The 142,606-nt window shown below is 41.1% G+C and overlaps 8 protein-coding genes, 5 long non-coding RNA genes and 2 pseudogenes across 21 annotated transcripts; 9 read left to right on the top strand and 6 right to left on the bottom strand.

The window, feature by feature from the left end:
* The first annotated feature begins 4,211 nt into the window (after positions 1 to 4,211).
* Positions 4,212 to 4,488, top strand: LOC123470225. Its single transcript, XR_006643869.1, has 2 exons — positions 4,212 to 4,315; positions 4,392 to 4,488. It is a non-coding gene; the product is annotated as an uncharacterized LOC123470225 (long non-coding RNA).
* Positions 4,489 to 27,689: 23,201 nt separating this feature from the next.
* LOC123469762 lies at positions 27,690 to 30,000 on the bottom strand. Its single transcript, XR_006643110.1, has 5 exons — positions 29,855 to 30,000; positions 29,110 to 29,189; positions 28,730 to 29,027; positions 28,389 to 28,575; positions 27,690 to 28,197 (listed from the first exon to the last, which is right to left on the bottom strand). It is a non-coding gene; the product is annotated as an uncharacterized LOC123469762 (long non-coding RNA).
* A 21,196-nt stretch (positions 30,001 to 51,196) lies between these two features.
* On the top strand, positions 51,197 to 52,249 carry LOC116936783. The gene has a single exon (XM_032943940.2). It carries the CDS (start codon positions 51,197 to 51,199, stop codon positions 52,247 to 52,249), a length of 1,053 nt encoding a protein of 350 aa, XP_032799831.2.
* A 12,079-nt stretch (positions 52,250 to 64,328) lies between these two features.
* LOC123470273 (protein shifted-like) lies at positions 64,329 to 75,997 on the bottom strand. Of its 6 annotated transcripts, none has more exons than XM_045170392.1 (10): positions 75,675 to 75,997; positions 73,267 to 73,689; positions 70,880 to 70,977; positions 69,609 to 69,756; positions 69,296 to 69,439; positions 68,258 to 68,485; positions 67,724 to 67,927; positions 66,625 to 66,720; positions 64,650 to 64,874; positions 64,329 to 64,559 (listed from the first exon to the last, which is right to left on the bottom strand). In XM_045170392.1, exons 2-10 carry the CDS (start codon positions 73,607 to 73,609, stop codon positions 64,498 to 64,500), a joined length of 1,548 nt encoding a protein of 515 aa, XP_045026327.1. In that variant the 5' UTR covers positions 73,610 to 73,689; positions 75,675 to 75,997; the 3' UTR covers positions 64,329 to 64,497. The 6 variants fall into 6 exon arrangements, with proteins under 6 accessions (XP_045026327.1, XP_045026329.1, XP_045026328.1 ...); XM_045170394.1 differs by having other exon boundaries at positions 64,650 to 64,865; positions 75,675 to 75,995; XM_045170393.1 differs by having other exon boundaries at positions 67,724 to 67,924; positions 75,675 to 75,995.
* Positions 66,089 to 67,722, top strand: LOC116917707 (5-demethoxyubiquinone hydroxylase, mitochondrial). 2 transcript variants are annotated; one of them, XM_032923301.2, is made up of 4 exons: positions 66,089 to 66,342; positions 66,822 to 67,031; positions 67,104 to 67,253; positions 67,332 to 67,722. In XM_032923301.2, exons 2-4 carry the CDS (start codon positions 66,854 to 66,856, stop codon positions 67,592 to 67,594), a joined length of 591 nt encoding a protein of 196 aa, XP_032779192.2. In that variant the 5' UTR covers positions 66,089 to 66,342; positions 66,822 to 66,853; the 3' UTR covers positions 67,595 to 67,722. The 2 variants fall into 2 exon arrangements, with proteins under 2 accessions (XP_032779192.2, XP_032779190.2); XM_032923299.2 differs by having other exon boundaries at positions 66,223 to 66,342; positions 67,317 to 67,722.
* LOC123470274 lies at positions 73,688 to 74,377 on the top strand. The gene is made up of 2 exons (XR_006643902.1): positions 73,688 to 73,930; positions 74,019 to 74,377. It is a non-coding gene; the product is annotated as an uncharacterized LOC123470274 (long non-coding RNA).
* A 1,141-nt stretch (positions 75,998 to 77,138) lies between the features above and the next one.
* Positions 77,139 to 80,269, bottom strand: LOC123470272 (receptor-type guanylate cyclase Gyc76C-like). The gene is made up of 12 exons (XM_045170391.1): positions 79,833 to 80,269; positions 79,663 to 79,743; positions 79,361 to 79,603; positions 79,064 to 79,292; positions 78,770 to 78,999; positions 78,546 to 78,679; positions 78,374 to 78,469; positions 78,191 to 78,314; positions 78,012 to 78,110; positions 77,793 to 77,934; positions 77,544 to 77,735; positions 77,139 to 77,486 (listed from the first exon to the last, which is right to left on the bottom strand). The coding sequence occupies exons 1-12, from the start codon at positions 79,944 to 79,946 to the stop codon at positions 77,413 to 77,415; spliced, it is 1,758 nt and encodes a 585-aa protein (XP_045026326.1). The 5' UTR covers positions 79,947 to 80,269; the 3' UTR covers positions 77,139 to 77,412.
* Positions 80,270 to 80,770: 501 nt separating this feature from the next.
* On the top strand, positions 80,771 to 82,562 carry LOC123469601. The gene is made up of 2 exons (XR_006642798.1): positions 80,771 to 81,358; positions 81,986 to 82,562. It is a non-coding gene; the product is annotated as an uncharacterized LOC123469601 (long non-coding RNA).
* Positions 82,563 to 86,123: 3,561 nt separating this feature from the next.
* On the bottom strand, positions 86,124 to 87,750 carry LOC116915757. Of its 2 annotated transcripts, none has more exons than XR_006643039.1 (6): positions 87,598 to 87,750; positions 87,430 to 87,515; positions 87,242 to 87,339; positions 86,649 to 87,181; positions 86,437 to 86,587; positions 86,124 to 86,380 (listed from the first exon to the last, which is right to left on the bottom strand). It is a non-coding gene; the product is annotated as an uncharacterized LOC116915757 (long non-coding RNA). The 2 variants fall into 2 exon arrangements; XR_006643040.1 differs by having other exon boundaries at positions 86,652 to 87,181.
* Positions 87,751 to 96,157: 8,407 nt separating this feature from the next.
* Positions 96,158 to 100,106, top strand: LOC123469893 (annotated as a pseudogene).
* A 7,746-nt stretch (positions 100,107 to 107,852) lies between these two features.
* On the top strand, positions 107,853 to 109,727 carry LOC123469892. Its single transcript, XM_045169241.1, is given in 2 exon segments — positions 107,853 to 109,015; positions 109,018 to 109,727. Coding segments are annotated over 2 exon segments (1,833 nt in total). The 5' UTR covers positions 107,853 to 107,892.
* A 3,999-nt stretch (positions 109,728 to 113,726) lies between these two features.
* On the bottom strand, positions 113,727 to 114,890 carry LOC123469759. The gene has a single exon (XM_045169042.1). The coding sequence runs from the start codon at positions 114,888 to 114,890 to the stop codon at positions 113,775 to 113,777; it is 1,116 nt and encodes a 371-aa protein (XP_045024977.1). The 3' UTR covers positions 113,727 to 113,774.
* Positions 114,891 to 114,934: 44 nt separating this feature from the next.
* On the bottom strand, positions 114,935 to 116,747 carry LOC123469760. Of its 2 annotated transcripts, XM_045169045.1 has the most exons (4): positions 116,318 to 116,747; positions 115,751 to 116,256; positions 115,660 to 115,711; positions 114,935 to 115,582 (listed from the first exon to the last, which is right to left on the bottom strand). In XM_045169045.1, the coding sequence occupies exons 2-4, from the start codon at positions 115,840 to 115,842 to the stop codon at positions 114,935 to 114,937; spliced, it is 792 nt and encodes a 263-aa protein (XP_045024980.1). In that variant the 5' UTR covers positions 115,843 to 116,256; positions 116,318 to 116,747. The 2 variants fall into 2 exon arrangements, with proteins under 2 accessions (XP_045024980.1, XP_045024979.1); XM_045169044.1 differs by having other exon boundaries at positions 115,660 to 116,256.
* Positions 116,748 to 116,773: 26 nt separating this feature from the next.
* Positions 116,774 to 119,976, top strand: LOC123469758. The gene is made up of 9 exons (XM_045169041.1): positions 116,774 to 117,054; positions 117,258 to 117,351; positions 117,424 to 117,763; positions 117,826 to 118,386; positions 118,463 to 118,618; positions 118,680 to 118,811; positions 118,877 to 119,196; positions 119,260 to 119,440; positions 119,506 to 119,976. Exons 2-9 carry the CDS (start codon positions 117,283 to 117,285, stop codon positions 119,793 to 119,795), a joined length of 2,049 nt encoding a protein of 682 aa, XP_045024976.1. The 5' UTR covers positions 116,774 to 117,054; positions 117,258 to 117,282; the 3' UTR covers positions 119,796 to 119,976.
* Positions 119,977 to 138,136: 18,160 nt separating this feature from the next.
* LOC123470123 lies at positions 138,137 to 140,288 on the top strand (annotated as a pseudogene).
* The last annotated feature ends 2,318 nt before the right edge of the window (positions 140,289 to 142,606 follow it).

Here is a 142,606-nt window from a genome sequence, read left to right as displayed (position 1 = left end):
AGCTCGTTACTCGTAAGTGACGAATTAGTGTTGCATAATTGTAATTTTTGAGATGCAGCTCATTACCCATAAGTAACGAATTTGTGCTGCAGTGTGGCAATTGTTGAACCCGCAGCTCGTTGCCTGAGAATAAATGAAATCGTGCTTCAGTCATTGTTAGCCGATGCAGATGAGGAAAAATCCACGGATACCTACTTGCTCAAGAGATCCAAGCCGACGATTACATCGGCTTCGAGAAGTATCAAGCGTTCCAGTAGAAACTTCGCCTACCCCAGATTCGTCGTTGGAGAGTAGAACTTCCGTTGTTGGTGAAGCCCGAAATTTCGAAGGTCCACAGTCAGGATAAATCCTTGGAGACTGCAAGAGATTCAGACTAAGATTCAGAAACCGAGGTCGTTTTGAGAGCTGAAAGTACTGTTGTTCCGGTCGGCGAACAAAAAGTTTTAGTGCCATCATGGCATATTAAGCAGTCGAAAAGTTAATCTATGGCAGCTGTCAGAAAATTTATTAGCCCGTCTATCTTTCGAGGTAGTCCGGAGGAAGATGCGAGCCAATGGATGGAGCGTTATGAGACAATTTCTTGTCATAATGGATGGGGTAACGCCGAAAAACGTAATAATTTCACGTTACGTTCAATAACTTCTCTACCAGAGCTATTGACTCTTGGTACAGGTACTGTCATGTCAACAGTTCCTATCGAATTTTTTCCCCAGAAGTGAAGCAAATATTTATGTCGAAAGTGGTTGAAATATCGATTTGCCAATTGTTATGCATTCCGTTATGCGTTCCGCTGTACTTGCTGGAAAATGTAATCAAGATACACTAGAGAGATAAGCCAGCTTCCAATCATTAAATGGCAAGTAAACATTGTAACTTATACTAAACGGAAACATTTCTGACCATTTGGAATAATTTTTTCGGGTTCAAGAGTGCACTTTCTTTGAAAATTTTCCAACACACCCGTCCCGGTTCTTATCGCATCCGTTCCCAGACTTTTGGTTTTTAAAATTGTTTAATTTCCAAGTTCAGTGAGCCCATTGGTGAATTCGAGTATGGTAAATACTCCCATTACTTAGAACCTATTACAGCAAAATTAAATGGATTGCAGTGGGTGACACAGCAATCACAGATTTCGGTTGTCCTTTAAGCACATTAATGAACGCGTTGTAGACAAAAAAATTTCCAGTACCACCAGGATAGCAGTGCCGGATTAACCATAGGGCTTACCGGGGCTGAAGCCCAGGGGCGCAAGGACTGGGAGGGAGCAAATTTTGTTGAAAACTGCCAAAAAAATAGTTTTCGAAAAAAAATTTTAAATAGTATTTTTCATCTTTGAATTCTCTCATTTTGAAAGCAGAAGGTCAAAGCTGGGCCCCTGGGGGCCTTCTGACAATTCTGCGCGTCCCTTGAGGATTCTGGTACTCGTGGGAAAGTAAATTACATGCGCCTCATGCTGTTCAGTTTTTCTTGAGTCGTCGGTTGAGAAAAAGCTAATTTGCTAATAGACTTCTAAGTCGTACACTCGTACTAAGTTTCGAAAACAGTTATGTCAAATTCAGATAATGGCTTGAAAAAGTCAAGTCGCCCAAGTGGGGCAGCAAATCGTAAGGCTAAGGCAACTAAAGATGTAAAAGAGAAACAACTATTAAACTCAATGCCCAAACTTAGCAAATTTGGATTTGGAAAAAAAGCTGATTTAAATTCAAACGGCTCTGCCTCAGCTTCAGTTTTATTGGATGTTGATGATGAAGACAATGATGAAGTCGAAATCGAATCGAATGTATCAAGTCCTTTATCTAATTTTCTTACTTATTCTCCTGTTTCACATGAAAGCATTCACGATGATCGTGTCAAAAATCATTTAGGTAATCATAATGTTGTTGACATTGATTTCCATTCGTGTTTGGGAGCTTCAAATTCAACTGAAGCAATTGTATCAGTGGAGCTTGAGCGCACTAATGACGCTGGACTTTGGGGGAAATTAAGTCAATACGATATAGACTATTGGATTAAAGAAGGGCCAGAAAAATGTCAGCACCGCGACGATAAGTCTAATTTTGAGGCATCCTTGCAAAAATTTGGTGACTAAAATAGAAAATTTTCGAAAGGCCTTCTTTACCGAGTACTTCAAACGGATCAGAAAAACATCGATCAGTTTAAAGTTTTGCGAAAATTGATTCTTTCCTCCCCGGAAACGGGAAAAATATTTTGTTTTCCTTGCATTCTTTTTTCATTGCCATCGTCAACAAAATTTGGAGATCCTTGTGTGGGATTTAAAGACTGGAAGCATGGTGATTCTTCACTTCGACAGCACGAAGATAGCAAAAGTCATAAAACAAACGCACCTACTTTGACCTTAAGGAGGCGTCTTTTTGGAAAAATTGATCAGCATATAGAGGAAGTGAGAAGCACAGAAGGCTCCTACTGGAAATCATTGTTATTGCGTGTTGTTGCTGTCATCAAATTTCTGTGTGAAAGAGGCCTTCCACTTCGTGGAGATAACGAACTAATAGGATCGCCAAAAAACGGCAACTTTCTTGGTATTCTTGAATTGATGAGTCAGTTTGATCCGTTCATTTGTAACCATTTAAAAGAATATTGCAACAAAGGAAAGGGCCGATCTTCTTATTTATCTTCGACCATCTACGAAGAGTTAATTACAATTATGGGTGTGAAAGTGCTTTTTCTAATTATTTCTGAAATCCAAGAAGCAAGATTTTTTTCTGTGTCCATTGATTCTACACCAGACTTGACAAACGTTGACCAGCTCTCCATGATTATCGGATATGTTTCAGTAACGTCTCACGAAGCTACCGAACGCTTTTTGTCCTTTATTCCTATTGAAAGCCATACTGGTGAATATCTGGCCAACATTATTCTTAAATTTTTCGAGGACCAAAACATTGACATTAAAAATGCACGAGGGCAATCGTACGATAATGCTGCGAATATATCAGGAAGGTACAATGGCGGGCAAGCTAAAATAATTGAAAAACATCTCTTGCTTTTTACATTCCCTGTTTTGCCCATTCACTAAACCTTGCTGGGGTTTGTGCAGCTGAAAGCTGTCTTGAGGCTACTCGCTTTTTCGGAATTGTCCAACAACTTTTTTCTTTTTTTTTCTGGATCAACTCGTCGCTGGTCAGTGCTAATAAAAAACATTGACCCAAAAAAGTTTGTTGTCAAGCGCCTTTCGGAAACACTAGATTGTCTGCACGAGCTGATGCTGTCAAAGCTCTTTCGTTTGGCTATACAAAAATTTAAGATGCCCTTAAAAAATTGTTGGAGGATTTACAACAAACGCCTTATACAAGTTATCAAGCCAAATCTTTATTTGACCACATGCTATTTTGCGAGACTGCCATAATGACCAGACTTTGGAATTCAGTCATGGAGAGATTTAATATTGTAAGCAAAACTTTGCAATCCGAAACTTTGGACTTGGGCAGCGTTGATGATGAAATCCTTAACAGATTTCGTAGCTAATCAACGAGAAATATTTGATGAGTTTGAAAAAGAAGCCTTAAAGCTGATTCCAAACGGAAAATATAGAGGTGCAGATAAAATACCAAGAAGGCGTCGACAGCAAGTTGGTGGTCCAAGCGAAGAGGTCGTTCTGTCAGGTCAAACTCGCTTTCGAGTGTATGGATTTTTTCCGATATTGGACTCTTTGTAGCAAGCTCTAATTTCCCGGACAAATGCTTACAGTAAAGATGCTGGCTTATTCGGATTTCTCAATAATGGTTGGAGATTGGATTTTGATATTTTGATCGAAAAGGCCACCATTTTGCAAACTCAGTATAGTTCTGACTTAGAGAAATCGTTTCCCGATGAGTTGACACATTTCAGCCTATACATTCAGCAGTACCTTGAGTAAGAAATCCCAAATTTCGACAAGTCATTTACTGTGAATATGATGTATCAAACTCTATTCACACAGAAAGTTCAGTTACCTTTCCCAAATGTTGAAATTGCCCTTCGCATTTATCTATCTCTAATGCAGAGTTGAAACGAGCTTCACGAGAGCTTGAGCTTTAGCTCAAAAGCTCACTTATTTTGTGAGCTTTGAGCTTGAGCTTCGCTCTTTTTGAAAAAGTGTGAGCTTGAGCTTGAGCTTTTGCCTAATGAGCGGAAGCTCACGCTTGTGGTGCCATCTAGCGGCCAAAATTGAAAGTGGTTGCCAAAATGAGACAAGTCTCCACGTTTGGAGGTGGAAAGCTGTCTGTGCTACTTGCTAATAGCCCAGCCTATACTAGTTGCTTATACTTACAGTTACAGCTTAGTGATTGAACTGAACAAATAAAAACATAAACTTGTGAGTTGTGTCTTAAATATCGGTTTTCTGTAGTTAATTGCTTAATTCACACAAATTTTTTTCAAATTAAAACCAGGAAATCTGAAACTGAAAGTCTTAAACTCTTTAGAGAGTAGAGACTAATGAGAAATGGCGTCAAAAAAGCAAACAGCTTCTCCAAGTTTACAAAGTCATGTGGGTGCTGTAGGTGGTGATGATAAAGTTGATTGTGAAACTGTAAATGTAGAGAATAATGATTCTGGCAGCGATGGGCATAATTCTGGCAGATTTGTCATTCTCATTCAATGTTAGACCATTGAGCATTGACCGCTTTCTCATGAAAACAAATCTGAAAAAAATACACCGTTTTGATTGTCAGTTGTCAAAGGTAATCTATTAATAAAAAGAACTTGGAAATGAGCTTGAGCGAACGTGAGCTTGAGTGAAGCTCAACTTCTTTTGTGCGAGATTGAGCTTGAGCTCCGCTCACTTTTAGGCCGTGAGCGGAGAGCTTGAGCTAAGCTCACTTTTCGGTAAGCTAGTTTCAACTCTGCTCTAATGGTAAGTGTAGCTTCGGGGGAGAGATCTTTTTCGAAGCCATTTTAAAAAATAAATGGGCGAAATTAGTCAAAAGCCCAAGGGCACAAAAAATCCGGCACTGCAGGCTAGTGTTGTTCTCGTTTAAAAAACGATAACGAAATAAACGTATTAACGTGCCTCGTTATCACCTTTTTTTAAATCTCGTTTTTTCCGTTAACGAAAAAGAAATGGCCTGTTTTTCCGTTCTTTTCGTTGTCTTTCCGCAAGATTTTGTGTGTAAAAAACCACCTAGAGTTCCAAATTTTACCCCTTTTCTTTAGAATTTATTTCTCACTAGCAGTCTATTTTTTCTCTAGCGACTAGCGAGTAATTGTCATGTCCCCCAACGGGTAACTATGTCAAGAACCTCTTTCAGCTTTTTGACAACAAATAGAATTCATGCACGAAAACAAAAAATTGAAAAAGACAAAAGTTGGGATTCAGAAGATGCCCAATCTCAAAATAAAAGCAGCAATATTAAAAGAAGCTTGATCCATGCATATTTTTCTCACGATAAAACGATTGATCTAAGCAAATGCAATTCTTGTACCGCAACAATAAAGGGTAGCAATACAACAAATCTTGAAAATCACTTAAAGATTCGGAAACACAAACACAATGAATATTTGCAATATCTGAATGACAAGGAAAATGCAGCACAATCATGCAACCCAAGAAAAATTGCAAGGGCCAAAGCTAAATCCTTGTTACAGCCAACATTTATTCAGTTAAAATGTTATCGTGCAATATTCTTTTTCTCAACTTCTTATAGCGTTTCCTTTTTTACTTATAGATTGAAAAAAAAGGAAAAATATGCTAGAAAGAATGTCAAACAATTACTTCTAAGAAAAAAGCTAGCATTTTGTGTTGCCACCACTTCCATGACAACATCTACGTGTGAAAATAAAGACTGGCAATAATATGCTTTGTTGCTAGACCTAAAACATAATATACCAGGTAGAAAATCATTGGCTGCTGATATCCTGAAATTACACGAACGGGCCAGAAAATTTGTGAAGCGTATAGGGTTGATGAGGCCAAGTCAAAACCAAACAGGACTGCTGACATTTAGACCAAGCCAGAAATAACTTCTTCGTACTTGGGTAATCATCAGTTAGTTTTCATCAAATTAAACTAATTATCGTAATTTTTATCATTAATACTGAACTTAAAATTTAGGTGTCACTATTCACTACGTGAATGCGGAATATCAACTGGAACATGCCGTGCTTGAGTTGCTTCATTTTCCTGCTCCCCACACTGGGAATGCAATTGGTGGCTTGATGAAAAAAGTCCTCAATGAGTGGAATTTTTACTTCTTCATCATTGTTACTGATAACGGAGCTAACATGATAAAAGTCTTCCAGCTCGCAACAAAAACAGAAAACGTAGAAGCAGTCATCAATGATGTTGCTGCTGGGCAGAATGAATCTGCTGGCTTTCTGGCTGAATCTACTGATGAAGAAAGTAAAAAAATATTTTTCTTAATCTAAAGATTCCAGTGCTCCGTCAAACTTTGACATTTATTCATTTACAGACGACTATACTGAAACTGATCAAGTGATTCTAGACACACCACTGGTGCCAGATAAAGAATCAGAATCACCAACTAGGTTGGGGGATTCTGTTGATAAAACTGAACCTTGGGAATGTGTACCTTCACTTGCAGAAACGGTTTAAGAAGAGACCGAAATCGATCAAGCTTTTTTACAGTTTCCGCATCAAGAGAAAGAAATAGAAGATATCATGAGCCAAATTAAGATAAAGAAAACATCAAAACCAGGGTTGTTAATATCGGTATTGTTTTCGATACCGACAGTATCGGCGATAGCGATACCTGGTATCGGGACAGTATTGGTGGTACTTTAAAGAAATAGGAATCGGTACGGTATCGGTCCGGTATTGATCCATACTCGATAGCGATACTTGATCTGCAAACGAAGTCTATATTGTTTCTCTGTGTCACTATAACGGCATTGCAGATTTTAAGTCACAGGAGCTATTTTTTATGAAAGAATGCGGTACGCTTTTGAAGCCAATTGCCAATGCTTTAAAAAGTCTCCAAGGGAAAACAAAAAAATCAAGTTACAGCTGTATGTTACTTCCCATTTTTGGGATTAAGAGACAAATTGATGGCCTTAAAAATTCTGGGAACCCAAAAGTGTGTATATCTTTGGCTGCGGCTTTCCTCGATGGCGTTGAAAATGGGTTTTGTAACTTTTTTCTCCGTTATGATTTGCGTTTGGCTTCCGCAATTCACCCTAGATTTAAATTCAATGAAGTGGCAGATGGTTTTTCGTCACAAGAAGAAATTGATGGCGTGAAAACAGAAATGAAGGCTGAACTAAAAAAATTAAGCAATGGTCCAAGCTGATGTAGAGGACGAAGTTAGCCCTTTAGATCCTCTATTAAATACCGATTGACTCTAAAGATTTTTTTTTCATCCCTAAAACCTGTTTCAAACCCGCAAAACAAATTTTTCCCGGGGTATGATGTGATAGGTAGAATCTTTAAAAAGAAGCCGTGTAATGATTTGCGATCTTCTGATTCGTATCCTTATCTACGAAGGCTGTTTGTTCAGCTTCACACGGGTTGCCATGAAGTGCTGCCGTTGGGTTGCAATGAAATTAAAAAATTTGTTTATTTTTTTTTGTATCGGTAAGTGCCCAAAAATGTATCGGAATCGGCATTGCAGATAAAAAAATTTCTGGGTATCGTTAACAACCCTTATTTGGAGCATGGTCGAAACGAAATCAATACTTTTTCCGCATAGGCCGTTAATCATGTTGCTCCTAACAATTTTGTGAAGTCTCAGTTGCGTATCTGGGTCAAGAATTTCAGCATGAATTGTCTTGTCAATACTGTTTTTATTCGTTGAAACGTCATTGGTATCTAACTACACGAGTAGTTGGACGTGGGAAAGACCGTGCTTTTGGAATTCGTTGACATGAATCATTGCAACAATAATCCCCAAAATTTTACGTTCTTGAATGCCCCATTTAAGTTCTTCAAATTTCAGCCGATGAACGCTTGAAAGAAAAGCTGGCCTATTCTATATAATTTGATAAGCTTTAAAGCTGTAGGTTACCTATTGCCATTTAGGGTTGCAGATAAAGTAAGGGAAAAGGTTGACTTTCCCAATTATCTGCAAATAGCTATCGCATCTTTGTACCGGTTGTCATGTTCCGGCTGCCATGTTCTCTCTTTCAACTAAATTATTAAAATAATACTTAAGCCCATTGTACTGTTTGACGTATAGATCTGCCTGATGAGTCTGAAGAAAGTGAGAGGAACGCCGTATAAAGCTACATTGAAGTGTTCACGAATCAACATTCTACTGCTATAAAACTAGCATTGTGTAATTCTTGACTAACGAAGAACTCAATTAAGGTGCAATAGGGTCTATATCAAGGACTTCTTCCGGTTCTAGTTCGTCTTCCACCTCTACAACGTTTGGTACACGATCTTCTGGAGTATCACATAAAACTTGAGCTTCAAGGTCCATCATTTCGTCTTCTTGTCCACCGTGGTTTTCATTATTTTGGTTATTGTTTGAAAAAAATGGATTACTGTGAACCATGTTTTAATTCCAACCATTGTTAGCATTTGTAAAAAGTAACGGTCATGGGATTGCAAGTTTTTGGGTTATTGGTTCAAATGAATCGATTTCCTCTTCTTGGGATAAAGAAATGGCCACATATATCTCTATTTTCCGATGGAGCCCTATCAATGCTTTTGAAAACCACAGCAATTTCTTCTCCTATCGGTCTGATGTAGCGCCTCTTTTACTGTGTTTGACAATCGTTTTCCATAATCATTCCAATTTCAATGGGTCTCCTAACCTCCACTTCAGCAAGAAGATCCTCCTCGGTTGCCATTTGGTTCATGTTTTATACATGATTACATATGGATTACACTGAATAAGAAGAGAATATAACTGTTTCATCAGAAAACGGGAACATCTTCCGTTGACAGGATTATTTGATCAAAATTCGTTCGCACTTGCCTAGAATCGATGGAGTAGGGAAGAGAAGGGTAAAACGGGACCCTGTTGTTAACGACAGAAGTCGTTAGTGTATAAATGTAATTTAATTTTCGTTTTTTCTGTATGTGTGTGTGTGTGTATGTGTAAGTTTGCGTTATAGCCGGGGGGCAGACAAGTCTGAACTTGTCTGGCCTTGGCTGAACTAACCCTTTGTTTTTTGTAAAAGGTTACCCTCCCTTACACTTCCGCCACCCCATTTTCACCTAAAAGCTAATTGTCGCGTTAGCGCCCTTCTTTGGTTTTTTTCCTCCCCTGCATTTCCGCCATAGTCGATGACGGAGGAAAATGCAGCAACGAGGTTAGTCTGAATCGTTTTCGTGGTGGTAGCAGTCGCAACCTGTCGCCCAAAATTTCCCGTGTGGTAACCTCGTGTCGTGTTTAAATACACCGCAGCATGGCCCTTTTGGCCACTGAGTTAGCCACATCCCATCTTCGTCGTTTTACTTCGGTGGTTAACATTTTGGTGCATCGACCGGGAACTTCATCGTTCGTGTTTATCTTCGCCATCGCCTATCCGTTCGCGTGGCCATTCCTCCCTGGGTATCCCGGCACATCATTTGAACACTTCAATCAGGACGTAAGCATTGTTAGCTGGCATAGTTTTGTCCGATCTATGGTGGTTGGTCAATTCTTGTCAGTATTTGCCTATCTCGTCCTATTTACCATCGTCGATACCTTTTCAGGGCAGATCATTCGCACGGTAACCTCAAGACAGCTTTTCCGAAAAACTGACCAACGTCCTCGAAGAGAATAATTTATTTAAATATTGTATGTTAATTCCCGTGCCGGTTTAACAATATAAAAGTGAAATTGAATTCCATCGCTTCAACTTGTCTTATTATAACGAATAGAGCGAAATCATCAAGTAGAAGAAACTTTAAATTTACATTAAGCTTATTTACCTAGCGAAATGTCTCAACCACGGACACGTGACGGCAGCACAACTAGTATGCCAGATATTGGTATTCCAGTTCATCGTAACAGAAACGATACTGGAGTTGGCAGTCAAAGTGGATCAACAGAATCCAGCAACCGAGTATGCCTTACACCGCAAGAGCGCCTTCGAGCATTTGAGGTGGCACGTGTCGAACGAGACACATTAGTCGTTATCCTTGAGCAACAGTGTCGTGAGATAGAGCAACTGATTAGTAACCATGGGCGCAGTTCCATACTAAACCATCTTAATACACAGATCCATAGTCGTTTGGATCAAGTACGAGATGCCCATTTCTTGTACAATCAAAGATTATGGGAAGCCAAGAAGCCGATGACAGATGCCTATAATTATATTATAGGTATAAGGATTCGAGTCCGAGGAGTATCACAACAGGTAGATCATTACCTTGATGATCGACGTAACTCGCTAGCTTCTACTGCCAGTCGTGATACTCGGAGCCAAGCTGAGGAAGAATCTTTCTTCACCATGGATGGATATCGTTACAGTTCACGGCCGCAAACGCCTGATCCGACGTTAAGGCAAGCAATGGGCAGAACTAACGATCGATATAGATTCGATACCTCTCGACCTATATCAACGATTGGGAGCCCGCCCACATCTGAGTACAATCCTAGACCATTACAGAAATCGGGGAGAGGTGGTCCACCACCTCCTTTAATGCCATCGTTCAACAGCGATGATTGGATCAACAGGCGTACACCTCCACCAAGGGGAGCTTCAGCGGGGTTCAGCCCAAATTGGCTAATGAATGCGTTACCACAGATAAAGATCACGCCATTCAATGGTGATCCAAAGGAATGGCCAACCTTTATCTCTTCGTTTAGGGACATGACCCATAATGTGGTACCATCGGACGCTCAACGCCATGCTTTCTTAAAGCAGTTGCTCACTACAGAAGTTCGTTCCTACATAGCCGAATACTTGGATAATCCGTCCACTTATTATGATGCCTTAGTAGAACTGAAAAAGCGATATGGTCGACCACAAGTGGTTACTCGGAGCCATTTGATGGCTCTTATGAATCTTCCATCGATCCGAGATGATGATTCAGAGGCACTAGCCAAGCTCAATCGAACTCTTCATGGAGCCATGCATGCCCTGAGCACCGGCGGATATGAGCAAGACTTGGAATCGGGAATGACTCTGGAACACGTCGTCTCCCGTTTACCTCCGCGAATGAGAAGTAGCTGGGGCGTGAAAGTGTACCGGATGACTCCAACACGAGCTATTCTCAAGGATCTAGCAAAGTGGATAGACGAGATGGTGATGGGTGAATTGATGACCACGCCGTTTACTCCTAAATCACCAGCTCCACAGAAGGAAAAGAAAGCGGGAAGTGCTAACTGCCAAGCCTTCCACCAAACCAACTTCTCTCTTTGGTAAAGGTCCTGTTGTTTTTCACACCTCCACAACTCCACCAGTCAAGAAACCGCAGCAAAGTCCTCCCTCTGAGAGTAATTCGTCATCGCTGAAGAAAGGCGTTATTAACAAGTGCATTTATTGTGATAACGCCCATTCGATAAAAACCTGTTCCACATTCAAAGATCTAGACGTTGTAACTAGAGTGGAGTGGGTAAAAGAGAAACGATTATGTTTCAGGTGTCTGATCGGAACACATCGGGGAACTGAGTGTCCCACCGAAATCGTCTGCAACATTGGGAACTTTGGTCAACGACACCACCCCCTATTGCACGGAGCCCCTCGAGTTTATCCCGCGAATGCTTCAACCACTAAAAATCAACCATCAGCAAAATCGTCTGATGGTCGTGCAATGACCATTAAAACAGGGATACGGCTATCAACACTTCCCTAGCTATCGTTCCTGTGTTACTTCAAGCTAACGGGGTGGAAATAGTGCTCCAGTCTTCTGGGAAAAGGATCGGCGGAATTGGTCTACCGCAAGTGCTGCCAGCAGCGGGAGTCATAAAAATCCAACGGTTGTGTTCGGCAACCTTTGACGAATGGGTTCTGCAAGCGAGCTTCCGACAGATGATGCCAGTGAATGTGACGAGCGTCATCGACGAGGAAGCTGCAGGGATGCTGAGTGGTCTATTGGCAACGGTGGTCGAGCAATCGCAACCAGTGGCAAAGAGCCAGATCATGGTGGAAGCACCAGCCGCCCTAAGAACGCCTACGCGTATAGACCTAGCGGGGACGAGTTCACACCTGAAAGCGGTCGAACGCCTACAACGGCAATGGGAAGAAGAGGAGAATGCCAAGCGTTATCCGTTTGAATGGTTGATCGGATGCTTGTTCCCGTTGCCAATGGTGGTGTACCTGTGGATCGAGTATTGGAGGCTGAGTAGTCACGTGGACACCCTACTGTTGACTCGTCTTGTGGAGGTGCGGGAGCCCGGAAAAGAGGATAAAGGCCAGCCCGGGATGAATGCAGTCGCGTGAATATTGTCGTTTAACCCAGATTAGTTTTACCAAATGTTCAAGTAGAAAACATAGGGGACTCTATTTGTTATGCCTTGTGGGGTTTGTTATCCTGTTTAGGTAACCCATGTCAGTAGGTAGGAGGGGGGATGTAGCGCCAATGTACTTTGTCGCTTAGCACCCGATGCTAAAAGATGCAAATGTGCGATGTCAATGGACTTTGCCACTCTGGCCGGATGTCAGAGGACTCAAAAGCCCGTCTATGACCGGCCAGAGGGGCAGTCCAATGTAGTGATTCAGACTAGTTTTTAGTGCTGTCAGTGCTGTTACTATGTAATGCTGTGTGTGTGTGTCGTTTAAGCTGTCTATGACTGAATACATCCCTTAAACCCAGTGAATCTGTTACAATATCATGCAGCTATGACATTATGGGAAGAGCCAGAGCAAACTTTTGCTAAAATGTCTCGTTACTTTTCTTTCATTAAACGAATGTCAAAAGCTCGTAAGTCTATTAGTTCTTTTAGAAAATTTCCTTTTAAAATTTTTCTCATATGGTTAAATAGGATATCATTTTTCAAAGGCAATTTTGTACGAGAATGCATGCAAGGAGAAGCAAATGGTTATTACACTAATTAAACGTTTAAGAACTGTAATTATCTAAAATTTATTAACACACATCAAGAAACGAGAGATGCGATTTGCATGTTTTAATTATTTATTACTAGAATTTAACATATATCTATGTTGTTGTTTTTTAAAGGCGGGTGTAAAAAAAGAAACTCACTAGGAAAAACACTTGTCACGTTAAAAGTAAGATCAGTTGAACTAATTGTGTTGCTTACTGAAAATAGAAATTTTCATTTGCCTGAAGGTGTGTTGTAAAAGGAACTTGGATGGAACTTATTAACACCTGGATTATAGACAAGCGCTTTAAAGAATACGTTACTCAAACGTCAAAAGCTGAACTTGAACACGATGTTACGCAACTAAATCACGGTGGATATAAACTATCCATGGGGAAGGTAGTTTTGAAAAATGCCAAGTTTGAACTAAACTTAAACATCTGTGCTAACAGAAGCTTCGTATAGCTTTGACATTCACACATATAGTAGTAAATTAGATTTCGATTCGTTATTAAACCACAATCACGATAAGCAAGTTGTTTTTAACGCGAGGCTTATAGTTTTTGAAATTAACGTAGAAAACGGAGCGGAAGTGCTTGCGCGCCAGAAAAACGTTGGTCCCATTTATTTTCTTTTAAAATACTCGGTAATTTTGGTTAATTCAGCAGACGTGGAAGATGGAATTCTATTTGAAGAGGAATCGGAAAAATTTTATTGTTGTAAGGTTAAGTCATAATTTAATTTTTAATTTTGGAAGGAATTAGGGATTTTGGGGTCACTTTTGACAATTTGTTGGGTAAAGTTGGAAAAAGAAAGAAGCGGAGAAGAAAGTAGAGTGGAGGGGGTAGTTTTTAACTTTTAACAAGCTAAAACAATCTATATGGTCATTAGTTTACGTGTTATTGCAAAAAAATTAAAGAAAAAGAGCTAAGAATATGAATTATTTATTCTCGATTTATTTCGTTCCATCCCCCCCCTACCTAAAAAGGTAATTCCTGTAGGGGGATAGGAGATAAAAGGGAAAAGCTGGTGTCCAATATGGGTCCGATCTCCCCATTTTTTCATCATTTTGAATTTGGCACAGGTCCCAATCTGGGCCTTCAATTTGGCTGTTTTTAATAAGATGACTATTAATAAGATGATAATAAAAATTAGAGGAGTTGGGGAATAGAATAAAAAATTATTCGTAAAAAGAAAGGTAATTCCTGTAGGGGGATAGGAGATAAAAGGGAAAAGCTGGTGTTTAATATGGGTCCGATCTCCCCATATATCATTTCATCATTTTGGATTTGGCACAGGTCCCAATCCGGGCCTTCAATTTGGCTGTTTTAAATAAGATAACGGCACAGTTTTCTCATCCTTCGGCACGCAGCTTTACAATATTGCTGAATTACCGAAGGAGGCAGGCTGGAAATGTATCAGGCCAAAGGATATTTTATAGACGGGCGTTTGCGATGATCTTGGCAGCCGTAGATTTAAGAGAAACTTAAACAGTCCATTTTGGAACTCTTTGGCTTGGAACTCTCCTTCTTTCCAGGATCCACTTTCTTAAGGGCTTCCAATTCATCAAAGGTGGTCATTTCGATTGATACACGATTGTGAGACAGAAGATTTTCTGGATCCTCCAAATTCAGTCGCGTTAGTTCTTGAGATGTCCAGTTCTTCCAAATCAGGTTTCAGTATATCTTTTTTAAATGTTCATGAGCATATTACCGACTTCATCATAGATAAATTGATCTAGTGGTTTCTGCGACTGAAAAAGGCGCAGAAAAGGCTCATCTTCGTTGGCAGCGCTGATGAAAAAGGCTACTTTGACACGCCGAAAGCGATCCTTAAAAGGAACCTCTAGTTTCTTCCAGCTTGGCTGATTGGGTTCTTTTGTGTCCACGGCTGTCTCGATATATAATTTTAGAGCTGGAAAACTTCAAAGAATTTTTTTGCAACGGAGACCTTTTCAATCCAACGAGTGGTGCAAAATTTGGGTGGGAATGTTACCTTGACGTTTGGGAGATTTCCCTCTGCAATTTTTATTTATTTCTGATTTTTAAAATCTTAAAATTAAATAAGCCACATAATGGAGTTGAAAACTGAAATGATTAGCAGGGCGACAGCTGAGACCATGGGCACAAACACTGTGTAAGACCAGCCACAAATTTCTAAAAATATTCAACCGAAATTGCGAACAGGCCACTTTTCTCGTAACAATTTCAGTCCTGCCAATTCCTTCTTCTTATTTCTTGTGCCCAATAAGATAACTAATCATTTCCTAATCAAGCAGTGATAGGAAAAGGAGGTCGCGCACGCACGCGCAATGTATTATACGAGGAGAGAGATGTGCGCAACACAAGTCTTCATTCGGGACCCGAATGAGACTGTGGACGAGTATCGTTGCAACCAGTGTTCATATATGCATCCACGTAGCCTATGTGTGCATATGTATATGCATACTACCCACTGTGGTTGTGTTTCCTTTGCTGTTCGCAGCAAAAACAAGGTATATATATGGTGTAATTTATATTTATATTATGTTATATTTATATTTATTTATATGTGTGGTGTAATTTTTTGCTGGACTCCGACCTGTCAGCTGTTGGCAATGAAGTAAAGCGATGGTCGAAGAACATAGGGGAACAAATAAATGGGTTGATCCTAGCGATGTGAAAGAAACGTGCGGCCGACTCCGTCAAGATGACCCAGGGTATAGAAACGTTAATGGCCCTAGCGTTCGGATACTAAAGGCGGGTACGGTATATACTAACACAAATTAAAAGTTTGAAGGTAAAAGGGAAGGGGTTACAATCACTTTCACTTGGTGAACGGCAATTCACCTAAGGGGATGTCACAGGTCTGGCATTGTCATCTATCAGCACAGGAATTATGAAAATCTTATCCAGATACCAATGATATTCCTAGAAAAAGTAGTGATACTAATAGCAAAAGAAATCAAACACCTGGTTATAATGTTCGACCAAGAGCTTTTTGATGTTCAACACTCAACACAAACCAAAATTGCAATTTTAAAAAGCCTTTTTCTTATGACTATTGTTTTTTTTCTCTTAAAAAAGGGTACTTATTTGCGGAGACAACTAAACGAAAAAATAGGGGACTTAGGGCGGAACATAAGTGTAATTTGCCACCTGGTGGGATCGCCATCTAGCTACAAAGGATTATCTTATTGGAGTGAACACCAACACACCCACAAGAGCCGCTCTCGTCAGATGGAAAACGAATCGTTTTCTCCGCAAAAGGGTAAACCTATTCTGAGAGGGAAAATATCCATAGTGAAGCAATCAGAGGTCTGTGACTCTGGCCTTAGGTCTTAAGAATCCTCCAAACATTGCCCTAGCATCAAATCTTTGCGTACCCTCTACATAGCCCTAATAAGAAGCAAGCTGGGATATGGACTAATAGCCTACGGTGCATCAAACAAAACTAGACAACGCAAGCTGGAAATGTTCCAAAGTAACATCCTAAGGATGATACTAGGGGCGACAGTTTCTACATCTAACAAGGAAATGAAATTTAAGCTAGCTCTAGAATCAATCGAAATGAGAAGGATAACTTAACCACACGCTACCTTAAAAATCGAGCAAATGCCTGACCATCTGTCGGAAACTTCGACGGACGAAGCTCACAGCCCTCGTCCGGGTGACAACCCTTTGGCGCAGGCTAGACTCAGACGAGTCATCCTCGGTAAAGTGCCGCGCCACCGAGGATAAGGAAGTCCATTAGCGGAAGCAAGTGACTTAAGATGGCCTACGGCTCGCAAGAGCCGTAGTTAAGGGGCTGGAGCACGAGACTGTTTTACAGTGCCGGTCGAGTTATAGAACCGGCCTGTGCGCGGTTCTATAACTGAATGGTTCTATAACCAAGCACCCGATCTTAGTGCCACCTATCGTCGGTTCTTTCAAACTTTGACGGTGGGCACATAGCAGAGTGGTAATGCTGTTCGCTATGGATCTAGAGTCCGGTGTTCGAACCGCTCCTATGACTAACTTAAAAACGTTTTTAATATATGTGTAATATAGTCTATGGCTATGAATGGTGAGATAATAGTGTATCTTCATTGGTGGGGGACCATCCACAGAGGAAGTGGTTTGATAAACTAGAAGAACTGTTGTCATAACAGAAGGGGAAAAAAATTAGAGTTGGTAGAAGGACTGGAATGGAACAAGGTGCTAGAAGATAAGAATGAATAAAGGAAGCTATTGTATTCTATAGTATTTGGTATGAATAACTTTACCGCCTATTATTATTGTATTTGGTATTAATAACTTTAACGCCTATTATTATTAGTTGGGTCATTGAACCGATGTACAACATTGCCTAAAAAGATAAAACCCATCACAGTAATATTTTTTTGCATGTTTTAAAAGGCAAAACCCGTTCATTCCCGCCATAGAAAATCGATATAGTTCATAATACGGCCAACGGTGGCGCTGAAACACGGCAAAGAAAAATCGGTTCGATAACCGAGCCGGTTCCATAGCTAGGCGGTTCTATAACTGGACCGGCACTGTATTGGAACTGCCTGAGTGCTTTTCCATATATATGGAGACACCTGTTGAGGGTGAAAGGAACGACGTGAGGGTTTAACTCATTGAGGCGGAGCCTGCAGAGTTCATCCCGCCAGAATATAGGTTTAGTTCCCGCAGGGTTATCGAGAAGGTTACCGATCGATAACCGGCAATCATCAGCAGCTGGTGCCCTCTATTCCCGGATCAGACGCCCCCATAAATCAGACAACGGTGTAGTTTTTCCGTGTATATAAGGGGCTGTCAAGCCATGCAAAGACACTCACCTTTTCTCGCCGAATCATCGTGTTAGTGTCGAGTTATTTCTTGCTCCTCTAACCCTCTTGCTTTCAGGAAGTTTACCGCCCGTCTGCCGTCGTCTCCCGTAGCCAGCCAGCCGCCGTTCCCACTGTGCCAGCCCGCGATCGAGCCGTCAGTTCCGGAGCCCAGTCACCACCGCATTAAGAGTAAGACTCTTGCGGCATCATCCTCTGTTGAAGCCCCATACAGGCCAACAGAATCCGCATTTGCTCTAGCCCGAAAAGGCGACAAGCAAATCACCGGACTTATTAGCCATAGCCCGATAAGGTGACAGCTATTGTCCTTACAACTTGCTACGGCACTTAAGAAACAGTTCATTCGTGTAAAGGTAGAACAGTCTGGCAGGCTCACCCCCGTAAGTCCCGACTGACCCTCTGCGCCAGCAGTAACTGGCCTTACGGGATACAAATCCTGAAATTGGTCCTTCGAACCGGAGATACCGGTATTGAAATTCTTTCCAAGTCCAAAAAAAAAAATTTTGGAAAAAAGTCAAGACTCAGCCGAAAAATAATATTTTCAGCTGGGACTTAGACCGTCGCCAGAAACTTAGAAAAAATTTACCAAAACTAAATTTTTTCTCTCCTTTCGTGTGTTTTTTCGATTACAGTGTCGGACAAAATCCGCTCCCCCGCCGAGGACACCGTATACCGCTCCTTCGAGCGGGCATTGGAGAACAACAACCTCCATTCGCTTTGGGTTGGCCTAGACAGAGTGGTGCCGAAGGAAGTCTTCCGTCGGCTGGGACTCCGAGAACCTTTTCCTCGCCCAGCCTCAGCGCCGAGTAAGCCCAAAATCTCGCCTCCCGCCCGGTTTGCTCCTTACGCTCGACCAGCCGACCAAGATCTCAAGTTTCTTAACGATAAGGAACGAGCGGAATTAGAGGCCGGGCAGAAGGTAAAAAAGAGGAACACGCGCTCGCAATTCTTATCGCTCAGCGGAAGGAAAAGGAGGCTGCTGAAACCGCCGTATACCTCCAGCAAACCTGCCTGCTTCGGCGGGAAAAGGAGGCACTCGTTCAGCGGGAGGAGGAGTTAGCCAAGTCATCTGCCGCCAGACGACTAGCGGCAAAAACACCGGAGCCCTACGTTCCTTCGCCCATTGTTAGACCGGTGTTGCTCCAGATACAGGCCAAGCCAGAAGTCACCCTTTAGCCTAGTCCGTCCACTTCGGCTCCCGAAGCCATACTCGTCACCCCGGCGCACTCGTCGAAATCGTCCAAATCCTCCAAGCCCCATACAGCCCAACAGAATCCGCATTTGCTCTAGCCCGAAAAGGCGACAAGCAAATCACCGGACTTATTAGTCATATCCCGATAAGGCGACAGCTATTGTTGTTGGAAATCCCGACGGACGAAGCTCACAGCCCTCGTCCGGGTGACAACCCTTTTGCCGAAGCAGGCTAGACTCAGACGAGTCATCCTCGGTGTAGTGCCGCGCTACCGAGGGTAAGGAAGTCCATTAGCGGAAGCAAGCGACTTAAGACGGCCTACGGCTCACAAGAGTCGTAGATAGGAGGCTGGAGCGCGAGACTGTGTTATTGGAACTGCCTGAGAGCTTTTCCATATATATGGAGACACCTGTTGAGGGTGAAAGGAACGACGTGAGGGTTGAACTCATTGAGGCGGAGCCTGCAGAGTTCATCCCGCCCGAATATAGGTTTAGTTCCCGCAGGGTTATCGGGAAGTTTACTGATCGATAGCCGGCAATCATCAGCAGCGGTGCCCTCTATTCCAGGATCGGAAGCTCTCTCGCTAATACACTCACTTTTCTTCACCGAACTGTCGCGTCAAATCTATTTATTTGCTAACCCGTTCCTTTTGCAGATAAGTCCGAAGCCCTCCTGCCACCGTCTCCTTTAGCCTGCCCGCCGCCTGCCGTGACGTGCCAGCCTGCGACCGAGCCAGACCCAAGGAGCCTTCACTTCACCGCTACTAAGAGTAATACTCTGTGGCCGTATCCTCTGTTGAGCCCGACAAGGCCCAACAGAATCAGACCTTGCTCTAGCCCGATAAGGCGAACAGCAGTTCCCAGACTAACCAGCGCTAGCCCGACAAAGGCGACCACAGTAGTCTTCGAAATAGTGCTACAGCACTTGAGATAAGTTTAACCGTAGCAAGGACAAACAGTCTGGCAGGCTTACCACCGTAAGACCCGACTGACCTTCTGCGCCAGCAGTAATCTGGCCTTACGGGATTATAATTCCTTAAATTGGTCCTTCGGACCGGAGATCCCAGTGTTCAAATTTTTTCAAAGTTCCAAAAAAAGAAACTTTTTTCGGAAAAATAATATTTTTCAGCTGGGACTTAGAAAATTTCAATTTTTTTGTAAAGAACTTAGAAAAAATTTACAATAACCAAATTTTTTCCGCTTTCCTCTTCTTTTTTGCAGTGTCGGACAATATCCCTTCCCCGGCCGAGGACACTGTCTACCGCCCCTTCGAGCGTGCTCTAGAAAACAACAATCTACACTGGCTGTGGGTCGGTTTAGACCGGGTAGTCCCACGAGAAGTTTTCCGCCGGTTAGGACTACGGGAGCCGTTCCCTCGTCCCACTTCAGCGCTGAGCAAACCAAAGACGACTCCAACGGCCAGGTTCGCTCCCTACGCCCGACCGGCGGACCAAGACCTGAAATTTCTCAACGAGAAAGAACGCGCCGAGCTCGAAGTGGTGCAAAAGGTCAAGGAGGAGCACTCCCTCGCTATCTTAATCGCCAAGTGCAAAGAGAAGGGGGCGGCTGAAACCGCACTCTACCTCCAGCAGACCTGCCTCCTGTGGAGAGAAAAGGAAGCGCTCGTGCAGCGGGAAGAAGATCTTGCCAAGAGTTCCGCAGCCCGAAGACTTGCGGCCAAGGACCCAGAACCGTACGTTCCGTCGCCGATCGTAAGACCTGCCGTGTTGCAGATTCAGGCGCTGCCTGATATACCCTCTCAGACCGGACCATCCACCTCGGCTCCCGACGCTCTGCTTACCACCCCGGGGCAGTCCTCCAAGTCTGCCAAATCCTCTAAGTCCCGCAGCAGCTCTACACGCTCGAGGAAGGAGACGCCCGGGGAGACACCCTGATCCAGCAAAGAGAGCCGAGGCCGGACATCCTCGTCTGAGAAAGTGCTCGCAAAACAGTTCAAAAAGCACGGCATCCACACCTCTGAGGACGAGGAAGCCGCCCTAAAATCCCCGACAAGCCCTTATTCGGCCTAAAGTCCTTGTTTATTTCTGTTATTGTTACACGAAAAATAAAATATTTTCAAACCGAACTTGCGTGTCTTAGTTGACTCAATTCTTCGGGAAAAGAAAGGATAAATAAAATGACGGAATCGAGATCAATCAAAACCCGAGCGGCAGTGACGGCAGAGGTTTCGGATGATCGGTTCGCGTTGCAAGAAGTAGCGTTGGACGAAGCGAAAAGCGACATCGCCAACCTTAACGGGTGGGTGGAAAGAGTCGACGCAAAATTTACAAAGGAATGTCAACGGCTGGGCCAAGAAGCTCAAACTGTAGTCGTCAGTCCACAGACCCCCCGCACGATAGCGGCGTTAGATGCAAAGGAGCGAATGCTTGAAACGGAAGTACGCCGAATCGGTGTGTTACTACCGCAAGTAGAGCTCCAGCTTCAGCAGAGACAGTCGGCGATGGTTGACGGTGGGCTGAAGAGAATAGGAGAAGAGACGGACGCCCGAGAGACGAGCATCGTTGCGACTCTTCAAAATATGATCAGAGACGAAACCGCCAAGGCAATGAAAAAATGCAAGGACGATATCCTTATTGAGCTGAGGTGGATTCGAGTAACAGATCAAGGGGAGACCTCCGAGACGGGGGGAGACTCGTCAGACGAAAGGGTGACGGTGAGAAGCCGTCACTCAAGTAGCGCATCGGCGGCAAACATCTCTTGTGATACAAGAGATGAGTTGACGGCCGAACGAGACACCCTGATGGGAGAACGGATGGGTGCCGGTCACATAGTGAGAACGTCGAAAGACAAAAGGGAACGCCGAGTGAATACACTCAAGGCGCAGACCAGACACGAGAGAATCAGAGAAATAACACGGAAGTTGGCTGGAATCTCGACGGCAGATGAAAGAATAAGTTACCGCGAGCAGCTAGACGTAGCGCTGAGTGAGATAGCGGTGTTGGATCAGTTGGCAGAGTCTCAGAAACGAGACCCTACACCGACGACTACGACACTTGTCAATCGCCCAGCGTTACCAATTCCGTTGTTTAGTGGAGATATAGCAGCGTGGGGGAGTTGGAAGGCCGCCTGGGCAACTTACGACGACGATAACACGCTGAAAAATGAGCAAAAGTATCAGTACCTTCGGGGCTGTTTGAAAGGAAAGGCGGCCGGCGCGGTTTCGTACCTGCAATACGGGTCGAATCAATACCGCAAGGTGATGGAGTTATTAACCGATAGATTCGGAAATGAAGATAGGCTGAAAAAGCACTATCTGGCTGAATTGAAAGTGATGACAAACACGCGATTGAGCGAAACTTCAGCTCTATCGCAGTAGCAGAAACTCCACCACGGGCTGGCGAATAACGTCGCGGCGGTAAGTAGCCTTGGAGTAGACACTAGGACACACCAAGCCTATCTCGCCCCGGATCTACTGGCGTCCTTTCCGAAGGCGTTGGTTAGCCGGTGGAGGGATCGGTTGGACGATGATGAACCGACGTTCTCAAAGATTTTGAAGGCCCTGAAAAGGGAAATAAGGTATCGAGAGGAAGATGAGACGTCGGCGGCGAATTGTAGCGGGAAGCCCGTGCCAGAGTCGGCCGCTACAAAGTCGAATAATGGAAACAGAGTCATGCTATGCCTGTTTTGCCAAAAACCACATTTGCACCACAACTGCAACCATGGGTCGTCGGCTCAGAGAAGAGCGGCGGCGAAGAAAGAGGGTCGGTGTCTGAAGTGTCTGGCCCGATCGTATCGGACGGAACACTGGATTTCGCGGATTCCGTGCCGACACTGTGGAAGCACGGAGCATAGCCCTGCCGTATGCGTGGCTAGACCACGGGGCGAGGGTTATGCGACAGCTCCCACAGGAAACCGAGGATTCTCTCCTCAAAGAACTCCAAAGGTGGTGACGATAGACACCACCACGTTGACGGTCTCCACTAGATCGAAGACGGGAGTATTGCTTACGTTCACGGCTTACCTCAAGGGAAACGCCGGGAAGAGGGTAAAGATAGTCGGATCAACAGACTCTGGAAGCGAGAGAACGTTTGCCCGTCAGGACACGGAGACCAGAGTCGGAGCAGACAAGATACGGGCGGAATACCTGGCTGTCACGGGTTTGGTGACCAGAACAAAGTTGGCAAAAACCATGTGGTGTTCGGACTCAAGCTAACGGGATTGAGCCAGGACGCCCCAGAGATAAAAATTGAAGCGATTGCGAGGAAATTCCTAGCAAACGCGAAGAAGGTCTCCCCGACAGATTTCTCAAGGAGCCTGATAGGCGAGGGGAAAGACTTAGCTGATGACCGGTACATAACCGGACAACAAGGCAGTCAGTTTGATATTATCGTCGGCTGTGATTTTATCTGGTCGATAATGCAGCACAAGACCATCCTAGGTGCAAATCAGCTGGTCGCGTGTGCAAGCAAAGTCGGCTGGCTGATCTTTGGCAAGATAAGTGGAAACAGCAAAGCGGAAGAGCAAGTGCTAACCGCGACTATAGACGCTCAAAAACCAATGATGGACTTTAGGGAATTTTGGGATTGATCTATTCAGTAAAAAAACTCATGTCTATTGATCTCGATCTTTTGGATTTCTTCTACTGTTTTTTTACTAGTGAATTTGCCGTCTTTTTTGTGTACCCTTCCTTTAATGTCTTTAATTGCTTTTTTAGGCTATCTCTTGTCATCTTTGTGTGAACTTGTGCATATTCTTTTGCTTGCCAGTATTTTGGCTTCCATTTTTTGTGCCTTTCTTTTTTGTTTTCACACTGATTTCGCAAGTGTTGCAGCTGGCCTAAGTTCAATGAACCTTGCGTTAAACCTTGGACCCTCAACGGATTGGAGCTTGGACTTCCCACGGTGCGACGTCTGAAAAACGTGCACTTCGGCAGCCATCTTTTCCAATCAGCGCACGAGATTCGCCACACCCACTGGATGCTGTAGCCCAGCCTACTTTTTTGCCGACTATTTAATGTTCGCAATTTTGTATGTTTGTGTTCTTTCTTTTTCGACTTTTATCCCAACTTGAGGCTTTGTAGCCGTCGCGATTGGGTGTTTTAAATAAAAGTTTTTTTTAATTCAAAAAGCATCCAGTGTTTCATTTTTTATTTTCAATTTTACTTTCAGTTTCAATCTTATTTTCAGTTTTGGAACGTTTCGAGTGGACTCTTTTAGCGTGTTTTAAGTGTTGGTGATCTAAAAAGCGTTGCCTTTTCCTAAGGTTTGTACATTTTTTTCACTTTACATTTTTTGTTGGATCTGTTTTGTTCTCTGCCACCTTTTAGTTATGGCGACTAACAAATCCAACCTGGATCTTCTGCTTAGCGAGGCGAGTTTATCGAAAGGCTTTGGCCTTTTTCTGAGACGGTCTGCGGGTAATAAGCATCAGCTGTTTTACCATTGCCAGCCCAGTTCCAGTGGAGCGGTTGATATTTCTATCGATCAGCACACCTTTCTCGTCCTGCCGTTGAAGACCAAGCGCTTCCCGAAGACGTACCATCGCATCATTGCTTCGACACGCTCTTGGCGAGCCCTAGCCAACAATTGGGAAGCCGTTCTTGCTGCTCCCGTTCTAAGTGAATGTGATGATATTGCTCTGAGTCCGTCATGGAAAATTGAACTTGTGCCTTCATCAAGCGATTTCCCCAATGATGACGATTTTTTCACAGCTGGAAAAATTCCAGCTGAAAAGATCGTCCAGTTATTGACGGATCAATCGATTGGTGAGGACCTTTGCTTGATTCCCCATCACCTCTACCTCCCGTTCCACTTTCTACACTGGTCTTCGTCCAAGACGTGATGGCTTGTTCTGCTCAGCCCACGGTGCTGAAAAATTTAATTGATGTCATCCGATCACCTCCGACGTCCGGTGTTACCACCGATACTTCGGTCCATTGTTTATCACGCATGATTGCTGATTACAATGTATTTTTTCACGCGCGTCAGCGCCACGCCCTGCTGTTAGCCGACGGAAGACCACCATTGGTCCCTCTACCGAGGGCTTTCCAGGTCCCGACCATGCACCACATAGCGACTGAAGACCTCAACAATAAATTGAACACCACTATGACCAAATGCACCCAAGAATTGAGCACGCTCCTCATCGAAGCCGAGGAGCTAGCGCTCGAGGGCATTTTGGCCGAAGTGGCCGATACTTTGGTGGACTGGACACCAAATGAAGAAGAATTTAAAGCCATCGTTGATTACAAGAATCTTCGATTAAAAAATTTGGCCGAGTACAAAGATGGCGGCGGGCCTTTGGAATTTTACCATCTCGAAAATTCCAATGGCCGCCCAACTATTCAGCCATCTTCGGCCCCATTCAAGGACCATACGGCCGCTCACCGCACCACAAAGAAGAAAGACTTACCGGATCAACCCGCACCGGGTCAACCCGCTCAACCCGTTCAACCTGTTTCATCGCCGGCGCCCACCAAGGCCCCAGAGGTTCTTCCTGTTACCCTGGTCAACCTAGAGCCTACTCCTGAAGCCCTAGAGTCAGATTCATAATTTACCTGAACCAAAAAAATCGACGGTGACGTCTCTTCACATGTGCCGTAACGAGAGCAGTCCATCTCGAAGTTACGACCGACCAGGAGTTTTCCACGTTTATCTTCGCGCTGAGACGATTCTTTGCGCGCAGAGAGTACCCCAGGGCGCTATACTCCGATAATGCAAGAACGTTCACGTTGGCCGCTAAGTACCTGAGAGCAGCGTACAGAGACAGCAGGGTGTTTAACATGCTGGTTGATCTCAACATAAAGTGGAGATTCTCACCGAGTCCAGCCCCTTGGTGGGGCGGATTCTGGGAAAGAATGGTGCAGACCGTTAAACGGCAGCTGTATAAAACGTACGGGAGCGATTGTATGGAATACGATCTATTCCAGACGGTGTTGACGGAGATAGAGGACACGATCAACACGAGACCGTTGACATACGTGGCAGAAGATGATATGGAGCTGCTAACGCCCAAACAATTGGTGACAGGCTACCGGCAACAGCAGCATCACCCAGTCGATGACGAGGAGAGAGAATACTCGGACCGGGTGACGCTGACAAAGAGAGAGGGGATCAGGAGAACCCTGGTGGCTCAATGGTGGAAGGATTTCTACACGGAATATGTGATGGATTTGGAGCAATTTCACTGCCCAACCCCAGGACACGTCAAGGAGATTGAGTTGGGACAAGTCGTGTTGATTCACAATGATTCGGCCAAAAGAACAAGATGGAAGTTTGGGAGACTAGTAAAACTAATCCCCGGTAATGACGGAAAGACGAGGCGTGTGAACGTGCTCATCGCAGTGTAAATTCAGAGGCAAAGAATCGATCATGATAACGAGAGACCCAAAGAGTTTATATCCGTTGGAGCTCCACGCGGGCCAGATAGATGATGACCATCAGAACACCGGACCTTACGAGGACAGTGAGCTTTCGCGAACTCAGTTAGACCAAGGTTTAACGGGGGGAGTGTCGGAAATTCCGACGGACGAAGCTCACAGCCCTCGTCCGGGTGACAACCCTTTGGCCGAAGCAGGCTAGACTCAGACGAGTCATCCTCGGTTGAGTGCCGCGCTAACGAGGGTAAGGAAGTCCATTAGCGGAAGCAAGCGGGAGCAACGGCCTACGGCTTGCAAGAGCCGTAGATAGGAGGCTGGAGCGCAAGACTGCGTTATTGGAACTGCCTGAGAGCTTTTCCATATATATGGAGACACCTGTTGAGGGTGAAAGGAACGACATGAGGGTTGAACTCATTGAGGCGGAGCCTGCAGAGTTCATCCCGCCAGAATATAGGTTTAGTTCCCGCAGGGTTATCGGGCAGTTTACTGATCGATAGCCGGCAATCATCAGCAGCGGTGCCCTCTATTCCAGGATCGGACGCTCGGACAAATTAGACAACGGTGTAGTTTTCCGTGTATATAAGGGGCCGTCGAGCCATGCTAATACACTCACTTTTCTTCACCGAACTGTCGCGTCAAGTCTATTTATTTGCAAACCCGTTCCTTTTGCAGATAAGTCCGAAGCCCTCCTGCCACCGTCTCCTTTAGCCTGCCAGCCGCCTGCCGTGACGTGCAAGCCTGCGACCGAGCCAGACCCACGGAGCCTTCACTTCACCGCTACTAAGAGTAATACTCTGCGGCCGTATCCTCTGTTGAGCCCGACAAGACCCAACAGAATTAGACCTTGCTCTAGCCCGATAAGGCGAACAGCAGTTCCCGGACTTACCAGCGCTAGCCCGACATAGGCGACGGCAGTAGTCTTCGAAATAGTGCTACGGCACTTGAGCTAAGTTTAACCGTAGCAAGGACAAACAGTCTGGCAGGCTTACCACCGTTAGACCCGACTGACCCTCTGCGCCAGCAGTAATCTAGCCTTTCAGGATTATAATTCCTGAAAATTGTCCTTACAACGTGATACGGCCCTTAAGAAACAGTTTCATCGTGTAAAGGTAGAACAGTCTGGCAGGCTTATTCCCGTAAGTCCCGACTGACACTCTGCGCCAGCAGTAACTGGACTTACGGGATACAAATCCTGAAACCATCCACTCAATTCAACATCCAGTGACTATAGAAAATCCCCCAAAACAGGAAAAAATCGAAACACCCCCGCACTTAAACTAGCAACAGAGCATATAACACTCGCTGGTATCGATCCTTTCAAAGAAATCCTGCAGTAAACTCAACACGCTGGGCAACCAAGGGAAAAACCACAAACAGAACTCAAATTCTCCCCTATGTAAAAAAAAAGAGCAAATCAAACTAAGTTGATGCTGAACTCCTTAACCAAGAACTAGAATGCAATCAAAGGCCAACAAGAAGGGCTTACATCAATAAATCAGCTAAAGAAGATAAAAAAAACCTTATGCGATATACATAATGAGGGAAGGGACATCAGAGGGAGGGGAATCTTTACAGCAGAAATTTATGTCATCCTTAGAGCTATGGAAATCACATATGGCCAAAATGACTTGACTGAGGTATTGACCATATTTACAGACTCAAAGTCAGTGGTACAAGCTCTAAAATCCCTCAATATCGGGAACCATCAGATAATCTATAAAATAATAAATGCCGCAGAAAATTAAGGAAGCTTAGCCACCAAAACAACACTATAATGGATACCTAGTGTAAGAGTAAGAGAACATAGGCCGTTTCTTTATATCACGGTACAAGTATACACAAGATGGGATCACGGGAAAATCTGAGCTCAATAGCGAAAAGGAGGGGTTTTTTTTACACTTAAGTAGCAACAGTTGCAAACGCCATGGGAGAAATCATCAACACGCCTAGGCGGAACGCCGGAGACCGGTGTTCGATTCCTGATATGAAATTGCATAATATAGGATATCTATATAAAAATCTTCGTTCTTTGGGTATGTTAATTGCTTAAGAACAAAGAAAATTTTTATTTTTTTGTAAGATATAATGTTAAATAATTTAAACAAATCAAAATTTTCTTTGTTCTTAAGCAAATTACATTCCCAACGAACGAAGATTTTCATGAATATACCACAAATTTTGGTGTCTGGGCAGGAGCGACTAGCAGTATTTGGGCAGGAGCGACTGGCCGGTTTTGAGCAGGAGCCACTAACAGTTTTGGTGCAGTAGCCACTGGCAGTTTTTTAGCAAGTGCAGAATTAGTTTTTTCCTGTCCGTTATAAGCTCATCAACAAGAGCAGCTCCAAAGCAATTTTCTCCTAAATTGTTGGATACAAAAGGGTTCATGAGCTAAAGTTTGTTGCAGGAACGTTATTGGCATCTCGGACAAAGTCATCAAACAATGGTTAAACATGAAAAATTCTATGCATTAATAATCGTCTTAATAAAAAACCAAACATAAGCAGTTGATACCCATAATAGACAAAACTGGTTGGTACAGCTTCAAACTCCCTTCCTTCTCTATCTTTCAGAGGATCCTCTGAGTTGAGATTATTTTTCTCTATGTCTTGTTGAAGCTCTGCAGCAGGAATGTCCAGAAATTGCAGATCACCCTGCAATGAACCAGATATATTTACATTGTTGGCAAAAGAGTCTCTTCTAGAACCTCTACAGTAAGTGAATTTAGATGTGTGAAATCTTCTGCAGGCTTATCGTCTACATCTTCAAATAGGTCTAAGTAGGTCCTCTAAATTGGCACAGTCAAGTTTTTCTGTTATGGGAGGTAGACAAAATGTATTAAATATTATCAATAAAGTAGTTTAAAAAATTTACGTGTTGGGGTGTTCCATTACCTTGTGCTAATGCACAGAGTTTAGCCCAGTTTCTCTTCAGCCTTGTAATAGCCGGCTGTTTTACAATATACTTAGCTAGCCTACCATAATGCAAAAAACTGTTAAAAAGATACACCACTATTTCAGGGTTATTCGTACGAAAAGCTCGGTTAATGATATCTGGGGTACCTATCCCCAAAACTTTGAATCGTATCGCAAAATGAAATTTCGTGGTATATACCACGGAGTAACGGAATTTTATAAAAGACGGAAGTTTTTAACGGAATTTTAGAAAAGATTTGTAGGCAACGGAACTCGAACATCAGAACTTTAGATGTGTATTCCCATGGCTTACCACTGTGTCATATTCTATAAAGATTAATTAACAAATGCCTGTTCGGATTCGATTCAAGTGTGTTAGGTGATACAAAAATGTTGAGGGAATTTATTAAAGATTTGAAAATTTTTGATTTTACGTGTTTTTGATGCAAGTGGCTAAACAAAAACCATTCCATGAAAAAGCGTGGTTCTTCCAAATTTTCCAATTCCACAAATTATTCAGGTTTTATTCCATCCAGGGGTCCACTAATCAGAAAATTTCGGGGAAATTATGTTGGAGATAGACGAGTATATGAGAGATGGATTCAACATAACTAGGCTTCTGTCTGAGACAGGCTTGCACATTTATTGTAGGATACATGAGAACATAGTTGTAGTCTTCTTTAACACACGAATAAACATTGAAGATAAACATAGAATTAATTACCTGAGTATACAATACTCGATGACAAGAACTGAATATAACTGTAGAAACGACTGGCTTCAGTGGAGTGAATAATTAACACAGTTTTACACAATGTGAGCAAAACGAAAATGAGAGAGACTTCAGCGTGGTGTTAGCGTGGTGCTAGCTTGCAGCAGAACTTTAAAAAATGGCTGCTGGGATGTCTTGGGCCTATGATGTATAAAAGAGGAGGCCGAGGCATCCGTCATTTGTATGTGCTGCCATCTGTCAGGTGCTGCCATCTGTTGTTGACATGTTGTATATATTCCAACAAATTATACCCACACATGATGAATTGTATTAACAACCCAAAAAATTTGAAAAAAATACAACAATTTTGCTTTTTCCCACTTACTTGGGGGTTGTTAAGGCTTACCCCAAAAGACTAAAATCCTTTTTTGCTGTGTAATCCTTTGTGCGAGTTTTTTCATTTAGCGTGTAAATTAAACTTACAATGAGACCATCTCCATCTTGGGCCAGCTGCCTCGTCTATGAATATCAAAGAAAAATAGTTACAATGTATTGCACAGGCTAATTAGTGGTAAACTTACCATAAATTCCTTACATCTTCTTTTTTTATTTGATGAGTATTTTACAACGAAACTGCTGGTCTTCATGACTCCTAATTTCTCACATTTTTAATGCTTTGGCACACCCTTATTATCCGTATTTTTTTCAGAACATGAAGGCTCTTCCTCGTCCTTTTCGCTAAGATTACCTGAAATATATCCATGCTAGCCATTCTTGCGTTGATTTAAATTTCTTTTAACGGAACAGTATGGCCATGAACATCAAGAGATGGCGTTGACAGCCAACAACTCCCATTAGGATAACGACGCTTCAGATTTGAAATACCGATTCAATGCGGAACTACGGCCATGTTGGTCGAGATGATCTGCAATGGATGATTGAAATCCAAAAGGACTGTCGGATTGCTCAGCTTTCACGGCTGGCCCAGCTTTTACGGCCGGCTCAGCTTCCACGGCCGGTTCAGCTTCCACAGCCGACTCAGCCTCAACGGCCGGCTCCACCTAGTCAGACAGCAAAGCCACGCAGTAAAGCACAGCCTTGCCGTCCGGCTACGCCTTTTGGGAAAATTGGGAAAATTGAATTACGGTGACGGGATTTTCTACGATGTATACATTAATTTAAATTGCGAAAAAACAATGAATAAAATATTAATACCTTCTTTCATTAGGAAGATACTCGTAAATAAGAGATCTACAATTGTGAGGATTCACCACCCAAATCAAATTCAAACAGTAAAATTGAACACGCTTCATTTATTGTCCTTATCTCTCAGCCATTGTCCTGTTTTGACCCTAAACTTGTTGCCCCGAATGACCCCCTTTATAATTTAATTATCTTAACGGTAAACCCAGATGTTTTCCGCCTGACTTTTTATTTTTAACACGTCTGAGCTCATTTGACCTTAAATTCAGCTCTCTGTCTTGCCGTATAAAAGATATACAACCTCCACTTGAAAAAACAGTCAAGCGTCATAACGTCAAGTAAGTCACTCAGTCAGTCTGCGGGCACTCTTCTGACAGTCTTCTAAGAGTCTTCTCCCTGCTCTTCTCTCAGTTTTTTCCTTCTTTCTTTGTCCGCTGTATTTTATAATGTGTTATGGATATTTTTTTATGAAGCAAATTGTAAAGAACAAATATCGATAAGGATTACCTGACTCGCATGAGGAAGAATTTCCAGCTGCACTTTGTTTTCATGAGCTAAAATTATCTGCTTGCCTGAAACAGCAGTGAATTTAATGTAACAGGAAGAATGATAACCATAAATGTCATTAGGGGATCCAGGTATTTTTACTCCACTGAACTTTGAGTTTGTTAAAAAACTGTACACCAGTTGTGCATTTCTACATTTCATCAGCTTTTCATCATCAAAGAGTTTAATCTTTCCCGAACCAGCCTTATCAACTATGTGAATCACACATATCTTTTCTTCATTCGATGAAGCCATTTTCAACACAAATTAACTTAGAAACATCATTGAAATATTTACGTCACTTGTATTGTTTAAAAAAGTCAACTAGCAGACGATGTTGAATGATGCAAAACTTGTGTCAGATAGATGAAAGTGAATAAAAAATTTGTTACGAGAAAATCTATTTACATAAATAAAATGCAGTTGTAAAAAAAAAATATTTTCCAAATTTGGCGGGTAGGACGCGAGGTTGCCGTTCCAGGTAAATAAATGTGACAGGAGGAATCTCCCAGATAAATTGATTCTGCTTCGAACCAAACGGCAGATAATTACGTCTGCTTTGATGCTAAATTAACAAGTAGGAGCTGATCTGTTTAAGGATGTTATTGGTTTGTTTTCCCCTTAATTTGACAAAAACCGTAAAATTGACACATTTTCAAAAGCGTCTGTTTGGTGTAAAACTGCCAGACAAGGAGTCTGTTCAAACACCATAAAAAGCAGCGTAATTTTCTTAATCTATTGATGATTTTTTTATCCATGCCACGTGGTTTGACAAAAACGTCCTTCACGCCGACTTTCACGACCCGTCATGGGTGAACGCGTCCGATGCCAGCCGACAGAGATGGGTTTAAGTCTTACTTAGACCTCCATCTATCGGTAGCATACGTCAAAGCTTTTGCCCTTAGGTTTGACATGAGTTGATAGCTGTCTCTTAGTCAATAAAGATACCAAATATTTCGCAATTTCTTATCGGAAATCGAACACTGATCTACGGCGTCGCAATCAGAGGCTCCACACATATGCCATCGGTTTCGACATAATTGTAAACAGGCAGCTATCTAATTTATTTGGGTAAGGAATATTACACAGCCTAAGTCCAATATTTCCAATTGTCGGTTTAAGAAAACACACCACCCTGGGGGTTGCAAAAATGTCCCGACCTGTTACTTGCCTTAAAGCGTAATACTTTAAGGCATCAAAAAAATTTCTAGACTTACCTAACCCTGTCCTATGTGTCCATCACCCCGTCTACCCTCCCTCATAAATAAAAAAAAACAAAAAACCCTTTACCCCACCAATAGATGACTTTAAAAAATTAAATCGGTGTTCGGATTTTTGTGCAGGATACCGTACAATAAAGAGAGAAATTGTTGTTTCGTGGGGATCAAAAGCTGGTCTCATTCTTCAATCTTGTCAATGGATTCTAGCTGGGCGTCTATTATAACATTCTTCATTGGAATATGCTGGGAATATTAATAACTTTAAAACGAAGGGAATTATTATTTTTTAAATTATTTAATTAACAAAAAAAGCACATATAGCTCGATGAAAATTTGTTTTATAAATGAACGAGAATTTCACGTAAGGTAACCAAGATAATTCATCACCTCATCTGGAATCGAACACCGATCTCCAGCATAACATTCACAAAGGCTACACCTACTCCATTGACAACGACGTAAATATTTACAGGCAGCTGGAACATAAGCTAAATTGTTTCGGTAAGCAACATTACCCAGCCTAAGCCCTAAATGCGAGTTAAAATTTGTTGTATCAGTATTGGAATTTCTTTGGTTCGTCATTAATTGCGTGAAATCTGAGCTAAACCCAAGTCAAAATCTGGAATATCTCGGTATGATCATCAACTCGAATCTCCTCTCCCTCGCTCTACCCGAGGGAAAAGTCGATGCCATTTTAAAGTTCTGTTTAGACTCCCTTTGGTCGGGCAAGTCTGGGTGAGTAAGCTTTCAAAAATCGTGGGAAATTATTCTTAGGTCCTTCCCACGGTGCCATTCGTCGAAGGGCATCTTCGTAAATTGCAGTCGTTCTACATTTCCCTCTCCCATGATGACATGGATAAATACAGTAACCGTCATTCACTTTGAACGCTTTTGCGTTTTACCATAAGCGCCCGTGTTAAATGCGCATGACTCCGACCCGCTTATTCTAGTCTAACATATAAGCTATTTCTTATACATTTATATCGCTTAATAGCTAAGACAATTTTCTATTTAGCTGTGAGATTGAAAAAATTTTCTGATTGCTGGTTTTTCCGTCAAAGTAAAACCCAGCTATCTTTGAACATGGTGTTTCTTACATGTTAGCTTATGGAGAAAGGGTGTTTTTTTTTATTTAATTGTACACAAATGGCTTGAACCATTTGCATGCCGTTTGTTGGCATTGATACGGATTTCATTCTTCTGTAGATGCTAGAAATCCCCTGGTACTAACTTATGATATGAATTCCCTGAATTAATTTTTTGTCGACACACGTGTAATTTAAGCGAATCGGCGCGGTGTCCCTCCTCTGGCATACTCCCAGTACCACCCGCTGAACCTTTCTTCAGCGCGCGCTTGTAAGTACAAAGTAGAGGATGTTCTCCTGTATGTCTCCTGTCTGATTAACTAGCGAGCACGATTTTATCGACCATCTGTCGAAGGGGTTTTTTGTCACTGTTCTCATGGGCACGCCTCCCATCTTCTTTTCTCTCTGCCATCCATTGTTGCCAGGTTTTCCCTTTTGTGGTACACAACAACATTCAATTCTCTTTGTTAGTTTTTTACTCTTTAAATGGTTTAAGGAGTAATACTTCATTGTTTTAATCAGCTCTTCAAAGAATTCGATCGTATTTATGCACCAAAAAACTTGTCAAGTGCGGGATTCCGCCAGGCTTGGATGGATCTCGTGTCTAATATTGTAAAATACGCTAGCTTACACCGTACCGCCAAGATCAATAATCTCTTAAAGGCACCTCGCTTCGACAACCTCAAAAGCGATTTTGGTAAGTACCTATTTTTTACCAATTTACCGAATTAATTATTAAAAAACCATAGAATATTTTTATTTTCATTATACTATTTAATTATTTTTAAATGTTAAAGATCTTCGTTCCCGAGCGGCTATGGAATGGATGCCTCTTTTGTTATTAGGGCAAAACAAAACCGTGAAAGAACCCAGGCATTTCATTGATTGCCGAGAGGTATGAAATTTTTTGTGGAAGGGTGCGAAGAAATGATTAACCCATACTTTTGTCTTTTCATCAGGTATCAGCCAATTTGTTGAATGCAATAAAATAAATTCCTCATCGAGGAAATCCTTTCTTGCTGTTCATCGTTAACCAGTGTTATCTTGTCATCGATAACAAACCTTTAATGGATTTGTCAGCGATGACGAGTTCAGACTGCATTTTGGCTCTCTTTTCCTCCTACTATATCTTCGATATCACCTACAGCGAATTAGTGAAAATTTCATTACTCCTTCTATAGGCCTAATGCCTGAAGCAACCAGGCGAAGCTACAAGGGCCTCCATCTCACTTAACCAGTTCTTCAACTTCCTAACCAAGGAAGAGAAGCAAGTAAATTCTTCCGACTGACTTGCTTACATTATTATTCCCGTGTGTTGTTGTTAATGTCAATAACTATTTGGTTCAATGTATGCTCTTATAATTGTATACTATTACCATTTTAATATCGTGATGTGATATTAAATCACATATCAAGAAAGTATTATAATAGAAATATCTGTGTTTCCAAAAAATACAAAAGTGATGTCTAGTTTACCATCACCCGTCTAATGTTTTTCATTGAATTCTATTTATGTAACGATAGGATTAAATAAATTTAAATAGTGGCACATTTAAACCCTGATTTATGGAAAAATAGGGGGAAATTTTTTTACCACTTTACGGGAGTTGTATTCAATTTTGTGATAATTTTCCTCCACTTTTTAATGAAATATTCAATTCAGATAAACGGGGCCTTTACCGGTAATTAAATAGTGGGAATTTAAATACTCCAGTCTGGTGGAACCGATTTTTGTGGGTTATTTCGCCCAAAAAACGGTGGACATTTTAACAGTGATGGGGCGCCCATTGACAGCCACGATATTTACACACGCTGCCATCAGATTTTCTTTACTCATCTCAATTGTAATTTTGTTAAACTGATGAGAGTCTTCATGGTTTTCATTATTTTTACGCTTTCTAGCGTTTTATTTTAATTTTACTATCTCGGAAAAAATATCAGCATGACAGGCCCTGATATGACTTTCTAAATTAGTAGAATGTTTTCCTTTCAAAACGCGCTTACATTCCCCTATTTTGCGCCTACTTGTATTTCCAGTTGCATCGTAATCGAAGTAATTGTGACTTTGGTTTCCGTTATTCCTCCCCATGCTTACACGCTTATGAAATAAGAAAAACCCATAACGGTGAAAACTTTGAACACAAAAATACACAAATACACACACAAGGTGACGCAATATAGACCTATGCTTTAAAAACAGCTGATAGTATTATATTAAACAGGAAAAAAAGGTGAAAAACGGCGATCTTTCGGTGGTGCGATTCGATTTTCTGTTTGGGTTTTTCTTTGGGGCCAAAACCGAGGAGCATGTTAAAATACCGGTATTTTTCTGTTGTTTTTTCACCAATTCGAGACACTGGTTGTTTATTTGATCGTTAATCAAATTTATTAAAAAGAAGCCGTGTAAACTGAAAATGGATAAAAATCTGTGTAGGTTAGTGGTTCAAGATCTTAGACGGGAAAATTTCAGAAAAAAGTATTTTAAAAAACCATCCTCTTCTTAAACCAAAAGAGCGTAAAAAAGCGATCCACTACATCAAAGAGTTGCTAAAAAGTCCAAAAAAGGTAAAATTTTTATAATAAGCATAATTGATAATAAAAAAATGCTCTATTTAAAAAACTGATTATAGGAACTAGTGTCACCAAATTATAACTTCAATTTATTGCAGATGATGTAAAACCGATGACAAATGATGGTTGTACTGGAACAGTTATATTATTATTACGTGTACACATACTAGGAGGAAAGCTTTAAAGTTCATGATTGATTTCTGGATATCTACTCAAATTATTCTTCGTTGACTCTAGAACCCTCTCCGTCACTGGAAACTCATTTGAAGGATGTAGAAGACCAACGACTACTGCGTTGCCACGATGGCAACAAATGTAAAAAAACATGTCGAACAGCCCTATTGGCGGGGTAGTGCGTTTTTTGTTTGTTTTTCTTTGAGGGGGGGTAGACAGGGTGATGGACACGACAGGGCAGGGTTCTTGAGAAAGCAGCTTTCGATTTCGTACCCAAGATGAAACTGGGCTTGGGTCTGCTTCCTGTCGGCATTTAAATGTCCTTATAACTGGAAATTAAAAAACTGGAGAAATCTATCACTTTCTGCATCATTTTCAAAAAAAGTTATGGGCACTGGGGTATTTAAACTTTTGCTATGACGTCATCTACAATTACTCCGTATTTCCAAAAGATGTTGTAAAATTATCTGAGGGACATCCGAATCCCCAGAATTATGATAGCATGACCAAGGAAATGACGGGCTTTCTCTCGGTTCTTCATGGCAGGACTCGTGTTTGGGATTGTCAGGTAAACTCAGTTTAATTGTAATTTATCTCTTTTAGCAATATTAAGTTGTTTTCCATTTTATAGGTTCTTCATAACGGAAGGTGGAAAACTGGAGCTGCTGCTTTTTTAGGGGATGAACAGAAACAGGTATTTTCAAAATTGTCGAGATATGGTTCCGTAACCAAACATATGAGCCCAGCATGTAAATATTTATCACAAAATAAAAAAATAAATAAATGTAAGAAAGTCCTTAAATTAATTTTTATCTTTTGTTCAAAGCTCGCCGAGATCACATAACCGAGGCAATATTTTACAACAACGAGGAAAAAGAGGAGGGTATGGTAAACTCACTTGTAAAACGTCTTGTAAAAGTAATCTATTTTTTTAAAACTGATTAATGTAAACCCTTTTGCCGGTTATTAAGTAATTATTGTCTTTCAGGCAACCAAAAAAGAGACAGAGTATGCTAAGAAATTGCATGACTCATTAGTTCTGAGTGGTTTGGAAGAAAAAGATCTCCCCTCCATCTTGAGACGTTTGCAACAATTGGTCCTCGATAAGAAAAGCACATCTAAAACGTATTTTAGAAAAATCAATGAGATCACAAAGTTTTATTTTCAGATTCGACTACGCCTGTTGATTCTGGCTTGAAAAGTAATCCGGATGTTCCTGATGTTTCCTTGCCAGAGTCATCCTGTGTAAGCGGCAACCTGAAAAAACAGGGGGAAAAAATTACCTTGCTCTTTTAAAGCCGACCTAGAAGGCTACCACATGATGGCAGCTTGGGTTCGGAAACAAATGAACCACTAAGGAGGTAGGAAAAATCAATTCATATTGGCTTATTTAACTAAATAATTCTTTCAAACTGTTCGGTCTGGATATTTTTACAGACTACCTCAGCAAGAGAGAAATTTCGTTCCAAAATGGAACAATCGAATCGCAAAGCTTACGTCCTACTGGACAATGTAAATGAACAGACTCACTATCGATTTACGAGAGAAATGAATGCCACAGGACTGTTCCCCTGGATCGAGACAGACGAGAACTTTTATTTATCGAAAATTTCAAAAATTATATAACTAATAAGTTTTTTAAATCCCGATACCGGTCAGTTAACTTGACGAAAAACTACAGTATTATTGATAAGTGGATGCTGAGTAAACGCTGGGAGGAGGAAATTATCCAAACAAGAAGAGAAATGATTGCATTCGTCACCTACTTCCAAGACCTTCATGCCAAGTTGACGGAGGACTTGGCTGTTCAAGGAATCATTGTCCAGAGCTATAAGAGTGGGAAGAAATCCTGGACCAACAGCGGAAAAACTACCCCAAGTTGGTTGTGAAGAACACAGGATAGTTTTCATGACTAACATCATCATCAATTTCTTGTGCACTAGAATGAAGTGCATTGCCAAAGAAAAAAGACTTCAAATAACAGAAGAGAACAGGGTGAAAGAAAAGTCAGCGCGGAAAGAAAAAAAAATTTAATTAATTAATTAATTACTAATGTTACATTTGATATTAAATATTGCGTATTATCCAAGAAACAATAACATACTACAGTGAATAAATGTTCTGTTTTTTATTGCATTTTGTGTCTTTTTTCACATTATTCGCTTCGTTTCCCTACACCCTACTGAAAAACTTCCTCCCTACCTCATTGTGCTGCCAACTGGTGGCGGCTTCCAATCCCCGGACAGCTGTGGGTTACAGCGCGGGATAGAACTGCTTTCTCCTCTATACTCCTCCCTGAATTTAAAACAAAATAGGCTAAGTACCTATTCGAACTGGGCCCACCAAAAACGCTATTTCAGAGTTAGCTGTGGTCGAACGATAACCGAAAATAGCGGTGGGATTTCGGAATATTTCAAGTTATTGTATCTATTATGATTGAACTAATTTTAAAAGAAAATATATTTTTTAGTGTGTATGGATTATGGAATAAAATACTTATACATTGAAAAAAGCAAATGTTTCTTCATTGTCTTCGGATATGTTGGATGAATCCCGTGTGTAATCACTTGGATTTGTCACTGGCATATCAGGATCTTCCTTTTCAAGTAGTAATGCAGGACCATCAGAAGTTTCATGGTGGTTCGATTCCATATTGGGAAAATCCTCTGCTTCCATTTGGACACCCTGTATTAAATGCAAAACTTTAAAAAAAAACTAACCTACAATAATGTGTAAAAACCCTATTCACATCAGAATCATTGTTGATTTTTTCTGCAGAAGCCATGTTTTGGTGTTGTGTAGGAGCAATCGGGTCATCCATTTGGAGATCAGAGACATTTTTGATTATGTTCCTTTTCTTAGGAACATAGTTTGGATTATTAGACACTGAAAGAAAATAAGAACATCAATAAGAAAATTTTTAAAATTTTCATACGAGGGGAGGGGAGTTGGAAAAACAAGGACTACAAAAATGTGGCTGTTCCTTCAAGGTCGTTTTTAATACTAGTCCGTAAAACTCCCCTACCAAAATCACCGACCGAAGAAGAGCTAAATTGCTTCGAAGGGATGAAATAAATCGGCAAAAACACAAAACTGCTGCTTATATATTGTAGGGGAGAGCGGGGTCATACAGGACACGTACAAAACAGGACAGTAGCAGTTACGGTTCTTGGTGATAATGAAATGGGGAGAAAAAATACTGGGATGTTGTCAATGTCAATTTCTATGTGAAAAAAAATCATCGTGAAAATTCTTAAAAATACACGAGTTATAGAGGAAACAAAAAAAGAGCGCTGTCTTTTCATTTTTATGTACAGCACATTTTTTGGTATTGCCCACGCTATGACTCGTCAAAAATTAATATAATAGTAAAAGAAGCTAGTTAAATCATTTACTTATACAGAGCCGGTATAAAAAAAATTTTACGGATTATGGTCTAAGAGGTGTTAATAAATTTAAAAAAGATCATCTTTGGAGGTGATACTGGACACGGTTTGGGGGGTACAATCGGACAAAATTGATTTTTTATGGGCGGAGGCGCGGAGCCTAAGTTGGTCCAATCATGGTCCAAAAGGGTTGTCTGCTTCGAAAAATTTGTTTCACCAACAATCTATCAAGAATCGATCACTCAATATCTAAGATGCCCCTCCCACTTCTCCATCTGGTATCGTAATTGTCCAGTCTTCCCCCCTCCAACTTCATTCGTTAATTTATTTTTAAAAAATTTAATCTACGCTAAAACAGATGTTCTATTGATGAAGTATTTCGGAAATTTTTTTAAACATTAATAATTAAAAACTTTTAGTGCAATTAACCGTGTCCTGTATGGGACACCCTATGTCCATTTTATCCCCAAATTTTTCCTCAACAACAATTTTAACCCTATTTTTCGAAATTCAATAACTCGTAAACTATATAACGAATGGTAATGAAAAAATTCCCTAATGTTATATAAACAACGCTCTTTACACTAATCTAATTATTTCAGCATAACATTTTTAAACCCTGAATTACAGACAAAACAAAGTTTTTATCCTGTATGACCCCGCTCTCCCCTAATATATCTCACTAATAAAATAAAATACCTCTCCAATTCTTGGATATGTTACGTAAACATATCTCTTCTTTGTAATAAAATTATCCGCATTATCTTAAATTTAGCGACTTTTTCGAAATAACGCCACTGGGTGTCGGCCTTCGAGATTGATTTGGGGCTGCGTGGGCTGAACCGTCGAAAAACCTGACGTTTTCCACTTCTCTCCATGACAGCATAAAAAATAAATGACAAACGACAGCCGCCCTCGTCGTCTCTAAACAAACACAACTTAAAAATTAACAAACCAACCTTTCATCACAAAAAATACCCTATTCCATACAGTTTTATATGGAGAATCCAACTCTAATAAAATTTCACCCAAAAAACGAAAACCCACGGAACAGGAGGGTCCTTAATTCCACCAACCTGCCACCAACCAATCAGAAACCCGACTTTCACGACCGAAATTTGAATTTCGATCAAACAAAAAAAATCTAAAATTAACAAACAAACCTACATATTTCGAAACAACCCATTGGCACGAAGTTGAATACGGCGAATCAGATAAGAAATATATGAAAACGAACAACTCCCCTGTTTACACACGACAATTAACAGCCAATCAAATCCCGGCTGGAACCCCTGGGGAGACAATAAACAGCTTGGGGCCCATAACCCCATAACCCCATAACCCCCAAGGCATAGCCTTCCATCTTTTCCAAGGTAAATCTCACAGGGATTAACAAACAAACCTACATATTTAGAAACAACCCATTGGCACGAAGTTGAATACGGCGAATCAGATAAAAAATAAATGAAAACGAACAACTCCTCTGTTTACACACGATAATTCTACCCAATTCGCAGCCAATCAAAACCCGGCTGGAACCCCTGGGAAACAATAAACAGTTTGGGGGGATCTATGCGCACCTCTTCAGTCATGTCTGGCTAAACAATGCGACATATAAGAGAGACTGTTCCCATATTGGACACTGTCCCAAGTTAAACAGTGTCCTAAAAAATAGATGAAATCGTGATAAAAAAAATTTTCTTATTAAATTATGATTCTATTCACTTTCCGCACTTGGTGCAGAAATTTGAAACACCTATTTCAATTACATTTCTGGTAGTGAATGAAATAAGAATCTGTGTGAAAAATTCGCAATTTTTTTCTCTTATTGCTACATTTATTCATATATTTTACTGCACTATTTACGTTTAGTTATTTTAAGTAACTAGCTGACTTAAAGGATGTAGTCTGAAAAGAAAAAAAAAATTATTCCTTCTAGTTTATTAGGTTTAAAAATTTTCCCAAATCTGTTTTTTTTTGGGGTCATATTGGACAAAAACCAGGGGTAAGATTACACAATTAGTGGGAGTGTTTTGGGATGGGCCAAATCAACTCGCTGAAAGACTAACCAGAGTTATAGATGAAATACATTTGATGGTGGACGTTCCTCATTTACTTAAAGTAGTAAGAAATAACATGGAAACCCATCGTTGTGTCCAGGTATTTCTAATTTATAATAGTTTAATATCTTTTAACTAACAGTATTGCCCATCCAGTTTCAGGGACGTCTAGTTAATTACAAACACTATGAAGAACTGTTTGATTTTGCTAAAACAAAACAAATAACACTAGGATACCATCTTTCAGAATCTCACATTCATCCTAACAATTTTCAAAAAATGAATGTTCGATTGAGCGCCCAATTATTCTCCAATAAAACTGCAATGGCTTTCAATGTGCTTCGAAATTACAAAGAAGACACAGAAGTTGGAAGACTTATCAAATCAACATTTAAAGGTGTGTGTTTAATTTTAAATTTTTAAAATTAAGTGTAATGATCAGCAAAATTATATTGTGTTTTCTATAGATACAGAGAAAATTGAACGCCTCACCAAAGTTATGAACGACGTTTTTTATATACTAAACTTACGCTTCTGTAAAGTAGGGATCGCCAAGGATACATTTCCCCCCAAAAAAGAAAACTTAATCAAATGCTTCAAGTACTGTCTGAAACAGAACATGTATATGAAGAAAATGGAAGAAACATTCCAATGTTCGTATCACAAACAAGTCTTCATGCATGGCGTCTTTCGATTAGAAGCGCAATTAATTTGATTGAAGAGCAATTCGACGCAGGGTTAAAAGGTGTATTAACCGGAAAATTTAATCAGGATTCGCTAGAGAGGTTAATTTGTTTACGTTATTCAATTGAAACGATCATTATGTAATTTATGATTTTCAGACTTTTCGGTATCATTCGTTCGGTAGACAGTAACCCAACGTAACATCTTTTCTTCAAATAATCCGTTACATTTCTCTTCAAGCACGACTCAGTTACCTAGTAAAGCAAGTAAAAGGAAGTAACATCGATGATAAGGAGCCAATTGAGCTGCTAGTTACAATGTCTAAGTGTCTACAGGAACACGCCAAAAAGAGTGATATTATTGCTAAGGAGTATAAAGAAGCTATTAAAGATAAGTTACTCGACGAACTAACCATACGTTATGTTGATGATGTCTCAGAAGAAGGTACACGTGATTTCAATTTAAACGTTATGGTATATGACCTTTGTGGTTACATAGTAAAGACAAGAAAACATTTAACTGCTTGTGGAGCTTGTAAGAATTTGGTGCGTTGCACTGAACTTGATTTACCCAAAGATTTTACAGCTGACCAATATACAGCAATGAGAAATCATGGTTATCCAGTTTACGTTACAGTACCTTTTTGAAACCATTAGGATTGTTGAACTAGTAATTCAGTCACATTTCGAAAATCTCAATCACATTTACATGCAATATTCATTTGAAGTTTGTTGTGACAAAATTTCAGAGTCGCATACTATTCCACTCTTCTGTGAAGAACACAGAGACTACAATCTGAAATATCTAGTCATGGAATACGTCAAAGTTCGTTTTCACTTAGAGAGTAAGCGACTAAGAAAGTTGTTGGTGTTACCGTCGAAAACTAAAGTAAAAACTAACTTTAAAATAGCCAAGAATTCTTAATGAAAGGAAAGGTGTTGGTTTGATATTAAAACCGTCCGTATCATATCTGGAAATGTATTAAAATACAATACAAATTAACAGAAATAAAAAACTTTTCTATTGCCTTACAGTTATTTTGCAATATTTTGATGTTGGCTTACAAATTGTATTGTTTACTTTGTATTCTTTCTGACTTTTCCTAATGAATTACATATCACAGTAAAACAATGTTGACAATTTTCAAATTTTTACAATTTTGCAGCGTTGCTTTTTTTTATTGTAAAAATTTCAAAATGTCTGACGGAGTGGGATTAATCCCTTAGGGAGAACATCTGCACAATACCTTTTTTTCAAAATAGAGATGACCCATTTGGTTTTCCAAATAGGCATAGGTCCTGGGGAAACTAATTGGTCAACAGACCACATTGCACAATCATTTTCTGTTCTGTTTTTTCTTGGAAAGACGTTTGTTGTTTTAGTGCTACGAACAATCCAATTTAAAATTGGCTGAAGATCCGGAATACGAAGTAGAGGAGATCGTCGATCGAGGGTAAGTTTTTTTTTATTTAAATTTTTTTTTTGGCCTATATTTAAATTACTGTTAGGGGGGTTATGATTTAATTGATGATGTTGGGGAGTTAATGTATGCCAACGTCTGCCAACGTCCCTATAAAATTACTGTGCTTTTTTTTTCCCGCGTGGGAAGCTGCATTTTTTCCACTAAAGCAACTGCTACGTCCATATACGTACACACGCTTATTTTGCACAGTATTGTTACAATTTCGAATGTTTCCTTTATTGATTGGAAATGGATTTACGATAGCATTTTTTTGGGGTATTGAATAACCTTCGAGACATTCCCGCTCGGTTAATTTCAATTTGTCCGTTTAGATGGGGGGGGGGGGGGGGCTGTAAGCGATTTCACGATCCTCCCACGTTCTACGCCTCTAGCCGTATTTTTTTCCCGCAAACAAAATGGTGATAACGTTCGAGTAGATTTTTAAATTACACAAGAAACAAGAAAAACACGGGCGGATTGGCGTTTACACACACCCACACATCAGAGGGTCGATGATGAATTGACGTTGAATGAAGAATTTTTTTTATTCCCTTCTTCAAGAGGGAAGAGAAACAAAGAAGAAAAAACACAAGTTGCGTGATTTATTGAACTCCCTCCCTCAGGGAATTTTTTTGAAAATATAAAATCATTATTGTTTTTTATTTTTATTTAAGAAAAAAAAAAACATTTTTCTGCCCAAGAGCAGAGTGTCCTCTCTCGTGCGGTTTATGTCCCAACTGCTTTCTATTTCACGTTTCTTTTTTTTTCTTTATAAAGCGTGTCATGGTGATCACTCGGGAGTGGTTGTCCCGTTCGTGTGTGTACACGAAATAGTATTTTCTTTTCCTTTTTTTAACAGCGAGAGTCCAAAAATGCTAGGAGAGTCTTTTCCAATTTATTTTTTATTTTCTTATTCGCTTTTTTTTGTCTGCTACGCTTTTCATCAAGAAAAAATTTAATTTTTTACTTATACATTAAATTATTATTAGTTTTTTTTATAGGTATTTTATATTCTTTGGTTTTTGTAATATTTCAGCTTGTACCGCAATGAAGAAGGATTACTCCGTGTCTGGTACTTAATAAAATTTAAAGGTTATCCAGACACGGATAATCAATAAAATTTAAAGGTTATCCAGACACGGATAATCAATGGATTCCTGCAAAACTTACAAACTGCAGGACTCTTATTAGAGAATTCAATAAAAAGTAAGGTTTTATCGTGTATTACAAAAATTTCCGAATTATTTTTTTTTCTAAAATTTTATACATTTTTTGGAGGAAGATCATGAATAATGTACTAACACCACCCCAATCAAATTCGGATGGAATTGTAGAATTGTTTGAGGATGTTGGTGGTGGTGTGGCTGATAGAAGGGAAGGCTTGGGTGTGGATGGTGGTGAGAATAGGGGAGTGGATGGATTTCGTGTGGATGGTGGTGTGTTTGTGGGAATGGGTTGCTTGGGAGAGGATGTTGGTGTTGGCGGGGATGGCGGAAAGATGTATGAAGAAGAAGAAGAGCAACATATATCAGTCCATGGTGTAACACCAAAGAAAAAGAAAACAACAACAAAAAAAAAGAATTAGAATGGAGGATAAGAGGAGAAAAAATTCAAAATGTTTTAAAGTGAGTATCAAAATATATTTAAAATAATTTTTTATAATTAATAATTTTTTTTTGTTTAGTTTCACTTGAAGGGGCATTTCTCTAAGGAATGCCCAAAGCAACTTGTATAAATATTTTTCCGTGATTGCCAATAACTTGATAATAAACTCGTGCAGTTACATGATGCAGCTGATTTTGTATACCCACTGATTTGCTCTGCTTTTCCTATTCTACTTATTACATGAAATCAACAACATGTCTAATGGATTTTCAATCCGAATGTGTTCACATGAATTTTCATAGACTTATTCAAAGGAGGAAAGTATTAGTTTCGACAATTTGTATTCAATCGAGAAACAGGGTCAACTAGAAGTGTGTGTCAAATACAAATCAACGATCTAAGTTTAATGACATTCACTTTTGACACAACTTTTGGCACACACATGTAAATGAGGGGGCATTTCTTTCATCCGTTTACGCTCGCTGGAATGGCGTCCTTCAGGAATCAAAGCCGGGTTAGATTACTCATTTTGATGGACGGCTTCTTTGACGCTTCTTGACGTTTACATATCATATTATCAGTTCGTGTGCTAAAAATGTAAATCCACTAGGGCTCCTTTTCATTTCCGATTTTTTGGGACTAAAATCGAAATGACGTTGCAATTTGGGAATCCCGTATTAACTTGAGGTACAGCGTTTCACGATAGAAATAAAACAATCAAGAAAACGAGGAAGAAATGGGGTTTAGTCGGTTTAGTACAGAAATTTATATACATTTATAAGGCTGGAACAATACAACTGAAATGAATAAGTAAAGGAAAAATTTTTCCTTATAATAAATAAAGAGATAAAAATAAAAAAATTAGATGCCTTAGTTTTCTCACATCTCCCGGGTGTGTGAAGCATCTAATCAGTAGGGAAATGGAAAAATCACGAAAGTTTTTTTACTCCGCAGAGGCAGCGCAAGCCTGCGGCATCGACGAACATGGTTTTTGAGCATCCTCTCAGCAGGTTTAGGCCGATCTTAGTCTTTCTATTCTTGGTAGTGTTAGCGAGTATCTAAATTTTTTAACGATATATCGATATTTTTAGATAAATGTTAGATAGTCGATATTTTTAGAAATATCGTTGTATCGATACTTTCCAAGTAGTTTTTCCGATACTCAATAGATGGCGTATTGTCAAATACAAAAAATTAAGAATTGATCCATACCCATCGCTGGTTTTGAACTCTGAACCTTTACCATTCGATTGCTGTCTTCATCCACAGAGCTACTGAGAAGATAAATAAGTGTTTCATGCAAAGAACAATTATTTTGTTACCGAGTATCGATATAAATTGCACAATACAAATCTGAACTGATCATCGTCTGCTTTTCTTAAGGCTAAACAGTATGTTACAAAGCTAGTTTTATCTATATTTTTATCGAATTTTATATCGAATTTTTTTATTTTTCATGCTTAACGAAAAAATTAATACGATTTCTAATTGCAAAATAGTCCAAACGCAAAGAACACGAAAAATAAATGAAATAAAAGATGTGGATGGAGTGAGATTTGATCTTCGATACTTTGAATCCCAAATACTGTATGATACCACAGAGCTTTAGTGGCCTGCAATATTATTCAGTTTATGCTATAGTTAAAGTAAACTATATGAACGACAATCGATATAATTTTCCAAATAGAAAATAAAATAGAAAATAGTAAAAGTCAAACCTTCAAATTATCAACGATTACGACTGTCAAATCACCATTTTCCCAGACTAAGGTGCAATAAAAAAAGTTATGTTGTTTATTGGGATCGAACACGGATTCTTGTTGTCAAGAGCATCGTCTTATACCACTATGCCATTCAAGTTCGTAAATATTACGTAAATTAAAAAGAATTGACTGTTGTTGGTTAGTATCGATACAAAATGCAGACGAAAATCTAAAATTATCGTCGTCTGTAACACTATATTTGGCTGGATAGTAAATTTGTTTACTATTAATATCAGGGTTGCAACAGCAATGACTAATTCTTTTTAAATTAAATTAATTTCTAATTCAAATTACAATAAAAAACATTAGAATTCAAAAAATATAGGTCTGTTATACAACCGATTTATAAAATCCCATTAAAAATCATTTGAGCAAGCTTTTCCCAACAATAAAAACGCTGAAAAAGTTTCTTCGATAAGGTTTGAACCCACTGCCTCAGTATCACTAGCCTTGTATCATACCACTGCACCAGCAGTCTATAAACAACATTCAGCATAAAAAAGATTAATTGCTGTTTGGTAGTATCGATACAAATTGTAAACAAAAATCTAATCTTTCCGTCGTCTGCTAGCTTTTAAATGCGTTAAAAATGTATTTTCAAGAGCCAATCATCAAGAAAAAATTTACAGTCGCTTCTGGATTAGAACTCGCTAGCGCTACTACAAACTAGATTATTACAAAGTCTCGCCGCCATAAAGTTCTTGTTGACGACTATCGATGCAAATTAGAAAAACAGCAATTTTTTGGTTTTACTGTTTGAGGCTTGTTAGTAGTACCGTGGTTACCACAACTCACAATCCCTTTTGCATATAATTTTTAAATATTATGTTAACCGTGTTTTTTATATTGATACAATCATGTACGCAGTATATTTTTTGTCCAGTAGATGGGGATAATTAGATACTTTATCGATAATCATATCGTTATCTAAAAGTGGGCGTAGATCATTTGTATCTAACCAAATTAGATAATCGCCAACACTAATGTAGAAGCTATGCACTGGATGATAAAATTAGTTAAATAGCTACACTATTACAAGGCTGAATTCCAGAGTGACCTATCTCGTCACGTGCTAATATAACTGACCTAATGAAGCTCCTAGCAGACAGCTTTTACATTTTTTTGTATTCTCAATGTTGCCATGTTTATCGGATATTTCACAACAGGTTTTATAATCAATTTCTAATTTACTTCGGATTTTAGTAAAATTGTAATTTTGGTCTTCGAATACCGATGAAAAAAATAAATATAATTCAATATTAGATGAATATGTAAATGCCAAAACGACATGAAAGAATTAGTATTATTTTATATATACATTGGCCGGAAGAAATTACAATAAGTCCGTTTCATAAGAATTAGGGATAGCAGTAAGCACAATCGTATCATACTTTTCAATCAATACTACACATTTTTGCTGACGCTCTCAACACAAATAGCAACAAGCTCCTTACCCCTACCCACTAGCCTAGTGGTTTGCCTAGCTGTTTTGTCTATCAATATGGAACCAATTCGAGGGGGAGAAAGTACGTCCTTTCGGACCGTTCCAAATTTGTAAGCAAACAAAAAAATAGGTGGTCCAACGAGCGAAGCGTGATTTTCAACGACAAATATTTTTTTCTATTATAAAAAAATCGCCATTCTTCAATAAAGAATAAAATTTTATTCGCTTTTGGGGACGAGCATAGCTAGAAGTGGTGAAAAAACCTCCATTCCTCAACCTAACTTTCGGATAGAAAACATAATCTTTGTGAAGCTCTAATTCAATTTGTTTCAGTTCTGCCATAGCGTTTGAACCACGGAAAAGATTTTTTAATGCGACGACTTCTTCCGCCACTAATTTTCTCTTGGTTGATTTCCCCCTCATTGTATATCTGTTGCGGATTGTCAAAGTCAACCTGAAGAGAGATTTTCTAAATTTGGAAGGCCCGTCAGACGGCCTATTATTTTTTACTTGTAATGTATGTTGTAATTGTAAACTTTGTGTAGGCCGCCAGAGGCGCTGCCAAGCAGAGCCTTCTTGGTGGCCGATATCGGCAATAGCCGCTGTTATAATTTTTCCCCGTGTAGAAGCAGACGCCATTATTTGTGTCAAAAGTCGGTTTCAATAATATCAGTGGTAGAACCTGCCTAAGTTAAACTCACAAAGGTATTTAATCGCAGGTATTAGCGTTATTATTAAGATTTAATACTTTTCATGGTCCTTCGAATTTTTTTGAGACTGAAGATATCGTCCAAGTAATTGGCGTAATTTAAAGTGTAGACTTTGAGGGAGAGATTTAACCCGTGTTGTAAGGAATCACGTGTTGGGAAAAATTTTCAGCCCACTATTAATTTATGGTGTAAGGTTTTTTTACCTATCTGTTTCCTAACTAACCATTCCCATTTGGTCCTAATCGCCGTTGTCACACTACTCTATAGGCAATGCTCCCTAGGCAAAGACCATACACCTTCGAAGAGCACCAGAAGATGATAGTATATTAAGTCTACGTTATAGGTTAAGATCTCTTTGCTAACCCTGTTCCACAGTACCTGGGGAAAATTAGGAGGTTAGGAGAATTCCACGCACAAGTAAAGTTTGGGGAACGACCTCATCCACTGCATCCTACACCTACCAGGCCCTATCAACCTCTACCACCTGGAGTGCATATTGTCGAGAAGTTGGCTTTATATGAAACTGGTTTCTACAACGTGGCCATCAGATATCTGCCTCACAGGGATGCTGTAGTAGTCATCAATCTTCAAGTCGATGCAGACAAGGCCAGATATCTGGAATTACTGAAGCCAGAAGAACAACGGCAGCCAATAGTTGTGGTAGAAGAGCAGCAGATCTACCCTCACATCCAACTTCCATCCAACACCGACGCCGGCACCGAGACTGATACCACAACCACTAAGGAGCCTAGGCCCAGCACGATATCGTGAGCAACATCCACCACAGGTACGCCCAGTAAGGACCATCATTGTTTCCAACATTTTCGCAGCGAGGGCAAGAGTACCAGAAAAAGACAAGAAGAACGTCAAGGTGGCAATTGAAGACCGTGCTGAAGGTCAAGTGGTTACGGTGAAGAGAGAGGAAGAGGAAGAATTCGTTCTTCAGGTATTGGAGTCCGAATTCTAAGCAAGTGTGGCAAGAAGAAATCCTCAAGAAGTTGAATTTCGGTCGGATTACCCGACCCGATAATGACAATAACGAGTAATGGAAAGACTCTATTTTGTATTGCAAAAATTTTTCTACTTTGCCGGGGGGTAGGGGAGTCTACCGATGATACAGTCTACACTTTTTCCAGACATTTAATACCTAGGGCAAAAAAAAGTGTCTGGACTGACATTACCCAACCCCCCTTATGATGATTTTGCGCCAAAACCGCCGTACCTCTCCTTAAAAAGGTAAACTATTACAATTTTCTAGCCACAGATGGCTTATTCAAAATAAATCGGTGTTCACCTTTTTGTGCAGGATACTGTACCTTCAACCCCGTAGAACATCGCACATCTGTTACCACGGATAGAAATCACCAAATTTGATGTGGATCTCAGCAAGTGGGAGGATTGGTGGGCAATCTTTCGCACACTGATCCACGAGAATCCGTCAATGAGACCCATCGAGAAATTCAGCAGACTGAAAGTGCATTCAACGGAGGACGCAGCTGGTGCGATATCGTACTTGGATCTGACAGATAACAATTATAACAAAGCAATAGATATTTTAACTGGAAAGTACAACAATCCGAGATCGGTAAAAGCAGACCATTACATTACCATAACAGAACTTCCAAGAGTAGAACATCAAGAGGACTTTAAAGGACTACGGAAACTAAATGACAAGGCAATGGGCCATGCTTTGAACTTCGGCAGTTTAGACCAACAAACAGCTCAGAATGAAGCAATTATGGAGATCTTGACAAGCAAACTGCTAATTGAACTAAAAACCCGATGGCATGGAAAAACCAGGCAGTTCCACAAGACATTAACAGATTTCTTTACCTTCATCGACTCAATAGCTGGAGATTGGGAGTATGCTTACTCAACCGAGAAGCAAGAAAAGAAGAAAACAAGACCAGAAGCAAGCGAAAAGACGCAAAGAGTTACATTTGCCACCACACCTACGGCAGCTGAACTAGCAGTCACAGGCACTGCTACAGAATATCCTAGAGACAGGAAACAGTATGCTGCGGTCAAAAGAAGATGTTTATTCTGCAATGATAAAAATTCCACGGCAAAATGTGATATCACTCTAGAGAAGAAACTGGAGCTAATCAAGAAAGAAAAAAGGTGTTTGAAGTGCCTGGGACAAAATCATCAGGTGAGAGAGTGTTGGAGTACAAGAAAGTGCTACAAGTGCGGACAGGGTCACCACACGTCTATCTGCAACAAAGCAGTAAAGCCGAAATCGGTGATAGCAACTGTGGCAGCGTCTCCAATGTTAAAAGTAGCAGATGACGCTCCTCTCTCAATCGAAGCACGCCTATTTGGTGGCGTATCCGTCCAGACGGCAACGGTGGTAGTGGAGGGTCCAAACGGGTGGCATAAAGCTATCGTCTATATCGATCAAGGATCAAATGCAACCCTTGTTAGGAGTGAATTAGCACAGACTTTAGGGCTACAAGAAGTCGGAAAAATCAATCTGAAACTGCAGGCAGTGTGACACAACCATCCAGAAAAGGAAAGAAGCGTAAGAAAGCTACGACTTCGCGGAACAATCCCACAGGCGGAAGATATTGAACTTGAAGCAATAGAGCAACCCGAAATCGGGAAAATTGCTGGGTCAAGTAAGATAGAATTCGTCAGCGAACTTTGGAGACAAGGATACCAACTAGCCGACGACAGAATACTGAGCGGAAAGCAGGACCCAGCCAAATAGACGTCTTGATCGGAGCGAATCAAGTTTGGAAGGTTCTCGGCTCAAAACAGATCGTGTCGAATACAGGTATTCGAGCGATAGAAAGTAAATTGGGATGGCTACTACTAGGGCAAGATGAGAAGGTGGCGTTATCGTCTACAACGGCTATCAGCTTTCTCTTAAAAGCTAAACTAGGAACATCCAAAGATTTACATGAAGACACTGACCCGAAAAAAGAAGAAATCGATTTTGCCAGATGGTGGAAACTAGAGAGTCTAGATCCACTGGAAAAGGTGTCACTTTCAGTACAGTGAAAGACCTATTTTGAGTCCATCATTCAAGATGATGATGGACATTATGTAGCACCGCTCCCATGGAATGGGAACAAAAAATACCTTAGCAAGAATGAAGCCATGGCAGAAGGTCAGACAAAGGCACTGATAAGAAGATTGGACAGAGACCAGGAGATGAAGACTTCATACGATGCCGAGTTCGGCAAATTAAAGGATCTTAGGTTCATTTCCAAGGCGGATACGTCATTTGATGGTATCTACACGGTTCTGCCCCATCATCCGGTTGTCAGAAAAGACAAAACCATCAGTAGAGTAAGGCCAGTTTTCAATGGTTCAGCAAAACCGAAAACGGGTTTCAGCGTCAATGATTGCCTAGAAGAAGGACCCAATCTGAACCCGGACATTCTTGACATCATGTTACAGTTTAGGCTCAACCCCATTGCCTGGACAGCTGACATTAGGCAAGCGTTTCTAATGGTGAAACTGCTTAAAGAAGACGCGGAAGCGTTAAGGTTTTTTCTAGAGGATGAAAACGTCCCAGGATCACTGCAACTTTATAAATGGAACAGGCTTCCATTTGGACTCACATGCAGCCCGGCAGTGCTCAGGACCGTCCTGAAGAAACATTTAGAGTCCTATGAAGGTGACTTAGCAGAAAACAGCAAACAAATTCTACGCCACCTATATGTAGATGACTACTTGTCAAATGCGTCTACAGTAGAAGAAGCAATGGCTGTAATCGGAATTGTGCTGAAACTTTTTGCTAACGCAAACATGGACTTAAGATAATGGGTAACAAACAGCCAACAGCTGCGTAGATATCTACAAAAACAAGGCCTAACCAAAGACTCAAACAAGTCGTACCCATGTCTTAATTTAGACTCACAAAAAGGGCTTGGAGCCAGATGGAATACTAGCACGGATTGCTTTTATTTCAAGGCAGAGGTTATCGTAGACGCAGCAGCAAAAGTTCAAATGTTGACTTAACGAGCTTTTGCAAAAATTTCCACAAAATTGTTCGATCCACTTGGATTAATTGGATCCGTAACGCTCCAATTTAAGCTTCTTTTTCAAGAATCGGGGCAATTCAAGATTGGATGGGACGAGAAGGTGCCCAAAGAAAATGGAAAACCGATTCAGAACAATTGTTAAAGACTTAAAATACATCGACAAGATACAAGTGCCAAAGACGATTTCTATGGCACCTATCAAACACACGCAAGAACTGCATGTTTTTCGTGATGCTTCAACCAAAACGTATGGAGCTGTTGCTTACGTGAAATCCAGACATCCAGATTTCATTCGGCTAATTTGCTGCAAAACCAGAGCAGCACCACTCCCGTAGAACGAGGTATCTCTACCACGGTTAGAGTTACTTAGTGCCGAACTCGGCAGTGTTCTAGCTGAAAGAATTGTCAACGCAGTTGACAAAGTAAATTGGGAAGTGCATTTATGGACTGACTCCATGGCAACCCTTGGATGGATTCGCGGAGAAGCAAACCGTTGGAAGATGTTCGTCAGAAACAGAGTCGAAGCCATCAAGAAGAGGTTTGGGCCAGATCACTGGAAACATTGTCCGGGCAAGGACAACCCAGCAGACCATGCATCAAGAAGCTTGACAGCAAAGAAGTTAGTTGCGGCTTCTTCCTGGTGGGGAGGTCCCTCCTGGCTGAAACTGGAAAAGACGGAATGGCCGCAACAAGATATGCCGACATCAGAAGTAATGCAATTAATGGAGATCGAAGCAAAATTGAAGCAGGAACTGCAAATCCTTGCAGCTAATAGTACTTCGGAATGGTTTGACGTACAGTATCCTGCACAAAAAGGTGAACACCGATTTATTTTGAAAAAGCCATCTGTGGGTGGAAAATATTAATAGTTTACCTTTTTAAGGAGAGGTAGGGCGGTTTTGGCGCAAATTCATCATAAGGGGGTTGTAGTGTGGGTAATGTCAGTCCAGACACTTTTTTTTGCCCTAGGTATTAAATGTCTGAAAAAAGTGTAGACTGTATCATCGGTAGACTCCCCTACCCCCCGGCTAAGTAGAAAAAATTTTACAATACAAAGAGTCTTTCCATTACTCGTTATTTTTAATATCGGGTCGGGTAATCGGGTAGCATATTAAAGGCTTTACGTGGTATTTTGTCCCATCTACTACTATTCCAGTAGTTCCAAGACGAATGAGTTCATCAACTCATGGCTTGATAAAAATATGCATGGAAGGTTTTTTATATCCATAAAAAAGTGCAAACACGATTACGTTTGAACGTCGGACCACATATGGTGCCTCGTTGACCACTCCCATAAATGACCAAAACCCAAATTTACTACGTTCATAAGGATTCGCTGCGCCTGCACAAATAAGGATCGTGATTGTGTTATCGCAGATGTATTCTCTGTGACGACTTTCTTCATAGAGTTTGCCAGAAACTATAACACCAACCACACCATCTGATGGTTTGCAGCTTCTCGCGGATGATCAATATTGCTTTTCGTAATATCGTATTTGCTCTTCGACGGGCAGCATGATTGTGTAGCAACCGTCGTGAATATCTTTGACGTTATTTATATAAGGATGGCAACTTGGCTGTTCTTTGATAGGATTTCAATCCACTCCAGTTTTCAAAGTTTCGGAACATTTGTTGCAAAGAAATATTTTTCGTATGGTGTTCTTCAGATGAGCAAACTTTTATGGAAAAGATATGGACTTCTGAATGCATCTTCCCCGTCGTTTTCTGGGAGAGCGATTTTCAATAAAGCAAAGTGGTCCTTCAGCGCACAATTAGATGGCCCATGTTTCACGTAAAAAGCAGTGCTTAATAAAGCGAGATATTGTTTCTTTTCCTCTACATTGACTAATTCCTTCTAAAAGTTAGAGTTTGATAAACAAGAAATAAATTGTAATTCACTTGATCATCGAAATCACCAGAATTACCAAAATGTCATTGTCGTCATCATCTTCAGATTCTCCTAAATCATTTGTGCTCCAATCAATCAAATCGTAATCTAAATGATTTTGATACTGGTCTTCTTCGCAAAAGTTACTATCCATCGATAACATCAGTTGAAACTAACACTAGGGACTTGTAAGCCTTCTGTAGGTTGGAAAATAATAACTGTAACAGATTCAGACGGTTCTCCGAACTTAGGGGAATTTCTATTCCCCTTTTAGTTTTCGTAAAACATAAAACATTGTTTAGTTTAAGTCATCACTTGTTGTAGTATTTCTTGTTTGTCAAATTTGTTGTTGTAGTTGTCAAATACAACATTTTTGTGTCAATATGCAAAAATCCCACCAACCGGTAAGCATCGGAAGCTAACTCGATGGAGACTCAACTGACGCAGATTCACAGCAGCGTGTTATACCGTCACGTGAACTACTCCCCTTCCGGACTGAGTATCTCCGTGTCTTCCTTAGAGCGGACTCCTGGTAATTTCTCCACCATTGTCGCAGTGTTGTCCAAGGTGCGGGTGACTCATATCTGCGAAGAGAAAACCACTCTCCGTTTTCAACCGCGACAATATGGTAGTCCTTCGGATAGGATGATATTTCTTCTTCTACGTTATAGTCCGTAAATATTGGCCTTTGGCAGAAAGATAACCAAGCTTGCAAAAGAAGGCTGATTCTTGTTGAAATTGAATTCGGGGGTAATTTTCTGGGTAATTTAACGGAAATAAATGAGGCCTTTTTTATTTACATTCCGTGGAAAAGCCAGTCAATGCTACCAGATAAAATGCTATACGATAAGATAGAGACCTTTAAAGTAAATACTTTGCCTTTGTAGGTCTTGAGATATCATGCAGCTATGACATTAGGTGAAGAGCCAGAGCAAACTTTTGCTAAAATGTCTCGTTACCTTTCTTTCACTAAACGAATGTCAAAAGCTCGTAAGTCTATTAGTTCTTTTAGAAAATTTCTTTTTAAAATTTTTCTCATGTGGTTAGATCGGATATCATTTTTCAAAGGCAATTTTGTACGAGAATGCATGCAAGGAGAAGCAAATGGTTATTACACTAATTAAACGTTTAAGAACTGTAATTATCTAAAATTTATTAACACACATCAAGAAACGAGAGATGCGATTTGCATGTTTCAATTATTTATTACTAGAATTTAACATATATATATGTTGTTGTTTTTTAAAGGCGGGTGTAAAAAAAGAAACTCACTAGGAAAAACACTTGTCACGTTAAAAGTAAGATCAGTTGAACTAATTGTGTTGCTTACTGAAAATAGAAATTTTCATTTACCTGAAGATGTGTTGTAAAAGGAACTTGGATGGAACTTATTAACACCTGGATTATAGACAAGCGCTTTAAAGAATACGTTTCTCAAACGTCAAAAGCTGAACTTGAACACGATCTTACACAACTAAATCACGGCGGATATAAACTATCCATGGGGAAGGTAGTTTTTAAAAATGCCAAGTTTGAACTAAACTTAAACATCTGTGCTAACAGAAGCTTCGTATAGCTTTGACATTCACACATATAGTAGTAAATTAGATTTCGATTCGTTATTAAACCACAATCACGATACGCAAATTGTTTTTAACGCGAGGCTTATAGTTTTTGAAATAAACGTAGAAAACGGAGCGGCAGTGCTTGCGCGCCAAAAAAACGTTGGTCCCATTTATTTTCTTTTAAAATACTCGGTAATTTTGGTTAATTCAGCAGACGTGGAAGATGGAATTCTATTTGAAGAGGAATCGGAAAAATTTTATTGTTGTAAGGTTAAGTCATAATTTAATTTTTAATTTTGGAAGGAATTGGGGATTTTGGGGTCACTTTTGACAATTTGTTGGGTAAAGTTGGACAAAGAAAGAAGTGGAGAAGAAAGGAGAGTGGAGGGGGTAGTTTATAACTTTTAACAAGCTAAAACAATCTATATGGTCATTAGTTTACGTGTCATTGCAAAAAAATTAAAGAAAAAGAGCTAAGAATATGAATTATTTATTCTCGATTTATTTCGTTCCATCCCCCCCCCCCCTATCTTGTCTTTATCTTAAATTGAATTTCTTTTTCGTAAAAGAAAGTCCAAATTAACCCTACCCGGGTCTGACAAGAAAGACAGAAAAATTAAAATCTTTTAACTTTTTTTTGCTTTGTTTAAAAACAGTAAAAAAATTAGAGGAGTTGGGGAATAGAATAAAAAATTATTCGTAAAAAGAAAAAGGTAATTCCTGTAGGGGGATAGGAGATAAAAGGGAAAAGCTGGTGTCCAATATGGTTCCGATCTCCCCATATATATCATTTCATCATTTTGGATTTGGCACAGGTCCCAATCTGGGCCTTCAATTTGGCTGTTTTTAATAAGATGACGACACAGTTTTCCCATCCTTCGGCTCGCAGCTTTACAATCTTGCTGAATTACCGAAGAAGGCAGGCTGGAAATGTATCAGGCCAAAGGATATTTTATAGACGGGCGTTTGCGATGATCTTGGCAGCCGTAGATTTAAGAGAAACTTAAACAGTCCATTTTGGAACTCTTTGGCTTGGAACTCTCCTTCTTTCCAGCATCCACTTTCTTAAGGGCTTCCAATTCATCAAAGGTGGTCATTCCGATTGATACACGATTGTGAGACAGAAGATTTTCTGGATCCTCCAAATTCAGTCGCGTTAGTTCTTGAGATGTCCAGTTCTTCCAAATCAGGTTTCAGTATTTCTTTTTTAAATGTTCATGAGCATATTACCGACTTCATCATAGATAAATTGATCTAGTGGTTTCTGCGACTGAAAAAGGCGCAGAAAAGGCTCATCTTCGTTGGCAGCGCTGATGAAAAAGGCTACTTTGACACGCCGAAAGCGATCCTTAAAAGGAACCTCTAGTTTCTTCCAGCTTGGCTGATTGGGTTCTTTTGTGTCCACGGCTGTCTCGATATATAATTTTAGAGCTGGAAAACTTCCAAGAATTTTTTTGCAACGGAGACCTTTTCAATCCAACGAGTGGTGCAAAATTTGGGTGGGAATGTTACCTTGACGTTTGGGAGATTTCCCTCTGCAATTTTTATTTATTTCTTATTTTTAAAATCTTAAAATTAAATAAGCCCGCAAAAACAGGTATGTTACTTTCACTTTAACTGGTTAGACGTGCAGCATCAATAATATTTGAAACGGGGTTTAAGAACGTATCAACATCGTCTTTTGCATTACAAAGTATAAGGCAGCAGATCAGAAATAAAATCCGTCTAGAGGTTTTTGATCTTACCGTGTGTAGACTAATATAAGTATGATTTCCTTGAGCTCCTCTTTTCAAAATTGGATGTCCAATTCACGTAATGGAGTTGAAAACTGAAATGATTAGCAGGGCGACAGCTGAGACCATGGGCACAAACACTGTGTAAGACCAGCCACAAATTTCTAAAAATATTCAACCGAAATTGCGAACCGGCCACTTTTCTCGTAACAATTTCAGTCCTGCCAATTCCTTTTTCTTATTTCTTGTGCCCAATAAGATAACTAATCATTTCCTAATCAAGCAGTGATAGGAAAAGGAGGCCGCGCACGCACGCGCAATGTATTATACGAGGAGAGAGATGTGCGCAACACAAGTCTTCATGTGGGACCCGAATGAGACTGTGGACGAGTATCGTTGCAACCAGTGTTCATAGTGTTCATCAAGACCTATTACTTACAAAGCTGTAGTTTACAACACTGAGGTCCCCCTATACTATACGGGTCCAAACTAAAACCAGACAAAGGCTTTGCAGTATTAACGCCACCTTTTTATTGGCATTCGCAAAGCTGAAATGTCCGAATCTACTCGAATGTACCTAACCTAGCGCATTTTAACCATAAGCCCAACATAACACAAGTTCTTCACAAACGCGATAATTGCAGATCAAAATAAAATGCAAGAGAAAACTTCTTTGTTTGTTTGCATAAAGCATTTGTTTGCTCAAATACACGGCAAACGAACAACAATTTAAAAGAGCATTGCACAAGGCTCCGTTGGAGTGTTTGCACTCGGTCGTTTGCCTCGTCAGCTTCACACCGTCGAGATCGTTTTGGTAATACGGGCTTACCTCTCAGTTCTATGGACAAGGGAAAACAACAAAACATGCAACTCGCCTCAAACCCCGCTCACGAGTGAGATCGACTCGATGAGCTGGCCACCCTTCTGGGTCAGATTATACTTGTCGTATAAATTCAAGACTTGATTTTTGTTGGTTACCCAGAACACATCAGAGGACGTCACTGCCTCACTGGATACCATCATGTGAACGTCTTGATATCGCATGTCTCGTGGCCTGCTGCTACCTTTTCCTGGTCACACCATTTTGTCAAGAGCCACTTGAAAAAAACTAGTCGTAGGGCAGTTGAAGGGCCCCAGGTGAAAATTTACTTGGCAATTACTCAAGTAATACAATAAAAAAACTCGAGTAATAGTAAAGGATTTTGGAACAAGTATTTTTACAATAATAACATAGAAATACTATAGAATTACTTGAAGCAAAAAAATTTTGTAGAAAATAAAACAAGCAGTACCGAAGCAGTCATTTTCTAGTGAAACCCTCGTAAATGTACAGTATCCTGCACAAAAATCCGAACACCGATTTAATTTTTTAAAGCCACCTATTGGCAAGGTAGTGGGTTTTTTGTTTGTATTTCTTTAAGGGGGAGGTTAGACGGGGTGATGGACACGTCAGGGCAGGGTTGGGTAAGTCTAGACATTTAAAAAAAGTGCCTTAAGGTATTACGCTTTAAGGCAAGTTACAGGTCGGGACATTTTTGCAACCCCCAGGGTGGTGTTTTTTTTTAAACGACAGTTGGAAATTTAGGGCTTGGGCTTAGTAATGTTTCTTACCGTAACAATTTAGCTTATGTTTCAGCTGCCTGTGAACGTATACTTCGTTGTCAATGGCGTAGGTGTAGCGTTTCTGAGTGTGATGCCGAAGATCGGTGTTCGATTCCAGATGAGGTGATAAATTATTGTGGTTACCTTACGAGAAATTATCGATTATATATTAAACAAATTTTTATCGAGCAATATGTGCTTTTTTTATATTTTATAATTTAAAAAATAATAAACTCCTTCGTTTTAAAGTAATTAATATTCCCAGCAAATTCGAATGAAGAATGTTATAAGGAAACCAAATATTTTCGCAATTCCGTATCGGGAATCGAACACTGATCTACGGCGTCGCAATCAGAGCCTCTACACATTTGCCATCGGTATTGACAACATTGTGCACACGCAGCTATCTAATTTATTTGGGTATAGAATATAACACAGCCTAAGTCCAACATTTCCAACTGTCGTTTAAAAAAACACCCCACCCTGGGGGCTGCAAAAATGTCCCAACCTGTTACTTGCCTTAAAGCGTAATACCTTAAGGCATAAAAAAAATGTCTAGACTTACCCAACCCTGCCCTATGTGTCCATACCCCGTCTACCCTCCCTCTTAAAGAAAAACAAACCAAAAACCCTTTACCCCGCCAATAGGTGGCTTTAAAAAATTAAATCGGTGTTCGGATTTTTGTGCAGGATACTGTACAATGAAATTCAGTGAATTTAGAATATAATATAATAGTAGACTAGTCTACCATTGACTAAAACGGAGAACTAGAAAAATCTTCGGTGGGGATTGAACACGGAACTGCACATCACTATCTATCGTAACAGAGCGCCTTAACCACTCAGCTATTTTAATATAATATTATTTCTACATTTTCCTGACTATATTGAGGATTCAGTTAAGAACTTAGAAAAAATTCTGACTGAAAACTAAAGTATGTTTACATTTAAGACATTTGAGTATTTGTTAATAATTAAATCATACTTTTAATAATTATATATTAATTTTAAACTATAATTTCTATCTTTTTCATTTTTAATCGCTAATTTAACCCAAATATTTCAAAATAACAAAGAAAATGTTTATGTTCAATAACAAATTTAAAAAGCCGAAGTGGAAATAGTTGTATAAAAGCAAATAAAATATGACAAATTTAAAGGGGGAAGTAAAATTTACCTTTAAGTTTAAGTTAAAGTTTAAGTAAAAAGGTAGAAACCAAAGATTGAGAGTGAAGCATATCACGAAAAATACATGCATAAAAATATAAAAAGTAGAAGTACAGTGGCAATCAGTAAAAACAGGTAGCCGGAGAAATAGGACCCAGCCAAATAGGACCCGGAGAAATAGGACCCAAAAAGAGGCCATGGAGAAATAGGACCCGGTGAAATAGGACCCCTTTTTCTGACTTTCTTTTTAGGGTCCTATTTCTCCGCTAGATGGGTCCTATTTCTCCCTCCTGTCAAGAAAGTGGATGCTGGAAAGAAGGAGAGTTCCAAGCCAAAGAGTTCCAAAATGGACTGTTTAAGTTTCTCTTAAATCTACGGCTGCCAAGATCATCGCAAACGCCCGTCTATAAAATATCCTTTGGCCTGATACATTTCCAGCCTGCCTTCTTCGGTAATTCAGCAAGATTGTAAAGCTGCGAGCCGAAGGATGGGAAAACTGTGTCGTCATCTTATTAAAAACAGCCAAATTGAAGGCCCAGATTGGGACCTGTGCCAAATCCAAAATGATGAAATGATATATGGGGAGATCGGAACCATATTGGACACCAGCTTTTCCCTTTTATCTCCTATCCCCCTACAGGAATTACCTTTTTCTTTTTACGAATAATTTTTTATTCTATTCCCCAACTCCTCTAATTTTTTTACTGTTTTTAAACAAAGCAAAAAAAAGTTAAAAGATTTTAATTTTTCTGTCTTTCTTGTCAGACCCGGGTAGGGTTAATTTGGACTTTCTTTTACGAAAAAGAAATTCAATTTAAGATAAAGACAAGATAGGGGGGGATGGAACGAAATAAATCGAGAATAAATAATTCATATTCTTAGCTCTTTTTCTTTAATTTTTTTGCAATGACACGTAAACTAATGACCATATAGATTGTTTTAGCTTGTTAAAAGTTATAAACTACCCCCTTCACTCTCCTTTCTTCTCCACTTCCTTCTTTGTCCAACTTTACCCAACAAATTGTCAAAAGTGACCCCAAAATCCCCAATTCCTTCCAAAATTAAAAATTAAATTATGACTTAACCTTACAACAATAAAATTTTTCCGATTCCTCTTCAAATAGAATTCCATCTTCCACGTCTGCTGAATTAACCAAAATTACCGAGTATTTTAAAAGAAAATAAATGGGACCAACGTTTTTTTGGCGCGCAAGCACTGCCGCTCCGTTTTCTACGTTTATTTCAAAAACTATAAGCCTCGCGTTAAAAACAATTTGCGTATCGTGATTGTGGTTTAATAACGAATCGAAATCTAATTTACTACTATATGTGTGAATGTCAAAGCTATACGAAGCTTCTGTTAGCACAGATGTTTAAGTTTAGTTCAAACTTGGCATTTTTAAAAACTACCTTCCCCATGGATAGTTTATATCCACCGTGATTTAGTTGTGTAACATCGTGTTCAAGTTCAGCTTTTGGCGTTTGAGAAACGTATTCTTTAAAGCGCTTGTCTATAATCCAGGTGTTAATAAGTTCCATCCAAGTTCCTTTTACAACACATCTTCAGGTAAATGAAAATTTCTATTTTCAGTAAGCAACACAATTAGTTCAACTGATCTTACTTTTAACGTGACAAGTGTTTTTCCTAGTGAGTTTCTTTTTTTACACCCGCCTTTAAAAAACAACCACATATATATATGTTAAATTCTAGTAATAAATAATTGAAACATGCAAATCGCATCTCTCGTTTCTTGATGTGTGTTAATAAATTTTAGATAATTACAGTTCTTAAACGTAAAAACAATGTGAGCCTCAGTAAGAATATAGTGGCATTAATGCCCAATGTAGTGAAACAGCAATTACTATAGTAAAACAGCAGTTTGTGTCAGTAAATATACAGTGAACACTACTGAAAACAAAGTGTGTCCAAGTAAACTTGTAGTGGTCACTAGTGAAACAGTAGTGTGTGTTAGTAATACTGATTTTGAAACAAAGAAAAAAATACGCCCCCTTAGTGTTACTTTTATTTTACTGCGTTCACTACAGTAAAATGATAGTTTACTTGGCTACATTATAATTTTATTGTAGTGCAATATAGTATTTTTTTACCTGGGATAGTGAAACAGTAGTGTGTGTTAGTAATACTGATATTGAAACAAAGAAAAAAATACGCCCACTTAGTGTTACTTTTATTTTACAGCGTTCACTATAGTAAAATGATAGTTTACTTGGCTACATTATAATTTTATTGTAGTGCAATGTAGTACTTTTTTACCTGGGGCGAAACCTTCCGGCACCACACACCACGCTCTTCATTTCAGACCTCAATCGGTCACTCTAACTTGGGTAGGTAAAGTGAAGGAAGAGGTTTGCCAGAGCAATTAGGGAGCATTGTAAATTACACTGCGTTTTTTTTTAGGCAACCATACAGGTTAGTCAGGTGGCATTGATTGCAATAACAAAATGAGGAATTGAAAAATTGTTAGCAAAGGATCTCACGTATCCAACACATACATGCTGGATGAATTGAGAAGATTGTGTACATATACGTTGTAATTATATTTTTGATTTACAGACAATAGTAAAATGTATTTCGCCCATTCATTTCTGGTATGTTTTCCAAGTATTGATTCTGTACAACTGTAATTTATTGTTATATGCTGTTATTCAGACACGTTATCAAAACAGTGTGGCTCTAAGCTTAGGCGAACTCTTCATCAAACACTTATTTTCACATACGGTGCAGTGAATCTTAAATTCGTCAGTCTTCTTATAAATTTTATGTGCATTTCGTGTTAAACCCACACTTTACGGCGTCGGGCTGCCGGTCGTTCCTCAGTGGAATTGTGTTGGCGATCTGCACAAATTTGAATATAAGTATATGTTCCCTTTGGCTGAAAATGGCAAAACAATATTTAAAATGTATATATAAATATATATTGGTTACTTCGATGGCAAAGCTTTCCGTGCCATCCCTCATGGCAAAGGCAGCGGTTTAGTCCCACGCAGGATCCATGTCGACAGGGCCGCTGACATAAGGGTCGTTGTGCTGGACGTCCAGGCGGAGTCACCTCACAATGGTCGCCTTTAAAACCCGGGGAGCAGCGACATTGGTTGACTCCTTTGCAACGGCCACCGTTGAGGCACGGTATCACGCACTTGGCTGTCAAACATGTATCCGTACACAGGCAACGCTACAATGATCATAACTACACACTCCGCTCATACTACAAGCATCTACGATTTCTGGGACTTTCCAACAGAATTTAGTTCTTTTAGATATAACTGAAATGTTTTCCCCTGTCGCCGCAAACAAAAGCGTACCAAACTAACAATGCCTCGACAAATTATTCAAGCCGTCAAAACTTGTCTCGATATTTTCTTTGTCGAACGGTAGAAAAAAGTTAGAAACACTTTACGAGTTGCCACCTCGTTTAGCTAGCAAATTGAATGATAATAAATTTTTATGAACTTTTTTCATAAACAATTTGTCCAAAAACTATGGTTTTCGGTGGGGGAAACTTAGGGCCCATAACAAGTAAATCGGTACAGTAATCTAAATAGTGGGTAAAAGTAAGAAACTGAACGCGCTTTGAGATTTACTGATCTTCTCACTGAGAAGAGAAGAAGACGATGTTTTTAAAAGTTGGTGCCCTCCGCCCTCATTTCAGTTGGGGATTCAAATCTCCATGAGATGTGTAATGCGACGGGTTGTGGCAGTGATCATTAAATCCCGTGATATTTAAAAACTTTATTGTTACAACGAGGAATTTAAACAAAAAAGGAGGAGCAATAAAAAAATTTCGCTGAAATACACTACATATCTAACAAAGCAAGTAGGCAACAAGCTAACAATGCATATCCAACTTCCAAGATTTTCAATTAGGGCTCGGCTTCAATCACATTCTAATTGGGGACACCGCTAAGCTTCCCCGTTTAAAATATCGGGGAAGTTCGGTGCGGGGATTTCTTTTTTCAGTGCGGAACGGTGCTATAATCGGTGCTGCACCGATAGCACCGCTTCAGCCATAGGGGGTTAGTCTTACCAGTGACCTTGCGTTCTGATAGGCCAACGAGAATCATTTGACTAGGGTCACATTTTGTTCTTGTTGGCCGCAGGGCAACTGTCAATTTAGATCACTATTCATTAATAATCGGGGAAGGCACCGATCTCCTATCACCGCACCGAGCACTGAAATCACCACACCGATAAAGATCATCCCCGCACCCGATCGACTGAAACGTTCCCCGATTGGCGTGGGGCTGAGTGAAGGGCTCGGCCCCGCGCCGATCGGGTAGCTTTTTTGGCGATCGGGTACGTAATTTTTACTTTCGGTGCGGATCTGACAGATCGCAGATCATCCATTTTCTTACCCGTGGGTAAACAGATCCAAACCGGTTCCAAACAAAAAAAGGACCCAGATCCAAGAACCAGTTCCTGGATCCGGTTCCACTACCCGATCTCGGCCAATCGGGGCCGAGCGGCCCGAGCGCTATTTTCAATTTTTCACTCAGAAATTTTGTTAAAATAGCAGATATCCGGCAACACCGCGAGCAGACTGCCTAGTTTCGGTTGTGTTGTGAGAAGACAGAAGAGGATAAACTACAAGTTCAGCTTTATTTTTAAGTTGCTCTACCCGGTAAATAATTGTCTCCTGTTATAGTATGTTTTTAAATATTATTATTGAAATCCACAATCCATTTTACCGATTTACTTGTTATACATAGTTTCCCCCTACCAAAAACTCAAAACTCCAGTTATGGAATTAGCTGTGCTGTTATATAATTGATAGAATAAATATATTTTATAAATATGGTAAATATAAGTTTTTAAGGGCAGTAAATCAAATGGCAACAACTTAAGTTTTAAAAAAATGGGTGCATAGTTTAAAAAAAAGAATAGATTGATGTAAGATACATACTGAATTCACAGCGTAGGCCATAGAATCCTTTTGGACATTCACAAGTATCCTTTTGAATACACTTTCCGCCATTAAGACATTTTTCTTTGCAGATGCCTGTTTAAAAAGTAAAATAAAAATTACCTAAGTTCTGACTAGATAAAAATGAAAGTATTTCTATCTGTTTCTATTCTGTACAAATTTTTTTATTTTCATAGAAAACCGTGAAGTTTACTCTTCATTATTTTGTATGAGAATGGCTTATCGCCCAAGTCTGACACGCCTGTGCTTCCGCCAGTTTTCTACATCCGTTAAAAGATCGCCAAAGGAATTAAGAGAAAAATCTGTGCGAGACCGATTCCTAAGAGTGGATCATGCCGGTGAGGTGGGCGCTGATCGCATTTATGCGGGCCAAATGGCCGTTCTCGGTATAATTATGCATATTCTGCACAGGCATTGTTGATTGTCTATTACATTTTTAAGCTAGAGAATTTTTCTAGGGAAAACGAATGTAGGAAACGTAATCCAGCATATGTGGGATCAAGAGAAGGAGCACAGGAAAAAATTCGATGAACTACTTCCTAGATACCGCACTAGGCCCACTGTGTTGCTACCCATATGGAATGTTGCCGGATTCGTATTAGGAGCGGGTACTTGATTTTACATCTAGTTCTTTTCCCCCTTCCCTACTAGATAAGCTTCATCTCGCTTAGGTTCTGCTTTATTGGGTCAAAAAATGGCCATGGCCTGCACGGCAGCTGTGGAAACAGTAATCACGGATCACTATAACGATCAGATCCGCGAACTCATGAACAACCCGGAGGTAAACAGCGAATTACTGGAAATCATTAGCAAATTTCGAGACGAAGAAATGGAGCATCACGATACAGCCATCTTGCATGAAGCCGAGAAAGCCCCACTGTATCAGGCATTCTCACAAGTAGTTAAAATAGGCTGCAAAGGTGCTATATGGTTATCACACAAAATTTAACATCGCGCTATCATTCGAAGAATTTGGTTGTCTGATTTTAGTTGGGCTTAGCTGCTTTAGAGCTCTTCCCTCCTCGTTTATATTGTATACATTGGTTAAATGACAAATATAGAATATATTCAGACTGACCTCCTTCGCAGTGTAGACCTTGAAATCCAGACGGGCAGCTGCACGTTCCCGGTGATGTGCAGCTTCCGCCATTCATGCACTGAGGGTAACAAAGAGCTGTGCGACAATGTTGACCCATGTATCCCTCCAGGCACTGGCAAATCTTTTCATGGTTGCACCATCCACCGTTTGCACATTTTTTGTCGCACTCCGGATCTGGACCTACTTTAGCGTGTCATAGAACTAATTAATTCTCATTATCATAAAATATACAGTATATAAATTTTTTTTCTTTGTGGTTTTTGATTTTTTTGTTTTCCTTGTTCCAATTTGACCTTTCCTCTTACAACACTACTCAATGATATAGGCTAGAAACGACGCTCACGATGCGTTATTATTGGTATGAAATTTTTTTTTCTAAATTCATTATTTTGGGTGAAGGATGAGAAAAAGAAAAAAAACTATTGGTTTTCGAAAAGCATGTGTTCTAAAAAGAGGCGGATGCAAGTCAGCAAGGGATGGCCAGGTAAGGAAAGCGGGTAAAGCATGTCTCACCGTGACGCAAGCCGGCGAATGCAAGGCGGGAACGGCTGCCGGCCGATATGCTAGAAGAGGAAACAGCCAGTCCAGCCTGGCCGTGAGTCGCCAACAGATCTGGAAGCGAAGACAGCGGAGGCCAAGCAGATGCGGATGAGGTGGAAGCGTGCGGGGACGGGACCAGGTGGTGTTGGTGGGGGGCACCAGCGGGACGGATTGCACCCCCGCCGCCGCTGACTTGAGTCACTGCGTTAGCGTACGTTTCACATTACCCAATCGTTTCTAGTTTTTCCATTCTTTATTTAATTGTTTTTAATTAAATAAAAATGCAAGGTAAGTCATTTTTTTTTGTTCTTTCTTATTCTTATTTTTGGGTTTCCGAAATAGCAAAGAAAGTAAGTGCCAAACCAGCCAACCGCATCAACTGCGCAACCCTCGTACTGCAAATTGTGGTTTTAAATTATAGAGGCATGAACAATCAAACGAAAATCAAAAAGGGAAAATGCTTAAACGGATCATTGAGACTTAATTATCCGTCCCGCGGTTACAGTGGCCTTCCAAACAAATAACGAGGTAGATCACAAAGTTGTCCATCCAATTAAAAACCATGAGGAAATCCCAGGTATAAGGGATGAAGTGATGGTAAAAAGCTCTATTATTTCGATTGTAGAATATAGAAGCGGGCACTTGGAATGAGAACCAAGTGCCGAGACAGAAATCGCCGTTGAGTTCGTCGACGGTCAAACAAAAACAAGCGTGCTATGCGAAGTACTAGCGGGGGAAGCTACACAATTCCCCAAAAGCAGGTCCAAGAAACAAAACTATTTAAAGTCATAATCAAAAACTGTGTTTTCTGGTCAGGCCAAGTTTGTGGTCAAACCCTATAGTAGGCCTAAATGCCGCCTTCTGCCCTGGTGAATTGTTATTGCTCTTTCGCCTACTTGCGTTTATCATCTCAACAGCGAGTTTTTAAGGGAATTGAGAAAAAGAAAAAGATTTGAAAAAAAACAAAAAAAACTAAGAAAAGAAAAAAGGTATAATGAATGTTCCACTTACCGCGTTCGGCGCATTCTTTGCGAAGCCTTAAGCGTAGCGGAGTACCTGGAAGCGGTTTTCCTTTGTGGGACTCAATCAGCAAGCCGATGCTAAAGGAAGCTACACCACTCGAATTACCCGAGCAGGGTAACAGGACGCTGAACACTGTCATTAAACCGTGAAATGAAGGCATTCAACAAACAAGCGTAAAAGAGGGGGGGAGTAAGATAAAATAAAATACCAAAAAGGCGTGAAACTTTCTACTGTTTTAGTGCCTCATTGAAAGCACGCGTCCATCTACAAAAGATGATGCGCATTGGTGGGGGTTTCTTACCTTTGGGTTTGCGGGGAACGCGACCTCGTATTTCAACCGAAATGGTGGGCGATTGCAAAATGTCCTCGTTGAAAGATTGCAGACGATCAAAGTGGTAGTAGTATTTTTTGTTCTCGCCCGATTTCCACGTAAAATTGACATAGTCCACCTTGTTTGACACAAAGAAAGACTTCATTAAGTATTTCGTATCGCAAAGAGGTAATCTGTTATGACAAACAAACAAAAAAGCTGTAAATATAAATCAAAATATAAGCAGTATTTTTTTTTAAGCAAATCTTTGTCGCCATATCTTCGTAGGCTGTGGAAGAAGGCCAGAGAAAGATCTCGACGATTGGTGACGACTATAGTTCACCCGAAAAATAGACAAAATGGCGCTACATTCTGATGACCAAAATTGGCTTTTTGGTATTTATTGTTTGGTGTCAGAAGCTTGCTGCTGACACGATAAAAGAAATCGCCGACCATTAAAGAAAAGAAAAGCGAGGGAATCCGAGAATGGAAGTCCTGCTGTGACAGTTAGTATTTGGGATTCGTCGTTCCAAAAGAGGCGAGAGATGAGACAAATGGATGGCCGTTCGTGCCAGCCATCAAGACAATGGCTGCAATCAAATTGTTGGTAGTGGACGGAAGGATCGATATGCACGACCGTGGCAGTGTTTCGTCTACTCCCGTCGTCTAGCGCATTGTCATCGCCTTTTTGTTTCAAGAAGGTCATCCTTTTTGACTGTCCATTAGCCCGACTAAAGTCAAACGGAATTTTTTTTATTTTTTCCGTCCTCGTCCCCTGTCGTCAGATGGCTTGCTTGATGAATAGCGTGACCGTCAGTCGAAGTTGTCGGACTTCCCTGGTTTCTTTTCTCTGAATATCCTTACATGCACATTTTTTTGAGTCTGGATTCTTATGTGAAATGCCGTTGCTTTTGTTCTTCTCGAAAATGGTCAAAAGCTATCCGTCTTCCCTTGCGCAAGCGAGTTAGTTTGACTCGAGCGTAACATATAAATAAAACAGGTGCCGTCAACTTGCCGTCCGCACGTACCAAAATCAAAGAATTCTACGCACGCTTAAAAAGCCCGTTCTAGTAATAAATCAGCAACGTTCTGGAATTCGAGGGAGATTGTTTATCACTCGTACCAAAAATGCGCACGATAAGCAATAAATGACTGTCTATTTGCTGTGTTTTCCGGTACTAGCGATAGTAGCGAACAAGCAGCTAACAAGCAGCGAACAAGCAGCCGACGAGAAATAACGTAAGTTGTAGCTTGAAACTTACCTCCGATGGGATTATGGGCAAATATTTTTCAAAGTTGGGATCCAGAATGTAAGACAAGACTCGGCCATCTGCAGCTATATATATCTCCATGGGGAAACCTAGGTGGTTAAAAAAAAATAATAATAAATTATCCTTGTTAACAATTGCTTCTTTGCACGACACAAACTTAAGCTTAAGAAAAATAATAGTCACATTAAAATAGTAGCATGTGTCATCAAAATCTATTGTTTCATGATTTCTGAAAGTCACTGCAACTCTTGGCCGAATTCCAAGGCCGCTATAAATTAGGTGACCTCGAAAGAACTTAATCGGTAAGTCGTCATCGTGTTGATGATCATCGACTATCACCGACACAGCCTCGGTTGCCCCTCGTGCAGCCACCGTAATGATCGTGCGTTACAAGGCCGTGATTGGTTCTTTCATGTGAAAGACTGAAAGATGTTGCAAGAGGGAGAGCGTTTTTTTGGTGAGCGTTGAGAAGAAGACGTTTATTTTTAGCTTTAACGCGTTTTTTTCCGTTCGGTCGTCATTGCGTTAGAAAGCAGTTGCGCAAACTGGAGACTTAATCACAAAATTCTTCTTCTGATTAACAGAAAAAAAAAAACGATGAATCAAAAAATTGAAAAATAGATAGCTAGCTACACCTGCAAAAATAGACGATATTTACTGGGTAAGGCAATTTAAATTTTTTTAAACTGGAAATAATCGTCATTTGTGTTTTCAGGCAATAATGCATTCATATCGAAGAATACATTCAAGTGGGATAAATCTTTATTTAAGGTTTATAGAGAACTAATGAAATCATTTTTGATTCTTTAAATATCGAAGTTTTTTCTCGAAACATTTAATGATTTTCATGAACAAAAAAAAATCTAAACCATCGAGTTTAAATTGGACAAATAATAAAAACTCTATTTGAACTGGACGAAGGTATAACCATTAATTCATAGCAACTGAAACGACTCAAACAATTTCGAATGAAACTTCGACTATCTTTGCTCGTTGAGTTCTATTTTTGGAAGGATTTCTGCAAATTCGAGGGTCAGAGTTTTTTTTTTTTCAATATGACTTTTCTGCAAGGGGCATTGAAACCGCATACACCTTTATGCGTTGAAAGCATGATTGCTTGAATTGCAAAACACAGAAAATTTAAAGTCAAGGGTTAACTACAATAGGAAACGACTTTTCGACAAAGCAACCCAGAAAAGCAGCGTTTCAAAGGGCATTCCCATCATATTGGCTAGTCCATGGGAATCCAATCAAATACCTCTAGCGAAAATTCTGATAGCGATAAAAAGGGCAATTTGTTTTTATTGCATTGGATTGGTAATCATGGCCTTCATTGCTAGTTTCCCTGTCCTTCTGTCACCTTCCAATCGTGCGGTAATTCCACTTAGAAAGCGGCAAAATCGTCTTCAAGTTCCGTCAGAAAAAGCTCGCAAAGTTTTTTTTTTTTATTTTTTTTTTACTTCTGAGAAAATGGGGGGCGGGAATCTTCCCATGCGCAAATTTCTTCGAAAAAAAAAAGCAAATAAAGTGCGCAACGGAGTCGATAACCTTCCTCAACATTGGGTTGACAGTACAATAACAAACAGCACACAATGACTATTGTCTAGACATTTTGCCAATGGTTGGAATCGCAAGTCATATGCCGTGCTGTGAGATAACAATCAAACGTAGTTAAATGCATGATTGCGCTAAGGGTTTTATACAGCAGAAACAGTGTAGGCATGTAAAGTTTTGCATCGCAACTGTAATGCTAATCTATAATACGCTGGTCTACACAGTGTATGCACGAAGCCGTGAATATCGTGCAAATAGATGAAGCGGCTAACGAGTTCCTTCCTGTCAAGAAAGGACATGCTCTGTCTGATTTGACTGTTTCTGTTTCTCTCACCCTCCTTGTCTTTTTGTCTTCCTCCCCCTCTTCTCTTGTTTCTTGCTTTATCTCCTTTCCATCAGCCAAGCAATTTGCTCTGGCCCAGCTTCAACACCGCCACCGCACCTATTTTCCCTTTCATCTCCATCTGCTTCTTCTTCTTCTTCTTCTTCTTTTTTTCATCAGCATCTTCTTCTTCTTCTTTTCTTTTTCTACATTTGTCCTTCTCTTAGCCCTCTTCGCTTCTATCTCAATGTTTTCTTCATCCTTTACCTGTTTTGGTTTCTTTTCTTTTTTGTTTTGTTTTGTTTTTTTCATTTCATTGTGTTTTTTTTTATGCTTTTTTTCTTGTTCGTTTTATCTGACGTTACAGTGTTGTTTTGGATGACTGGGCGGGTAGGATAGACGCTGCCGTACTTCCCCACACCCTTAGCGTGTAAATGAATGGTGCCAAGGAGCTGAAAGAGGAGACAACAATGGAAACAAAGTAACAAAGAGAGCTTATTACCTGAAAACATTTTGACTTGTTGCTGATCGATCCAGAGTGACAAATCATCTTTGTGCTGTTGTTGGCGGTTGCGCCGTTCCATTCGTCCTCCCCGTTTCGTTGGCCGGTTTTTGTTGTTACTGTTGTGATTAACAGAATGATTGCTAGCGATGGTGCTGGTTGTTGCGTAGGTCTTGACTGTTGAGTGACGCAACCGCACGGATGGTTTGGTGACTGGCGTTGACGCACTGCAAATCGGTCGTCGCATCCCGTCCAGCAGGTCACCACCGACGGCCAGGAGTAAAAGGCCGGTGGCGACGATTGTAATGATGGATACTTGCGGAGGTGACGTGACGTGAGTCATTGCACGCTCTACCCTTACTAGCAACGGTAGTAGCGCTCGTCTGGCTCTTCTTACGTCAGGCTAACATCTGTCATCGCCGTCTATTTGCGTTAGAGAAAAATGAACAACATCACCACTAGTTTGGGAAAAAGGACTAAAACACACCAGTAGCGCCCCAGTCTGTATCATACAGAGATAAATAATCAACAAACGTCTATCAAGCTTAGGGTTGGTCACGCTTAACTAATAATAACGTGTGTACGTTAATAACAAAAGGAATTATTCAAATCATACACAGGTCTACCGGCATTGGACGGTGACATCCGCCGAAACCTCTAGAAGGTAGAGACACTATATGCAATTATCTGAGTTGATCTATGATTGTTTATGGCATTTGTTGAGCTTTTATGTCAAATATGTCTTTTTAAAGGGGATCTGCACAACCGTTGGATGACCAAGCTTTTACACTTTATTCCGGGTTTTATTCGTGATTCACAATGCTGTGTGTTCTGCCTTTGGAGTCGTGGGCTCGTGGGTGTCAAAAACTGTTGTGATATGTCGGATAGGTAATTTCCAAGGAAAAAGGAAAATAGCATCATCCGGCGCTGTCAACATAAATTCCAAGTCTACTGAAGATGTTTAAAACTGTTCCAATTCTATCGTTCTTTGTTTGTTTTTTTATTATAATACTCATATTGGATTCTAAATTTTTAAAGGAACAATGAAGAAGGACTGAACATGAATGAAGAGAAATGTTAGAATAGACTAGCCGATACTTTGCCTCTGCAATGTTTTTGATCTCTTGATGCTAAAAGCTCGAGAAATCCATAGTGAAATGCACGACGAGACTATAAATTCGGGGGAAAAGAAAACTAAAAGAATTGCACAGTGGGAAGACGACAGAGTTGTCGAACCGAAAAGTGGCAGTGCTAGAAGGTGCGCCGGGCAGAGTGTTGAATGTTGGCCTCTGGTGAGCGGCTTGATTTATTCCACGAAAGCCATCGTCATTGCCGCCAGGCTTTAACACCGGCTCAAGCGGGCGCCCTCTTTTAGTTTCTTATTTTTCCATTTATTTTTTCTTCTTTCTCTATGCTTGTTTTTTCTTTTTTCTTTTTTCTTTTTTCTTTCCACACGATAAAGTGGTTCTTTCAGCTTTTGTTCTTTTTGTTCTTTGGCTTTGTCTCTTCTTTCCTTTTTCTTGACCATATTCGCATTGTCCTTCTTCCGAATAATTAACCCAATACAGCTAGAGGGTATAAATAACGAAAAAAGGAAAAAGACAAACCGACATCTATTAGGTTTTCAATCGAGAGCCTTAAGATGGGCCCTTTAACATCACCAGAGTCTGAAATTCTTCGAACAAGATGTGTGCACCTCGACCGGTTGGCAACCTGAGAGCAATAAGACTGAGAAAAAGTGGACTTTTGACCTTGTACCATACGGACTTTAATGCTGCACAGACTCGCTGCCAACAGTTGACACGCCCTAATCGCTCCCGACGACGGAGAAAAATAAATAATAAAATAAACAAAGGAAGAAGAAGAAGAAGATCCGGAGAGATCGGATAACCGAGGGATTCGACCACTGAATGTTTAACTCTAGAACGTTTCCGGAGAATTGAATTCCACCTTTCGATAAAATCGTACATCACGTGTGCAACATGTAAACTTTGTGGCCGGTAAGTGTGTGCCAGAAAAAGGAAGGATAATGACAGTAGGATGGGCCCAAAAAACCTGAAAAAGACATTAGAAATTCGAGAAAGATGAGGACTAGCAGTGAGAACAAGAGTAAAAGGAGACGAACAAAAGGAAAAGAGAGAGAGAGAGAGAGCGAGATAAAGAGAGAGAGGAAAAGAGAGAGAAAGAGAGAGAGAGAGAGAGAGAGAGAGATAATAGTGACAGGTTGTTTCCACCTCTTCCCCTCCTTCATCTTTCAAGCAACCTACTAGTAATTTTGATTGGGACACACACTAAAGGGCTTTTGACGACATACACTTTGTCTTGCTAAACAGCTTGCATTCAAAAAAACAAACAAAAAAACCAGACTGGCAAATTTGGCATTAAAACAAACAAATTTTGCTTAATACCTGTTGCGTTCATGAAGGACAGGAATGTTGACGGCTTTCAGTGGGAAAAATAAATGTCAGTGCTAGACTCGGAAGGTCGTCGACGGGTTGATGGCTCTAATAAAAAATTCTATTCAATTCGAATGGCGTAGGCTGGTACCGATTTGTTCGACCTGTTCGGGTCTAGCGACACTGGAAAACTGTGCTGGCTCTTTTGCGTCTGCTGAGGTACGAACGGAACCACTAACCTCAACAAGGCAGAAGACACTACTTGTTCAACTGATGCACAAGACTTGTCGTGCGCTTTTTCTTTTGAGAATCCTCCTCACCACTTCAACAGATTCCGTGGTGCGCTACGGTACAAGTCTGGTAAAAAAAAAAAGAGATACAAGGGGGGAGGAAGGAGGAGGAGGTGAGTAAAGGAGAGGAGGAGCTTTCTCCTCACCCGCCTCTGACCGTGCCACGGCAAAGGGCAAAACCGCATTTATAGGTAGCAGTCAAACGGACGGTAGAAAAAGGCCACATCAGGCACGAGATCTATTATCTACTAACAACTGCCGAAAATTGTTTTACCAATTGGGGAATCATACAAGTACAACATTACACAAACAACCGTGGATGTGTCCATTTTGAAGCTTCGGAACAATGATCATTTGATATTGCCGTAGCGCATGTCTATTTTGTTGTACGACATTAAATACCAGCAAATTAACTTGGCGGCACCAGCATAATTATCGCAACCATTTTCCCTTCGTTTGTTGTCGGAAGATGATGAGATTGTCTTACGATTGATGTTATGTTTGATTAGTCAATATTAAACGCTATGGAACTTCAACTATACTTTAACGAGATCTGCGTTAACTCTAATTTTTCTCTCAATTCCTTCGTCACTTTTCTTGTGGGGCCAGAAACTGCTCACGAAAAGATTTTCTATTCCTGATAAATGCAACTAGATAGTACGGGAAAATAAAAAAAAAAAAGGAAAAACAACAAAAACAAAAACCGCCCCCGAAAGAAGCTGGTAAAGATGAAAGACTTCATAGACATGGATCTTCTCTTTTTCATACAAGCGATGATGCTTAACCATACGGACGGTTGCAGATGGACTGATCCCCCACCTTTTGCATCTCTCGTCGGCTTTTCACCATCGCTGCATTTTTGTTATGCCATGGGCGTTTTAGAAGCAATCTTTCACGCAAGCTTTCAAGTTTCAACACTCTCGAATAGCTAAATACGCTGGGTTTCCATATTTTGTTCATTACGACGAAGGAAGACGTGACGCCGACTGAAGCACGATTAACACTAACTTGTCAGTTTCTCGTTTCGTCAAAATACAAAGTTGCTTCTGACCACTTAATTTTAAATGAATATACCTGAAGATCATTAGCAATAATTTTCTTCTTCTTTTGTTTCCATGTTTTGCATATCGCCATTAACTGTTACTGTTAATGGCGATATTGCGAATTCAAAGAAACCGCAATCCACTATCAAAGAACGCGTAAATGTAATGATACTACAAGAATACGAAATTAAAGTAACGATACACAATGCAGCATTCCACTTTTTAAAAAGCTGATAGGTAACTTTTTACACCGCAATCCCATCTCATATGATCAACGAAATATGAATTTTCGATGTCATTGCGAATACAAAATTTCTATCTTTGAAATGGAATGTGGAAAATATATCATCCGAATCGCAAAAGAACAACCGATAATTCATTTTCGGTAGTGCACAGCTTCACAACTGTTTGGAGAAATCACCGAGGCATTTCTGAAACATCCCCTGTTTGCTCCCTACCGAGAAGCCAGTATGTTTTCAGCCAACCTTTTCCTGCAATTCGACGTAATGACAACCGTTCTGCAGAAACCATTATTTGGTTAACCATACCTTTGATGTAAATCATGCCACGCTCCTTCATGATGAAGCCTCCCATCCTCAATAGGGCTACATGGCACTCCGAGCTAATTTGAATTTGCGAAGGCTCCCCGGTTGTACTCAGTCGCGATGTCACGTTCACCGTATCTCCGAAAAGGCAGAAGCGTGGCTTATCTAAGCCAATAACGCCTGCTGCTACAGGACCTACAATTACCAAGGTTAGGAGATTTTCCCAGAATTCTTTCCTGAACGCGCCGTCACCTAGATGCATCCCGATACGAAGCAGGATTGCAAGATGCGGACTGTGAGGAACTTTGTATGCTCGAATGGAATTTAGAAGATTAAGAGCCAACAAGGCAGCTTCTACCGTGTGGTGATTTTTCCGTGGGAAGAGTCCTGACGCCTATAACGAAAAATTGTGTGAAACTATTCTTGTGAAACGGATCTATAGATGAAAGGGGAAAAGATGAAATAATTTACCACAAAATATGTGTCTTTGACGGTTTCCACTTTGTAAACGTGATACCCTTGAACGACGGAATCAAAAATGTTATAGATATCATCTAATAACCGTATATGCTATTCAAACACCAGAGAAAATGAAAGTAATCAGTAAGCAATATTAAATAAATGTACGAAGCTAAAACGTAGAGAATCACCTCATGTGGCGAGCTTATCTCAGAGATTTGAAGAAAGTTACCAATATTCGTAAAAAGAAGAGTCACTGATTCAAAAACTTGTGGTTTAACGCGTAAACCTTTCACTAGCTCATTGGCTGCATGACTTCAAGGGTGACTCGTTAGTAATAAAAATGCAAACAAACAATAAAAACAAGTCATTACCTGGGAATTATGTTAGAAAGCAATTTAGCTTTTTTCTCTTTTTCCTTCTTCAGATTAACCAGTTCATGATCCGTGTTAGAAGCCATTTGAGAACACCTACAAGTGGGTCGATGGATTTAGGGATGAACAGTTTTAGAATGAAGATTATATTAAAAACACAGAATAAGTTTACGTTTCATTTCTCATGACTGAAAGTTGGCAAAACACTGAATCGGCATTGGGACGCAAACCAGGCGCTTCCGCCCAACAGTCTTCCAAGCAACGACGGATAAATAAAGGACAACCGTACTCCAAGTTCGAATCATCCTTCGTATGTGGAATATTAAAAACGAAAACGAAGTTATGGGTTACGAAAGCGTAAGACACAAGTTTTTTCCATCTTTTTCATTTTTTTACCTTGATTTGTGGACGAAAACACTCTACGCGTCCGACGGTATTTAAATTAGGTCCTTGCCGGATTCTATCCACTATTAAACTAACATCAAGTGTGGTTGTTGAGCTTACATTGAAGGGGCCTTGCCGGTGAATGATTTCATGAAGAATTACAGCAAACGCGTACATATCCGCTTGGCAAGACGCACCACAATCTTGATTTCGCAATATTTCCGGAGCCAGCCATAATCTGTCTTACATATTTGGGGTTAAATGAAGACAAGTTCTATACATGTATTTAAGATTTTGCGCATTTACCAATTAAAGTCGAAGACAATTCAGTTCGCGTAAGTTCTCGTAACCGGTTAATACCAAAATCAGATATTCTGAGTCGTAAGTAGGAATTAAGAAGACAGTTCGATGACTTCAATCGTCCGTGGCATGTTATGGAACTGTGGTGAATGTAGGTAACACCACAAATAAGATCTTGGATCAAAGAGGTAATCAAAGGTTTTCGAAATGAAATGTTCACATTTGAGAGTAATTCCTATAATGCAGAACAATCAAAATATTATTATTTCTACATTAAGCTAGGTCAATATATGTAATTTGGACCTGAAGGCTTCCTAATTGGCAATAAGGAGTCACCAGATATATTTTTTGGTCTTTAAAAAGTGCACCAACTAAAGGATTAATGTTAGTATGATGCAACTTTTGCAACAAGCTTAGGTCTTTCTGAAGTCTTTGTGGTAGCTGCAGCTGTTTGTAATTAAACCAAGTAATTGACTTGATCCATATCCTTGAACAGCTGTTGCTATGACTATATATGTTATTATAGTCAAATCGTTGTGCATCAGACTATGAAAAGTATAAGAGTTTATCCCACATTCAAACAGTAAATACCTAGATTTACTTACATCCGGTAATTTACTATGAGTGAGACCAAAGAAGTCTTTTTTATCAAGGATTGAAGTTTCTGGTTTGATGACATTTGCCTCCTAACCATAAATGAACATAATTTCATTAATTTCTCTTCTCACCACAAACATACACAAAGTTCATTTCATTGTGTTTTAAACATGCTTACCACTCTCCGAAAGCACATAACTAGAACAGACAAACTTGCTAAACAAATCACAACTGGACCAATCAACCAAATCCCTAGGAAAGAAGATATCAGATAACCACCGTCGATAGTCATAACAGTTGTTGTTGGTCGTTATTCGAGCTGTTTGTCTCAAATGGGTCCCCACATCCAAACCCAACGTACATCCACATATTACAACAAACTAAAAACGCGGCATGTTAATGATACTTTGTTATATTTTGATATACAGCAATTACTGTAAGGGATAGAGGTCTACACTTAAACAGACCAATAAACTTTTGGGACAGATCAGAATCTTAACGCGCGACATGGGTAATCATGCTATTTCAAGTCCTTTGTTTACTTTTTTTTTTAAGAAAGAAGGTTAAATCTATATCCGCTACAACCACGATAGGCTGTCGTGGCAAGACGGTCATAACTGTCTATTGCAACGACATCTTTCGTGGCACCACAGACTACGAAGTAAAGACCGATATCCCCTATCTCATTGTGTAATGGTGCATGGCATACGTATTGGACAAATTTTTCAGCTTTTTTCACATTTTAGTACTGAATACGTGCTTCACACACACGTATTAGCGGGAATTGTAGTTAACTTTATTTCATCAATTGTACACCTTAATTTTCTAGATCCCCTTCCGATATCCCGTGAATTATTCCAGAATTTAATTCTGATTTTCGGGTGAGTTTCTTAAAATACTTATTTACCCCATCTTTTTCACCATTTTTTGCTAGTATACAGCTCATCGTGAAACGCTGCCTAACGATAAATGGTGAAAAAGAAGGGATAAATAAGTATTTTAAGAAACACACCCGAAAATCAGAATTAAATTCTGAAATAATTCAGGGATATCGGAATGAGATCTAGAAAATTAAGGTGTACAGTTGATGAAATAAAGTTAACTAAAATTCCCGCTAATACGTGTGTGTGAAGCACATATTCAGTACTAAAATGGAAAAAAAGCTGAAAAATTCGTTTAATACGTACGCCATGACCCTAGCGGTTAAGACCGAGCATCGCCCACTGGATTTCTCTCAGCCTTCTGCAGGTGATATCGGCCTTTAATTTGTAGTCTGTAGAATGATCTACGAAAAGTTCGGTGTGTACCTACTGTTACGAAATGTCAAATAAATATTGTATTAGTTGTAAAATTGACCGCTTGAATGCGCGGGCATGCGCTCAGCGCAAATATTATTCCCTACCTTGACCTGTTTGGCCCCTCCCATGACCTCCCCTGCCCTTTCTGCATTGTATAAAAGGCGCCCCCTGCAGTTTTGGCGCCAGTTGCCGTTGGAGAGTTGCCAGTGATAGAGCGACGACTGGAATAGCCTATGTTTTGGTAATTAGTGCTGTGCCAGTGTTGCGGCAATACAAATTTTGTTATTCGTACTTGTTTTTCGTTGTGCTTCATTACATTTGGTGTCAGAAGTGGGATCTGACGAAGAAAAGCTGTTCACCACGTGCCGTCGAGACGATTCAACTTTAATTTCAACATGGAAAAAAGGTATATTCTTAGCATTTACTAGTTTATATGTATTTGTTTATTGACACATTAGTGCCATAAGCTAGTTTATGTCTGGTAAATTGACGCGTTTAGTGTCATTAACCAATTTTTGTGTTTAGTTTATTGACACGTTTGTGTCATAAGCAAATTTGTGTTCGATTAATTGACTCGTTTAGAGCCATTAGTCCAGTTTTGTGTTTTGTTTATTGACACGTTGGTGTCATAAGCGAATTTGTGTTTGATTAATTGACTCGTTTAGAGTCGTTAATCTATTTATGTGTTTAGTATATTGACACGTAGATGTCATCAGCTAATTTGCGTTTGATTAATTGACTCGTTTTGAGTCATTAGTCAATTTTTTGTTTTGTTTACTGACACGTTGGTGTCATAAGTGAATTTGTGTTTGTTAAATTAACTCGTTTCGAGTCGTTAATCTATTTATGTGTTTAGTTTATTGACACGTTGGTATCATGAGCTAATTTGTGTTTGATTAATAGACTCATTTAGAGTCATTAATCAATTTTAAATTATTATTTCTTTATATGATTATTTGACACACTAAAGTCATTGTTGACACATTTGGTGTCATAATCTAACCTGTTTTTATTTTTTAAAATATCTGCGAAGACTGGTGAGCAATCACGGAGTAGGAGGGAAAGAGAAAAAGAAGAGGAAGCTATCAGAAGGACAAAAGAGACGGCGCAATCGCTATAATTACGAAAAAGAAAGAAAAAAACGTGAAGCCGCCGCAACCGCCGCATTGACCTCTTCAATTCCAGACGCTCCTGAGAGGGCTGTAGTTTTCACGTCTGCCGATATCCCGCTTCGTCCCGTCGCAGCTGTTGGCCCGTCCGTCTCCCTCAACCCACCAGTATCAGCTAGACCGCATGCAATTCCAGACAGCCAGAGAAGATGTTGCGAAAACTGCCGATCAAACAATTTTCCGAGTGAAGAAGAAAGAGCCCGTAGATTCGTGCAGCGAAGAAAAGAACAGGAAGAGGAAGAAGAAATAGAGAGAATGCGAATGGAGATTCAGTTTGTTGATTGATGTATCTTCATAATTATACCAGTTTGAAGCAAGTTAAAGAAAAAAGAGTTAATACAAAGAAAGCCTCGTTGTCATAATCGACACGTCTTGTGTCTTAAATAAACCAGTTACAGTGTAACTTATCTCGTGGCCTAATAAACCAGTTATAATGTATAATCGACGCATTTTGTATCCTAACAGCTTAGTTTCGGTCCTTAATCAACACATTGGTGTCTCGAAAGACCAGTTCCAGATCACATTCGACAATAAATAGTCTAAAGATCGATTGTCAATGCAATCAAGCTGGTTGCAAATCGACCTCCTGTAAAAGGTGTGTGTGCACTCAACACCAAAGACAGTGTAACAAACGCTGTAAGTGTCATCCCAATCGGTGTGAAAATAGATCAGTAACAAAGTACACTGACTACAAATACCGCAATGGATCAAGATGCTCTATTCGCGGCATTGGCGAACCTGATGGCTAATCAACAACAGCAACAACAGCAGTTCCAAATACAACAACAACAAATGCTACAACAACAAGACGTTCTGATGGCCCTGGCGAATAGACTACTTGCTGCGCGAGCCGCTGCCATGCTCATAATCCCTGCCCCAGCCTGAGGTACTACAACCTCTTCTAAAACCTGCCTTTTCGCTGCTCAACAGTTCTTTAGACCTTAGGAACCAGTGGATACGGTTAGTAATGAGCAGTTCCATGGCTTTACTGAGACATGAGGTAATTTGCCGGGTTTTAGGAAGAGGACCCCGACAGATTACTTCCACCCACATAACATAGGGAAGTTCGTCGGATGTCCGATAGATGACGAGGTCGGATATTGAGTATATCTTTTTTATATCCGCCGTAAAGCCCGACATCCGATTTGGATGTTCGACGGATGTAATTTTTATTGGTTTTGACCGCCCTAAACAGCGACGTCGGACATTCTAAGGATATCCGAACGGGCTTTAATTTGAATATAAATATGACATGTGTTTGATCTTTAATCTTGAAAAAGATTTTAGATAGTGTCTGGATTCCAACTCGGGTCTCCAGCACGATAGACGAGTGTTATTCCACTGTGCCAATCTACAGATAGATTAATTAACATTTTTGAAAAATCTGATCGAATTGTTGTAAAGCACTTGAATTTTTTCGATAACCAGTCACCAACAGGATTTGCTAAAAGTCAAGATAATGTCGAGCTTAAGGTTATGCCGGAAGTGTAGAAATGGCAATTAAACAAATTATGCCTTTTTTTTATTTTAAACTTCAGCATGATTTATTAAGTTTAAAGTTTAAAATTTTTCATTATTTGAAATTAAAATCCTATCATGAGTATGCTTGATTCGAATTTTATTGAATGCCGAATAATATATATTTTGTTTACTCCATTATTTTATATATTAAGTAAATTTCCAATGGCTTGGATCACGTAAGCTAAACGGAAAGCTTGCGTGAACAAATTCACGGCTTACATATATATTTTGTTCATTATGCTTGCTGTAATAAATTTGAAAATAAACAATCCCGGCAAATAGATAACCAGAAACACCCCTTTATTTTTTAATATTGTTACGTTTCTGGTTTCTATTTAGACTTTACTCGGTTATTTTATGTTCACAAGTTTAATCGACATGACCAGAGATAAGGAGATGGGACACGGAATAGGGAAAGCCGCCATGACACATTTTAGCCCGCCATCTAGCGGCTAATTCCCTCCCTTTATCATTAGCAGACAAATTCCTAAAATGTATAAGGCGGAGGATTTGAATTTCAAAAGAGAAGGCAGGATAGGGATTCGACATGGTTTCGCCCGAGTGGACCAAAAGACGAATTTCCTGTATGGTCTGACTCAGAACACACGGAGTTTATATGAAGAAAATTCCAGGAATCAAAAGATAATTGGGGTTTATTCCCAATGGTACTTGGTGTGCTTGTTAACAGAAGTTACCTTGAGAAATACACAGCTTCAGTTACCAGTTGTTCTCTGTAGTTCAAGAGGTGATGTTTCACATTCGCGTTGTTTTGTAAAAGTTGAAATGCCTCCAAATTGCAGTGCTGTTAACTGTTTATTAAAGAGAAGTGACAAATCAATTTCATTCCATACGTTTCCTAGTGACGCTTTACGACTGGTTATATGGCTTAAATATTGTGTGCCTGGATTCAAACCTTCAAAGCATTCTGTGTTATGCTCACTTCATTTTGATCAGTCTTTGGTGACATGGACACCTCGACGTAAATCAAATAGATTAGCTAACAGTAAACTCAATCCGATTGATCTCGACGCACATCCCGAAGCTGAACCTCAAGAAGAGTTGGATATCGTCAATTTAAACACTTCTGTAAGGTCTCAGTATCTCACAGTGAATCGAACGTCAGCTGCTCTGCTATCAACAACAGTGTTCAACATAATATTTCTCCCGTGGTTTCTTTACCCTCTGTTCGAAGAAGACTCATCGTAGATTCTGCTAGTCCGTTAAAAAGAGCAAGGTTAGATAAAACCTGTGAAACATCAAGTACGCGGTGTTCAAGTCTAACTGACAACAATCTCGAATTCAATTCTACTGTTGATGGTTTGAGTTTCGTCGACTCCGAACAAGCTTCATTAAGTGATGTAGTCAATTTTTCCCCCAACATAAATGGATTTATTGATGACTTGAATAGACTTACAGAAGAAAACCAACGTTTAAAACAGGACTACGAGAATCAACTGGGCGCACTTAAAAGAGAAATTCATGAACTACATATTAAGTACAAGTGTGATATCGATCACCTTGAGGGAGTGAATCTTCGTCTAAAAAGGAAACTGACCGCACTTTTATATCGTGAGCGCCGGAACCAGAATGAACAAAACGTTAAAGAGGGTCAAAATAAATTCTTAATGCAGCAGTTGAAGAAGTCCATGAAGGAATGTCACGATGTAAAGGTAGCTGGGAAAAACTCAATAAGGAAAACAGACATGTCTGAAACAGCTTACCAACTCTTTCTGAACGAAAAGTGGAATTCCGGCAAAAAAGTGGGAAGTCGCAGATACTCTTCATTCATGCGTGACCTGGCAATAAATTTAAGTTTTTATTCTAACGCTGCATATGAAAAATTGAAATCCATCTTTACCTTACCATCAGTTCGGAGTCTTCGACGCTACCTTGCACCGGTTGGTTGCTCTTCCGGTGTTCTAAGGAATGCATTGTCTCAGATACTAAAGGATATTGCAGACGGAAAGCACGGAAAAGACGCCGTAATAAGCCTAGATGAAATGTCAATGAGGAAGGCCTTGTGCTACGATCCACAACTGAAAAAATATTTGGGCTTTACCGATTTTCCCGATGACAAACCTTCAACTCGAGAAACAGATCATCAACTTCTTGCTACTCAAGTATTAGTGTTTTATGTAGTAGGATTGGACGGCAAATGGAGATCGCCCATGGCTTACTACTTTACCAATCATTTAACCGGGCAAGGCCAAGCGAAAGTCCTCACCGATGTTATTATCGCCTGTCGAGAATTCGACGCAAATGTAAAAGTAGTTACTTTCAACGGGTTGGCGGCCAATATGACGATGGTAAATGTTCTTGGGGCAAACATAAAGTTTCCAGAAAAACGACCGAAATCCATTCCCAGACGGGAACGAATAAAGACTCCTCAGCAAACAGAAGCCGACCGCATGAAGTACGCACCGATGAAGACTACATTCGTTCATCCGAAGACAAAAGAAGACATTCACGTGATGCTAGACACCTGCCATATGTTAAAATTGGCACGTAATTTATTAGCACAAACAAAAAAGGGAATCAAAATACCTGGCTTCCATAAAGCTGTGAAATGGTCATACATCGAAGAGCTATTTGAATACCAGAACCGCCAAGGATTTCGTCTGGGTAACAAGTTAACCAAAAGCCACGTCTACATTGGCGCACACAAGATGAAAGTAGTTCTTGCTGCACAAGTCTTAAGCAACTCGACTGCGGATGCTCTTCGCCAATTACGTGATGAACTAAAACACCCAAAGGTGAAAATTGAATTTTGATGCATTACAAGACCAATTTTTACTTAATTTAGCTTTGCAATACATTCGTTCCTCTAGTTTGTCGGAAGTGAGGCCACTGAGGAGTATTGCTGTAAGTTCAACAAGCTTTTCGACATGCTGAACTCTTGGAATCCGAAACAAGTTAACGATAGGGCACCACTTACTATTTCAAACCTGCCAGAAAAAAAAAAGATTTTCAAGGATTGCAAAAATTCCTTAAATCATTGCAATTTACTACGGGTAAATTGGTGAGTACCAGCAGGAGAAAATCAGTTGTAATTGGCTTTACAGCAACAATCCCATCTACTATCGCACTTGCATGGGATTTGTTGACTCAACCTCTTCCATTAGATTATGTATGCACTAGACTTACTCAGCAAGATTTACTCGAGCATTTCTTTAGCATTATTCGATTGAGGGGTGGGTTGAATAATAACCCAACTGCAATTCAAGTGAAATATATAATGAGAAAACTTCTCGTTATAAAAAGTGTTGGCGTGACAGCTTCTTTATCATCAAACTGTTCACTTGTTCCATCACAAATATTTGAGAACCAGAATTTTCACGTAGAAAAAGATTCAATTGATGAGGAAATTGAGATTGATATGGAGATTTTCTGTAATGAGGAAGAGTTAAACGCTTCAAATATTGATGATGCATTTACAAACCAATGTCTTGCCTTCATTGCTGGGTATTGTGTAGTGAAAATTGAACGTCACTTTGATTGCATCATGTGCAGAAAAGCATTGTATGATTCTAGTGAAGACCCTTTAGATAAAGATGCAGCAAATATTTCAAATTTAAGAAAGAATAGAATTATATGTATACCTTCAAACTCTGTGTATAGAATTGTTCTTGCTTGCGAGTCTGTTTTCCAAGTCATGTTGTCACAAGGATTAAAATCTTCTCAGTGTGATTATGCTGCCCTGTTAATCCAGAAAGTACTGAAAATTATTGATGTAAATACCATGTTTCCTAGTCTTTTTCAGCATTCTAAAAAATGTGACGTTAATAACCTTGTGAAATCTGTTGCTTTGAGATTCCTTAAAGTCAGATGTTTATCTTATATCAAAGTTTTCAACCAAAATGTGTCCAAAGAAACCTCGAAACGAAATAAGTTAACTAAGCTTATATTATACAAAAATCTATAAAAGAAATTTCGTTCAGAATATTATTTATTTCACCTTTGTACACTGTGTTGACACTTTAGTTTGACACAAACCAGCTCGATGACATTAGAAAACTGAGGAATTCGTCTGCTAATGATGAAGGGAGGGAATTAGCCGCTAGATGGCGGGCCAAAATGTGTCATGGCGGCTTTCCCTATTCCGTGTCCCATCTCCTTATCTCTGGACATGACGAGCATCGTCGGACCTCTTTACCGACGTCCTGCTCTAACACCATTATATCTATCGAAGATACAGTCAGATAACAAGACCAGACCGTCCATACCAACAACATGAATACCTTGACGGTATGAAAACAAGACCAAGAAACCAGACCGTCCATACCAACAACATAAATAGCTGGACGGTCTGAACACAAGACCAAGAAACCAGACCGTCCGTGCCAACTACATAAATACCTGGACGGTCTGAATACAAGATCACGAAACCAGACCGTCCGTGCCAACTACATAAATACCTGGACCGTCTGAACACAAAGAGGTGCAAACAAAAGGAAAATCATACCAAGTATTCCGGGTTATGTAACGTTTTTGGAGGATCATGGACAATACACTTTCTTTCTTCACTTCTCTAAAACTAACTGACCCTTCTTTCTTCCTTCTCCACTCTTCCTGCTTTCCTCTTCCTCAGGGGCTTACGGATGCCCTACGTCTATGTCGTCAGCTAGTCGACGGATTCCGTAACGCGGCCTTTCCTGACTCGAGTTTTATTACTATAAAACCGAAATGAAAGTGATTAGTAAGGACGAAAAAGAAGAAAATGTATGTTAATGAATTTAGAAAGTTTTATAGGAGAAAACTAACGTTTTTTGATTACGATGCGATCTCTTAATTGAGTTGTTGGTTATCCAGTAACTTTCTTGAGGTGTTTTGAAGTGTTTCAATTGACTGATGTGTGCGGGAATTCGCCGTCAAATATTTTTTTCTTGCTTCTACAAGATGTTTTACTAGATAACCTACTTTTGAACATTGGAAAACTATTTGATAAAGCCCGATGTATTTTGGTAGCAGTTTTTGTGTATGATGTGGGGACTGTAGAGTGCGTGCAACTAATACTAAATCATCTTTTTGGAATTTATGAGTCTTCCGAACATTTGAATCATGGCGTTTCTTGACGACGGCTTGTTGTTTTAACAAATTTTTCGTACTTCATGTCGGAATCGAAGGATTCGATGAAGAAATTTTCTCTGATTCTCGATCCGTTCAGTTGGTGACCATGGGAACTGTCGTTCATGTAGAAATTCAGGCCGTCGTCCATACACAATTTCGAATGGTGTATTTTTTTAACTCTCTTGTTTCGCAGTATTTATGGCAAGGGTCGCTTCTGGAATGCTTAAATCCCAGTTGGTGTGAGATTCATTTACAAAGGCTTTAAAAGCCATCACTAAGGCACGGTTGTTACGCTCCACTCGTCCATTTGATTCGGAAGGTTCCGTAGTTGAAAATGATTGTTCGAAACCCCATTTTTGTAATTGTGTGTTCCGAACGCTCACGTGCATTAGAGAAGTTGGAACAGAGATGAGGAATGGAGAATGATGATAAGATTGTAACGAAGTAAAAACTCACAACTAGAACTGAACACTTGTATTTACTTCTTCACGGCAATTTCTCAACTTAGGAATTAGGCAGCTAAGACCAGAGCTCTAGTCTATTAGGCTTTTCCAGGAACTGCTGAGCTCCCACTCTGTGTGGTCGCCTTTTATACCTAAGAAAAGGGGGGTTAGGCAGGTCAGGGAAGTAACAACATAGGTCAAGGGGGGAAAGGGCGCATCTAGCGGTCGAAATAAGACATAGCATGATGACACGTCATAATATTCGGCCTGACATCCTGACAAATTTTAAGGCTCCTGCCTTAACTTAAATCTTGTTGGCGCCAAATGGGCGGGCGAGTCTGTCTTCCGGCCAGAGTAACAGTCCCGGACAAGGCTTGAGGGTCTACTACATCTTCTTCTTGTTCTTTATCATTAAGGCCTGGAGTTCTGGTTTCTTTAACATCAGAGTCGCTTTCGGACAAATCATCTTTCGGTTTCCATAATATTTCTAGGGGAAAATAAAAAGGTTTAATCTGCGCTACATGCGCATTGAATCGCCGCCACACATGTTTCCTTCTCTGAGTAGGAGGTTCCTCAATCTGGTAAGTATTAGAGCATATTTTTTTGACAATTTTGAACGGGCCGATGAATTTAGACAGAAATTTCATCGTTCTTCCTTTCTTTTTGATATTTTTTCGTACTAGCACTAAGTCACCTTGGACGTAGTGTCGTTTTTTTAATGCAGATCATACAAATTTTTACTTCGACTTTGGGACTGTAAAATTAGTTCTTTTGCTTCAGACCGCCACTTGAAAACTCTTTCTGGACGCTTGGCTGGCCAAGGGAATTTGTTTTCTTGACAAAGAATCGGAGTCCTTCCATATACCAACTCGAACGGAGAGTACAGAGAAGTCGACTGACGGGCTGAGTTTATGGCTAGCGTTGCCATAGTTATAGGGAGGGGTCAATCGTTGTGAGATAAGTTTACGGAACTTCTGATGGCGGACACAAAAGTTCTATTTGCACGTTCAACCAGTCCGTTTGTTTGGGGTCTCTCGCATGTTGCCAAGATATGTTAAATACCACTCTTTTTCATTTCTTGAGCAAAGGTTTCAGAGGTAAAAGCAGTTCCCTGGTCCGTGATAATTTTTTTCATGAATCCATGTTGAGGAATCACCGTTTGATTTAATATCTCAATTACTCCTTTTTTTTTTTAACGTCAGGATATAGGACAGCGATTATCCATTTACTTAAGTAGTCCATTATTACTAGGGCGTGCATGTTAACCCGGGAGGTTCGATGAAACGGTCCAATGTGATCCATACAAAGAGTGTGGAATGGTAACCAGTGATGCGAACGTCATTTAGCGACTTACGTCAAATTTTGACGTAACGTCGTACGTTTCGTCATTTTTTGACGTTTACGTTGACTTGACGTATCTGTATTTTATTTTTACGTTTTACGTATACAACTTTTCCCGCCTTTTCAAACACGTAATTTTTTCCATTTGGCAACAACTTTGTCCGAGGCTTTCCTCTCAAAAAAGTGCCAGTTCCACCGAAGATTTTTTAAGCTTCGCCACAAATAACACAACAATTAAACCAAACGAGGTAGATTATTTTTTAGCTGATAAAGGTGTGAGCATGGAGATGCTTAATAGGTATCCCCAAATCAAAAATATTTTTATTAAACACAATACTGCCATACCAACTAGTGCTCCTGTGGAGTGTCTTTTCAGTCAAGCTGCTTTAATTCTTACTGTTCGGCGGAACAAACTGTTTGATAGTTTTCTTGAAATTTTGATTCTTTTTAAAAATTTCCCTCGGTGTATAGTTATGGGTATTTCACTCGGTGCAATAGCACCATATAGTAAATCTGTTGCCAATAAAAGTTTTGATGTATTGCTGACGTAACGTCATACGTTTGACTTATTGGAATAAGTGACCCACATAACACAAGGCAGTCCGTCGGATGTCCGACAGATGTCGGGGTCGGATGTTGAGTACATCTTTTTGATATCCTCCGGACAGCCCGATATCCGATTTGGATGTCCTATGGATGTATTTTTGTTTTGTTTTGACTGCCCTCAACAGTGCCGTCGGACATTCTAAGGATATCCGATCGGGCTTTCATTTGGCTATAAATATGACATGTATTGGACATCTAATCTTGAAAAAACATTAGGCTATACCAGGATTCGAACTCGGGTCTCCCGTATCACAGTCGAATATTACCCAGTTCACCCTCCTACAATGGTACTGTACAAGCTGCGGAGGAATATGTCAAGAGGACTTACAACCGATTGAGACCATCTCCGCAGCAGTGCCAAAGTGCGAGGGAACTCTACGACACCTGCGACTGGTCCCAACCTTCAGAGGACCAGATGAACTTCCTTAATCGTGCGCCAACCCAACAAGAGCTTGAAGCTAAGCTTCGCCGGGCTACCAACACATCACCAGGGGTTGATGGCCTAGAATACCGTCATCTTAGAGCAATCGACCCCAACTGCATTCTGCTGGAAACAGTTTGTAATATGGTTTGGAAGCTAGGGATTCCTAATTGTTGGAAGACATCGCGAACCTTCCCCATTTTCAAGAAAGGGGACACTAGCGACTATTCCAACTTTAGACCAATATCCCTTCTTCCTACCATTTACAAACTGTTCTCGGGAGTGATCAGCCAGAGAATAACGCAAGTCGCTTCAGACCTTGGCTGGTTATCTCCCGAGCAAAAGGGTTTCCTCCCGGGGGTCCATGGTATTCAGGAACATACACAGTTCTTACAGACGGTTGTCGAGGAGACAAAGACCAAACGAAAGCACATGTCTATAGCATGGCTGGACATGTGCAACGCGTTTGGATCGGTTCCTCACGCCGTTCTGAATGAGCTGTTCACATCACTTCCAATACCAGAGGACCTCCGGCGCATCCTGGTGGACATATATTCGGGAAATCGGATGGATTTTGCCGTTGGGAAAGAATCCATCCGCATTTTCCCGACAGCAGGTGTTCGCCAGGGTGACGCTCTTAGCTCCCCTATTTTTAACCTGGCTTCCGAGCCCCTCGTCAGGGCCGGAAAGTCCAATATTAACCCCGGATTTTTATTATTTGGTTCGCTCGTGAAAACCACGGCATATGCTGACGACATTGCCGTGGTTACAAATTCTCCCTTCGAGCTCCAAAACATTTTAAACGTTTTTACCCTCACCGCAAACTCCTTGGGGCTGCAATTTAATGCCGGGAAGTGTACTTGCCTAGTCTTCGACAAAGGCAAGCCGTCTGACGCCCAGTGCCGAATTGGTGATCAATTAATTCGGTGCTTGGGTCCAGACGACCAAGAAACATATCTTGGTACACCGATCGGAGGAAAATTGCGGTTCCGACCACCAACTGACCTTATCCCTAACCTCGACAAGATTGCCGCCTCCCACCTCGCACCATGGCAAAAACTTTAAATCTTCCGTAGCCACCTTCTTCCCTCCCTTTCCCATCACCGCTTCGGGTCGGGTCCTGAAAGACTGTCTTACCCAACTGGACACTGAGTGCAGGAAGTTTCTAGGCCTTATTTGCAACCTTCCCAATCACGCAACGGCCCCTTTCTACGCGGACCGGCGGGTTGGGGGCCTAGGAACATGCCGCCTCACTGATGATGCCGATATCTGGACCATCGCCAGGGCTGCTCAGCTCCTCACTTGTAGAGACCCTACAGTGAGGAACATATGCCGAGAGCAGCTCCATGACACCATCCGGCGAGGGTTCAGAAACGAGCATCCAGGAGTGTTGCCAGTTGGGGAATATCTTTCGGGATCCGTGGATGGGGGGCTCTACAGACTGAGGTACGCGGAGGCAGGGTCCAATCTTTGGACTCTTGCCCGCAAAGCTGCAAAACGACTGGGAGTGCGGATTGATGTATCCGGTGACGAAAATCTAAGAATTGTCGCCGATGACGTCTCCGTAAGCCCAGTCAAGGCAGTCCGCGGACTTCGGAAAGTAGCTCGGCAGCGCTATACCAGGGACCTAATTTCTGACAAGAGCCACCAGGGAGTAGTTGCCACTGGCCTCTCCCTGGAAGACAAGTCGAAAGACATGGCTCGCCTGGTATCCTGCCGTACGCCCCTCTCCTTCCGAGACTGGAGATATCTTCACAGGGCCCGGCTCGACATCCTTCCTCTTCGGGGGCACTCGTGGTTTTGCTCACAGGAGCAAGATACGAGTTGCCGCCGATGCGGAAAGGAAAACGAGACCGGGTTTCATGTGCTTAACCACTGTGAAGAAGGTCTCCAGCTCACCACCAAGAGGCACAACACCATCCAAGATCTCTTGGAGTCGCTGCTAGTCAAGCAGGGACACGACGTCACGATCAACAATGCCATCCCCGGGCAAAAGTTAAGACCGGATGTTGAATTTCAACTATCCGGTTCCCGGGTGATGGTAGACGTCGTGGTCTGCTATGACCAACCAGGGAGTATGGAGAATGTCTACCAGCGGAAATATGATAAATATTCTTCGCATGGGAGGATTCTCCCCCTGGTTGTCGGGTCTCTTGGATCATGGTACCCCAGGAACGACGAAATCCGTTCGATTCTTGGAATCAACGGAAGATCCTGGGGTGCCTTCCGATTCAGGGCCCGATTTGCAGGGATCAATGGATATGGTGTGTGCCCATTTCCATCATGGTGCACCAAACCCCGAAGCTGAGGATATCCCCCCTCTTCCCGTAGAAACTCCCTACCCAGTAGATTAGTAGACTCTTTCCCATTTATTTTATTTATGTAATTTTATTAATATTTTAAAATGCACCTACCCCATACATGTTTATTCCCCTTCCGGAAACCCCTCAATAAACTAACCACTGTGCCAATCTATAGATATATTATGTATAATTTTCGAACAATACAATTGAATTGTTGTAAAACACTCGAGCTTTTTCGATAACAAATCACATACAGGATTTTTAAGAAGTTAAGATGATGTCGAACTTAGGTTAAACCAGAAGTGTATAAATTGAAATTAAACAATTTATGCTAAATATTTTTTGAATTTTAAACTTCAGCATGATTTATTAAGTTTAAAGTAGTTTTTTATTATTTGAAATTATAATCCTATCATAAGTATACTTGCTTTTAATATTATTAGATGCCGAATAATATTTATTTTCTGTGAGATAATTTTCAATGGCTTGGTTCCCGTAAGCTAAACGGAAAGCTTGTGCAAACAAACTCACGACTTTCATATATTTTATTCATTTTTGTAATAAATTTAAAAATAAACCATCCGGCAAATAGATAATTACTCCTTCATTTTTTAAATTTTTCGTTTTAAATGCTGGACTTCAAATAAAAATACGTTCAAGGGAAAAATTTGAACACGGTTAAGTTTTCCCCCTCTAAAGAAATTTTGACAATTAATAATGAAACTTAGTGATCGGCCCCAATTAGTTCTAATCGAGTTAACCGCCCCGCACCGATAAAGTGCATTTGGGGTTGAAATGAGGTGCCACTTTTTCAACCGGGGCGGTGCGGGGAAAAATTTTAGGTTAACCCGTTACCCCGAAGCAATTAAAAAAATGCCGTTCTTTCGGTTTCAGAGTAAAAATCGGGGCAAGCGGGTAGAACGAGCTATTATCGGGGTTGTTATCGGATAGATCGGGTCAATCGATAATGTTTTTTGCATTCATGAATCGATTGATTGCAATCCAATTGATTGCAAACCCCAATTGAATTCGGGGAGAAGAATTTTCCACCCTGAGCCACGCCTCGATGGCCCGAAATGAGAAACCCGATTTGCAAAAAAGCGCCCCGATTGGCTCGGGGCCGATCCTTAAATGAAACAATTGAAAATCTTTTTGGCTGTTGGAAGGAGGTCCGTAGAATATAATTTTCGCACATCCATTGCACTTCCAAGGTGACTAGCCGACGGACATCCCTGGAACTACCCATTGAGTACATAGATATCTAACGGATGTTCGGCCATGATTCGGACATCCGACGGCAGAAATGTGCTATATGGGGAGTTACGTTGACGTAATTTTTTTGACGTATTACGTATCAGTTTAAAACTACGTATGACTTATACGTATTTCAATACGTCACTAAAATACCGTTGACGTTCCAATCACTAATGGTAACTTGTACCCGGGTATGGACATTAACTTCCCTTCCATGGCGCTCGAAATCGGTTTGTTGAACTGACAAGTTCTAAATGAAGACACATAGGCTTTCACCGATTTCTACGACCCTTTCCACCAATATCGTTCAGCTAACCTAAAGTCGATTTTGCTAATTCCCATATGACCAACCGAGGGTTCATCGTAATGCACTCAAGACTTCTCGTCTCAAAAGTGAAGGAACCACTAAAAGGTATTTCCTCCCTCTCAGCGGATTTTTACGATACAAAACGTCCTTTTTAAGAACAAATGCCTCGTCAGAAAAGACTACATTTTCTTTATTTTCTCTTAACTGAATTCTGATGATCCTTTTAGCTTTATCATTCTGTTGAAGAAGAGCGATTTCTTCAGGAGGATGAAAACTTCCCATGAAGGAACAACACATAGCTTCTGGTAAATCTGTTTCCTCAGGTTCTCCGACTGGAAAACGAGAGAGGGCATCAGCTACCACATTCAAATGCCCTTTGATGTGTTTCATTTGAATTTGGAATTCTTGTAAGGCTAGAAAACAGCGAGCATATTTTCCGTCTATATCTTTTTTTGAAAATAGCCATTTTAACGCGGAATTGTCTGTAGAGACAGTGAAACTTCTTCCATAGACATATGGTTTAAGTTTATTCAAAGCCCAGACCAATGCAAGACACTTCAAGGCGTTGCTGTGATAATTCATTTCTGCTTTCCAAGTACTTCGGCTAATGAAGATTGTATAGTGGAATACATTCCGCTCGACCCTAAGGGTGTAGACTTATTTTATTTCAGCATTTTCAAAGGTTTGTTGGTCATGTAGCCTTCCTCGGCCGCGGCACGCCCCTTTCCTCAGACTTACTTTTGCTCTGTTGTAAAGAACATCGCTCGACAAACATGTCCCGGCCGCCAAGTCAATTTTTTAGGGGCCGTTTCTACGACCCACGTGTAACCTGTTTCGACCAGACTGTACCCGAGGGAGAAAGGATGCGTGAACGGGAGATGAGTATTCGTTCACATCTCCAACATCCCAGCTATCAGTTAAGAGAAAGATCACCGATTGGTTTTCCTCGGCACCTGTCGCAGTGGGCCAGTAGTGGGTACGGTTTCTTTTCCCCTTTGGAGGACCACGAGGGCCGTTTTTACGACCATCGTACAGAATATCGCGACGATTATTCATACGGTCCAGCAGTCGAGTATAACGATCCCCCAACGATAGGCGAAAGGACTTTCAGGGCTACTATTGTAGAGACAAAGACTTTTATTTCTACAGCGAGGACGGCCTTTGTTACGACGCGAAGGTCTTTTGCTATCGTTTCGAAGAAGATGGTTTCTATTACAACGTAGGGACGGGTTGCCGTCATGATTCAGGCGGTTTTGCGTGTGATGAGAAAGGCGTGCGTATTCGTGACAGTTCAGACACGTCAGACGAGGATCCCGAAGCAAACGACCCTCCCCAGTCAATAAAACAGCCCCTCCGCCGAGTGATAAGTCAGGCTCAGCTCATCCGAAGAGTAAGACAGGCCAGCCGACGAGCGGCAAATCCTTATCGAGCGGAAAGAGGACCTCTCCTCCCATCGAGGAAACTAACGCTGTTCCGAGCGTGACTCAACATCAGGTGGAGGAAGAGGTGAATTCGGACCAAGCGAAAAGAAGCCGTCCATGGCGTCCTAGTTCGACCAGCTCACCAGCACAAGGAGGAGGAGAGGTAGAGGTGGCAGCACCGGTCGTAGTCAATCTTACGCCGACGGAAGCTGTAGCCCCAATCCCGGTGATAACCATCGAAGGAGTGAGCCTACCCGGTGGTTCGGGCTCTCAGCCGCTTTCAGTTTCAAAGGATATCTCGGAAGAGATTTCATCTTTGATGACCAAGGGTATATCGACCGATACCTCGAAGTCCGTTTCTAGAGAATTTCCGCTAGAGTTCGTTGACGCCGAATTTTCTTTAAAACCACCCAAGCTAGATGGCTGGATTTCACGCCGAGTGCCTTTGAAAGCCGACAAAAGCATTGTTAGATCAATTAATGCAGCGGAAGAATCGTTCACTAAAGCGCAATTAAAAATCATGGATATCACTCCACCCTTAATCGATCTATACGCTCGCTTGCATTCGTTGCCGGATAGCGAATCGCTAAAACGCCCGGTACAGTCCGCTCTCCAGCAGTGGGGACGTGCCTTCTTCCACATTACTAAAGGGCGCCGGCGTGCTGTGATCTCTCTCGCCGAGCCTGGAGCAGAATATCTGCTGCGCGATCCTGATGCCTTCGAATCTGGAAAAGAAGCACGCTCGTTTTTCTTTACGGACAGATATATACAGGCCATGTTGACGGACGCCAGCCAAGACAATACCTTGGCGCAAGCAGCTAGAGCTGCAGCCGCTGCACGCTTTCCTAAACGATCGAGTACAAGGCACGTCCTTGTCAATCAACCAGGCTCTACATTTCCACCTCCGCGGTACGGGGCTGGCCAGACAACCCGTGGCGGAAAAGGCAGACGGGGCAGAAGCGACCGTGGTCGTGGGCAGCGTGGCAACGCTTGGCTGCAAGGAGGAAGAAGGTATGTCGCTTAAAATGCTAAACAATTGACTCCTTGTAAGACGGCCCCAGAACCCCCCTTTGTGCCTTATCCGCAAATCGAGATTCCGTTGAATCCCGTCCTTATTCCGGGTCCGCATCAGGGCCCTCAGGCGGTAGCATCGAGGCTTAAACATTTCGCAGCGCGTTGGTCTGCTGTAACTTCCGATCAGTGGGTCTTAGAAGTGGTCATTGAGGGCTTTTTTATCGATTTCATTTCCGAACCAATCCAGAAAATTTTTCCACCACAGATCGTAATGTCGGCCGAAATGTCTGCGGTTTGTGACGCGGAAGTGCGCGAGTTATTGTCGAAGCGCGCGATATCCGAGGTTACGGATGGATCATCCGGCTTCGTTTGCTCTTTCTTTTGTATAAAGATAAAGCAACCAGGTCAATTTAGGCCTATAGTTAATTTGAAACCGCTGAAAAAATTCATTCGGTATCAACATTTCAAGATGGAGAATCTCGAGTCCGTACGCTTCCTAGTCAGAAAGGGAGATTGGTTGGCGAAAGTAGATCTTAAGGACGCCTATTTTACTGTAGCAGTTAAGGAATCGCACCACAAGTACTTGTGATTTCGCTGGAAAGAGCGCGTTTTTCAGTTCAACTGCATGGCCTTTGGCCTTGCCCCCGCTCCCAGAATTTTCACTAAAATTCTTAAAACAATCATGGCCTTTTTGCGACGTCAGGGCATCCGGCTGGTCATTTATTTAGATGACGTTTTGATTTTGAACGATTCAAAAAATGGGCTGTTGTCGGACATAAATAGAGTTATTGAACTCCTCCAATCGCTCGGCTTCCTGATCAATTGGAAAAAATCGATTATCGTACCTACTCAAACGATAGAATATTTGGGCTTAATCGTAGACTCGACTGACCCATCTTTTTCGCTTCCTGACAGCAAAGCGGCAGCAGTCAAGGAGATGTGCACGTTGGTTCTATCCGAGGGTAGGATATCCTTACGAACACTAGCCTCGATACAAGGCAACTTCTCTTGGGCAATTTCGGCCATTCCGTTCGCGCAGTCGCATTACCGCAGCCTACAACGCTTTTATATTTCTAATGCGCAATGGGTTAACTTTAACCTGGAAGTTAAAGTTTGTTTGTCACCAAGCGCGTGGCTGGACCTCAGTTGGTGGGTGGCCAACATCGAAAAAGCGAACGGCAAAATGTTTTTTCTGCGCGACCCAGATTTTGAAATTTTTTCGGATGCGTCGCTGACGGGATGGGGAGTGGTGTGCAATGGGATTACTACTCGGGGCCCTGGGACATTGCAAGATAAAGATAAACACATTAACGAATTAGAACTCCTAGGGGCATTTTTTGCGATCCAGGTCTTCTTGACTAATAAATCGGAGATTGTAATTCGAATATTCTTGGATAACGTGACGGCGGTCAGTTATGTGAATAAATGCGGTGGAACGAGATCAGCCGCTCTCACAACCACGGCCAGAGCCATTTCCGCTTGGTGCGAAGCGAGAAAGATTTCGGTGGAAGTGGTCCATCTTGCGGGTGAGCTTAACACTATCGCGGACCGTGAGTCTAGAGCCGAGGCCGACGCTAGTGACTGGCGATTAGATATAAACATGTTCGTTTTAATTTCAAAAATATGAAAGATGGATACTGATCTGTTCGCCGCGTCCTGGAACAATCAGTTACCCCAGTTTATTTCATGGGGTCCCCAGCCTGGGGCAATCGCGGCCAACGCTTTTTCCGTTAATTGGAAAAATATTCACGGCTATGCGTTTCCCCCTTTTCCTAAATTTTTAAATGCCTCGAGAAGTTCCGGCGAGAGAAGGCGTCGATCATACTAATCTGTCCCATCTGGACAGGCCAGCCCTGGTTCCCAATTTTTATTGGAGCACGCATGCGACATCCCCCGGCTCCTGCGTCCGTCACCAGCGCTCCTAACATCAGCACGAGGCGAACCTACCCGCTGCTCGAATCCGGCTCTCTGAATTTAGCCGCTTGGAAACTCTCAGGCGATCATACGACGTGCAGGGTTTTTCGCAGCCGGCTATTGAACTTTTCCTGGTGGGGAGCCGTGCCAATACAAACGCTGCATATGAATCCGCCTGGGTCAATTGGAGAAATTGGTGTTTGGAGTGGAGTTGCGATCCCCTGCGTAGTGATCTAGCCTTAGCATCAGCCTTTCTCGCCCATCTACACGCATCGGGTAAATCGTACAGTACTATAAATTTGCATAGATCTATGCTGTCAGCGACTCTGTCTGCCATCGACGGCATACCGATCGGCCAGCAGCCGCTCATAGTCAAGCTACTGAAAGGATGCTACAATCAGAATCCGCCAAGACCCCGTTACGATTTCACTTGGGACCCAAACCGTGTCTTTCAATTTATGTCCTCATTGGGCAGTAATGAGTTTCTTCCCTTGCCTCCCTTGTCCGGGAAATTAGTTACCCTCCTAGCTCTCGCCACTCTGCTAAGGGTGTCTGAGCTAGCCTTCATCGCTTTCGCGTCAGTAGAATTGGCTGTAAATACGGTCAGATTCTCCCTTTCAAATCCTCGCAAGTCGCAGCGAAGCGGACCATTACAATCGTTCACACTATCAGCATGCCCCGACCAAAACACTTGCCCAGTAGAAGCGTTGCGATTTTACGTAAATCGTACTAGTATCAATAGACCACCGGTGCCAGCCAAACAACGTTCGGCAGATTCTACAATCGCGAAACAACAACAACATTCGCGGCATCAGTTATGGCCGATGCCTAAACTTTAAAGTCAGCCTTAGGCTCGAGTTGAATGTATTCCGCTATACAATTGAAAATTACCAGAGTGATCGCTATGAGATCACGATGGGTAATTGTAATTGTATTAGGAAGGAATGAGAGAGACCCTAAGGGTCTCTATTCCCAACCCTCAACCCACCCTCTCCTTTCTTCTATTCCTACAGCTTTATGTTGCATTTTGTGCCTGCCATATCTCAGGATTCAGCCGGAAAGGCATTCCAAAAGAGGCCGGACAGGAGGCAGCACCGATCGACTAACGTGAACAAACGTCCTGCCAAAATTATCTGTCCCTCTCCCTGTTGCTCAACGTGTTCCCCTCAAGAAGCTATACTCAATTTATGTTGTCACCTATATCGGCTTTTTCTGACAAGCTGTCAGTTTTTTATGCCTCTGAAAGATTCGTCCTCTCTTTCGTTTAATGTGCTCTATATGTGAAGTATTTCTTTCGTCAATGTTATTGTGTTCGGCACGCGGCCGCCTGCGATCAGAATAAGTTTGAGGAAAAGGAGGCGTGCCGCGGCCGAGGAAGGCTACATGACCTTCAAATCTTTGAAAATGCTGAAATAAAATAAGTCTACACCCTTAGGGTCTCTCTCATTCCTTCCTAATACAATTACAAAAACACTAATGTATCTATCAGTAGAATAAGACACTAAATGTTTCAATTCTTTTGTAAAATTCGTTTATTTACGGCAGTTGAACTTGGTTATAATAGCGAGGTAAGGTGAAATTAACGACGAAACCATGGGGAAATCTATTCGACAAAAGTGATCTCCTTTCTCATCCTCTCCAATTTTTCTTCTTCTTCTTCTTTCTTCTTCGTTGCTTCCGCGATCTTCAGGCGGTCACACCTTTCTTTATCCCTTCTTTTTTCTCTTTTTGCAATGGTCTCTCCTCTTATACTACGAATTGGTAATAAATAGTCAACTTTCCTCGGTAACTGAGATTGCCGTCTTGAATTGACTGTTCTTTTTCTTTCTGTCTGCTTTGCTACTTCTGTTTTATCTTCTTTTTCCTTTGCTTAACGCAAACGCCTTTCTTCTATGGCTTTCTCTCTAACTTTATGCTCTTCTACTCTTTCTTTTCTTTTTTGTACAAACCGTATATAGCCCTTTCTTCTTCACTTAAAAAACTATTCTCTTTCTGGCAAGCGCAAGCCTTCTTTTCTACCGTCAATCCTTCCAATTAAGAGAGATCTACTTTAGCCGTATAGATTGTGGTTGAATCCGGAATGTTTGAAGGGCCAGCTTCAGGTAGGGTATAGTCTAGGTCAGCAGATGAGCGCGGCACAGCCGAGACTTCTGAAGGGTCAGGGACTAAACAACAATCCTGGCGGGAACGTCCGAACCAGCAGCAGCTGCTGCAGCGGCCTCTCGTTTCTTCCACTCGTTTCTCCCACTTCTCCTAATTATACCGATTCCGCCGTTTCCTTTGCCCTTCGCTCCTTTTCCTCGCCTTCTTCTTCTCTAAAATGTTAGTGGGTGGACTAATACAAAAAATGTTAGCAGGATGACACTAATGTGTCCCAATCAACTGGTCCACTATAAACTTCAAACACTAGGAAGCGTTTACTTATCAACGTAGACGATTAATAAATACCTCTCTTACTTAAATAAATTGACGATACTTACCGTATCAGTCAATTAACACGAACTCTTAACTGAACAATTGGCAATATAAATATATATCAGCCAATATACAAGAACCCTTAACTAAATAATTGGCGATATGAATATATTAGCCAACTTACACAATCTCTTAACTAAATACATTGATGCGAACGTCAACGGTATTTTAGTGACGTATTGAAATACGTATAAGTCATACGTAATTTTAAACTGATACGTAATACGTCAAAAAAATTACGTCAACGTAACTCACTTATTCCAATAAGTCAAACGCATGACGTTACGTCAGCAATACATCAAAACTTTTATTGACAACAGATTTACTATGTACCGAGCGAAATACCCATAACTATACACCGAGGGAAATTTTTAAAAAGAATCAAAATTTCAAGAAAACTATCAAACAGTTTGTTCCGCCGAACAGTAAGAATTAAAGCAGCTTGACTGAAAAGACAATCCAAAGGAGCACTAGTTGGCATGGCAGTATTGTGTTTAATAAAAATATTTTTGATTTGGGGATATCTATTAAGCATCTTCATGCTCACACCTTTATCAACTAAAAAATAATCTACCTCGTTTGGTTTAATTGTTGTGTTATTTGTGGTGAAGCTTAAAAAATCTTCGGTGGAACTGGCACTTTTTTCAGAGGAAAGCCTCGGACAAAGTTGTTGCCGAATGGAAAAAATTAAGTGTTTGAAAAGGCGGGAAAAAGTTGTATACGTAAAACGTAAAAATTAAATACAGATACGTCAAGTCAACGTAAACGTCAAAAAATGACGAAACGTACGACGTTACGTCAAAGTTTGACGTAATTTACTAAATGACGTTCGCATCACTGACTAAATATTGGTAATATAAATATATCAGCCAATATACACGAACACTTAACTAAATAATTGGCGATATGAATATGTCAGCCAATATACAAGAACACTTAACTAAATAATTGGCGATATAAATATATCAGCCAATTTACACAAATTTTTAACAAAATTATTATTATTAATTAAGATAGTTAATACTTATTCTCCGTGTTGATAGACTTCTTTCCAGGCAGCACAGGCAGGGCAGCAACACTTCAGATCCCACTTCTGACACCAAATGTAACGAAGTAAAAACTCACAACGAGAACTGAACACTTGTATTTACTTCTTCGCGGCAATTTCTCAACTTAGGAATCAGGCAGCTAAGACCAGAGCTCTAGTCAATTAGGCTTTTCCAGGAACTGCTGAGCTCCCGCTCTGGGTGGTCGCCTTTTATACCTAAGAAAAGGGGGGTTAGGCAGGTCATGGAAGAAGCAACATAGGTCAAGGGGGGAAAGGGCGCATCTAGCGGCCGAAATAAGACAGCATAATGACACGTCATAACAAGATGAATGAAAAATGACGGGGGGGATTTGAATAACTTTATTTTTCTGCGTACGGGAGGAAAAGTGAATGAACACCAGCTTTGGAAAAAAAGGGAGAGAGACTGAGTCTAGACTTGATTACAGAATTACGGGGGAGGTAGGCTAGATGTCCTCATCTATGACTTAAAAAAGTACACTGACCGAAAAAAGGGGGGCAATAATCAAGTTCTACCTCAATGAACAAAGAAGGCCTTTCCGCCTTTGCCACCTACAATCCTGCCCGTGGGGGCAGCACTGTAAGTGACAGTGGGCCCACCTGTCCACAGAAATCCACAAAAAAAAACATGAAACGAAAATAAGAGAAAGGGATTTCTGACGTTGCAGCTTGATGTTCCCACGTTGACGTTAGTTTTCCTTAGGCAGGAGTTTTTTGTAGGAACTTCGAGGACCACGGAGCAGTTGATCCCACATAGCACCGGTCGGTCCCACGGACATCCGCAGTTTATCCAACACGGATAAGGGTGATATCCAACGAACATCCGTGGAACTGCCCGATCTCCGAACTGGATGTCCCTCGGGTATCGATTGAATATTACAAGACCTCCTGGAAACATGCCATCGGACATTCTAAGAACATCCGAAAGGACTTCTTTTGGCTATAAATAAGACATAAGGAAAATGCACTTTCCCGAGACGGGATTCAAACCCGGGTGTCCCGCGTCGTAGTCGGATACTCTGACCATTCTGACATTTCCATTCACAATTATTTAACTATATTTTGTTACGAAATCAAAATATTGTGAAATACTTGTGAAATGTTTGCTGCTGGCGATGCCCAACAGCTGTCTTATATAATTATATGCTTAGTACAGTTTTTAAAACTTGCATAGACTTAGAATTATTTTCATTCTAGTAATTAAATTTTGCTGTTCTTGTTACACTACGAATCGCTCATACAAATTATCGAGCACCTCGATATAAAAAAATGTAAATGAAATCGTAAAACCTAACTCCTCACTAAAAAATTTATTTTTTAAATTTTTCAAAAATTTTATAAAAAGCCAAGAGTTTTTCTAATACCCCCCCCCCCCCCAAACCCAAGCTAGTCCTTCCTTGTGCCAATCCAAGCACGTTGTGGTGGAAAATTGAAGTCTACCTTAGTAAAAAAAAATTATTTTGTCATTCAAAAACAAAACATTAAACAATCTTCTTGGCTGTTGGATGGACGTCCATAGAATCAAATTTTTGAACATCCATTTACACTTCAATTGTTAATATCCGACGGACATCCCTAGAACTACTGATAGAGTACATGGGTATCAAACGATTGTTCGGCCATGAATCGGACATCCGATGGCAGAAGTGTGCTATGTGGGATGATGTTCCGATGATTTACACAGGTCGCAGTGTCGAGGGTGGGGGCAATCCCCTAGGGTAGTGTGCCCCACAACCGATACGGGTAGAAGCCCCCAAAACACATGTGTTGAGAGAAAAGCAGCTCCAATCTGTCCTGGTTGTTGAGTATCATAAATTCTGCACACTCAGCAATTTTCAAAATGCACCGGTAAGACCCAGGCTTCTCCAGATGTCTTGGCAGAAAACACCGTATATTTGGAGTGTTACAGGGCACTAAATACTACGGGGCGTCGGAGGGTGGAACCGTCGTGGATACGTTTTCATAAGCCTCCTCTTCACGTAATCAATTTCCATGTAAACTAGAAGCTAAAGTAACTTTTACAAAATATGCAGTGTAAAATTGAATTTCTTAGTTAGGGATGACGTTTGACGTATTTCTCTCTACTATTTTCTAAAACATAAACAAAAGTAAGTTGGAGGTTTTCTTTCTGGTTTATTGTTTTTCCGAATTTTAAATTTTTATGCCTGTTACTTCACCAAAACAATTAAAAATTTTATGTAATTCAATAGCTTTTCCATCTATTTACCGTTTATGTAATCTTTATATGTGACATGTATTAAACGAAAACAATATCACAGTTTTCCCCGATGATCTCAGCTGTGGGTTATTTTGGACATCTCAATGGGGTTGATATCGGACTGTTAGGGGGCGGAAATTAGTTTGCTGTCGTCGTTGTACTTTTTCTTTCCTATAAAATTTCCGAAATTTTTTCCCAGTCTTTAGTACCACGATTTTTGTTTTCGTCTGCTGTCGACCGACAGATAACATTAAATAAAAAAAAGAAAATAAATTATGATTCTTTTACTATTTAATGCCTAACCATTTATGTTTAAATAATAACAATTAAAAAACTAACGTCAGATTTACATCTTCTGTATTGTACAACTTCTTTTTCAAAAAGAATTGTACACAAGCGCTTTTGAGCTATGTTAAGTGCTGACGAGGTATCACAGGATATAAGTAAATTGATTGAGCGTTCAAAGAACCGAAAGATATGTCCAAAAAATACAACGTTCCATCACAAACAGGAATTTTAACATATACAGACAATTACTCTCACTACACAACAAATTTCAAAGGACGTTTACTCAATTGACCAGATCGTGAAAGAGTAGGAGTTTCCTCTTGTTCTTCATTTTCATCGGAATGCAGGATGTTGTCACGCCGTGACTCCTCTTTCGTGTTATTTCCTTTAAGCGTTTTACGCTTCGAGTTAGTTTTGGTGTGTTTCCACTTGTTGATGTCAGTTGACGTTTGACTGTATTTTTTTTTTCATTTTCAATTTTTTTCATTTTTTTCATGAATCTGTCAAAATTCTGGTACTTCCTAATCGACTAGAAGTCCGGCGAGTAACTGGTATTTGACAAACTTTAGGAAATGGCCGGATAGTATCTAAAAACATTTCCGAACGCGTTACGGACGGAGCCAGAATTTCTTTACCTAATATAATTTGTTGATGAAAGAAATTCAAAAAAAAATTAATAAAAGTAGCGCTACCAATAGTACTTGCATCACCACTAGTAGAAGGCTTGTCGCAAAGTGTCTCAACAGATGACCTGGTTGGCAGATTTATATTCGAATTCCAGATAACGTCTTTGGTTGATCCTGCATTCCCAGTGGCAGTGGAAGCCTTTGCGATTTCTAAAATAGCGAGAAGATATTTAAAAATGTTAGATAACTCAAAAATGTAAAGATTAGTAAATAATACTTACCCGGTCTGTCCGTAACTAAACTCGAGCTGAATTCAGATGCAGGGATTATACTTCTGTTAAATGGCAAAATGTCAGCTTTCGCAAATCCAGATAAAATGTTTTCCGGAACGATCTTCGTAAGAAAAGGCACTTTCGAAAGACCAGCAAAATTTTTTATCCCGATTCGTGGTCCAGGATGAGCTTGTAGCCACTCATTGTGGCAGTGTCTCAGGAATCGTTTGAATGGGAAAAACACCGAAACGTCCAGAGGTTGCAGTTTGTGTGAGCAATGTGGAGGAAAAATCAGTAAGATAATTCCATTATCTTTGGCATATTTAACTACTGGGTATTCAATGTGACTAGAATTGTTATCCATGAGCAGCAGCACTGGTTCATCCATCCTCCATTCATCCATCCTGAATGATGCACTAATCAAATGATCCAGCCGGCCAATGGACTACCAATTCTGGATTGGGTTTTTTCCTAGGGAAAATGAAAACGGGTGGAACAGTGCAACCACTTGCACTCACGAAGACAAGCATTGTTACATTCTCCCCTCTTTCCACTGAAACGGTTTTTGAACCTAAAAAAAAAATACTTCAAGTATTTGTCGAATTCACAATAGACTTTAATACAATAGGATTGCCTGTTTTATTCCTTTCGCGCAATTACTTCTACATGTGGCATAACTGCAGGGTTGCCAGTTTCGTCACAGTTCCAAATTCTGTGTGGCGGAAATTTGTGTTTTTCGTAGAGTCCTAGTAGATTCCCATAGAATAGCTGGACTACAGGCTCGTTAATCCCAGCAGCTCGGGCTTGACTTGTAGGTTCTGGTTTCCTAATCGAAAGCGTTCATTCCGTTTAAAAAAACATGTTAGCCAGTTCTTGGAAGCTTCTTCTTTCTCTAGCCAATGCTGTGGAACATTCACGCTGTTTGCTTGTGCAAATGATAAGACGAGCTTCTTCGCAGAGATAAGGAGATGGGACACGGAATAGGGAAAGCCGCCATGACACATTTTGGCCCGCCATCTAGCGGCTAATGCCCTCCCTTAATCATTAGCAGACAAATTCCTAAAATGTATTAGGCGGATGATTTGAATTTCAAAAGAGAAGGCAGGATAGGGATTCGACATGGTTTCGCCCGAGTGGACCAAAAGACGAATTTCCTGTATGGTATGACTCAGAACACACGGAGTTTATATGCAGAAAATTCCAGGAATCAAAAGATGTTTTGGGTTTATTCCCAATGGTACTTGGTGTGCTTGTTAACAGAAGTTACCTTGAGAAATACACAGCTTCAGTTACCAGTTGTTCTCTGTAGTTCAAGAGGTGATGTTTCACATTCGCGTTGTTTTGTAAAAGTTGAAATGCCTCCAAATTGCAGTGTTGTTAACTGTTTATCAAAGAGAAGTGACAAATCAATTTCATTCCATACGTTTCCTAGTGACGCTTTGCGACTGGTTATATGGCTTAAATATTGTGTGCCTGGATTCAAACCTTCAAAGCATTCTGTGTTAGGCTCACTTCATTTTGATCAGTCTTTGATGACATGGACACCTCGACGTAAATCAAATAGATTAGCTAACAGTAAACTCAATCCGATTGATCTCGACGCACATCCCGAAGCTGAACCTCTAGAAGAGTTGGATATCGTCAATTTAAACACACCTGTTAAGGTCTCAGTATCTCACAGTGAATCGGACGTAAGCTGCTCTGCTATCAACAACAGTGTTCAACATAATATTTCTCCCGTGGTTTCTTTACCCTCTGTTCGAAGAAGACTCATCGTAGATTCTGCTAGTCCGTTAAAAAGAGCAAGGTTAGATAAAACCTGTGAAACATCAAGTACGCGGTGTTCAAGTCTAACTGACAACAATCTCGAATTCAATTCTACTGTTGATGGTTTGAGTTTCGTCGACTCCGAACAAGCTTCATTAAGTGATGTAGTCAATTTTTCCCCCAACATAAATGGATTTATTGATGACTTGAATAGACTTACAGAAGAAAACCAAAGTTTAAAACAGGACTACGAGAATCAACTGGGCGCACTTAAAAGAGAAATTCATGAACTACATATTAAGTACAAGTGTGATATCGATCACCTTGAGGGAGTGAATCTTCGTCTAAAAAGGAAACTAACCGCCCTATTATATCGTGAGCGCCGGAACCAGAATGAACAAAATGTTAAAGAGGGTCAAAATAAATTCTTAATGCAGCAGTTGAAGAAGTCCATGAAGGAATGTCACGATCTAAAGGTAGCTGGGAAAAACTCAATAAGGAAAACAGACATGTCTGAAACAGCTTACCAACTCTTTCTGAACGAAAAGTGGAATTCCGGCAACAAGTGGGAAGTCGCAGATACTCTTCATTCATCCGTGACCTGGCAATAAATTTAAGTTTTTATTCTAACGCTGCATATGAAAAATTGAGATCCATCTTTACCTTACCATCAGTTCGGAGTCTTCGACGCTACCTTGCACCGGTTGGTTGCTCTTCCGGTATTTTAAGGAATGTATTGCCTCAGATACAAAAGGATATTGCAGACGGAAAGAACGGAAAAGACGCCGTAATAAGCCTAGATGAAATGTCAATGAGGAAGGCCTTGTGCTACGATCCACAACTGAAAAAATATTTGGGCTTTACCGATTTTCCCGATGACAAACCTTCAACTCGAGAAACAGATCATCAACTTCTTGCTACTCAAGTATTAGTATTTTATGTAGTAGGATTGGACGGCAAATTGAGATCGCCCATGGCTTACTACTTTACCAATCATTTAACCGGGCAAGGCCAAGCGAAAGTCCTCACCGATGTTATTATCGCCTGTCAAGAATTCGACGTAAATGTAAAAGTAGTTACTTTCAACGGGTTGGCGGCCAATATGACGATTGTAAATGTTCTTGGGGTAAACATAAAGTTTCCAAAAAAACGACCGAAATCCATTCCCAGACGGGCACGAATAAAGACTCAGCAAACAGAAGCCGGCCGCATGAAGTACGCCACGATGAAGACTACATTCGTTCATCCGAAGACAAAAGAAGACATTCACGTGATGCTATAGACACCTGCCATATGTTAAAATTGGCACGAAATTTATTAGCACAAACAAAAAAGGGAATCAAAATACCTGGCTTCCATAAAGCTGTGAAATGGTCATACATCGAAGAGCTATTTGAATGCCAGAACCGCCAAGGATTTCGTCTGGGTAACAAGTTAACCAAAAGCCACGTCTACATTGGCGCACACAAGATGAAAGTAGTTCTTGCTGCACAAGTCTTAAGCAACTCGACTGCGGATGCTCTTCGCCAATTACGTGATGAACTAAAACACCCAAAGGTGAAAATTGAATTTTGATGCATTACAAGACCAATTTTTACTTAATTTAGCTTTGCAATACATTCGTTCCTCTAGTTTGTCGGAAGTGAGGCCACTGAGGAGTATTGCTGTAAGTTCAACAAGCTTTTCGACATGCTGAACTCTTGGAATCCGAAACAAGTTAACGATAGGGCACCACTTACTATTTCAAACCTGCCAGAAAAAAAAAAGATTTTCAAGGATTGCAAAAATTCCTTAAATCATTGCAATTTACTACGGGTAAATTGGTGAGTACCAGCAGGAGAAAATCAGTTGTAATTGGCTTTACAGCAACAATCCCATCTACTATCGCACTTGCATGGGATTTGTTGACTCAACCTCTTCCATTAGATTATGTATGCACTAGACTTACTCAGCAAGATTTACTCGAGCATTTCTTTAGCATTATTCGATTGAGGGGTGGGTTGAATAATAACCCAACTGCAATTCAAGTGAAATATATAATGAGAAAACTTCTCGTTATAAAAAGTGTTGGCGTGACAGCTTCTTTATCATCAAACTGTTCACTTGTTCCATCACAAATATTTGAGAACCAGAATTTTCACGTAGAAAAAGATTCAATTGATGAGGAAATTGAGATTGATATGGAGATTTTCTGTAATGAGGAAGAGTTAAACGCTTCAAATATTGATGATGCATTTACAAACCAATGTCTTGCCTTCATTGCTGGGTATTGTGTAGTGAAAATTGAACGTCACTTTGATTGCATCATGTGCAGAAAAGCATTGTATGATTCTAGTGAAGACCCTTTAGATAAAGATGCAGCAAATATTTCAAATTTAAGAAAGAATAGAATTATATGTATACCTTCAAACTCTGTGTATAGAATTGTTCTTGCTTGCGAGTGTGTTTTCCAAGTCATGTTGTCACAAGGATTAAAATCTTCTCAGTGTGATTATGCTGCCCTGTTAATCAAGAAAGTACTGAAAATTATTGATGTAAATACCATGTTTCCTAGTCTTTTTCAGCATTCTAAAAAATGTGACGTTAATAACCTTGTGAAATCTGTTGCTTTGAGATTCCTTAAAGTCAGATGTTTATCTCATATCAAAGTTTTCAACCAAAATGTGTCCAAAGAAACCTCGAAACGAAATAAGTTAACTAAGCTTATATTATACATAAATCTATAAAAGAAATTTCGTTCAGAATATTATCTATTTCACCTTTGTACACTGTGTTGACACTTTAGTTTGACACAAACCAGCTCGATGACATTAGAAAACTGAGGAATTCGTTTGCTAATGATGAAGGGAGGGAATTAGCCGCTAGATGGCGGGCCAAAATGTGTCATGGCGGCTTTCCCTATTCCGTGTCCCATCTCCTTATCTCTGCTTCTTCGTCTCTTGAATTGACAGACCATGGTTGTATAAACAACATTCCTTCAAATACTGCGCAAGATGTTCTTCTTGTTTGAAATTGAAAATTTGACTGTGGGGTTTTTCTTTTCTCTTGATGAATTTGGGCCAACTTTACACTGGACAAGGTATGTTGGGATTTATAAAAACACAGAGTAGATTTTTTCACATTGTGAATTTAAGCAGCCTTTCTGATTGTGTAACGACCATTGAGAACATCAAAAATGGCAGATCTAATATTTTCTTCAGCCGGTTTCTTCTCATTGTTTTTTCTCACATAAGTCCTCGGCATTCTTCTAAAATAATAAAGGGTAATTAAACTATAAATTAGTTACCACATTGATTATGACAAATAGTGTTAGCAAGAATGAGTGACACTGACCAATGATTTAAGTTAAACATTAGACCATTTGATACAAAACCCAACAAATAGATATAACTCAGTGTATAGTTGAGATCTTGAAAGTACTCAATCGGTCTGCTTTAGTCAACACGAGATTCACCATAAATAATGCCCTTGTCGGAAAAACTTTCGGTTTCACACACGAAAGTATTTGCCAGTGAAGTCGTCAAATAACCAATACACAAGCTGGCCTAAATGAATTAGAATACATTAGATATTGAATAATAAGCAATAAAAACTTGAGTAAACTTACCTGAATTTGGATCTAGTGTGCAAAAAGGAATCTCTCCTTAATACAATTGGGAATCAATCAACTTCTGACGCCATTTGATTAAACTGCGGAATTCTTTGCGTGACTGCAAAAATCGATTATGTATCGATTTGCGATAATGAAAAAGTCCCTCCTATTTTTATGGTTCCTCCTAAATTCGGCCAATTTATACCCTCCCAATTTTAAACATATAATTCTGACATTATTTAACGGAATTTTAAAATAATTTTCACAGACATGAATGGTATTCATTGAACACTTTCTTACTTTAGTTTTTACAAAATTGAAACTTGGAGAAAAGTGTTAGAAATTGGGTTTGTCCAACCCTCAACCCATTTCGTCCAATTTCACCCCAGTTTTTTTTTCATTTTTTCAATGCATTCCGAGATTTTCTAAATTCCATAACTCCCAAAGTTCTCAATGGAAAACTTAAAAAAAAATATTGCTATAAAGATGCAACAACAACCAACAAGTAAGTAAAATTTTTTTATTGTATCTTCATTACTTTCGAAGTTATTGATAGAAAAATGTTTTTTTCCAGTATCTGACGAAGCAAGGAGCCAACAAATCCACTCAACGATGCTTCCCTTTCCGCCCGATAATGGGCCTGTACGTTGACGATATTATTCGACACTTTGGAGATGTCTTCTTTAAGTCGCAGAACTACAAGCTGATGTGGATAAATCACGTCCACGGCCTCTATTCTTGCCTCCACCAGCTGGATTTGGTTGTCTCTTAGATTCTTTTAACACTCCTCTTCCTTTTCGCGAGATTCCGTTTGCTTGCTCTTCACGGATAAAGCGGATGCAGGGTCAATCCGCGCGGATTTGACAAATCCGATGCGCGACCAAAACTCGGATTTCGTTGAAATTTGGTAAGTGAATCAATAAATATGTTTAAAATTTATTGGACAAAGGATTTTTTTTTGCGCAATTAGGGAAAAAGTTACAGCAAAATGAAAATCAGATTTTTTCATTTTGCCGTAACTTAGGATTTTTTCCGCGTTTTCATTTTTATTTATTTAAGATTAGTTTTATTTTCTCTATTGAATTTTGAATAAGTACATCTTATTCAGTTTTTCACGCTCTTTTTTATGGAATTTTTTTGTTTCAAAATTTTTAAATTTAATTACGTTATTTAACTTTTAAATGTTCAGAGTGTGTCTTACAAAAGTAGACCTGAACAGATTCGCTTCTGAGATTTATTTGTAATTTTTGCACTAAAAAAAGAGGACATATCATAGTATATGCTCTATTTTTTTCGCTAGGGTTAAATTCTCCATAGTGCCGATTTAATTGTTTGAAATCTCCCTATTTTGATGTAAAATATTGGCTTCGGCCCTAGTACTTAAACGTGGTAAATTTTCAGTTTCAGTGATTTCCACTGTTTAAGAACCTTCACTTTTCCGTTAAAAAAGGGTATTTTTCCCCTTCACTATCATTTTGAGAAACGGGTTTTATTCACCGTGTTTTACTCAGTTTTTAACTGGTTCTTTCCACCGTCCTTTTTTTGTTATGAGACCCATCCCTGTAAAAATGAGATACAACTCATGAGAATGCTCCTCAACGTGCTCAGCAGATTCATATGATCAGAATCTTGCTTTAAAATTTAAAAATGCTGCTTGATTTTTAAAAGAATGTAAACATAAATCGCCTGGAGTTGTAAGAAACAGTAGAACTTATGTATTATTTGACAGGAGAAAATTTACATAGGCAGTGTGTGACGAATAGGAGTTACAAACCACTTACAAGTGCTTGTTCTAATGTCTGGCAAATCATTATAATCACTTAATTTATGCGGCAATGCGTACATTTTCCCCTGTAAGCAATTTAAATTCCATTCACCTATTCTATTTTCAAGTTTAGAAACAATATGAGTTCCATAGGTAGATGAGGGATAAGGATAATGGAACGCATCTTCTTTTAAGGAAAATTTGGAACCAATGATGAGCAACACTTTACTTTCGGGGGGATTTTCGATGATATCAGAACAGACGACTACATTTCCGTTTTTCATTAGAGCAACATTGTTAGGGAATTTGTTTGATAAAACGAAATCGCGGAACGTGATTTTTTTCTCCTTATCGGGCCCTTTTCCATTTTTGAAACTTAAAACGACCTTGTTACTAGAATTCATTTCTTGCTCTTTTCCCAACAAAAGCTGTTGTGATGAATTAATGATCATCCCATCCGAAGAAGTGGGCAAAAGATACTTCGATCTTTCTACTAATCTGTTTCTTATCTGCTCTAAAGGTTTATTTCCCGAAGAAAGAATGTTTCTAAAGAATCTGTAGAAATTTTCGTAAGGGAAAGCACTCAAAGATTCAATTCCACAATCAAAATGAATAACGTCTTCCGGAAGATGAATAACTGCGTGTGTAGTCGGCCTGATTGGATAGCCAAAATCGATAAGTTGCTGAACAAAAAATTTCAAAACACACGATGCTCGCAAGGCATCCTCTTTTGGTACCGGGTTTGGGCTAAAACCTCCCATTAAGAGCATCGCATATTGAAGCAACATTAAGTTGTTAAATTGTTTTTCACTCAAAATGCCACTAAATACTGGAAAAAGAAAGTACATCAACAAATCTCTTAATTCATGATGCTTATACTTGTTTACGCAATTTTTAAGTGATCGAAGGTATCTGTCAAACTCAAATGGCTTGCACTTTTTGAAAAGTCGCAGTCTCGAATCTATTAAAGACAAAAGATTTTTGCTTATTTTACCCTCCTTTTGAACTGATACTATTCCCTTTAGTAATCTGCCAAAACAACATGCATACATTGTATGCATCGGTTCAATGGGGAATGCAGTAACCATTGGAACATTCAATTCAACAAATGGACTTATATCGTTAACATTAGTTATGTGGTTATCTCTACTTTCATCGCTTTCACAATATGACAAAAAATCCTCATCAGTTCTTGGGGGGCGTTCAGTTCCAAAAATTGAATACTAGTTTTCGGCTCTTCTCCTGATTTCAGTGGCACTGTGGGATGATGAATGCATCGTACACCTTCCTGAATACAGCGTTCGCAGGACCAATATCCTGAATGTCCCTTTATTCGTTTAAGATACGATCGCATAGGCCAATCGGCTATGATGCACCGAATTGACACTGTAAATTGTCGACCAGCAGTAACTTGGTCATCCAGATTCGTCGGATCAAGTCGCACTAATTCTTGAATCAAAGGGGCAAGGAATTTCTTCACGTCTGGTTTTGTTTTGCAATGAGCAACGCCAATAATAACAGGTTTTCGCACTTTAAGTAAAATACGCTTGCACTTGGATAGATCAGTAGACTCACTCACTGAATGGACTATCATACAGATAGGGATGCATTCAGACTGTTCTGAATTGTCGAAAAACTGAACTCCATCCGCACTTAAATCCACCTCAAAGTGTGTCACATGACGAGAGATCAAAACTGCGTTGTCCGTGTCATCCAAGCGACGACCTTGAAGAAATGCTTTGGCCTGCTCCACTTCAACTTTCTTATCCATCTTGTAAATCTAGGAAAACGAAATAAAGGAGATCAGAAATAAACGACTTTTTGCCAACTGTTTCATCAAATAAAAACAAAAATTACCTTGTTTCTTAAACAAAAGGGCAAAGCTTCAGGATTTGTCCTATAGATGCCAGCATACTGGAGGATATCCGCGTGTTTAAAATAGATGCCAACAGAATCACCACATAATGCGTTTTCTAGCCCAAAGTGCACGTATAGGCAGTTGCCCTCGTCGTCCAAATTTATAACAGGGGGTAAAGGCATCGGTTTTCTCTTTTTTTCTCGTCGGTTGTTCAGTAGAGCTAGGTGTTTGTGACGATGTCAAGGTTTGTGCGCTTCTTTGATTCACTACATCTCTCCCATCTATATAAAGTAACTGCTGGCCTGTAGCTGGCAATGAGTCGTAGGCTGGAAGAGGCTGATATTCAATCAACAGTTTCAACAAGTATGTCATATGACTTTTCTTTTGATTCGTTGACACTGCAAAATGCTGTAAAATTTTCTTGAGAGTCAGTGTTTTTTCCAAATACTCTCCACCACATAAAAAATTAGCTGGCATTCCTTCAAATTCATGTGACGTATCATCTCCATCATCATCATCATCTTCACTAAACAACAGTTCAGCAATGTGTGACGTTCCACCTTCTTGTCCATAAGTATCCTGCGATGTATGGTAGCCTAATGAAGTATATGTTGTTAATAATAAATAATGTAAGGAAACGGTACTAGATTGGGTTACCATTAAGTGTAGTTGTGTTTCCTGGAACAGGTGTTGGCTTTGATGTCGATTGACATGGCTGGGTGGATATGTTTTCTTGAACTACAGACTTCGTCAACTCAAACTTTTCAAAAATCCATGGTGCTGATCTTGCTAATTTATCAAACGTAACTGGTGGGACACCTTTCATAAGCCACTCGTCGATGTACTTTCGTGCTTTTCTTTGTAAGATTCTTGAATATTCCGCTGTTACGTTACCAGCCTTCTTCTTGGGCTCACGTTTAAAGTATCCAGCAATCAACAGTATTTGATTAGTTTGAACATCACTGAACGGTAACAACTCGGACATTTGACACAACTATTCTAGTTCAAAACTGCAAAAAACCTAACTTAGCACAGAATAGGAAGAAAGAAAAACGTGACTGTCATGCGCTCCACAAAATGAAAAGCGTCTGCTACATTCCTAGGGATCATTGTTGCCACTTACGTTTGACCAACTGATTGGATTTATCTGTTTCAATTCATATTTCCTATTCTTATATCGAACTAAAATGCAGTAATTTATTAAAAATTTATTCATCAAGACTTAATGGATTTCATATCCGATTTAAATAATAAAGAAGATGCCAGATCTCTCAGTAACGGTGGCGTGCAGAAACTCCATTTTGTGACGTAGTGGCAAACTTGTGTGTTCCTAAGCCTGCTTTCGATTTCAAATTTCGTGATTTTTCTAAGTACCTAATTCGACGATTTTTCAGGTAAAATTTCACCGAAATATGTGATTTGTGCTTTAAACTTCACGTTTCAAAATATAAATTGATTGTGAGATGACATATTTCATGTTTGATTTTTACTTTTTTCCGTCATTCGATTTTTGTGAATTTCTCACGTGGTAATCACATGTTTCACACGTGATTGCAGAACTAATCAGTTAATTAACTTCTTAATGGTTCTTTTTCAGGATAATATAGCGTTTTATATTGAAGATGGCATCCTCTGGTGACAGTGATGAACCACAAGATGATTCGTTTTCATCTGCCGAAGAAACATTTCAGGTCTTTTTCTTTGAAATTTTAGAAAGATAATACTTTTGTTCACTTTACTGTAACTAATGATTTCTATCTCAGGTTGGAAGAATTCAGCAATTCTGGAAGGGAACGTACAATGAAATTTTGCCTGAAGTTGGTAGTCATCCACTTGGAGGTAACTCATCGAGTGAAGTGAAGTTTTTCATTGTTACCACACTGGAATGTGGAGAAGACCGCATACAGCGACAAGTGCAGAGTATTATCCCAACTGGATGGATTTCGAGCAACATGGAATATCTACTTTATCCTCAACCCAGATTCACAGTTGGGGGTAAAAGTCCGATTGACTGGGGAGAGAAGACATTCAGAAGATTCCAAATACCATTCGAGTCGTGGATGGAATATGATATTCATGCCATTTTAAACCAAACCAAGGTTGGTAAGTTAATTAATGTATTTGTTTCTACACACCTGTTTGTACCGTAATGTTTATTTATGCAGTTAAATTTACGAAAGCAATAAAGGCCGCCAAAGCTGCAGCTAATGGTCAACCCATACTGTCAGACGCTTTTATTTCCGACAGTGATCGTATTTTGGGCAGAGGATTAAGGAAGGCAGCTCAAAAGCGTCCATTGGAAGAGAAGGTTTCCGGAAAAGGCAAGGAAAGAAGAACGAATAATAATTCTCTAATAGAGACACCATCGTCCAACTCCAACCTCAATCCAGCTGTTGCCATCAGGACTCAAAGCTTAAGATCTTGTCAGTCGAACACCCCGTTTGATTTCGAAAATTTCCCAACGAACTTAAATGTTGGAGCTTGTGTGGGCAACATCACCACCAACTCTGAGTTGGTTTCATTGAACAACTCATCCATGCCAGTTTCGAATGCAGCTGTACCGGCGCCCCATGGTAGCAGTGGTGACGGCAGCAATATTCTTCGTCCGTCCGTTATTCCTAGTCCACAACCGCATGATGTTGGCACAAGAACTGAAGCAGCATTATGTGGAGCTATTAACAAAGCAAGTGGAATGGTCAACAATGGAGCACCTTTACCGTCTACAAGTGATTATTTTTTTTTTCATTTAATTGAATGTATATATGATGTTCATGTTTATATGTCGTCTCAATTTGCAAACAGGCCACGTACAAGATGAAGAAGAGCAGAATCGGAATAATATTGATATTCAGGGTTCCAACGCTTTGCCGTCCATTTCACAAACACAAACTCGTGGACATGGGGCATATTTGAATGGCACTCAAAACAACGACGTTATAACACGTTCAACGAATATTGGTAAATTTTATTTTCGTCACTTTACTACTTCGTATTCCATTGACTATTTTGTTGTTGCTAGGTGTTGGCCATCATGACAAAGAGTTGGAAAGTCCTCCATCTTTTCCTACTTGTGATGAGTTCACGAGGTTGGATGCTGTTTACACACGTAGCTTGAACAGAAATAATGACACTCCATTGTCATGGGCAAACGGTAATTGAACCTCATTTTCGTGCTTCTCTCAAGTGTTTTTATATTATTGAAACCTTTTCGCACAGGTGGCGATCTCCTGCAATTGAATGGCTATCAGTCATCTCAGGCATTTTCATCATTCGACGTTCAGACATTGATGAGAGCCATTGAGCAAGTAGAAAAGAAGCTCGATGGGCTTGGAAGTACAGTAATCGAAAAGTTAGATTCCGTTTCTAAAAGAATGGAGGAGTCTTTCAAAAATGATTTGCCCTTAAAAGCTACCAAGCACGCCAACTACCATAGATGGATCGTGGAGTCCAACTTCGGAATTGTTTCTTGCGATACAGTAGAAAAACTCATTGCTACCAACACAGCTCTCTCGGACAAAACAATTGCAATAAGCATGGTTAGAAGCTGTTCATTTTCTTTTAAATTTCAAAATTAATTTTTTATCTTATGTTCTCCACAGGTTTTCTTCATATCTGAGCGATATAAGGCGTCCAAATCAATAGGCGCTTTTGTAAACCAGGCGTATCGTTTGTTTTTATGTGACGAAACTAGTCAGAAAATGCAGTGGCGTAGTGTTGGTCGGGTCAATGACTTAAGGCCCGGACTCTCTGGTCTGATGAATATGCTTTCAGTTATAGGAGGTAAGCATCTTTTGTTTGCGCTTACATACAGCCCTTATTTCCTTCTATTTTTTTTTCTATTTTAGTTGCTCTCGACATTTTTAATCTTTCGCGGAACACTGCAAATGTTGATCATCGGAGGCTAATTGAAATGATTAAAAACTGCCGGAAATACAATGCCAAAAACTACAGGAAGAAGAATAATGTGCCAGGTGCCTTGGAGACGGATGCGTCAGCAGATGCTCCTCAGCTTCCAAATGCAAATGATGACAGTGACGCGGTTATTCTCTACTACTACATGACTATTCTAGAAAAAGAAGTTGTTAATTTTAGACCTCCGCCTGCTTTTGCTCGAGCACCAGATCTTTGTAATTGAAGATTCAACACCGTTTCAAACCTATTGAATTGACGTTTATTCTTTGCCAATGTCGTTCTAAAGTCAGAAAATTGTCATTTTATAATTTATTGCCTTTCGCAGTTACTCGTACTTTGGTTTTATTTAAGGTTGTTTCATATGCAAAGACAAAACGCAATAAACGCTGATGGTTTCTCAATTCCATTTTCGTCTTTTTAACTTAATAGTAAACTATCTGAAAAAAGAAGGGGAAGCTCAGTAGTTTTAAAAAGTAGGGTACCTGGAACCATTTTTAAATTCTAGTTCATAAGTCGTAGTTACTACCAGAAAATTACCGGTTTTTCTCACCTTATTGCTCGCTGTGTTACCTCTTTTTTCTTACGGAAGGTTGGTTTATAAATCGTAGTTACCACCAGTAAAATACCGATTTTCTTCACCTTTTGCTCACTGTACTACCTCTCAGTATTATATGGAAGGTGGGTTCTAAAACGGTTATAAATACTAGTTTTAAACCGTTTTCCGCACGCAAACAAGCGGTTATTCACCAGGGGTAAACCACGGGGTTTTATCTTAAAACTGGTGAAAAATACCCGGGAAAAACTGGTTTTGCCCCGCAAGATATTTGCTAGGGGGCGGCTATTTTCACTCATCCCTTTTCCCTGTCTCCCCTTTTTGACCAATCCGCCAAGACCGCCTGGGGTAGTCAAGGTCAAAAAGGGGAGACAGGGTAAAGGGATGAGTGAAAATGACCGCCGAAGCCAATATTTTACATCAAAATAGGGCAAATAGGGGGCAAAATAGGGACATATTAAAGCCCGTTCGGATATCCTTAGAATGTCCGACGGCGCTGTTGAGGGCGGTCAAAACCCCAAAAAAATACATCCATAGGACATCCAAATCGGATATCGGGCTGTCCGGAGGATATAAAAAAGATGTACTCAACATCCGACCACGACATCTGTCGGACATCCGACGGACTGCCTTGTGTTATGTGGGTTTCTTGCATTACTTGCTTCCTTTTGTCCCTTACATTGTAAATGTCAGTTAATTTAATCAAAACAAAGAAAGTGATATAGGTTTTGTTGTGATATGATGTGTGATTGTTGCACAAATAAAGAGCCTAAAGTGAAAACCTTTTAATTATACGCTTGCTTAATTGAATCGTAGAAAAGATACGAAAATTTCTAGCAAAACAATGTATTAGTCCTACAGTGCCTTCCTTAAATTGATATATAGCTAAATTCAAATTTTCGCGCCATGACTTGGCCCCTCCCATAACACTCCCACTAATTGGCTAATCTTATCCCCGGTTTATGTCCAATATGACCCCAAAAAATAAGATTTGGGAAAATTTTTAGATCTCATAAACTAGAAGGAATAATTTTTTTTTCTTTTCAGACAACATCCTTAAATAAGTCAGCTAGTTACTTAAAATAAACAAACGTAAATATTATAATAAAAAATATGAATAAATGTAGCTTAAAAATAAATTTAATGAATAAAAGATTTTAAAAAATTGCAAATTTTTCGCACGGATTCTTATTTTATTAACAACCCATAAACGTAATTGAAATAAGTGTTTCAAATTTCTGCACCATGTGCGGAAAGTTATTATAATCACACCGTAATAGAAAAAAAATTGTATCACGATTTTATCTTTTTTTTTTACACTGGGTAACATGGGACAGTGTCCAATATGGGAACGGTCTCCCCAACGTAAATCCGGCAGCAAACTTTCCGATTTGATGTGAAGATTCCACATATGGTACTCCCATACAATCCGTTGCGTCAAGAGTTGATCGGCTGGAAGTAGGATGGAATATTTTGTGGAATAATTGACTAGAGCCTGCAGTATACGTCCACCTTCACGTAACTGTCCTATTTCGTCCAGAAAGGGGCTGAAGGTGCACAGATTTGACTTACAGCTCCAGGTTCTTCTTTAAGGCATAGATTTCTTCCGCGAATGCCAGTTTTTGATTGGGGCTTAATGCAGAGGGTTAATGACGCCAACATTTCTTCGGCCGTCAACTCTCCAACGGTTGGCTTGTAAACGCCCATCTTCGATCTGACATTTGTCGCGAATCTCCTACACCAAGCGAGAACTCTCTGAATCTTTAATAGACTGGAATATTTTCTCACACACTCATCTATCGTGTGATTTACGTCTTCGGCTTTGACGACGACGACTTGAATCCCGATAATGTCAGTCTCTTCCGGCTCCGCAATTTATTCCCAAGTATCCCATTCTGACGGATCGAGTCTCAGGAATGATGGACCTTCGTTGAATTTCACCAACTCTTGGACATTTTCCGGGTCGATGCCACGACTAAACAGATCCACGAGATTGTTAACTTTAAAAACGTGACGCCATCGTCTTCGATTTGTGTTTCGGAGAATCTTGCCAATACGATTGTTCACAATGGTCTCGAATCGGCATGTGCGTGAATGTATTCAACGCAATACTGTTTGAGAGTCGGTGTGGAAGATGACTTCACGTAGGTCGATCCCGAGCTCCCGACGGATTACTAGAGCTATAAAGCCTTCTACAGCAGCCTGCAACTCCAATCTTGGATCGTGAGGCCTTTTACTGGTGTTACGTGGGTTTTTGTCATGACGAAGGATATGTTGATCGACTGGTCCTCGAAGACGGAGCGGAAAAACTCCCCAGCTCCAAATCCTTTTGTGCTTGCATCAGTGAATACATGCAGGTGTTGTTGCGTCCAACGTCACCGTTGATGTCGAAAACATCTTGGCACCTTCAGTAACTCCAGGTTGTCCAGATGCTCGTACCAGTAGTGGAAACGTTGGTCTAATTCTTTTGGTATTGGGTTATCCCAGCCGATTCTTTTCTCGTACGTCCATATGTCTTGCAGAAGAGACTTCACCAAGAAAACGACAGGAGCGATGAGTCCCAACGATCTTGGACACTGGATACAATACTGAGGAATGTCAGTTTCGTGAAACGTCATGGTTGAACTGTTTTCGTATCTTAAACGTTAGCATATCCTTCTCACCGTCCAAAATCACTCCAAGTGTTCGCTCGATGGGCAGTTTTTCCAGATCAGTGTTGGCGAAGCCAGGGCGAACTCATGTAGGACCAATATCACCTTCTTTGATGAGGATGTCCACTTTGTATGATTGAAACCGCCAAGTTGTAAGAGCTTCTTCATTTGGCGGGCCCATTTAATTGCCCCGTATCCGGAATCGAAGGATTCAAGGTAGTTGTCAACGTAGAATTTTCTTAGAACGGTATCTGCTGCCCCCGGATACTGGTCACGATGATCGTCTGCAGTCCGGTTGATAGCAAAGATACAGGTCGTTGGGGAAGATACTGATGAAAGACGTGGACTGTCATTGGGTACGTTAACGGTGCTTGATTACTGCCAGGCGTCCGGTAGACAAACGGTAGGACGCCTGATCTTCTACTAGGACTTTCACCTGTAAAACATCTTCTCGATGTCCGCACCGACTGGTACCAGGTTCGGTCGGAAGCGTAAAAAGACACCGAGCAGGCCCACGAGAAGATTGGGTCCTCGTAACAGGTTCTGGTTGATTGACGTTCCTCCATACTCAGCGGCTCCGTCCAATACAACTCGAACTTTGGTCGTAGAGCTGGATGGGCTTACAACCCCGTGCTGCGGTAAATAGGGGAGACCGTTCCCACCTTGAACAGGTCCGGGTTTTCCTATTATTTCCCATCCCTTTAACGCGATTTATTTTTCTTTTTTTTGCAAATGAAGTTTTTTCCTTTCTCTATACTATTGCGTGTTACTCTAACTATTGCGTTTGACTTTTTGAATTGCCTTTTCGAGAGTAAATTCCAGAGTATTGAGTTAAGATCGTAACAATTGGTGTCAGAAGAGTCGCCTTAATCGTTCCCGCTCTGGGGTATTGTTTTCTTAGTAGTGTGAGCGGAAGAAGCCATCTTTTTTTGTGATTTGTCTCGATTGGGACAATTTATTCTGTGTACGGGGTGAAACCACCCACTAGTAGGTTGAACATGCTTTTGTAAGAAATTTTTAAAAATCAATTGTGTAATCTGTGTGTTAATTGATTCATCTGTATAATACTCCTAGTTTTTTTTTGCTGGTAATTTCGTAAGATTTGGATGTTTTGTATTTGATTTCTCGTTGTACCCACTAAGTTTTTGTTGTTGTTTTGCTGAAGGGAGAGGAAATTTAAAGTCTTCATTTGTCCACTACTGCTGCATGTCGGATAGCGATCCTGAGTTAGAACCTTTCAGGGGCTTTGAACGTGAATCTAGCGACGGCAACCAATATTATCTTAGATCTAGTCGTCTTTTACCTGCACCACCACAGGGGATCCCTCGTTTTCAACGCGTTAGACGCATACGACCTGATAGCCCTAACCCAGGAATCTAAGTAGATCTCCCTCCTCACCCAGAACAAGGAGATGCGGCTAGGATGGATGAGGCAGCTCCGTTAGATTATGTGGCTCTCCTAACGGCGTTGACCAGGTTGACGGAAGCTATGAAGACTGGGGGTCAACAACGAGATAATCAGATGAATCAGTTTGTGGGCATCATCAACGCACAACAACAGGGTAACGCACAACCCCAGGTGCCTTTAGCAGCATTCCCGATCGCAGCACCGGCACCCGTCGCAGTTTTAGCCCGGCCGCGGCCATTAATACCATTCAACATTTTTCAGGACGGGCTGACGAGGATGCGCAGGATTTCGTTGACCAGATCAACAGAATTGTGGACTTGGAGGGATGGAATGCAGAAAACCGCCTTCTGGTTGCAGCCACGCGTCTTCTAGATACCGCCGCTCAGTGGCACTCGCAGACGGGCAATAACTATGCTACATGGCAGCTGTGGTCCCAAGCATTAGTGGGTAATTTTGTAAAAACGTTGTCTTTCATGTAATGGAGCATTTTGGTGGAGTCTAGGATTCAGAAGCCAGGAGAGTCCGACCTAGAGTATGCGCTGGACAAGCGTAGACTCTGTCAACGGTAGCCAGTTCCGCTTCCGGATGCCGATATCATTAAGATGTTGCTGAGAGGACTGCGCAATCCGATTCACGTTGCAGTGCTGACTTTACCACTGCCGGCGGTTTTTCCAACGTTTCTGACGAGGCTACGGGAATTGAAGCAGCTTGGTTTGCCATCGATGGGACTGCAGGTTCCAACATCTACCTTACCCTCTGCACAGTCACTGCACCTAGTCAACCCAACGTTTCATACTGCACCACCTTCAACAGTTGTTCTGGATATAGAAAAGGTTTTTGTGAACTTCGGTGATAAGTTAATTAATCAATTATCGGCCTCAATTTCACGTTTGCAAATAGGTCCAGCAACGAACGTTGCCCCACGAGGAGGTGGTACAAAGGCCACATCCACGTTTCCGTCCATCAAAAAACGCCTGGACCGGCCCACGGGGGCAATGGCCAGCTTAAATGAGTATTTTTGTTTGAAACATCGGCCAGCACTTCCCTTAATTAAAGTTTGGCTAGAATATATTGGAGAAGTAATTGCACTGGTCGATTCGGGAGCGATTGTAAGTGCAGTAAGATTAAGTGTAGTGCGTAAATTTTTGAAACCAGATATTAGAATTTTGATGGGTAAGTTAAAAGGGGTAGATAATAAATTTGTTAAAATTCAGGGAACGGTGCAAGTAAACGTAAAATGGAAGGGTATATTAGTGGAACTTAACACGGTAACAGTCTTGAGGATGGCACCTTTGCGTTCATTTTGGGAACAGATTGGATAGTGAAAAGTAAAGCTAGTTTGATAGTTAAAGATAATAGAATTGAAATTATTGGGGATGAAGAGGCTAGTGAGGGCAAGCAAGAAGTGGGTAGAGTGAAGAAAGGATTAAAACGACAGAGGAAGAAGATTAGTAAAGGAAAGGAGCAGTCAAATGACGAGTTGGTCATTAGTGACGAATGGATAGAATCGTTGGCCGAACACTCTCCGGCAAAGAATCACGACACGCTGTCTTTGAAAGCGGTGGGAAACCATACTATTCCGCACAATTTTCTAGCATTTATTATGGGAGCACTACAAACGGAAGTATCGGGAACGGGAATCGTTAAATTTAATCTTTCGTCGAAACCGGGAAAGGAGTGGGTCATACCAACAAGTGTGGTAGACATTGTGTTCAGTAATGTAGGAGGGAAAAGTTAAGATCGCGGTGGTGAACTGCTCGTCTACTGACATTCAAATTCATCGTCACCAAGTTTTTTGTTCCGTTGAGTTAGACGGGGAGACAGTGTTATGACTCGGCCACGAGTGGCGCTGTGAGCAACAGCCGACGGAAGGGAGTGATGGGACTCAGAGTGAGCTGAATAGAGGTGTGTAAGGTGTGCCGGTAATTCGCTCGTGTATGGATTCTGCCTCTTTCTAATACAGACTTTATACTTTGTGCAGCAAGTCTTAACATGGCGCAGTTGGTAGGATTAGCGCAGTTGTAACTTACCTACGTTTTCATCCTGCTACTCCCCCCCCCCAAAAAAAAAATTCCGTCATTTCGTCAGGGTCGTGTGGTTTTCCCATCGTATTCGTTCTCGAGTATTCGGCCGCGTGGTGCCCTCCGGCATTCCCTTCTAAAGGTACTGGGTTTTTTCCACCCCATAGATACCCATATTTGTTCGTTCGCATAAAACCATCATTTTCCCCCCATGTCTTAAACAAAGACCTCGCATTGAATTCGGGCCCCCACTTTTCCGAACCTCTTAATCAATCGTATGCCTTATGTATCGATTCACTAGTATATTCTCGCTTAGTTTTTCGTTTATGTTTGAACTGGTAGTTCGTTTTAGCACGACCCCCATGTTTTCTCCCCTTTTCCACGGCACTCGTTTGTTCCCCCGCAGACGTATTCAAGTTTCATTATCAAAAGGAAAAAAAGGGAATGTTATGACTCAGCCACGAGTGGCGCTGTGAGAAACAGCCGACGGAAGGGAGCGATGGGACTCAGAGTGAGCTGAATAGAGGTGTGTGTAAGGTGTGCCGGTAATTCGCTCGTGTATGGATTCTGCCTCTTTCTAATACAGACTTAACAGAAAGTTATTTCGAACGTCTCAGACGATGTAGAGCTGGAAGACGTGGTGTGTTTTAATATTCCGGTTGACAAACATTCTTCTCAACTGGAATCACGTGTCAAACTTGGAGAAAAGCTTAGTGAATCACAACAAGAGAGAATGTTCAGTGTGCTCAAGCGTTGGAATCGATGTTTTCCTACGTCGAAAAGGGCAATTGGACATACCCAAGAGGCAATGCATTTGATCAACACGGGAGGTGCCAGTCCAATCAGGTGCAACCCTTATCGAGTCTCTGCGTTTGAAAGATGCATCATCGCTGACAAAGTGGAAGAAATGCTGGAGGATGGAATCATAAAGGAGTCGCACAGCCCTTGGAGCTCACCAGTGGTTCTGATTAAGAAGGCTAAAACGGGTGACTATCGGTTTTGCGTTGATTTCCTTCGGTTAAATGCGGTAACCAAACGTGATGTGTACCCTTTGCCAAGGATAGACGATGTTCTAGATCGTCTAGCAGAAGCTAATTTTTTTTCTTGTTTAGATTTAGCCAGCGGGTTTTAGCAGGTGCCAGTTGCCCCAAAGGACCAAGAAAATTCAGTGTTCATCACTCCAGATGGACTGTATTCCTTCGTTCGTCTCCCTTTCGGTCTCAATTGTGCCCCAGCAACTTTTCAACGCCTTATGGATAAAGTGTTAGCAGGTTTAAAATGGAGCATGTGCTTGGTTTACCTCGATGATATTTTAGTATTTGGTAAGACGTTTGATGAACATTTAGCTCGTCTCGACATGGTGTTTAAAGCCCTAGAGCGCGCGAACCTTACCCTTAATGTAGATAAATGTTTTTTGGAGCTTCAGTAGTGTCTCACGTAGGTCATGCGATTAACGTGGAAGGGATCCATCCGGAGTCTGAAAAGGTTCGGGCACTAACAGTGATGCCAGTCAAAAATTTGAAATATTTCCGACCATTCCTGGGCCTTGCATCATTCTATCGACGCTTTATTCCCAACTTCACCACAATTGTACAACCCCTACACTCGTTATTGAAGAAAAATTCTGTGTGGAATTGGACGGATAAACAAGAAGCGGCAAAGAAAGAAATCATCAGCAGAATGACGTCAGCACCAGTACTGTCACACTTTGATGAGGCGTTAAAGGTGACTGTGCAAATGGACGCAAGTCAAATAGTTCTTAGCGCAGTTCTTTTGTAAGATTCAGGCAATGGACAGCGGCTCGTCACCTTTATTAGTAGGAAATAAACGGATCCGGAAAATAGTATCACGCCAACGATTTGGAGTGCCTCGCAGTAGTATGGGGTCTGAAAAAGCTGAGATATTACATATACGGTAGACACTTTACAATTAAGACAGGTAGTTCAGCGGTAAAGTGGATGTTGAATAAAAGGAGGTAAAAGGTAAATTTTTAAGATGGATCATGGAGTTAAAAAAGTTTACCTTTGACATAGAGCATGTCAAAAGTGTAGATAATCAATTGGCAGACGCTTTGTCAAGGAGTCCTGATGAATCCTGTTCGGGAACGAGTGATTCTGGGACAAAGGACGCACTTGTTGCAGTAATGGTTACTCAAAAACCTGTTGCCAGGCACGAACTTGCCCTCTTGCAGCAGCAAGACGACAAGTTGCGACCAATTTTCACTTTCTTGCAATCCGTAGCACCCAGTAAGATTTCTCATGGTTTTGTCATCAGGGTAAAACTTCTGTATAAAATTAATTCAAATAGTGGTAAAAAGTTTCTACTTGTAGTTCCCTCCATTCTTCGAAGACAAGTTCTCGAGGCATGTCACGATACTCCGTCATCCGGGCATCAAGGGGTAGAAAAAACTCTGTTTAGAATTAGAAGTAGGTTTTGGTGGCACGAGTGTACAAATTTTGTAAATTCATGTATCTTTTGTTTAGAACACAAACACTCTGTTGGTCTTCCAGTCGGCAAACTTCTACCTATCGAACCTCCATCATCTCCTTTCCAGCTAATTGGCGTCGACCATCTTGGACCCTTCAAAGAAACACTGAGTGCTGGTCATCGACACGTCATAGTTTGCATCGACTACTCAACCAAATGCGTTGAAATGGTGCCTTTTCCGGGCACATCAACCAATTTTGTGACAATCTTCTTAGAATCGAACATACTATACCAGCACGAAACACCCCAAAGGATAGTTACCGATCAGGGATCATGTTTTATATCTGAATTATTTTATGAATTGATAACACAGTGGGGAATTCATCATATTCAAGCAACAGCCGAACATCCAGAAACAAACAGCCTGGTGGAACGCGTTAACCGGACTTCAACACTTGCGCTTTGTGCCTTCATCAACGTACAGCACAATGACTGGGACAAGCATCTGGTGACAGCCGCTTACGCAATCAACACTGCGCGTCAAGCAACTACCGAGATCACACCTTTCGAGCTGGTGAACGGTCGCCAACCAGTCTTGCCCGTTGAACGTCTTTTTCCATAGCCAGCTGAAGAGCAAGAGAGCCACATTGATTTTCTATCGCAGGTTCATAAATTAAGAGAAGCAGCTCGACGGAAAATTTTAAAGAACCAACGAACCGTGAAGGAACGAGTCGACAATAAACGCAGGCGTGAGTTCGAACTTCTCCCCGGTGACCTAGTCCTCGTCCATCGCCGGCCAAGTAAGAAAGGTCTGACAAAGAAGTTTCTTCCCAAATTCACCGGCCCGTTTCAAGTCGTCAAGAAAGTATCGGCTACGACCTTTTTAGTAGAAGACCTTTAGAATGAAGTCTGAAAGAGGCTGAATTCGAGAGCGATACAGACGTGTATTCTCTCTACCAACGAGACGAGACCAACTGACGCTGTGATCAGAGGGAGGGGAGGGGGGTGACGTTGCCGAGTCATAGCATGTCTTTTTCCCCGTACATGAATGGAAAAGAATTTCTGAATTGTAACGTGGAACACCCACGGCAAGAAAACACTCCCAGGGCCAAAACACGGGGAGCAAAAAGATAAGGGGTAATTGCTGAATTAGGAAACAAGAGCGGGTGTCCAAGCTGACGTAAGAGGGGATGGACTCAAAGGAGAACGGACGAGAGAGCATACAACCAAATAGACACAATAATAAACTAAGAAGCGATCTTGGCGGCCAGGCGACGCGAACGACGGGGAGTGGATGAAGGCGCTGTCGGAGGGGCCAGACCCGGCAGCTGGACGGGGGAAGTCGTAGTTGAAGTGCTCGCTGGCGGTTGTGGCTGCGGAATTTGGGGGAGATGACCCGAAGAAAACGCCGATTGCGGCGGAACAGCCGCCCAGCTGGCGTTTTGACGAGGTAATCCCGGAATGGCCCCATCTCAACGATGACTCCAGGAGTGGACCAACGTTTTGACTTATGGTCTTGGATGAGCACGCTGTCGCCAATCACCAGGGGTGGGAGGGGTGCGCGGAACGGTTGAAATGCTGAATTTGTAGTTCCTTTGCACGTTGAGCCCGCTTCTCCAATACCTCAGCGGCTTGCTGCCATTCCGGAGCGAATGAACGCCTGTGTGCGGGAAGGAGATCGCGCGTTGGGCGGCTGAAAACAATCTGCGATGGTGAAGCTCCGCCCGACATAGGCGCGTTGCGGAAGAGAAGCAAAGCCTTGCCAAACTTGTCCGGGTCGAACGAACCTGACGACCAAGAGCCTGCGATGAGCTTCTTCATCGATTTGACGGCTGATTCCGCGTAGCCATTGGACTGGGGATGGTGGGGCGATGAACGGCCGTTACTAATATCCCAGTCGTGAAGGAAGGCGAGAAATTCGTCGGACTTGAACTGCGGTCCTCCATCCGACCACAGTTTCACCGGGGCTCCGGCTCCACACGTGAAAAATGAACGGAGGGCGTCGATGACCCGTCGCGTTGACGTGTTGGTGTCCGGGAACGGAAAGACTTGAGGCCAACCGCTGAACTGATCGGCCACAATTAAAAAATCACGACCGCGGTATGCGCCTAGATCGACGAACACAAACTCGAACGGTCTGGAAGCCGGAGCATGGGGAAGGAGTGGCTCCGCCGGATGTCATGGAAGACGCTCTGTGCAGGATGGGCAGGACTTTGCGGCCACGACGATATCGTTGTCCATGGAGGGCCAGTAGATTGAGAGACGGGCGCGCTGACGGAGTTTAGTGGCTCCTTGGTGCATTTGAAGTAAGCGCCTGATAATCTCCTGACGTAAGGAAGTCGGAATGACTACTCGGGGGCCGACAAGGATGAGACCCTCCGCGTCGTCGACGGACAGCTGGCTCCTAACCTGCCAGTATGGCCGAAGCTCAAGGGGAAGATTGCACTTCTCGTTCGGGAATCCCTCAAGGACTGTTTGGCGGAGGGACAGCATAACCGGATCGGCCGAGGTAGCCGCTGCAACTGAGGACAGCAACACGTCGGGATCGGCCGAGGTAGCCGCTGCAACTGAGGACAGCAACACGTCGGGATTGGCGTCGTTTGATCCCTCCATTGTATCTACCAAACTGATGCGGGCTGAAAATGACTGCGGGCCCTCCGCGATTTCGTCGGATTCGGAAGGACGATCGACCGGGGAGCGCGACAGGGCATCCGCCATCACGTTGTTCTTCCCAGGCACCCAAACAGCGACGAAAGAGTAGCGCTGCATGGAAAGGCGAAGGCGCAAAATTCTGGGATTATCCAGCTTGTCCAGGTGGTAATCGTTGAGGATCGGAATCAAAGGGCGATGATCTGTAACGAGCTGGAAGGAGGGCAGGCCCTCGAGAAACTGGCGGCATTTTCGCATAGCCCAAGCCGCGGCCAGGCATTCCAGCTCGATCATCGCGTATCGGGACTCTGCATCAGATAGGAAACGTGATCCTGCCTGCACGACATTCCAGCTGCCGTCATTTTTTTGTTGTCGGAGGATGAAACCGAGGCCCCGGAGGCGGGATGCATCGACGTGAAGTGAGGTTGGGGAAGCCGGGTCGTAAAACGATAACTCGGAAGATGAAGATAGTGACTCACGGGCTGCTTTGAAGTCCTTCTCGTGTTGCATCGTCCACTCCCATACAAAATCCTTTCGAAGTAGAGGCGCCAGAGGGCGAAGAACGGGAGCCAAGTCGTCCGAAAAGTTCCCAACCTGCTGGCAGAGCCCGTGGAAGGCTCGCATCTCTGAGACACAAGTGGGAGCCGGGAATTCACGGATGGCCCTCAGTAAATCCGGGCTAGGTCGGAAGCCACTCTCGCCTACTACGTAGCCACCGAACAACACTGACGGTTGAGCAAAGACAACCTTGCGAACGTTAATGGCGATCTGGTGATCAGCGGCGAGGCGGAAAAGGCGACGGACGAGGTCCACATGTTCTTCCCAAGTGGCAGAGAAAACCAGGATATCCTCAACTACACGGCGACAGTTCGGGAAATCGTCGAAAATGTTTGCGAGACGTCTGCCGTAGTCATCGCCAGCTAACGAGACGCCAAACGGGAGACGGTTGTATCTGTAGCGGCCAAACGGAGTGGAGAACGTCGTCATGGCACTTGACTCTTCATCCAGCTCCACCTGGTGATAGCCCTTGAGGGCGTCAATAACTGTGAAGAACTTCATCCCCGTCGGGATGGTCCGGACCGCCTGGAACGGAGTCGGGGAATCAAAGGTGGGCCGGATGATGCAGCGGTTGAGCGACGTAAAGTCGCCGCATATGCGGATTCCGCCATCGTCCTTTGGGACAATAACGATTGGGTGGACCCACAACGTCGGCTCAGGCACCTGGCTGATGATGCCTTGGTCTTCCAGCGAGTCCAGCTCCTGTTTGACCCTTGGTATGAGAGGCACTGCAATGGGACGGGATCCACGGATGGCAGAAGGGATTGCGCCCTCCTTTAGTTGAAAGTGGCATGGAGGGCCACGCATGGGCCGGCACACTCCATCGAAAATCAAAGGGCACTCCGCCATAAGAATGCGCAATGTAGCCATGACGTCATCAACTGGGGTTGAGGCTGGCAAAGGCGGAGGCATAACCGCAGCTAACATGCACGAATGCGGATACTGAGCCGGTAGCATGCCGAATTGTTTTTGAGACGCCTTGGAGAGCACCGGCTGTTGAAGGTCACGTAGGACATGGATGATTGTGGTCACGGGACGAAGTGACCCGCTGGACCATGTCAACGTGGCTGGGAAGTGGCCAAGTGAAGAAATAGCCGCCCCGGTGGCCGTGACTGCGTTTGGTCCGCCATCCATTAGTTGAACGTGTTTGAAGTGGCTCCAGAACATAGTGGCCGGGATCGCATCAATCGACGCCCCAGAGTCAGGGAGTACACGGATGACAATAGAAGAGTTGCTGGAAGCTGGGACGACACCAAGCTCGACCATGTCCTCAGGGATGATGGACTGGATCGTGATGCTGCCAGCCATCTCAGGTTTCGGGGTTGAACTGCCGCCTTGGGTACATACGGCCTGGAAGTGGCCCGTTTTGTGGCAACCAAGACATTCCTTGCCGAAGGCGGGGCAATCTTCTTTAGCGTGGCGGGAGGCTGACCCGCAATTCCAACACCCATACGGCTTAGTTCCAGGCGGATGCCAACGAGCTGCTGGACGTCCGCGCTGCTGATCCCGGTGTTGAGTAGCCGGCTTGCCCGTAGGTGGTTTGGCCGCCGGAGTCTTTAACTGGTGGACGGGGGCTGCACCACCCTGTTTGATGGTGGACGCCTGGAGCCGGGTGGCCTCCGCTGTACGGAGCATTGTAAGTGCCATATCCAGGGTTAAAGTGGCGCCCTGTTCCAGTAGCTTGCGGCGGACCTCGTCGTCGAAAACGCCAAAGACAACTTGGCCCAAAATGCGCGTGTTCTGGCAGGCCGCACAGCAATCTTTTTCGAATTCGCATTTGCGCGCGAGATCGCGCAAGTCGCTGAGCCAAGAATCGGCCGATTCGGTGTCACGCTGGACGCGGGATCAAAACTTCTGGCGCCACACATGACAATTGCGGCCAGCATTACACCTCTCCTGCAGCTTCCCGATAATGATGTCTGCATCTTTAAGCTCAGGCGGCGCCAAACCCATGGTGAGCACAGCCTTCAGCGTCGCGTTGGAGAGGCAGGACAGCAAGATGTTGGCAATATATTCTGGTCGGTCGTGTTGCGGGAGTGCAGTGTTGATGGTCGACAGAGCAAGGAATATCTTCCACTGCTGGTGCCAGACCTCGAAGGAGTCTTTGAATTCCTCGATGTCTAGTGGAGGTGGCACGCCGTACGGCTTGAATGGCTTGGGAGGCATGGCGGGGCACGGATTAACTCAAGACCTGGGTGACACAAGAGAACCACTGGACACTGCACGAAGGGAGGCACCGGCGAAGGACGAACACGTCAGCGGAATGAAAATGAATGGGGGAATGGAACCACGTTGGGTGGGAGAATTGAAAACACGCAGATGAACGTTGAAGCCGAGGAGCAGGCAACACAAAAAAAAAATGAATTGAATGGGGAGAGCGTGTGAGGTTGAATTGGCAATATGAGTGGTCGAAACGAGGGTGTGAATCAAGAAAACAGCACACTAGAAAACAGAATAAACGGCAATGTGGAAATAAATGACGATGGGGGGATGAATAGTGGGAGAAACTAAACCGCGGGATGAAATCCGCGTGGAACGGGTGGACGTGGAGTAGCTACGGCCAACAAAGAAAAACAAAAAACCGAAGAGAAAAAAAAACCGGACTCTCAGCCAGAGGGACGACCAAGAGAGAAACGAAGCCAGAGAAAAAAATGGCGGGCACGCAACATGCGGGCCCCTCAATATAGCCACGACAATGAATCACCAAAAAAAAACTAATAAAAAAACATGAGATATGTAAAACAGTGGGTGAATGTGAGCAAACGTCCCAAATATGACCGGCGGATAGGATAACTCAGGGCCACAAAAGAACAGCATATGCACCACACGAGACAAAGGAAAACAAGATGGCGGCCCCCACAAACCACGCTGGTTAATGGGAGGAGGGGGGTTAGCAGCAATGGGCGCACCCAAGGGCCGGGGAAATCAACACGAATAAAAATAAAACTGAACCAAAACACTGAGGGATCGAGTGTTGAGAGCAGGGAGAATGAATAGGATCGAAAAAACAATCAACTGCGCCATAGAATGAAGTCTGAAAGAGGCTGAATTCGAGAGCGATACAGACGTGTATTCTCTCTACCAACGAGACGAGACCAACTGACGCTGTGATCAGAGGGAGGGGAGGGGGGCGACGTTGCCGAGTCATAGCAACCTTCTCGCTGTAAGAAAAAAAAATTCTTTCCGGCATTTTCATGCCCACGTATGCCTAATTCGTCGCTTCAATGGTAGAGTTGACGACGAGTGGGATGAAGACGAGTAAGAAATAGAAGACAGGATAGACGAACCAGATGAAGACGAAGAACAACTCAGAGAGATAGCTAATGTTTGTGAGAGAGAAAACGAAGAAGAAGAAAGAAGAGAACATGAGAGAGAAAAGGAAGAGAGGTCAACAACTACAAGAACCGGTCGCAAAACAAGACGGCCAGCATGGATGAAGGACTTCACTGACCACCATTAAACACGATCTTCCTTCTCTATCATCTCTTTCCATTTTTTTTGATTATTTAGTCGCATTCCAAGGGAAAGGTATTAGATTAATTTGGTTTTGTTTTTTGTCTTTTTTTTTGTAGGGGGTGGGGTTAGTTATTAGGGAAAATTATATGTATTCATGTTGTATTTAGTTGGTTTTTGTTACGTTTTTAATTTGTTTTGTGATTTCGTTGTTTTTTTACATGTGTGTTTAATTGTAATCTTAAGAACAAACGAGTCAAAAAGGGCCGAATGTTACAGTTGAATCTCCCGCCAATATCCCCATCCCTTATTATGTGTTGGTCTCTGCCAGATGGCGGGTCAATTAGCCATACGCCTTTGTCTACCTGTTGTATGGGTCATTAGATGGTAAACCGTCTGAGCGACAGGACTATAGGAGGGCGCTTTGCTTATTGCTGGCTTCCCCTCGTAGACTATTTTCCATTCCCTTTTCGCGTGTCTCCTTTTTTTGCTTCATTGTGCGATTCTCAAGTGAAAGGCAGAATACAACTATTGCGTTTGACTTATTTAATTGCCTTTTTTGAGAGTAAATTCCAGAGTACGGAGTTAAGATCGTAACAGTTCCACTTCTCCTTCAGGTATGTTGTCAGCTTCGCTTCGATGACCATTAGGGTGGTAAGACTGTGAAGTTCATGCGCATATCTTGATTGTGAAAGTGTCGTCACTGCTCCGAATAACCGGTTTGCGAATACCTTGAGGCTAGCAGCGTCTTGGGTCTTCAAAGGGAAAATTTGCAGCAGATCATAGAGGTATGTCTGATCCATGACTTCTGTGCGGTCGTAAACTGCGTCGAAACGTTCCCACATCACAGAATACATCGATCCATCAGCGAGGCATTCACAGATCTCGTTCCTGTCTTCCTTAGACAGTAGCTCTTCTAGCATGAACAAGAGAGCAGGAGAACCGTTATACTCGTTTTCGTATAAGGCCCAAAATTTAGCCTTAAAGCGAACCTAGTTCTTTGGGTTTCTATAAAACGGCTGAATTGTGAAGCTCGGGGTACGTGAATGAATACAGCAGTCGCCATGAGAAAGATTTGAACTACCAGTAGCAGGCTGGGGCTCAGGGGACGTGTCCGAAGACGTGCCGTCCCCAATGGAAGGCCCCCAGGCTGGATGCATGATGGGCAATGGTCTTGATGGCTGCTCTCGTGAAGGGGTGTCGGCGTCGAGCAGAGTTCTGCGATGCAGTACCGTGGCTTCGAGCGACTACAAGGTAGACCAGGCGGAAATTCTTGAAAAGCTGATAGTATGTGGTCGACTAGGTATGTGTGCTACTTGGTCGATGACTTGTTCCTGTATCGTTCTCAGGTGAATCTTGCTGTCGCCAATCTCCGTTCCAGAACATCAATTTGCACTTAAATTGTTTCTATCCGACGGACATCCCTGGAACTACTCCTAGAGTACATGGATATCAAACGGATGTTCGGCCTTTAATAGGACATCCGACGGCAGAAGTGTGCTTTGTGGGAAGTGGAACCTGTCATCAGGCTTTCCGACTTTCTTGACTTGGTTTGAATTTTAATCTGTCTGAAAATCTAACAATTAATGTAGCGGGACACGAATTGTTTCATCACCTTGTTGCCAGAATGCCAACTCTTCTTTGGAGTACTGACGAATGTTACAAATTTCTGAGTTTTCAGAAAGTTTCTTGAGGCTGGTTGAAACGGACGTTCATCGTTGGGTAAAGGTTCTTCCTCAGCCACGGGTTGACGCAACAGGGCATCAGCTACCCTATTTTCGGTACATTTTTATGTTCAATGATGAAATCGAATTCTTGAAGTTGCAGAATCCATCGGGAAAGTTTCCCTCGAATGTCTTTTTCTGGGCTAGCCATCGGACCACATTATTATCAGTTTTAACTCAAAATGACTGTCCATACAAGTAGTGACGAAAGTTCGACAGAGTCCACGCTAAAGCAAGACATTCCAGTTCATTCGAGTGATAATTTGTCTCGGCAGATGATAGGTGTCGAATGATGTAAGAAATAGGGTGAAAACCCTCTGTAGACAGCTGCATCAAGACCACTCCGAAATCATCAAGAAGTCCTAGTCCACTAGCATCAATATTTTCTTAAATCGGATGAATCAGTACAGGGGCGTTCACCAATAGGACTTTTTGAAAAGCTAGGGCTTGGCATCTATCCCATTTCCAAGGCGTATTTTTCTTTAGAAGGTCATACAGTGGTGAAGCAAGTGAAGCAAACCCATCAATGAAACGTCGATAGTAGGACACTATTCAATCGTTAAAATTCACCTATTTTTGGAATCATCACAACAGGGGATGGCCATGGACTAGAAAACGGTTTGATGATATCAGATTCAAGCATTTCTTTAACTTCAGACTAGAGGGCACGTCTTTCCATGTTACTGACTCTGTAGGGCAAAAATCGAATGGGTTGATGATCTCTGGTGTCGATATGGTGTTTACCGACGGTGGTAGATTTCAAGGACAAAGAAAGTTCGTGATGGAAAAAATTGCTATACAACACCTACCAGAACTCTTTGGAAGCCTGAGAGAACCTTATGCAAAAACGCCGTTTCTGCGGTTCTCTCAGTGCTTTCAGTGCTCTCAGTTATACCAGAGTAATAGAATACTATATATATAAGAACCGCAAAAACGACGTTTTTGCATAAGGTTCTCTCAGGCTTCTAAAAAAGTTCTGGTAGGTACAGTTTCCTGCACAAAAAGGTGAACACCGATTTATTTTGAAAATGCCATCTGTGGATAGAAAATATTAATAGTTTACCTTTTTAAGGAAAGGTAGGGTGGTTTTGGCGCAAAATCATCATAAGGAGGGTTGGGTAATGTCAGTCCAGACACCTGTTTTTGGCCCTAGGTATTAAATGTCTGGAAAAAGTATAGACTGTATATCGGTAGACTCTCCTACCCCCCGGCTAAGTAGAACAATTTCTGCAATACGAAACAGAGTCTTTCCATTACTCGTTATTGTCATTATCGGGTGAGGTAATCGGGTAGCATATGGAAACACCAAATTATTTTTATCAGTATGCTAGCTGTCTGTTAGTAAATTGTTGGTGGCTTATTGGATACGTTTTCGTCGGCGACGCGGGAGATCCGCGTTCTAGTCTTGGATCATATAAATATATATAAAATTATTGTAGCCATGAAAATAGTAAAATCTTTTACGAATTATATATGAATACTTGTTTAGATATTTTTAATATAATATATCTCATCAATGAAAAATATTCAATTATATTCATTAGCTAGTTCTGCTCTGAACACCATTAACGTAAACAAACTTTGAACGCGGATAAATAATTTGCTGTTTTCATATGTTACCCGATTACCCGACCCGATAATGACAATAACGAGTAGGGGAAAGAATCTATTTTGTATTGTAAAAATTGTTTTACTTAGCCGGGGGGTAGGGGAGTCTACCGATAATACAGTCTACACTTTTTTCCAGAGGGGAAAAAAAAGTGTCTGGACTGACATTACCCAACCCCCCTTATGATGATTTTGCGCCAAAACCGCCCTACCTCTCGTTAAAAAGGTTAACTATTAATATTTTCTACCCACAGATGGCTTTTTCAAAATAAATCGGTGTTCACCTTTTTGTGCAGGATACTGTACACCCGAGTCCATAAATATCTACCCCCCAAAAAAAGGCGCGAAATATAAAAACCGTCTACCGCTGCAAAATTGTTTTTGCGCATAGTGTTACGCATCGGCATAGCGAGTATACAAAGAGTAAGAAACATGTTTTCGTCACAAAAATAAGGGGTGGGGGTTAGAAAAATGAAAATGGTTGACACTGGTTATTTTAAGAGAATATCCGGCCCAATTGTCTTGAAAATGGCACGTGTAGTGGAGCGCTTTATAGAGCCTTTGCCCGAGTTTCATCGAAATACTTATCGTTCAACTCCAGCCATTCGCATCAAAACAATTCAGCTTCATCGAAATGGAGTTGAAAAGGACAGAATTGTGCAACTTTTAAATATCAATAAAAAATCAGTCCAACTTTGGATAAAACGATACAATGAAAAGAGACATTTAGAACTCCAGGTGAATTCGGACGGAAGACCAAGTTTGACAACAGAAGACGAAAACTTCTTACTGGCTTGTTCAGGTTACTATAATATGTCACGACTCTTTCATCAAAAGTTTAAAAGTTGTTTCATAATATGACAGCGACCATGAACAACTTCGAAAATTCACTAGATTTTGCTGGAAGAGTTGGTCTTGGCAACTTATCCAAACAATCTATATCACGACGTCTAACAAATGCAGGAATAACCTCTCGTGTTGCAGCAATAAAGGATATTCTTTCGGATGAACATCGAGCTGCGTGACTTCACTTTGCGAGACGATACGTCAATTATCCATTGGAATTTTGGCGCTGGATGGTTTTCACGGACGAGAAATCGTGGTCGTCAGCATCGCACGGCCAAATACGAGTTCGTAGATTACCAAATAAAAGATTCGCAAGAGAAAATATTTATTCAATCAAGCGAAGTGGGAGAATGATCGTCAGTGTTTGGGGAGGGATGTGGTTGGGTGGACTCACTCCCCTGTATCGTGTTATGAACAACTTGACATCCGCAAAATACGTGACAAACGTGTTGGAAGGAGTTTTACTTCCATACGCTGAAGAAGTTTTCCCAGCGGGAGAGCCCGTCACGTTCGTGCAAGACAAGTAAAACTCGATAAAAATTTCACTTAATTTATCTATTAATAAGGTCTTTTTATTTCAGTTCGACGATTCATAACGCAATTCATACTAGAAATTGGTTAGCTCAACACCCACAGCTAATTGCGCTCGACTGGCCTACGAAAGGTGAGGACATGAACCCCATCGAAAACGTTTGGGGATACCTTGTCTGTAAACTGACAAATTCGAGAACTCCCGAAGGAATGCCCTTTCACGCCCGGGACTCAAATAATGCAAACCAGTTATTTGATTTGGTTAGCTATGAATGGGGGAAATTGTGACTGATGAAGCGTATCTTCAAAATCTGATTGAAAGTATGCCTATTCGTCTTCAAAGTGTTATTGATGCACAAGGTGGTTGGACTAGATTCTGATTAAAAATTCACCTTTATTCTTGTCTGCCAGCTGCCATAATATTAAGTTATAATTTATTTGACTTCCTTGTTTTTCTGAAATATTGCAATTATCATTTGATTCCTTTGAAATACAATATTTTAATTTTTGTAAAGCTTTTGTATGGCTTAAAAAATATGCATATCGCCCATCCTTCTCATTTATTTTGCGACGAAAAAAGGTATCTCTAACTCTACGCATACTTTCAATCAGCTTACAATGACAGTAAGCGCCAAACCAATTTTGTTGCGGTACTTTTTTTTCGCACCTTTTTTTGGGGGTAGATATTTATGGACTCAGGTGTACTGTATTTGCAGAGCAAATTGGTCATTTCATGACGATAGATCGATGGAATCCTTTCTAATGGTTTTAACAGGAACTCACGAATTTCTTTGTCAGTTTTGCCTTCTGTAAAGTTGCAGATTGTTTCTTCCTTTAGTTCTGGCCACGTCTGTGCATGAAAAGATTAAATTTTGGCAATTCTTACGCCGGTGTGAAAAGTAATCGGTTGAAGAGATGAGTTAAGGACAGGTACATAAAAGTGGTCAGTGATATCTGTTAGGATACAGTTAGGGATCACCCATTCTGCGCCGGGTTCGGCAGAATACGTGTGTTTTACAACCCAGTGTTTGTTTTGGTATTGAGTAAAACTATTTTCGTCGTTAATCAGACAGGTTGTGGGTACAAACACTAGGGTGGACGGTGGTAGAATAGTTAGTTGAGCGACCGACAGTAACATAGATGAGGGTTCGTCATCCAATGGAAGGGTGGTGTTATTATAATGGGCGAGTGGCCTCACTTACCTCTTTCCGTTTGAAGGGTAGATGGAAGTTCCTCAATTTTCCGTATCCAGTCGGCCCCTTGTATTAGATCATGGGAGAGTTTCTCAAGTATTGGAATTCTAAGATTCACCACTGTGTGGTACCAGCGGATAGCAACATCTGTTTCTCCTACGGCTTCGGTATAACGGTCATCAGCCAGCTTGAGTGGCATTAGGAAAGATTGGGTAGTTTGTAGTGAAGCAATTGTGGACAATTTGAATACACTTGTGGTAGCTCCTGAGTCTACCAGGGCCTCTATGCTGTTTTTTAAGTTAGCGACGTAGCGACGCGACGACCCGTGCCTGGTCCACGGGTCCGTCTTGTTCGTTTCCCGATCGCAGGTTATCGTTGAGTGGATAATCGTTTCGCATGTGGCCTAGGTTGTTGCATTTAAAACACCTGCGTTCTCTATTTAGCATGTTCTCAGGTCGTCGATATTGTTGGTTGGACGTGGTATAGTTTACAACTCTTGAGTTCTTGTTCAGTCGAATTTTCAATTCGATCAATTCTAGCGAACAAGCACATATCTCATATGATTGTTCATCCAGACGAATTTCCAAAGAGGTAATATTGGTGTCTTTGTATGAAACTTTGTATGAAGGCCACGACTGAATTGGGAGGATTTTGTAAAAGAACGACATGAAATTGTTGAAAATGAATCCCTTGAATTAAATTTGGGAACAAAATCAGCTTCGGTGATTTGAAAGGAACAATGACGACGGAGTTTTGCTTTCGATAAGGCGTATTGTGGAGCAGATTCATCTTTTCGCTGGACATGTGCGGTTACTACGCTTACGTTACTACGTTTTCCACTCCCACAAAACTATACCGTTCCGAAAAGCGGTGCAAAGAGCGGTCGACCAGCCATTCCAGTCTGCCGGTATTTCAAGGTCGTGTTGCCAGCGCCACTCTGCTGCAATTCCTCGTAAGGTTCCCTTAGCTAAGTGAAGCTTACGATTGTCATCCCACCCACCTGCTACAGCTTCTCGATTAATGTCTTCAATATAATCGAGCACGTCCTCTTCAATCTTCGCGCTATACGTTGGGAGAGCTAAGTTTTTATTCTGTTCACGTAGGCGGTTCTGTTCGTTCATTTGTTGCTGTAAAACCTGTTGCCTTCTAAGTATCTCTGTAAGAATAGTAATTTGTTCTTCAGCCGCCATTTCGTTTTCTCAAGGAGGGAGTTGCGTTATAATAACTAAGGAGTACAAAAGGCGAATAGAGAGAAAATGACATTAGTGATTTTAAAAATATGTATATATAGAAAATAAAAATTAGAAGAAAAACATAAAGGATAAATAAATGCATGAAACATCAAACTATAATTAAATAGGAACGGAAGAAAAATTTATGAACAGTTAATAATAAACAACTCATGGGTTCAGT

Source organism: Daphnia magna, linkage group LG2 (assembly GCF_020631705.1).
Source record: "Daphnia magna isolate NIES linkage group LG2, ASM2063170v1.1, whole genome shotgun sequence".
Lineage (NCBI taxonomy): Eukaryota > Metazoa > Arthropoda > Branchiopoda > Diplostraca > Daphniidae > Daphnia > Daphnia magna.
The sequence above is the reverse complement of the archived record's forward strand: the minus strand, read 5'-3'. Positions and strand labels throughout refer to the sequence as shown.

What these genes read in the sequence shown, in the direction of transcription:
- LOC123469760 (XM_045169044.1), bottom strand. Translation starts at nt 115,842, where the DNA reads ATGCCTTTACCCCCTGTTATAAATTTGGACGACGAGGGCAACTGCCTA. An exon ending in CCTTTTGTTTAAGAAACAAG is followed by an intron (nt 115,583 to 115,659) that starts GTAATTTTTGTT and finishes TCGTTTTCCTAG; the next exon opens with ATTTACAAGATGGATAAGAA.
- LOC123469758 (XM_045169041.1), top strand. Translation starts at nt 117,283, where the DNA reads ATGGCATCCTCTGGTGACAGTGATGAACCACAAGATGATTCGTTTTCA. An exon ending in CTGCCGAAGAAACATTTCAG is followed by an intron (nt 117,352 to 117,423) that starts GTCTTTTTCTTT and finishes TTTCTATCTCAG; the next exon opens with GTTGGAAGAATTCAGCAATT. An exon ending in AGCACCTTTACCGTCTACAA is followed by an intron (nt 118,387 to 118,462) that starts GTGATTATTTTT and finishes ATTTGCAAACAG; the next exon opens with GCCACGTACAAGATGAAGAA.
- LOC123469759 (XM_045169042.1), bottom strand. Translation starts at nt 114,890, where the DNA reads ATGGTTACTGCATTCCCCATTGAACCGATGCATACAATGTATGCATGT.
- LOC123470272 (XM_045170391.1), bottom strand. Translation starts at nt 79,946, where the DNA reads ATGACTATCGACGGTGGTTATCTGATATCTTCTTTCCTAGGGATTTGG. An exon ending in TTATGTGCTTTCGGAGAGTG is followed by an intron (nt 79,744 to 79,832) that starts GTAAGCATGTTT and finishes ATTTATGGTTAG; the next exon opens with GAGGCAAATGTCATCAAACC. An exon ending in TGGCATGATTTACATCAAAG is followed by an intron (nt 77,487 to 77,543) that starts GTATGGTTAACC and finishes GTCGAATTGCAG; the next exon opens with GAAAAGGTTGGCTGAAAACA.
- LOC116936783 (XM_032943940.2), top strand. Translation starts at nt 51,197, where the DNA reads ATGAGACCCATCGAGAAATTCAGCAGACTGAAAGTGCATTCAACGGAG.
- LOC123470273 (XM_045170392.1), bottom strand. Translation starts at nt 73,609, where the DNA reads ATGACTCACGTCACGTCACCTCCGCAAGTATCCATCATTACAATCGTC. An exon ending in ACAAGTCAAAATGTTTTCAG is followed by an intron (nt 70,978 to 73,266) that starts GTAATAAGCTCT and finishes TTAACCACCTAG; the next exon opens with GTTTCCCCATGGAGATATAT. An exon ending in ATTCGCCGGCTTGCGTCACG is followed by an intron (nt 67,928 to 68,257) that starts GTGAGACATGCT and finishes GACACGCTAAAG; the next exon opens with TAGGTCCAGATCCGGAGTGC.
- LOC116917707 (XM_032923299.2), top strand. Translation starts at nt 66,854, where the DNA reads ATGAGAATGGCTTATCGCCCAAGTCTGACACGCCTGTGCTTCCGCCAG. An exon ending in GGGCCAAATGGCCGTTCTCG is followed by an intron (nt 67,032 to 67,103) that starts GTATAATTATGC and finishes GAATTTTTCTAG; the next exon opens with GGAAAACGAATGTAGGAAAC. An exon ending in CGGATTCGTATTAGGAGCGG is followed by an intron (nt 67,254 to 67,316) that starts GTACTTGATTTT and finishes CATCTCGCTTAG; the next exon opens with GTTCTGCTTTATTGGGTCAA.